This window comes from Rosa chinensis, chromosome 6, assembly GCF_002994745.2.
Source record: "Rosa chinensis cultivar Old Blush chromosome 6, RchiOBHm-V2, whole genome shotgun sequence".
Taxonomy (NCBI): Eukaryota; Viridiplantae; Streptophyta; class Magnoliopsida; order Rosales; family Rosaceae; genus Rosa; species Rosa chinensis.
The window spans coordinates 9,352,075-9,470,501 of record NC_037093.1 but is presented as its reverse complement, the minus strand read 5'-3'; the positions used below and the strand labels follow the sequence as shown (position 1 = coordinate 9,470,501).

Sequence of the window (118,427 nt, the reverse complement as noted above, 5' to 3'; positions counted from 1 at the left end):
TCAATGTACATCAAGGTTTTCTCCAATCAATGAACATCAAGGTTTTCTCCTGTCATCTGGAAGGAGGACTCTGGATCAATATAGTCCCAATCCATTTCCATTTGAATACGAAGCTAGCTAGACAAATGGTTGTCCACACTGGAATAGGGCGAAATAAAGAAAAGTTGTCTAGGACGAAATAAATATAAACTTTGAACATAATATGATGATAGTGTCTCATGCTCCAGTGGTTGGGAGAAAGGCTTTCGTGTAAGAGGTTGGGGGTTCAAACCTCGCCTCTTATCGAATTTTGTGTATGTTTTGCTCATAGCTGGGAAACTGGATTTTGAGCCCGAAGACCAAACCGGCCAGTTTGGAATCGGTTACTTATAGGTTTCTAGTTTTGAAAAAGTCCGAACCAGCTCGAACCGATTGTTTCGGGTTCGTTCTCAGTTTTACCAAATTTCGGGCCTAGGCTAGATTATAAAGACTTACTGGTCATTCTTTTTTTTCTTTTATAACAATCATTCTTTATTTTTTTATACAAGTGGGTTTTTTTTTTTTTTTTTTGATACGGATGGTCGGATACAAGTGGGTTACAAGTCATTTATTATTATTATTAATATTAGGGATACTTCAGTTTGACTAGGTGTATCCAAGGTTTTAAATATCGGTATCTTTGTATATATCGATACTTTGAAAAAGGGAGATATCGGAAATATCGGGGATACAGGGTAACAAAATGTCATTTTTGAAAAAAGTCAATTTATTAGAAATTTAGAACTACATATAAATACATATGAATGTCAACTTCATCTACATCCAAAAAGAGACTCTAGGTGATTGAAAAGCCGCTCGCTGGTCTACGAAAATGAAATAATCAGACCAAGACATATGACCCATATAGTGCGAATTGTAGTGATGAACATGATAGTTATAGATCTCTTAGAGCTACCGACTGTTTCCCCTATAAGGGGATAATAAGGATGAACCCAACTAGATGACTGATCATATATATACTTCTCCATATTGATTATATCCATAAGCATTATAACCTAATTGATTGTTGCCTTCATGAGATTCATTTGAGATCCCACTGCGTTCTGTGCCTAAACTGATAGAGTCAAAACTTAAGGCAATTGAAGAAACATCATATGGGGTACTTTGATCATCAGTTGCACCTCTAAACCTCCTGGTCTTCTCTTGAGCATCATGACTCACTCCGCGGTCTTATCTTGGGTGGTATGATCAAAATTACCTTCACAAATAAATTGGAATCCTCCATCCACAGAAAATTATCCATAGTCATATCTTTCATCTCCACCACCTGTTCCGCTTCCACCCTCTCCACCATCATCAGAACTATCTGGAGTTGCTGTACCACCCCCCACATCATCACTTTTTGAATTATCTTCTGGGTTTTTAACAACTTCTTCAGATAAGACTCTTTCTACGTTGATTCCAGCATTAGTTGCAGTTTCTATAACTTGTGGAAGAGGTCTTCCAGCTTCATCATTGAGGTGTGCAAGCATAATCCAATCATGAAGTGGATCGATGCCATTATCAAGTGGCTCGCTTGCAACATGAAGTAGATCTATATAGTTGTTTTCATTGACCACCTTATTCTTTGCCTGTTTATCTCGCAGCCGCAGCTTCATGTTGTAGTAGCAATATACAAGCTTTTCCAACTTTTGAAATGCCAAACGGTTCCTTTGCTTGGTATGAATAACAGCAAATGTACTCCAATTTCTCTCACATGCAGAAGAAGAAGTCGTTTGTGCCAAAATACGCATTGCAATTTTCTCCGTTCACCTTGAGGGGATTTTCTACTCACCTAGATTCACCTTGAGGGGATTTCTCCTCACTCAGATTTGCCTTTAGGAGATCTCTCTTCACACATATTTTCATTTAGAGAATTACTGAGTTTTTTTTTTTTTTTTACCTCAAATTTTACAAATATTTCTTCACTTTATCAGGGATATATCGCAAATATCTAATATATCAGGGATATTTGACGATGTCGGAGAAATTTCGCAGAAACGGTAAAAGATAAGATATTTACCCCCTCGATATATCGGTTTGTCGAAAAAAGGAGATATAGGAAATATCGTAGATATTTAAAACCTTAGGTGTATCTAGTATAATTCACAAAAAAAAATTGTATCTAGTATGAGGTGTCACTTGTCTTGTTGCATTTTGTTTTTGGGTTTCAATTAACTGCAAGTATTTTCCCGATGCAGTATTTTTTTTCATTGCCACATGATCATTTAATTCTTGTGATTTTTAATTACAGAAAAATCCTCGGGTCGTTGCAAATATCAATATTGACCAATTCAACCGTTTACTTTTCAGAGTTTTCACCACATGGTTTTTTTTTTTTTTTATGACTTTTCACGACATGGTCTCGATTAAAAATTAGTAACATAATAGTCTATCAATATATCATTAGTACACGCGCTTTAGAACGCGCCTAGAGAAAGAAGAAGTCCGAGAGTGACAACTGTGCTCTCTCCCCATCGGACGCTGCGGTGAGGTCATTTGTACACGTACTTTAGAATGCGCCTAGAGAAAAAGGAAGTCCAAGAGTGAGATCTGTGCTCTCTCCCAGTTGGATGATGTCGGTGCCCTCACCGCATCGCTCTGATCCGAGAGAGGAGAGTCCTTGGTGTAAGCCAACTGTTTTTTTTTCAACCAATGCTCCTCTTCTTGGGATGTGGTTGTGTAGGAAGATGTTGGTGCTAGTATGTCTGAGGTTGCTAATCAAGCGATGGGGTTGAATGGTTTCAGGTAACGGTAGGGGGGGCTGCTGTTACGGGGGTTGTTAATCCCGATCCGGTAGTTGGTTGGATCGGGTAGTTTGGGAGGCCGTTGAGCAGATCGGAGATCCTCTCCAGTTTGGATCTCGATTTGTGGCCGTGTCTTGTCCCAAGGGTTGGTGTTTTGCTTCATGCGAAGAGGCCACGGGTCTGTTGTGGACCATCGACAGTGGTTGGTTCTTGATCGGGGGTCGGAAGGATCAGTGGTAAAGGTTGGAGGAACGGAATGAGAGATTCGGATTGCAGCAGAGGTTGTAGCAAGTCTGGGCCGAAGTTTGGCCAGATGTGAGCTGCTTTTAGATCTGGGCGTGGCTTGGTTTCCGGAATTGGCTTGGCTCTGATCCAACTTTGGTCTAAACCTGGTGGGTGCACTTTGTTCTTTTTCTTCAGTTTTTTTCCAGTTTTAGTTTAGTTTTCTGTTGTTGTTTGTGGTTGACCCTTTTTGTGTCTTGTTGTGCTTCAATGCTTTTACACACCAACGCCTATTGTGATGTTGATCCTATGAACAAATTCTAGGCAGAGATGACTGGTGCACATTCTTTCTTCTTGGGTTTGAGCCACGACTCAGTTGGTATGCCGGCATTGGCTGGAACCATAATGTGGCCGTTGCCGGTTTATGGTTATCTGTAGCCTCATTAGTGTTCTGGAGTTTTTAGCTCCGTTTTTTGTTTATTAGAGTTTAGAAAGGTTATGCTCAGATCAGATGATTTGACTACTTTTGTACTATATTTCTTCCCAACTTGTGACTTTCCTTCTACTAGAATGAAGTATGGATGATGACTTGATCCAAAAAAAAAAAAAAATCTCGATTAAAAGTTGGTAAGATAATAGTTCTATCAATATATCGTTAGTAGTCCATTCAGGTGGAAGATATATTAGTCATTTCACTTAGATTTAAATTAGAAATTAGTGATTTACCCCAACAAATTTTGTTTTTTTTCCCCTTCTCTTGTTCTTCTTTTCTTCTTTTCTTCTTTTCTTCTTTTCTTCTTTTCTTCTTTTCTTCTTTTCTTCTTTTCCTTTACTACCCATCATTCTCTCTCTTCTACCTAGCTGAAGCTTTCTCCTCCTTTGTAGTTCGTATGTAGTAATCAGCAACTCCCAATTCAAACAATCTGCAAATTAACTGATAAAAAAACCCAAGCTTTTAATTTGAATCGTGATATGTGAATGCTTTGTAGTGATTTTGGGCGCTTCATGGTGTCGTGGTTATCCAAAATTCCAAAAACAGTAACGAAAGTTAGGGATGAGCATTGCTCAATTTCGACAGATTGTGAAGACTCCCACATCACAGTCCCTCGAACACAAATTGCACCAAAAATATCATATTTCTGCATCTAGAAGAAATTATATTTTCGTTCTAGAGATGTACTTTGGTGCGCGCAGTGCAGCTAGCCACACTTGCTTGTTTGAATTTGCATAAGTGTGAACTTTGTATAACATCATGATAACTCATGAGTTGTTAGGAAAACAGAATGTCGAAATGCAAGTATTCAAGCACGAATACGTGTGTTAGCTCAGTGGTTAGAGCACCCACTACCTAGGATCTAGGTGTTGGGTTCGAGTCACTATGGGGGACCATGAGGGTAGGAGTGAAATCCTTTGATCATCTTTAATATATGGAAAAAAAAGAAAAAAAAACAAAACAAAACAAAACAAACAAACAAAAACAAAGTAGAAATATGAGCAATGTATAAGTTGCTATGTAAAATAGTATTTGGTACGAGCAGAGTTAGGTGAATTAATTTTTTAGATATCACATGTATTTCACTTTAGGTGACAGACATAAAATGAAATATAGGTATAGGTGCTATCTGAATAGATGGTTCACCCATCATTATTCATTTGGTAAACATTCTCCATATAATGACTCAAATATTGGTCATTATATAACCAAGTGAGCCAAGGATTTAATTGATCCATATTCCATCACAGCTTTTTCTTAATCTCTTTCGCCTTTCTTCTTTCTGTTTGGTCACCATCCATTAAGCGTACGTGTTACCACTCTCTCTACCTCCTTGATCTGCTGTTACTAAATCGTTGTAATCCCTATTCTCTATCTTAATTTAGTACTTACAGAAAATACATAACTTGAACCACAGATATTGGCTTGGATTCCTTTGAGACATCCAAGAATCTTTCCACATAGAAATTGAATCCCCATCTCTAACTTGATATCAGTATTATTGAAACCATGTGTGAGTAACTCATTAACCGCTACCGTACAATAAAATACTTCCCTAAACTAAGATGAATAAATCAACATGACTACAACAGTAGATAACAAGAGATTCTGATGGAACTGCTTATGTGTCTGACTTGTTTCTCTATTTATTTAAGATATCTTACAGAATTCTCAAAATCACATATTTAACATGATAATCCATACTGAATCGTGTGAGATCATACACATAAACAACAGTACAGATACAGGTGCTTAGAAATTCTTTCAAAGTTGGAGAACGGAGGAGATCAAAACTTGGGTCGAGGGTTCAGACATCAACAATAGTTTGATGCTTCAAAAAAGTTACTAGTAATCCTGGATTTCAGGGCCACCACAATTTACAAATATCTGGTCAAAATTAGTGCAGTCAAAAATAATGTGTCCCAAACAACCTATTCAGTGTAATCGGAAGTCTTTAGGCTCCATCAGCAGCTTCAAGTTTATCAGCAGCCAGCTCTTACTAGGAAATGTGTTGAAGAAATTCTTCAAAACTAGGTCAGACTTCAGGAGTCAGCTTCATTCAGCATCTTGCTGCTTTTCCTTCTTCACAAAACAATAACATTCGGACCTAAGACAAACTTTCTCAAGCCATAGCCCATGCGCAAATCTAGCACTTAGTTGATGGCCTCAAAATAATGTGCAGGAATCTCAGTGTGTGAAGACAGTGTTGCTACGCACTTAAAACTGTCCAAAAAATGTCAAATCATCAAGACCAGATAAAAATTAGTGAAAAGCAGCATGACATTTCCTAAAACTGTCGAGTTAATTTCAATATGGACCCCTAGTGTATTTCTAGAAATGCACAGACAACTTACACGGGTCCTGTAATTTCCAGCCATTTACAAAAATATATGAGCCCTTTTGGAAGTTAAACTCAGAATACCATCAAATTTGCATGGGACAGTTTCAAGATGCAAATTACCTGAACGTAAAACTACATTACCATTGCTTGCATATATTTATCTCCAACTGCTCGCAAATTGCTTCCTCTTTTATTCAGCTGCAAGTCACGAAGGGCGACGACACAATCTTGTAAGTCAGATGGTTTATAACCAGAATAGCACTGCAAGTCCCAGCTCTGCAACATATATAGAGGGATCAGTAATCTTCAAAATATTTCTAACAGTCTCAATCAGTATTAAGTTGCAAGATTTCAACTTTAGATAAAATTCACAAGTTCACAAGTACTAAGTCCGCTACATTGTTTCTTACCCAGGGATGAACCTCAGGCTGGATTGTGAACCTTGTAAGAAAAACCACTGATGCGGCAATAACTGATGGTAGGAATCGAACACAGCAGTAGTCAAGCAAACTTAGTTCCGCAAGATAACCACCCAAGAATTCAAACTGCAGATCCGAAGACTGTAAAGCAAGGAAAAAAAAACATTAACAAATAAAGGAGAAGAAAAGCAAACAAACATCAAAACAATATAAACTGCTCTCCTACTTTGGAATTCTCTTGAGCAGCTCTTGCGAAGATTCTGCAAATCAAAAGGCAACATTACTGAATTTTCAGACACTAACCACATATGTAAAGGAAAAAACCAGCAGAAACAACATGGAACAACCATTTGACAAAGAAGAAGATCAAAGACGTCTGAAAGGATTACTTGCCTGAGAAAACTCCTTGTTGTGGGAGTATAGATCTCAAAGTTCAAGAATTTGAGTACATCTTTCTCCATTTCCAACACCTGAAAGTAAATACGAAATTCAACCTCAAGCTTAAATACCTCGCAGAAAACACATACTCAGTGTGTGAAGACAGTGTTGCTACGCACTTAAAACTGTCCAAAAAATGTCAAATCATCAAGACCAGATAAAAATTAGTGAAAAGCAGCATGACATTTCCTAAAACTGTCGAGTTAATTTCAATATGGACCCCTAGTGTATTTCTAGAAATGCATAGACAACTTACACAGGAACTGTAATATACAGCCATTTACAAATACACAAGCCCTTTTGGAAGTTAAACTCAGAATACCAAAAAATTTGCATGGGACATTTTCAAGATGCAAATTACCTGAACATAAAACTACATTACCTTTGCTTGCATATATTTATCTCTAACTGCTCGCAAATTGCTTCCTCTTTTATTCAGCTGCAAGTCATGAAGGGCAAGGACACAATCTTGTAAATCAGATGGTTTATAACCAGAATAGCATTGCAAGTTCCAGCTCTGCAACATATGTAGAGGGATCAATAATCTTCAAAATGTTTCTAACTGTCTCAATCACTATTAAGTTGCAAGATTCTAACTTAGATAAAATTCATTAGTCCACAAATACCAAGTCCGCTACATTGTTTCTTACCCAGGGATGAACCTCAGGCTGGATTGTGAACCTTGTAAGAAAAACCGCCGATGCAGCAATAACTGATGGTAGGAATCGAACACAGCAATAGTCAAGCAAACTTAGTTCCGCAAGATAACCACCCAAGAATTCAAACTGCAGACCCAAAGACTGTAAAGCAAGAAAATAAAAGAAACATTAACAAATAAAGGCAAAGAAAAGCAAACAAAAATCAAAACCATATAAACTGCTCTCCTACTTTGGAATTCTCTTGAGCAGCTCTTGCGAAGATTCTGCAAATCAAAAGGCAACATTACTGAATTTTCAGACACTAACCACATATGTAAAGGAAAAAACCAGCAGAAACAACATGAAACAACCATTTGACAAACAAGAAGATCAAAGACGTCTGAAAGGATTACTTGCCTGAGAAAACTCCTTGTTGTGGGAGTATAGATCTCAAAGTTCAAGAATTTGAGTACATCTTTCTCCATTTCCAACACCTGAAAGTTAATACAAAATTCAACCTCAAGCTTAAATACCTCGCTGAAAACACATATTCAGCAGTGGTGGGGCGACAAAGACAGTCAAATCGGTCACCTCTTCTATCATGTAGGAATTATCTGTTATATAGCAGAACTCTTCAATACGTGCAGGACAAATCTCTTCGTACTTCCTGCATCACACAACCAGACTCAAATTACCATTTCAAGAATCTGTGGACGACTTTTGAGCAAGAACAAAGCTAATACACTATTCAAGTTCTTACGAGGCAATAAACATGCACGCAACACCAAGAAGCTGTAGCTTGTTCTTGCTGATAACGTGTGAAGAAAGGTATCTGTCAATATATGATACGGTAAGATAAAGGGTGTCTGAAACAAACTTGTATTCCTCCGCAACCTCCACCAACCAATCCACCAGGACTTCTCGCATGTGTTCTGAAATACAATTCTGCACCTTCTCCATGTAACCACATAATGGTCTATTCTTCACCTCCACCTGAATCACACACCACCATCAGCCTCAGCTTAAATACCACTATGCTACCAAAAATGTTCACATAGACAGAAAACAAAAATCTAATAAAGAAAAGTTCAAACTCATTTAGACTATTTGAGCTAAGCTACTTCCAATTTCAATGACCAAAACTATTACTAATCATAAACAACCATATCCATGTTAAGTGAACTCATGAAAGCAAAAATCTGGCCCCGGGTTTTCATACATCTGAAACTGGATTCTCATGTATCATTTCCCAGATAAAATTTCAACACAAAAAGCAATGATTCTAATATTATGAAAACCAAATTCTGATCCATTCCAAAACCCTAAAGCCAAATGCAAAATCCAAATCACCAAATTCCAAATCTTAACAACAAAATGCATACCCAATTGAGAAAATTTGAAATACTATCAAAATCCAAATCAGAAGACTACCTCCAATATATGAAGATGCTTATACATAGAAGGCGAGTAAGCACATTTGACCGGATCAATCGAGCCCACACCAATCTCCGTCTCGAGTCCCTCCTCCTCTTCCTTCTTCTGCGACTCAATTTTCGGTTTCTTCGGTGCCGATTTCGGAACCGAAACGAGATCCGGCGAGTTGGTGATCTCTCCCAGTACGGATCGCTGCTTCTTGGACGCCGGAACTTTCAGGGCCTCCGCCGCCGAGGCTCGCTTCTTCGTCGAGCGCGTGGTGTAGACGCTGTTTCCTTCGTCGCACATGATTCAATTGATTTGGGGATTTCTTTTTTTTTTCTCTTTTTTGTTTTGTTTCCAAATGAAGAAATGAAAAGTGCGAACAAGATTGGAATCCGGATATGGGAGTGAGAGCTGCGTTGGTTAAAGCCATAGACGGAATGGCGGTATTTTCCGTTTTCAAAATCGTTGTTCCCGCTCTAAGTTAGTTATGCTCTACACTGTGCTTCTACGACGTCGTTTATCACCTCTGTGAGGTCACAGGACGACTCGCATCTATTTATCCATCTAGCTATCTATCTATATTATAAAGCTAACCACTCATGCTTCTACGACGTTGTTTATTGCCCCTGTGATATCTAGGTCACATCAATATTTATTGGTCACGGTGAAGTGACAACTGCATGATGTGTGTGGTGTTATAAGGTTTTGTTAAATGGTTCATCTACAGTATATTGATGTATCGATGCATCAAGTAAACTAACTCGACACAGAGATAGAATAATTCGAGATTAAGTTATTCTACTTATACATGGAATCAGTCCACTTGTGTATCGAATCTAATATACTTAATGTATTTGTGCAATAATATACCGTAAAATTTTTCCTTATTAAATGCCAATCAAGCCGAGAGTTTGAATGGTGCAATCTGTTGTCGTGAGTGGCTTTATAGTCGGCCAACCGAACCCGTTTATTAATCCTGTAGTGCTCATGTAGACAAGAATGGAAGCATACAAGCTTTGTCAGGAGGAAGAGAGAAAAAATTTCAAGTTCTGAGCACGTTCCATACTGAAATGAACATGAAAGAAGAGAGAGAATATGACAGAAGATGTTTAACTGCAAGAGCAATACTTGGAAATTTGGAATTGGTGATGAGCTAGTTATACAAGAGAGCTGTCTAAAGCATTTGTGAGGGAGGATAGTTTACTTAAAAGCTGACTTAACCTGAAACAACAACCAGCTACACTACCAAACAAGATGGGTCTCAACTCGGGATTAATCCTTCAAGATGGGGCAGAATTCTTGACCCACAAGGCTCGTCTTGCAAGGGGTAAATGGTTAAAATTAATCTCCTAATGATCAAAATTTAAATCAAGCAACAGATTTCCGTCGTCTTGTAACTCGACCACCTTTACTACTAGTTTCTGGTGGTGTCTTAAATTTTTCATCAAGATCTGATCCCCCAGGATCCAACCTTGATTTTCTCTTTCTACCCTTCGGAGTACTAGTCTTCGCTCTACTGCTTTTTGGAGTCGCCGATTTATTATCCTTCACATCCTGACTGCAGCAACCTGCCACAGCATCATCTGTCCGTGGTGATTCATTCTTCTGAGTTCCATCGTGATCAGCATCTCTGATATTAGTCTCTGCTTGGTTAGGTTGTTTTCTCATAGCTTGAGGCACGGCCAGACCTGCTTTCACACAATGGCGAGCATTTTCAAACCATTTGCTTACCTGTAACAAGACAGCGACACAGAAAACAGTATATAAGGTAACATTCTTTTTAAAGAATGGAAACTGTAATGCTGATGCTGGTAAGCGAGAAGGTCTAACCTGCTTAGCCATGACTCCTAGTTCTTGGGCCAGTCTTTCCTTCATACTTCGGTCTGGGTATTGATTTTCCTTGAAGGATGCATAGAGTTGCTGAGATAAAAGTTCACAGAGAGTATTTAACCCTTCCTTTAGAGGAGTAATAGAGTTTTGAAATTATCAATCACAACCATACATATATCATACAAATATACACACACACACTATTGTACAGTATAAACTCTTTCTATAGAGAGGGCTACCACCATTCTTTATTTAAAGGAGGAACGCATTGGGGGGCACACTCCGCATATTAATTCTATAGTTTAAACTGTTTATATTTTAAGTTTCAACTGAAGGCACTGAAAGCAGACACACAATAGTTACTTGCTCTCAAGTGCAAGTTAGAAAAGAATGAATCGAGTGACACAAGAAAGATGAAAAATCGAATCCATATGGTAGGGAGACTAGATGATTAAGACAACAGAATACAAAAACTAGACTACTGAAAGCCCTTTACACTTCATTCCTTTTGGTTAATTTTCAGAACCCACATATTTGGTTCACATGCAATCCACAAATATTTGCTAAACCAACATTAAAATTCTGAAGCTAGAAAGAGTAGAAACAACTCGAACCATATTACCTGAGTTACAGCTTCCCCGAGTCTTTTATATTTTGATGCTCTAGCTCTCCCACTGGTAGAACCAGACTTAGGAGAGCTTTTAAGCGATTCATTTGGTGAACTGCTGTTATCTTTAGCACTTGACTTTCGTCGAGGTGTTCTTCTAGGAGTATGCTCATTCTTGTCTGGATCATCTTTTATATCTTTGGAGGTTACTCCATTCTTAATGGTTGAGGGTTTTCCTTTTAGTGACGCTGGAGAGACTTGTCCAGTGCCTTTCTTCCTTTTCCTTGGTGCAGCAGTTTCATTATAATCTTCATCGTCACTTGTAGGAATATTTCCATATTCCTCCTTTAGATATCAAGGTAAACAGAACAAACATCAATTAGTAGACAGCTGAATAGAATAAGACCTTTTCTTTGGTCAAAAGGGACAGATCAAGAGCCAAAAAGCAATATCTTATATACTAGGCATTTGAGAAAGACTTAACGTGTAACTCTAAGTCCCCAACAATCCCCTGGGCTAAACAAAACATTAAAAGAAAAGACAGCAAGATCAAAGGGGAAGAACAGTAAAAAACACACGAAAAAATAAATATGTAGTTACGTACTATTTTTTTTTTTTGGTGAGATAATGTCAATTGGCATCTGTGTGCCAAAGAGGCTAGTAGTAATGAAACACCTACATAACCTAACTATAGATTAATGCTCATGATCTTTCAGGGACAACTTTATTCCTCTCTACAAGATAAATAAAGAAGACCCAGCAAGGGAATGAAATTTAATACAAACCTTTATGAATATAGCACGTCCTGCATATCAGTTTCAGTTAATATCTATTTCAAAGGCATAGGCTACAATTTTGAAGCATTACCCACTATAAATATAACAAGAGTCTAGATTCTCAGACATGCATATTCGTGAAATGTCATGTAGAACATGCAGTTAGCCAAGACCCTATGAGCCACATGAGGCTACTCATGGTTATAAGTGGCACAATTAGTTTTCAGTTTGAAGGTCATAGCCATTTCTGGATCAGTAAAATTTTTATTTGTAGTTGAATTAGTGTTCTCACATACAAGTTTAAGCAAAACCTTTTGTCTTTTTAAAGAGACACAATGTGGAATGGAGACAAGTAAAGATGAGAGAAGATAACTTGCACTGCTCCCAAACATACAATATGCACTATAACATGATAAATGCCCGAGCTAGGAAAACTTTTTCAGGTCTCTCCAAGCAAAAAAATCCTGAAGTGATAATTTTTGGATTCATATGCATAAAAAGAAAAAAAACAAAATCAACATCTCTATCAGGTCAGAACTAATAGGTTGTACTTTGAGAAAGGACATAGTTTCAACAATCAAAAGTCAGAGGCCTATAATAACATTTATTACCACATCTATAGAGATGATAGTCTTATTCCCCAATGCAAAAACCCATATACATTAAGCAACTTGTGGCGGCAAATATTAGAAAAGGTAGCAAATGAAGAGGAGAAATCAGTCATAGACAAAATTGTACTTTAGAAAGACACTCACATCATGCAGCTTTTTGTAGTCCAGCCTCTCTACGTGCCTTTTCCCAGAAACAGGTGTTGAACCATCTTGGCCAGGATCTGACTCTAATAAAGATGATATCTCATCTTTTATGGAATGTCTCTTCTGCCCACGTTTAGAACTTTTTTCACCAGAGCCTCTAAGAAGCATACTTCCTTCCAACAAAGATGACTGGGGCCCTTCACCATTTTCAAAAGACTTATTATCCTCATCTAGTACAGCTTCGAGATCCTCAGAGTCAGATGTAAAATCAGAGCTTGAACTGTCCTGCTTAACATCCTCTGTAGGATCTGGAGCATCAGGATTGAAATCATCATCCTCTGAATCATCAGAAGGAAGCCCTAAGTACTGCTCATCATTAGTTTTTGGGGTCTCAAGTCCATCAGATGCTGATGCATATTCAGATTCATCGGAACTTGATTCTGCTTCCTGGACTTCCTCATCCGTCTCTGGACCATCAGGGTCATAATCATTATCATCAGAATCATCTGATAGAAGTCCCTGGTTGTTCTCCTGATGCTGTCCTGCTGATGCTGCAACAGCTGCTTCAGGAAATACCTTCTGCATATGAAATAGGAGCAAGGTAAGAGATAACCGTATTTAATTAGAAGACAGAACAACTGCGGCTTTTGACAATACCTCCCAGCTGTCAGTAATAGAGAGATCTGTTCCTTGAGAGTCATTAAGCAAATCAATGCAATCAACTTTGCAGTCACATCCAGGGCATAACCAACCCTCATCATCAGGCGGAACTGCAAGCCCAATAAATATATAAATAGATAAATAAAAAAATAGCGACAGAAGAATCATAAATAGTAAAGAACAAGGGATGTGCTGTAGAAATTACTTTCTTCACTCAATAGAGGCGGTTCCAGACAATACTGGTGGAATCCACGGTCACAAGCCCCATCACAAAGTATGATGTCATTATCAGCATACACATCCTTGGACCCACATTTTGCGCAGAATATCTGCCCAATATTTTACAAGTTTAAAATAGAGTTATTCTTCACATAGGCCAATATGCCAAAAGGAAAAAAGTCATACAACATCATTATCATGTGAAAGGAAAGATAAAATGAGTGGCCAACATATCTCAACGATAGAAATAGAATTTTTTTGAAAAGTAGAACTGCTTAAAATAGAAGAATTCTCCTACATCCTCACTGTCAATCTGTCCGTCTGAATCAAATAAAGATTCTGGAAACATTCCTTCGGCACATAGTGAATCAAGACGTTGAAAAAGATCTCTTATTTTCAATTTGCGTCGAAGTATTTCAGAAGTAGCTCGTTGAAGCTCCTTCTCTGGCCTTATTTTTTCTAGGCTGCAAAATCACAAATATAGTCAGATGCCAAAGTTCAAGGTTTATGCACCTGAAGAAGAAGAAAATCAAAAATGAACAAAATGAAGCACAGAACAAGGCCACTCCAAGACACGTGATTGTATTTCAGTACTCAACAAGGGTAGAACTTTCAACATACGATTCTATTCCTCCAGTATCTCATAAATAAAAATCAACTAAAGAAATAAAAGTTGCATAATAACTATGCTGATAAAATAAAAAGAACTAAAGATTGTGTAATACAACTTATGCACCTGTTTCCTTTCCAACCTTCACCAGAATAAGCATCAATAAGAGATTTCTCATAGTTTATCCGGTTCAGAAAATATCTCAGATGTGACCTGATCCTTGAAAATTCATCAGCTGCAACTCTTTCCCTGTGTTTCTTCTTTCTCTTCTGCCTTTTTCCCTCTTTCTCATTGCTTACATTAGCAACACTATTACTTGATTCAAGTGTTGCAACATTATTACTTAATTCAGGAGCTTCAGGTTTCTCCACCGTCCTTGAGCGCAGAACTCTGTCACTGCTTACCAAAGATCTCGACTTTTGTCTTGAACTTGAATTTCGCTTGTCCTTGCAACCAATCTGGCTAGAAATTTTAGATGCATTCTCAGACGCTGTTTCTGATGGATCAAGACTAGAATTTTGGGGCACATTGTTCATGTGTGGTTTGATTAGTTCATCAGTATGGTCCTTGCTTGCATCTTCAAGGGGTGGTTCCAAATGCCCAATAACAGAATTCTTCATCTCTTCAACAGAAGGGCCCGATTGTTCAGAAACAATGGAGCTGGATACTGCAGTGCAAGTTTTAACTTGATCATTTTGGGAAGGTAAAAGGCCAAGCTGATCTCTCTGTTCCTGTGGTTCACATGGTACACTTCCTGAACCAGATTCATTGATCTGATCCGATGCAGTTTGGAGATAGCATGAAAGTTTTTCAGTCTGACAAGTCTTGCTCACAGCTTCAAGAGGCAGTCCCACTTGTTCACTAAGAGAAGTAACACTCGCAACTTCATTAACCACCTGCAACTGTTCGTTGCCACCACAGCTGGCTACTGGGATAATAGTTTGTAATGGTTCATCTTGTACAAAATCAGAGCCCAAATTCTGGTTCTCTTCTGCTGGTTCACTGTATGAAGTTCCAGAATTCACATTATTTGTCTGTTCCAAAGTCTTTTTCACACCTTCACAAGGCAGTACCGCTTGTTCATTAAGAGAACTTGTGTTCATATTTTCACAAAATGACTGCAATGGTTCATTACCATCACAGCTTTGTAACCCTTCGTTTTGTGGAACATCAGAGCCACAATGCTGCTTGTCTTCTGCTAGTTCACTAGATTGAGTTTCAAAACCAAAATTATTTGTCGGTTCCAATGTCTTGCTCACATCTTCAGGAGGCACTCCTACTTGTTCATTAGGAAAAGTCGTGTTCACAGTTTCACTAATGAACTGCAATTGTTCATTGCCACAGCTGGATACTGGAATAATAGTTTGTATGATTTCATTTTGAACAATATCAGAGCCGATATGCTGCTTTTCTTCTCTTGTTCCGAAACCAAAATCATTTCTCTGTTCCAGTGAAATCTGTTCAGAGCATGAAGTTTTTCCAGTCTGACAACCCAGATCTTCATGAGGCTCTTCACAAGGCAGTTCCAATTTTTCAGCAAGAGAATTCTTGGTCACATTGCCAGAAAATGATTGCAAGTGGTCACTGGTAGTACAACTAGATAATGCTGTTCTGATTTGTAATGGTCCATTTTGAATGTTTTCACAGGTGGAAGGATGTCCGTGTGCTGATTTGGTAAGAATGTTTACAGCAGCACCTTGACTAATGTTGCTCACAGCTTCAGGAGGCAGTCCCAATTGCTCAGGGTGAGACTTCTCAGTCAAATTTCCAAATGACTGTGATTGATCATCATCATTGGATGCGTTGCAGATTTCCTGTAGCTCATTTTGAAGAACATCACAACCAATCTTTTGCTTGGTTGGTTCACTAAATCCGCTTTCTGAACCAATGTCATGTGTCTGTCCTGACGTACTTTCTTCTTGGCATTTTGCAGTTTGACTGCTCACACATTCCAGAGGAATATCCAGCGGTGCAGCATCAGCCATATTCAGATGGTAAGGCTATACACAGATAAATATCAGTAACTCTTGTTTGATTCACAGTGAACAAATTGAATTTCTTTCTTTGAGGGTTTGAACCCTATGGACAAAGGTATAAATGACATTCAAATAAGTAAAGTGGCTATTAACTGATCAAATACCTCATTTCCAGTCTTCTATCTTACGTATAAAAATTACAGAACCTTCAGCATGCAACAAAAATCCAACTTTGCATCCACCGCAAACTTGACAACACAAAAGAATTGTCACTCATGCAGTTTCATCTGATGTTGTTGCGTTGATGCACACCATACACCAGCAGGACTGAAAAGATTATAGAATAGCTATCCAGATATCAAGGGTAAGACCCCTCACCTATTTAGGAAAGAGAAAAACAAATTGTCAAACATCCTCTTATAAAAGGTCAAATTGGACAACATGTAATGACTCATGAAGCCTACAATGAAAAGGATTGATCGTAAGACAAAGGTTTCGTGGAAGTACAAGGTAGCAAAAGACGGGGCATACGAAGTGATAAGAAAGTAAGAGAGAACTTTTCAATTGCTAACATTAAACACTGATAAAACAGCTTATGAGAACAAGGTTGCTGTGGCAACTCCAAAAAGTTTGCACACGGAATAAACATTATGAAAGCCAAACTCGTAGCATTTCATTGTGTGCCAGCTTATTTAGCACCTTATTGTGACACTAAACCTACATTTGAAATGCCTCTTGGAAACCAATCATCCAAGTAAACTAGTAACACAAATAATTTTTTTGTAACCACCTGAAATGAGGACCTATCAGTGAATTATAACATGGATATGAATGGTTGAGATGTATCTTGTCTACCAGGCATCTTCTTCATTTATATCCAAATTAACAGTGAAGAAAAGGGTTCTTTACTAGTGCTCTCACTATCTATATTTGAACCACTAATTAGGTGAAATTTTGTTTAAATGCATAGTTGAGGTGTTAATCAGACAAAACAAGCGAGAACTCTGTCAAGGCAATGCAATGCTACCCTATATATACAGAAAAGAAAATGTGTCTACGTGTGTTTATTATCTTTCAAAAACAATACAGAAAAGACATAGCATTCATGAAAAAAAAAAAAAAAAATTGGCCAATCTTCAATGTTAATATAAGAAAACAGAAAACTCAAGAATCAATACCTAGAGCTTTACACAGTAAATGTCGAATCTAGCATGAGTGCTTCGCATGCTGAATCTAACTACATTAAACATCATTCCCCTACTTAACTATTTCCAGCTACTGCACTTTGAGCTAGCAACCTAAAATCGCCATTTCGGCGCATAATTCAAAACATTCTAGCTCACAATCTAGCTCAAGATGCAGAGAATAACCACGAAAAGAACCAAAAACTACTCAATCTGCAAACTGAGCTCACTTCATCACCACACAACAACAAAAAAACCACTAACATTCCCTCTCAGCACAATCAAAACAGCTCGAAATGGATTCAGACTAAGTTCAGGCAACTTCTCGCAGCAAAATCAAATCGAAGAAACGCGAAAAAAGGAAAAAACCAAAAACCTAGCTTTTGAAAAAGTAAGCAGCGAAATTTTACATCGGTAAAAGTAACCTTTACCTTGGCGTAGCTGGTGAATCTAGTAGTTTCGACCGCGAAGTTGCAGAGAGAGAGATTGAGAGAGAGAGAGAGAGGTTGGGTTGATCTGTGGTTGGTTGTGTGGCTCTCCCGATAATCGTTCACACCGCCGAAGAAAAGAAGCGGTTCTCACTGGACGCACCCCTCTATAAATCTGGGCCACCGTTGCTGCAGTTTCACCCAGCCTTTTCTTTTTTGGTGGTACGGGTTGTCCCGACCCGAACCCGAACCCGAACCCGGGAGACAGGACTCGGAATTTTTGGGGAAAAACCTTTACCGGCCAGGTGTTAGTTAACAAGTCGGTTATGTTACCCGTTTATGTCACCGAAACCCGATGAAAAATTTGAAAACCCTAAAACAAGAAAGAAAAAAATAAACCAAAAAAATATGTATTGAAAACACTCAAATGTAGTTTTACTCTTTTCCAAAAACACATTGTGTTTTCCACTTTTCCAGTGGCCTTTTTTTCTTGAAGATTCTTTTTACTTTAAATTCTCAAAGACAAAATGAAAAATTAAAGTTTTAGTGTGAAGTCTAGTGGCCATTTATAGGTAAGAGATGTCGCCTAAAACTGATAGACCTGTAAATGGACCGGATTTTGATCTGGACCCGCTCCAGATCAGTGGCTATTGGACGAGTTTGGATTGAAAATTTTGATCCGTTAATGATCCGAATCCGTTAACCCGTTTATTTAACGGATCAAATACGGATTTAGGTCGATCCGATCGGTTAGGGATCCGGCCCGTTTTTGTAATAATAACATATTATTTTTTACTAATATAATATTATTTTTTTAAAATATAAAATATAAAATATGAAGAATTTCTAAAACAAATTTTTTTGTAGAAATCTAAGGGACAGAGTCCATCACTCAAGATTTCAAGAAGCATTAAGAATTTTGATAATGTAATTCTACTTTTGGTGATATTTTTCATGTTGTTTTAATATTTTATTAATATCTTATGAGGTATCATGATATAAATTTAATATTACTATTTAAAATTTTAAAATATTTGAAATTATAAACGGGTCGGATTAGCGGATCGGGTATCCGTTAATCCGGCGGATACGGATTTGGATCGAGCTATCAATGATCCGCCGGGTTAACGGAGCGGGTTTGGATCAAATTTTTTTTTAAGTAAACGGGTTTGGATTTAGGTCGATCCGATCCAAATCCGGTCCTTTTACAGGTCTAAAAACTGGTTGTAAGCAATTCATTATTAATGAAGTTCTTATTTGATCAAAAATAAAAAAATACTAACTAATAAAAAAGAATATCTAGAAGTCTCAAATAATCTCTAGTAGACAACTATGAAAAAAAATCATGAAGCAAATTCCACCAAATCGAACCTAGAAAATAAAGACTAAATTTGCCAAAAAGTCTGCAACCTGGTTTCCTTCTCAAAAAATATATTCTCCTATTCACGATTATTAACAGTAATACCTTCATTTACGGTATAAATTTTCCTGATTTTGGTATGCATTTGTTGATAGGGGGAATTACCCTATGGCCGAACTGACCTCATTTACAAGTGACAGGCTCTCAATATAAACTAGAGGAATCATGAATTCAACAAGTACTCAACTATGGAAGGCCTAGAGCCTACACCCAAAAGGTGTCTACATGAGTCGGACCCAAAAGGTTATAGAGCCTAGCCAACACCCAAGAGATGTCTACGTAAGTCTGGACCCAAAAGGTTACAGAGAGCCTAGCTACACCCATGAAGTGTCGATCGATGAGCTCAACAATCGGAGAACTTGCACCTATGAGATACATACGATTGATAGGCTCCCCATAAGGTGTTTGTGACTGTGTGTGATAAGACTTATGAGGTAACTGCCTAATTGCACAATTGCCTGACCCACAGGGTCATTGATATTGCACTACAAGAGGTAAGTAGGTAACTGACCCAAGAGGTTACTAAGAATACACCTGTGCCACGATGTTTCAAGGAATTGTTTCAGTACTATTCCAGTTGTCAACGGGCAAAAGCGCTATTTATGCCAAAGTTGGTTGAGGTCCTACATGCGGTGGAGGAGGAGGCACTGCTACCTTCTCTCAGTGGTCGTAAATGACGAACTGAGGTGACATTGGTCCGTCCTATAAATAAAATGTTGGCACATTGATCCGTCCTATAAATAAAATGTTGGCACTGCCCGTGCCAATACTGCAGATGGGTGATGAGTTGCTCTCGCTATCCCTCAAGAAGGTGGGAGACATACTATTTCTATGCAAATAAGAAAGAAGGCCGGTAGACGCAAAGGAGTAAAAAGCAAACAAGAAGAAGGTGTTTTAAAGCTAAAACTGAACAACAGGAAGTGTCTACAGAGTAAATAAGACAGCCAAAAACAAACAAGATAACTCAACTTTCTGTTCCACAATCAATCCAATATTCAGGAGAAATCTCATTCTTAGTCTCGACAGAAACTTAATGCCAAATAAAAAGAGTCTATTATGGTGAGAAAGTATTCGGTGCACCAACCTGCACTTATACTAACAGAAATGAACTACTAGATAATATCAAGTATATATATATATATATATATATATATATATTGTTAAAAAAATGTTGCCTATAAATATCAATGGCTGAGATATGTTGGATATGTTGGTTCACTCTCACCGTTGGTGCATAGAAGAATTCTCCAGTCCGTTATGGTAAGGTGTGTGAGCTACTTCAACAATTGCGGTCATGAGAAGGTCGATGTGGGAAAATTATATTATGGTCCTGGATCACAGTATACGTGGTGATTCCGGTTGATATTATTTGCTCATATAATTTGTACTTATTTTTTATTAGTCTATTAATTCAACTTTTATTTCACCCTTGCAAGATACCCACAAAATTCAAGTGATATTATTGGCTCGAACCACTATCTGACAGTCCTGGACTACAGAATAATTACTCTATCGATGTTCATATCATACACACGCATGTAAATGATGTCCAAAAGGTTCTTCTCAAGAATTTTCACTCGCACATAATGTAGATTGTGTTACGGCTATTGTTGAAACAATCTTCTTCGTTGTTGTTGTTCTTCTTCCTTTGCCCCTATTTTTTCACGATGATGTAGTGGTAGTCCACTAGTCTAAGTGGTGAGAAACGACGTCAAATTGTTTTCAAATGCAGATACCTAATGCCTATTTGTTTACTTGGGCCTATTACCCAGTGCAAAATGTTTAACCGAGACGCATGCTGTTGGACTTGAAATATTGAACAGAGGAAAATATGGCACTAGGAGGGCAACAACATAGACACGATTTATTCAGAATTTCCAGCATTATAACATACATAATGTATTAGAGTCATTTTAGCTAGCCACTTTAGAATTATGTCTGCATCAATGCTCTCTATTTTAGTTAGTTTTGAATTTATATTATTTTTTAAATGAAGATTAAATTGTTTAATTGAATTTATAAATTACATAAAATAACTTAAAATGAATGTTTTGAATTATAGAGAGCTTCATCTCGCTCTCTATATTTAGGAGCGAGATAGCTAAAAGTTATAATAGAGAGCCACTTAAGAGTCTGGTGCAGCTACTAAAATAGATAAAAAGCTAAACATGCTCTCCAAAATAGCTAAGGAGTCAAAATAGAGAGTCTGCTAAAGATGTTCTTAGAACATTTCCAACAGTGATAGCTTTTTGCATAGCTAAAAATAGCTAAAACTATGCAAAAAGCTATGACTGTAATATAACTAGTTATTTTTTTAGTTATGTTCCAGCAGAATATCTAAATCCCAAGTTAAATTTAAGTTTTAGTTAAATTTTCTTTCCTCTCTAGCTAAATATAGCTAGGTTTTTTAGCTAAAGTTAAATTTAGCTAGTCTGCTGAGGATCAAACTTAGCCTAAATTTAATTAATTTTTTTTTTAAATAAATATTATGTTGGAGATGCGCTTAGTAATCATAAAACTCGCAAGCCAAATCCTATTAGTAAAGAGGACGTTAATTTTTCATCACCATCAAAATAGGGAATCGTGTATTGGTAATCCTTATACCTAGTTACTATTGTTCACAAGTAGAACAGACCTTTCATTGAAAGGTGGCTAAAGCCTATCTACAGAACAAAGGCATCCCTTAGATAAGTTAGCTAAGTCCTTATTTCTTTTCTTACCTACCCTATATCAAGCGACATAAGGGATCATTAACAATCTTCTTGTTCCATTTTAATTTCTATCCACCAGCCCCTTATCTTTCCTTCCCAATTCGTTTTGTGACTGCTGTGCCTCCATAGTAGCTTGATTATCACAACCGTTCCGTTTATTCAAAGACCAAACCTTCGTAAAACCTCAACCAAATCAGTTGTGTTACTTGTATAACTATCTATTGAAAGACCAAATAGTATTCTTAAAAACCCAACTAAATCGAAAACTACCAAATCTTCCTAAAAATATGACTCGATTAAAACGTGATAATCATGTAACAGATCCCTCCTCCTCCTTTGGCGTAAAGTAGTGACGGAAATTACAGTGTTTGACTGAGGAGGACTGGAGACTGGAGACTGGAGACTGGAAAGTGATTGGGAAACCGGTGTGCGCATGTTGGAGAGCACCACGTGAACTCGGCGACTGAGGAAACATCCTACCCCTTGACGCTCCAAAGTGCCCACTGCACTCCCCCTTAAAAAACTTTCACGTGCCGAAGTATTTTATTACGCGGAGGACTTTTGACTTCGGAGTCAAGGCAGAAGGGCACCAAAAAAGTCTCCAACTCTAAATACTAATTGCTGGTTTTCACCTTCCCTCGCCCTTCCTTGCACGTTTGTTCCACTTTGCGACTAACAAAACAACTCCTGCGCATTCTCTATTCAACCATTATTGGGGTCCAGATATTGTGCACCACTTTAAACTAAATTCAATCATTAGTATATCAAAAAAATAAAAAAATACACAATGATATATTAAGGGCGATAATTTTGAATTAGAAAATGAGTTTCAATGTCTCGATACACAGACATTATCAGATAAGACGAATCTTACTTTTACTTTACCAACTGCTCTGACGCACACCTGATCAATATTGATTTATCATTTTATTGTGAGTATGAATGTCTCAGTGCATCTGATGTTGCTACCTAGACTTAAATATTGCAATTTCGCCTGAAAATTAATGAAGAAACAAAAGATTTTGCCGCAATTATAGAGTCACACTGAATCACTGACACTTCAAGATTAGCTAGCTAGAGATGCTTATGTCACTAGTGTGAATGTGTTTCATGTACACCACAACACAAGCAATGAAAAGGTCTTCTATACAATTTTGTACATTAGAGTTTTTTCGATATCTCCTGCCAGTCGCAACCTCTACAAGCGATGGTCAAGGTAACACATGCAACTGAATATTCATTTTCCTTTGAAAATGGATATTACGTTTTTCAAATATGAAAATTTAGGCAACTAATTTTTAGTGTAAATGATACCTAATGAATCTTAGACAGACTTAAAGATCAAGTTGAAACCCGGGGTAGTACAAAGACAGATTTGTAACAGCCAGCTAGCAAGATAGGAAGCCTGTGTTCCGTATGCCAATAAATATGTAGTCTGTACGGGCAAAAAGTCGGTTGAATATAATTGTTGCAACTGGGATTATATGATTGATTTTCAATCTTTGTATTACTTTGAGTCTAATCATTATTGATGCATTTGATCATTATTCTAATAACCGACCAAATTGACTATTAAAGAAGTTGATTACAACTAGTTTGAAACATTCCTATGTTGTTCTCTTATTAATTATTCCGCACAAAAAAAGAAAAGAAAAAAAAGAAGGCTAATGATGTTGACCAGTTTAGTTTCAATTTTGACCAGTTGAGTTTCAAATGTCCAATAGTTTTTCCAATAGTCATCTCTGTCAACAATTCTGCTAGCTAGACTAAAGAGATCATTTCAGGTTGCTACTTACAGCTCCGATCGAATTTCGCTAATTTTGACCGGAGTCCTCTCGTCGTTACATTTTCCTCGTTAAGCAGATATCCGAGCTAAACGTACCATTTCTTGTTATTGCTAACAAGTATCTTTATTGCATTATGACATAAATGAACTGTTAACAGAACATGTTCTTGATTTTTCTCTCTATAGTCTAGAGTCTATACCAAAAAACTAGGAATTAATGTCCGCCCAAATGGAGTTTATGACTTTGTCTACAAGTTTAATTAGCTGCTAGCAAAACAAGGATCAGAAGCATATGCAAGCTTCCTATTGAGAAACACCTAAAAACTCTGTAATTATTAAGTAATTGAACACCAGCTCAGCCCCAGAAAACAAGTTAACCAGCTAGAAGAAACCCAATAGCTTCTAAATCTTTGTTATTCTACATAGGCTGCAGCTTGTCTTCCAACTTGTGCGCTAAACAATACTTTTCTTCTGTAGAATATAGAAACCAAGAACTTAATTTCCTATCCAATTGTTATTCATCTTTCAAGACTTCAACGTAGGACTTTCTTAATTATATCATCCAGTTAAGTCCTGCATATATATATATATATATATATATATATATATATATATATATATATATATATAAACTAATCTCTCCAACCAAGCCGCTAAATATACGGTCTCTCACAAAAGCAGGAGTTATGTTGCTCGACACATTGACAAATACACTCCAAGGGGTAATGTTTCATCGTTTCAATTCTAATCGATTTCAAAATTCATCTAACGAGCCATCGCTTCAAATTAATAGCACTCTAATCATCGTTTCAAATTAATAGTATTATGAGTTTTTGATAGACGTATAACATGTCAAATTGTCTAATACGATTAGTCTATTTTACAAAATATATATCGTTTACCGATATATATACACAAGTAGTTAGTTTATAATATATTAATATCTTGATAGATGTACTCATGTTAACGACATTATATACTTTGTAGCAGCTAATTAAGCATAATTTAGTGCAATTAGATCATGTTTTTGAAAATGATATTGAACTAATATATATATATATATATATAGACGACCGTGCTGAAGAGGACGTCCGCAACTCAGAAAATGTGCAGACGTCCCTCCTCCGGCGTCGAGAAGGCGGCGATGGCTGCGCTGCAGTAGCCGGACGAACCCTCTGAACATCCCGAACCACTTTCCAGTCAGGTGGACTCGCCGGTAACCACTTTCCAGTTGACCTTGATCGGACTACCACTTTGCAGTCAACCACGCTGCCCAGATCTCCGACCTCAATCTCTTTGGCCTTCGTCTTCACTGCAAACTGGTCTGGGATGCATGTAGCCACCGTCGGGCAAGAGAAGCGCCGCCGTCGGAGCTTGATCGCGGAGAAAGGAGGGACGTCGGCACTTTTTCTGGGTTGCGGACGTCCTCTTCAGAACATTTTCGTGTATCTATATATATACACACACGTACATGCATGTGGATGCCCATGATACATGCGTCTTAGATGAGCTCTATATATTTTTAGCTAGACATATTTCCAGTGAGCTTACCCCTATCATTTCTATTTTGTGAAACACAAAAGATAGCTAGGCCACAAGAAAAAGTGCGGACGTCCTCTTCAGAACATTTCCTCTTCAGAACATTTTCGTGTGTGTATATATATATATATATATATAGATACACACACACGTGCATGCATGTGGATGCCCATGATACATGCGTCTTAGATGAGCTCTATATATTTTTAGCTAGACATATTTCCAGTGAGCTCACCCCTATCATTTCTATTTTGTGAAACACAAAAGATAGCTAGGCCACCCTTGTGTTTGATCAATTAAGAACAAGAAACTATTCATATATAGGCTAGGATATGTAGTCACATAAACTTCGAATCAAATTGTGATGTAAGCTTAACTTAGCCTCATGACCTCTATATATATATATGGATAGATTCAATGGTCCATATCTATATATATCATTTATGAGTAGACAAAAAAATTGAAAAGAAAGGCTCCTTTCCATGCCCCTTTCTTTATCAAAAGCTTGTTGGGCAGCATAGTTGTTGAGAGGTCAAGGTCTTCAAAGCTAACTTTTCCATGAAAACCTAACCCTACCCACAAAGCCACAAACTATACTCAGAAATGGGGGAGTATTCAATTGCTGCTCCACCTCTTATCCCTTCGAATCCAAATTCTTCCACAAAAATATTTGACTGTTGAAAAAACCAACTAGTATACTACATCATGATGATGATGATATGCAAGAAGTCCATGCACTGCATATTATGCCTCCAAATTTTGACACCGGCCAACCTATAAAAAAAAAAACTCGTCGAAACCGGCCTGCCGCAAGAAATGGTGCTGCACGTCATACCTTCTGGTACACGATACAGATGTTTTACATGAACCCGGATTAAAAGTCTACGAAAATTAGATATTTGGATGGCAAAAATTTTGGAGTTTCTTCATTCCTCAAAAGACTTCGATCGATCTAGCTATTTCGTGAAGCATTATTAATGGGGTGTTTGCTACGACTCTTAATGATCGACAAATATTGAAAAAGAAATGTGTTGTGTGTGCATGAATTGTATACGTTACGAATCTGAGAGGTCATGAAGGGGAAGTAAATTAAATTCGATGTGGATGATGAAGTGTCAGTTTAAGAGGTGTTTTAATATCAATAATATGAGAGATTCTTGCTATTTATCTGACAGAGGCGAAATGAAAAATGATAAAATGATTCTCGATCAGTGTTAGAGTGTGGCAATATATAATTTTATGATGGTGACGGTTACTAATTAACAGTATTCGTTAATCATAGTTTGTTTAATGTGCCAAGCAACCCATTTACGCAGGGTATTAATCTTTAATACTTCATGCAACAATAAACCATCTATAGCAAATTATCGTGATCATTGGTTTTTTCCCTGGCTAACCACGATTTAAAATTAAGAGCTAGCTGGGGTTCTATAGGAAAAGGCCATGGGGGAACCTCATGACTTAAGCAATTCAAGGAGATAAAGATGTAGACCACCTAAACTTAGAAAATCACGTTACTTTATGAATATATCGTTCAACTACGATAGAAAGTATCATGATTTTTCTATTATTTAGATAGACTTAGAATACAACCCACTATTAAAATTTTAAATCGTTTAAATTTGAAAAAATTAAAAAAGTAATCCGTGGGTCCTTTTAATTAGGTTGTCTCATTTTAAAGAAAAAAGGTAATTAATTAGCGTTTCTAATTCTTGTTAGACCTCATTGTGATAATGTCTTATAAAAATTAGTCCACCTAATACACGGTAGAATTTTCTAAACTCACTCATTATAATTAAACGACAAACACATGCATCAATGTAGAGAAAATGAGATAGGTACGCACCACTCTTAACTTGGACAAAAAGATAATGTTCAAAAGAACTCACTCATCAGTTCACATGGCGTCACACTTGCACCAGTAGCTAGCGTACTGTCTGGATAATATGACAAACATGTAAGAAGAGTTTAAACTATACGTCACATGCAGTTTTATTCTTATTCCTCAACCTAATTTTGGCCTCATTATCCCATCCCACTGAAATACAAACCCATCAGTATTTATGTTTTTCTGTACTTGTAAAGATAAGCAATAAAACTACGCTAACGATCAAAAATAAAAAATACGGAAAAAAAAAAAAAGGAAAAATTTTGGTTTTTAGTTTGATGACTCACGTGGAAATGGAGAACTGCCTGGCTTGCCGCCACCCCATCGTTGTCCATCTCCAACATTTTAACCCTATTAATAGCCGCGTGGTTGGCCGACGCGTAGTTTGCCACTTCTACTTCTCTACCCCTCGCCCGCTGACATGGCGGTCACCTAACCCCACATGCCTGCCTCTTCTCCGGCCATGTCTACGTGTGCGGGCCCCCACCTTGTCCCTCTTCTCCCCGACCCCTTCTTTTTTTCACTTTCCACGACTCTCAATAACTTCCTTCCGCCTTCGTCATCTTTTTTTCCCCTCCCCCGATCCCAATCCCTATTTCGATTTCTTTCAATTTTGTCCACCCTCTACCCTTTTGTCCCTCCTGTGGGCCCCCCACCCACTTCCCGCCTTCCCCTCCCCTCCTATATATAGCCCTCTTCCCAGCCCACACAATCTCACTCCACCTAAATCCAACGCAGCAAACACAGCATACTTACTCCCCCATCTCTCTTCTTCATCTTCTTCTTCTCCTCCTCCTCGCCTTTCATTTCATCGCTGTTTGTACCCAACACGCAATAACAATCTCCTTCAATGGCAGTTGACTCGTCCCTTCCTTCTCCCCTCGGGCCACCGGCCTGTGAGAAAGACGCCAAGGCCTTGCAATACATCGAACAAACCACCCGAAACGCCGACGCCGTCCAGGAGACGGTGCTCGCCGAGATTCTCAGCCGAAACGCCGAGACCGAATACCTCCGACGCTACAAGCTCGGCGGCGCCACTGACCGTAAATCCTTTAAATCCAAGCTTCCAGTCATCACTTACGAGGATGTCCAGCCGGAAATCCAAAGGATCGCCAATGGAGATCGCTCCCCTATCCTCTCGGCTCATCCCATCTCTGAGTTTCTCACCAGGTAAAATTATAGCTCAGTTCGTCAGATCTTCATTTTGACAAAATTGAATAATTAAAAGAAAAAAAAAACTAAAACACAGTATCGACCCTTTTATACGCGAAAGTTCGTTATTTCAAACTGATATTACAGTGAACTAGTCGTTGTATATAAATTATTTATTTGATAAAAATATATCTAATGGAAATTTTGGTTACAGCTCTGGTACTTCAGCGGGTGAGAGGAAGCTGATGCCAACGATTCAGGAGGAGTTGGATCGTCGTCAATCACTCTACAACCTCCTCATGCCAGTCATGAACCTGTAAGTTTTAAGTAATCCAGTTAAAAAATAATTTCTTTTAATTTGAATAATTTTTTAATTTCTGGGAAACTGAAATGATTTTTTTATTTTTTAATTGGTCACAGTTGTGTGCCTGGTTTGGACAAAGGAAAGGGCTTGTACTTTCTGTTCGTCAAGTCCGAATCAAAGACTCCGGGCGGACTCTTGGCCCGACCCGTTTTGACCAGCTACTACAAAAGCGAGCATTTCAAGACTCGCCCTTACGATCCCTACAATGTCTACACCAGCCCCAACGAGGCCATCCTCTGCCCCGACTCGTTTCAATCCATGTACACTCAAATGCTCTGTGGCCTCCTCGAGCGCCACCAAGTCCTCCGCCTCGGCGCCGTTTTCGCCTCCGGTCTCCTCCGCGCCATCCACTTCCTCCAGCTCAACTGGCAGCAACTCGCCGCCGACATCCGCACCGGAACACTCAACCCCAAAATTACCGACCCGGAGTTGAGGGAATGCATGGAGCGGAAACTGAAACCCGAGCCTGAACTTGCTGAGTTCGTTGCCGAACAATGCGGCGAGGAGAATTGGCAGGGAATCATAACCCGAATTTGGCCCAGTACAAAATATCTCGACGTCATCGTCACCGGAGCTATGGCCCAGTATATTCCGACTTTGGATTACTACAGCGGCGGCTTACCCATGGCCTGCACCATGTACGCTTCATCCGAGTGTTACTTCGGACTCAACCTGAACCCCATGTGCAGACCTTCACAAGTTTCATACACAATTATGCCAAACATGGCTTACTTCGAGTTCCTCCCCTACGAGCCCAACTCAGTGAGTTTTGACCCGACCCGACTCGTTGACCTGGTCGACGTGGTGGTCGGAAAAGAATACGAGCTCGTTATTACCACTTACGCCGGACTCTACCGCTACCGCGTCGGCGACATTCTCCGGGTCACCGGGTTCCACAACTCGGCGCCGCAGTTCCACTTCGTGCGGCGGAAGAACGTCCTGCTCAGCATTGACTCCGACAAGACCGACGAGGCGGAGCTCCAGCTCGCCGTCGACAACGCCACCAAGCTCGTCCTGGAGAAGCTCAACGCCAGCGTGGTGGAGTACACCAGCTTCGCCGACACCAAGACCATACCGGGCCACTACGTCATCTACTGGGAGCTTCTAGTCAAGGACTCGGCCGAGTCGCCCAGCTCGGAATCGCTGAGTCAGTGCTGCTTGGCCATGGAGGAATCGCTCAACTCGGTTTACCGGCAGTGCCGGGTGGCGGACAACTCGATCGGGCCGTTGGAGATTCGTGTGGTGAAGAGCGGCACGTTCGAGGAGTTGATGGACTACGCGATCTCGAGAGGCGCGTCGATTAACCAGTATAAGGTGCCGCGGTGTGTGAATTTTACCCCGATAATGGAGTTACTGGACTCCAGGGTGGTTTCCAAGCATTTTAGCCCTTCTTTACCGCATTGGACCCCGGAAAGGAGACGGTAAATTTTTTTGTCCACCGACGGGGAAAAGTCAACGGCTTTGTGGTCCTAAACTAGCTTAAATATAATGTAACCTTGTTTTTGGATATTTTTGGGTAGATTTTTTTATTAAAAAAAAAAGTGTAAGTTGGATTAGGACGTTGCAGGGGCAGGTTTTGTAATTTGGTTTTTTTTTTTTAGAATAAGATCCTTTATTAAAATGAAACGAAGTTACATAACACGGGAATGACCGGTGGTGGACAAGAATTCCCCACTCTCCTCCCTAAAACCTAAACCAGTTACGGGTCCGTCACCATAAATGACTTCCATGAGCTGAAAGAGCCCAACCCCTAACCACCAATACCGCCCAACGACTCGGGCTACCGAGAATCCCGAGAATATCGATTCCACCTCATAGACAACCGCTAAAACAACCAACGCCCTTTTCCACACCGTGTCCCAAAAATGCCAGACCACGTGCAAGGATCGCTCGTCAGCACATTGACCATAAGACAAAACCAACAATAAACCAATTCGTCCCCAGGAAAAACACCACATCCATGGCACCTCAATTTGACCCAACCCTAGCTCAACAGAGTAGGGACATGCTAAAAACCAGAAAAACCTAACCAAACCCCTAATTGAAATCTTGACCAAGAAAACTACTTTAAACAAAATCAAAAACCAGCCGCCGCGACCATCTTCCTCCTCTTCAGATGACCCGCCTGCAGACCACCCCCATAAATCCTTCCCGTCGAACTCGCACCGCCGGAAAAACTCCAACCACGCAGCAAGCCACACCAACCTCAATTTTTGTCGGCCAGATCCAGGCGTAAAGCCAGATCTCGATGAGCCCACACCGAGAATCAGAGAGAAACTCGCCGTGCCTTGTCGCCCGGCTTCGTCCTTCCGCCTGAAAGTTCGACACCCTTGTACTCTCCTCCGATCGACCAACCCCGGAGATATAGTCAGCGTTGTACGATCCATGGAAAACCGCCGCCACGATCCAGCCTCTGACCACTTGCTCCAAGCCTGCGTCGATCGCCAACCATCCATCCTGCCCGCCTGCACCGCCGCCTGAGAGGGACGAAAAATCATACACGACCAAGAAGGTCGAACCGGATACCAAAAATTGGAACCCCAAGCCCCCACAATCCCGTCCGGCAACATCCTCCACTCATCGATGAGGCCTGGACCTATGGTCGATGCTGGGACGCCGCCGGACAGGCAACAGTCGCTTCTGTGCGTTTCCAAAACCCTAATTTTCGTCCCTCTATTCTCGGAGCTCTCTAGTACTCGTAATTTGGTTCGATTTGTTAGCTTTGTGAAAAAAAAAAATGTCAAATTATCGAAGATGTTTGTTCAATAACTTTTAGAGACGTTTCATAGTCACTAACTTTTAGAAAGTAGTCACAATAATCTGACTCATCTTATTCAATGCACATGCACTGCATTATTAACAAGGGGATACTACCATCCTCTAATATATGACTGAAAACTCATTATTAATATAAGAGATTGGCAGTATTCAATAAATACAAGACATTTGTCTTTCCTAATTCTATTTCTATTAATAATGCAACAAACATTATGTCAAACATCACTCTGATACGTAAACAATATCTTGGAAGTTTCATTTGTTATTGTAGGTTATTTCATGCTACAACATCAATTACTTTACTCCAATATCTAAAACTAAGTGCTCAAATTAAATACAAATATCAACATTCAACAACTATTTCATTATATAGCCGTGACTCATGTATGGTATAACATGAAATATATTAACGGAATGATTTTTTTCACATTTAACTTACATGAGAAATGTTTATCTTCTAACTCATGAGTCATGCCTAGTTTCAGTGTTAGAGGGCGTCTGTGTCACTAATTGAAATATTAAGCATGCTCTATGCATGATCTTTTATATTGCAGTGGATTTCTCGATGTAAGTTTAGTTGATTTCCGAGTGTAACGACATGTAATTTAGTTTATACGGTATGATGCAAAACACATATTGTAGATACACTTCTAGACAATTGGAGATCTAGACTGTGATCAAATTTCACTATGAAATATGTGTGCAATATATGAGAGATTCTTGCGTGGGGCAACCGCACCACGACTGACTAATTAGTGTCCAGTAAGAGGATATTTTGAGTATTACACTTTTAAAAAGTAGAGATAATTTTGAAATAAAGAAAGAAAAAATTGTCATCTAATTGATTAGATGTACTACGTGTCTAATACATCTGACATACGCAAGAATTTTTCATAATAAGGTTACTTGAGAGTTGAGACCGCTTTGATTCTGAAATCATTAGTGACCCAAGAGTATGGTACTACTCTTCTTGGTCATGTCATGTCCACAAAAGCGCCTGCAATAGTTAGATGTAGATATGCCTGTCCTTGGCTCATAAAGTCCTAACCAAACCATTCCATGATTAACCAGATATTGGGATCCTTTCAGTACTAACCAAACCTCCATGAATGCTTATCATAAAGCTTGATGTGGATGCTAACGAAACCAATAGAGATTCAATTCATTGGATACACCTCAGGCACATCAAAAGGAGATGAGGTAGAATATATCTCATCTCGATCGTGATGATAATGATCCTTGCTAAAAGGAGATGCAACATCTTTAAAGTAGCTGCTTATCCCTAAAAGATCTTTTTCTTTCTTTTAATGTATGAATTTTTGAAGTTATAATTACTAGAACTTTCATAACAGAAATGTAGGATTATCTTATTCCGTGATTTATGTTCAAAAATGTTGTGGAATTTTATTAATGCATGCAAAATAAGTTGGTAGCAAAAGTCTTGAGCTTAGTGGAAGTGGTTCGTTTCCTTTATACCAAATAAAGGAGTTTTAACCTTTGAAATCCAATAATCTTTAATTATTAACCTTTACATTATGACCGACCATACTGACGTTTGGCAGAACACTAGAAAAAAGTTCCACTCAAACGTTGAATTTATGACATTTTAAATCTATGATCAGGTGGCAACCTTGAAGCGGATGGAATCAACATGGACAAACAAGATGACAGTGGAATGCGTTTCGGATGTTGTTTAGTATTGTAGGGCCGTGACTCATCGATTCCAACCTGTTATATTCAAAAATGAGGTGGACTAAAATTTTTATATATAATATTTTTTTATCAAATTCGATATTTTAGTTTCGATATTTCTAATTGTTGACAAAGAGTTAAGAGTATTGATCTAAATCTTAAGATCATTTTAATTACGATATAATTTTACATGTCACATTAGTGAATCATCATCATATAAGGGATGTTCGTTAGAGCCACATTTTCAATTTACATAATACTTGACAGAAAAGCTAGAGATTTAACAACATGGATTAAATTTGCAGAGAACAATAAGAGTTCAAATAATAATAAATTAGAAATGCGAGAACACGACTAGTTTAAGGCCGATGTGTACATACTTTATACATTATGTATAAATTTTATACTTATGAGACAATTTAATTTGATTTACAAATCACTAGTGATCTAATATTATCATTAGCGACTATTATTAGCCAACATGTGTCTACGTCCATCAGCACAATAGTACCATAGAACAGTGCTAGTCCTGAGCTTTTTGATGCCCAGGGCAAAAAAATTTATGTGTGCCCAACTATCCTGGAAATCTAAAATCAGCTTTTTTCTTTCTTGTTTTTTTCTTTTCTGATCGAGATTGACTTGCAAATTCAACTTCTAATTGTACCTAATATTGACAATTGAAAACCGATGAATGAGCAAGTTGTTAGAAATCACTTTGAATGATAATTGATAAACACGGGAGCATAGAACAATACCCGAAAATCTGGAATTGGCTTTTTTCCTTCTTGTTCTTTCTTTTCTGATCGAGATTGACTTGCAACTCCAACTTCCAATTACACCTAATATTGAAAATTGAAACCAATGAATGAGCAGGTTGTTAAAAATCAACAGAACTCAAAAAATAAGTAACAAGGCTTTTGATATCCAAATTTTCATTGGATATCAAATTTGAAGAACACCCAATACCAATTTTGATTTGACCTCAGCCTACATTGATGGAAAGCTGAAAAATTTGTATGATCACCGTAGAATAATAGAAACATAGAGAGGAAAAAGATTGGGTGATGGATGAGAATGAACTGAAGAATTGAGTAACCATTGAAACCAATTTAAAGAAAAAATTTGCTGAGTTTCAAGGTTTGGGACTTTAGAGAGAGCAAGAGACGCTTGGATGCCGTTGCGCGTTGGAAGAAGAAGAAGTAAAGACACATTATGTGTCTGGAAATCTGATTTTTTTTTTTTACATTCTACTCTCTATACACACACACACACACACACATATAATCTTATTGAAAAAATCTGGTGCCCCCCTCTATGTTGGGCCCTGGGCTGTCGCCAATGATGTCCATGGGCAAGGCCGACCCTGCCAGAGAAAGTAAGAGCATGTTTAGGAAGTAAACAAGAAAAAAAAAATGATATGCTATCAAACAATCACATACTTAGCTAAATGTCAGACATTTAGCTGAGTTTTGAGATTTCTATTACAAAAGTAGCATAATTAGATATATAGCTCGGATATACATGATTTTTCAAGTATATTCGAACAAACAAATTGTAACAAAATTATTTCAAATCACATGAGTACTATTCAGCTCCACTGCAATCACAAAAACCATTCATAACTTTCAACTAAATGTGTTAATTGTTCATTTTCTTTTTTCTTAGAAACATTACACAATTAAAATAGTCACAAACTCACATGGATGAATGTGATACCAAAAACTTGAACAATAATATATAGGAGTGCTCAATAAATTAAATAACTATAATTCTTCACTACAATTAACCTCATTAAATAAAAGTAACATTTAGGAGTTTTGGCTAATCAAACTTAAGGAACACAATCCATAGTCCATCATGGCAACTCCCAAATATATTTTTCCGGCTCATCATTTTTTTATCTTCAAGATTATTTAGTTTAGTCCAAGATCTCACATCACAAAATCAAAATAACTAAATAAAAGTTATAAGTGAATATGTGACAACCATTTGCTTGTACAGCGCCATGGTGAGAAAAACATGATAATTCAATGACTTCTTGCTCATGCAATTTACATGATAAATATCTGTCCTGGACATATGCGGTTCATCATTTCAAGTTTGGTTGAAACAGATTTCATTCTCATCAAAACACTATTGATCCAACACTAGAACTACCTTTTATAATTTTTTTTTTCAAGAAAGGCTCATATAATGAGATGTAGACGCTTGTCGCTGGCTCATAAATTAAATCCTGATCAAACCATTCCATGATCATGTAGATATACTTTGGCACTTTCTAATCGAGTACTAGCCAAATGATCAATATACATCATATATAGTTAAGCACGATATTGATGCCAAGTAATGGAACCAATGCAGAATCAACTCACGGCGGTGAGGATTGGCCCATAGCACTTTACCGCATTAAAAGGAAATGAGAAAAAAAAAAAAAATTTGTATTGTAGACATATCGGTAAACTGTAATATATTAGTCACTTGATTTAATTAGAGATTATAAATTCAAATCTCATTAATATCAAAATATAATAAAAGATAAAAAAAAATATAATAAAAGATAAAGTTACGTGCATTTTAAGACTCAGTGAGATTAAAAATAAAATAATGAATTTAAATTTCATTAACATTAAAAATCAAAAATAAAGTGAGAGCTACGCTGTCGTTTAAAATCCCAAAAGAAAAAAAGGTTAGAGATTGAAACAGCACAATTTGTGGGAACACATTTCACATGTTAAAGTTAAAGAAACGTTCATATTAACTTCTCAACTCCCCATGTACATAACATGCTCATTAAGCTTTTCAAAAAGTAAATAAAAAAACACATGCTCATTAAGAGGGCTTCATGGAAATTCCGTCCCATCATTAGTCTTAACATCAAAATCACCTGCCAATTAATTAAGTTAAAATGGTCTTAAGCTTTAGATGCTGTCTTGAAATAGAATCTTAACTTTATCAAGCGAGTCCTGTGGTTCATAGTGCAGACAAGCTCTGCATGTGCTCTCTGTCTATAGTCCAATGATTTTTTCAATGACCTTAATTGATAGACAGAGAGAAAGCGAGGGAAAAGCTGTGTACACCCATAATAACAACATGAAATGGATAGGCTGATGTGACAATTGTTGGCTATCTTTGACAGATTCATGAACTTCTAAGTTTCTCTCTTGCCAAAATTATGAAAGTACCTCTTTTTTTTTTTTTTTTTTTTTTTTTTTTTTTTTAAAAGATACATCTGACACCATTTAATATATCATATTATATTAGAATTAGTTCTCAAACTTCAAAAGCTCGAGGTAAACCATAAAATACGTTCAAGGCATATAATAAATCACAAACTTGAAATATATTTTACTTTTGACGATGAATTACATATATACTAACTAGTTTGACACATGTTAATTTTATATCATACAAATCATATGCTAATCAAAACTACATATGTGTTGCACCACTTGCATCCCGCGCATCAGAGCTGGCCATGGAAATCCATATGCCGAACATATTGGCACCATGGTTGTCATGATCAATCGTTCAAGAATCCGAATCCGCCAAACAAACCTTTATGGAGAGCCACCAACACCCCCCAGCTAGCCAGACACCCTGGAACCAAACCACCATCTTCAGAATGGGAGCCCTAAATATAATTTGTCTAATCTTCCAAAGACAACCCATCGCTCTTAGACTAAGATATGCAACCACACTCCTGTCTATAGTTGCCTATGCTTTCACATGGACTTCGTTTTCTCACAGTCTCATTTGGTTAGGCCACACTATAAGCTTTGTCAGCTTAGCGAATTGGTAATTAATTATGATGATCAATTTGAAGCAACCATGTCAAGATGGGAGACAATCCTGATATACATTTCGCCAAAAAGAAAAACCAAAGTGGCCTAATGTACATGTTGTCTCCTAATACGTGGTTAATGTGCACTGGATGATTTGACGCTTGGAAAGTAAAGACTAAGCGTAGATTGGACTCCCACTAATAAACACAAATCCATGGAAAATAAAAGTGGATAAGTTGCGCAGAGCCATCATTGATCGGACACTGAGCTTTTTCCGGTGTCATAATCTGATAGTGGAATCCATTCACAACCATAGTATATATATCAAGTAGATAATCCGTAGAAGTCAAATTAAGTCTCATACTCTCATATGATCGTTTATCGTTTCTTTCTCTATTCTCTAATGACAGAACACTACCATGAAAACTTCTCCCAATTTTAACCTTTTTTTTTTTTTACTCATTTAAGTTTTAAATAATTTTGTACTCCAATCTCTGCAAAATGCATAAGTTTTACATTATACTTTTACATTAATCAAGCCCCGGGCAAAATAGTATAATCAATACAAACCAGAATATGTCATTACATACCATTCCGCTGTCATTTAAAGACATAGACAGACAATAAAGTAGTGGTAGTACCCAAAATGATATATAGAAATAGACCTACTCATTATACATTTCAGATCGTAGAGATAGCGGAGATCCTCTATTGGTACTACGTTAGATGCGCTAGAGATCTAGGTTCCTAATACAAGGAAATTATTGAATTTATTAGATAAAACTAAAAACATAGAGTTGGGCCAAGAGCTAAACCTTAGCCCAAATTGAAATCAACTGGACTAGGGTAAGACCCAAGCCCAGAAACTTAAAGCCCAAATAGAGGACAACCACCAAACAAAGGCCCACCCAAGGCCTATTAGCCCGGTCCAAGTCCATTTTCTCCAACCTCTCTGTCGTACAAACCAGCCAAGCCTCTTTCCGTCCTCCTCACGCCGCCGTGACCTGCACCCCCACGGTCACACCGCCAGCGACCCAAAACCGCACCGCACAAGCCAGGCCGCCACCCAACCCCGATCCAGGCCCTCGCACCCCACACCGTCGCCGCCACGACCCGTACAGCCTTGATCCGCCCCACGATCACACCGCTTGTGACCCAAACCCCATGGGCTACGCTGCCTCAAACCACTGCAAGACGGAGAAAGAAAAATAAAACCCCAATCCAGGACCAGACACCTCCCACCACCCTCGAGCCAGACCTGTGGCATTGCCATCGCCGGATCAGTTAGCACGACCACCACCATTCACCATCCCAGCCAGAACAATCTAACAAGCCCTGAGCAACACTCCATTCGATGGCCCCCCTTGAGCAATAGCGATCCAATATCCATTCGGCAGTCGACCTCATGGCGATGGCAAGGCCCAAAGGCCAGCCTGCGCGTTAAGGAGCCGCTGGACGAGGATGACTTTGCAGAGCAGAGAACCGGCCTTTAGCGTCCTTGCTAATGTTAAATTAGTAGAAGACTTCTCTATCCAAAAGTAAGAAGCAGTGAAGAATGAAGATATGAATTAAGAGCTGAATATTTTTATTCTCCTCTATTCTTTGCTTATGTTCTATTTTTAATTCCGTAGTATTTTTACAATTATGGTTGTTATGACTTTCTCTATTTTATAAGACTCGATGATGAATTTCTTGGTTCAATAAAATGTAACTTAATATTTTTTGTTGTGGAATCTTATTTTTATTCAAAAAAATGCTTGAAAATATAATTTTTATTCCAAATCCTCGGAAATACTATTGTAAAAAATAATTAGTTTTGACAAATGCTATTGGTCAATATATAATAGTAAAACATTTTGGTCAGAAATAATTATTCTGACGAAGTAAGTCGTCATAAATATGTTGTCGGAAATACATGATGTCATCGTTTACATAATGTATTTTCGACGACATTAAAATATTTTCGACGGAATATTTTGATAGAAAAATTAATCTTTCCGTCACTATCGATGGCAAAATACGGTCGAAAATGCTTGTTATTCCAACGACTGGTCAGTAATAGAGTATTTATGACGAGAATATTCCCGACCACCACCCACGGAGATTTTTGGTCGGAAATACGTATTTCCGACTAAAAAATGTCTTTTCCGGCCGAATTTAGCCTTCAGAAATGATGTTTCCTGCTATAGTGATATAAATAATAGAGCAAAACTACAAAGGAAAGAATGATTAAGAGTGATATCGAAGAAGAATATGCTTTAATCTGTATAATTTTCATCAAACATTAATTTTATCAAGCCAAAAAAAAAAAATCAAAATGGATCAATTTGAACTTAATTTGGTGTGCATTTAGTCTTTAAATCTCTCTTCAATGCTTAAGATTGATACAGAGGGATATGATTTTACGTATTTGAAATTCCATTCAATGTGTTTTCGAGTATTCTTGATTGATTTGAGTATATACCACTTTCTTAATTCACATATTTCATTTTAAAATTGCTCTATGATAGTATAATTTTGCCTAGTTTCATTCTCTTACTCTTTATAATTGTAACTACATAGGGTGACTTCAAATGAATTAAAACATTTAAAAGAAAAAAATTTGGGTAAAATTCTGTTTAGTCCCTGAAGTATGATTTCGTCCTCGTTTCAGTCCCTGCCTTTATGATTTAATCCCAAACGTCCATGAACTCAAAATATTCAATCCAACGGGTCCATTCCCTCCATTTCATCCAGTTGCTTGCTGACATGCCAGTTTTCTACTTGCCAGCTCAACACCATGTAAGACGCCAATTTTGTAAACTGATGAATTTGCCCTTGCCCCTTGGCCTTTATTACGGTAGTTTGAGACATAGACAGAACCCGTAATTCCCCTCAAACCCTAAAATTTGAAAACCTCGACTCTCTCCCAAACCCGTAACCCCCAAACCTGCAATCTCTAAACCCGTAATCCCCAAATCCATAATTTCGATTTTGATCCCGTTCAAATTCAAAACCTATACAACTGAAGGTGAAATCCGGCTAAAATAGTGAAGGAAAGGGATCCGAGTTGGAACCCGATAAAGAATGATGAGCTCCCTAATTATGGTGAGTTTTGATTGCGCCCAATCTGCTGCAATTTGTGTGTACGGATTGATGGTCTTTGTTTCTAGGGTTTTTGAAAAAAAAAAAATTGGGGTTTTTAAATTTACAGGGTTTGTGGATGACTATGTAACTATTTTTGGTCGAAATATTCATTTTCGAATGATTGGTGTAGGATTTAAAGGGTTTTGCTATGGTTTGCTGGGGTCGATTTGTAGGGTTTCTAAAAAGTTAATGGCTTTTTAGATTTTCGAGTTTCTGAGTTTGGGGATGTATGTTTATAGCTGAGATTGAGGGTTGGTGTGAGGTGTAAAGTATGAAAATGAGTGTTTGATATAGTTTGTGAAGCTGCTGGATCGTTGAAACCGTGTGCATATGCTTTTAATATAGGCCAAGTTGTTGTTGAATTGATTTTGCCTTTTAATATTGGGTCCTAATACTGCTGTGTGGTCCTAGCAAAGATTGAGTTGTTTAGTCTCCCATGTGAATAGTTTGGCTATGTGTGGTCTTGTTGTCTGCTTGTTGAGTTTTATATTTGTCCCCTTTCTATTTTGTGTTATACCTCTTTTAGATGATGTTGAGCATAAAGAAGCTTCACACAGAAAAGGAGAGAGTGGAGGTACTATTGGAGAGAGGTCTAGTCTGCAACATGAGGAACCAAATTTTGAAGATAATGGGGATGGCAATGGGGAGGGTAGGGTAAGGGGATCAAATTACCATCCCCATACCCGACTTCATTCTCCATCCCCGTACCCGCCCCAATCCCCGTAATAAGATATCGGGGATTCCCCGTCCCCGTCCCCATTGGGGATTAGGTCCCCATACCCGCCCCAATCCCCGTTAACAATATTACTAATTTATTATATTAAAATTTATACAAATAATTATGGATTGTAAAATATAAAGTTAAATCCAACATTAAAATAAAATAAATTTCTTATTTCAATCAAGGAAAATTGATATATTGATAAAGATATTTTATTAAAAGAAATTTTTTTTTTTTAACATATTTATTAACATAATTTAAATATTGACAAAAGATGAAGTTTACAAATATTTATTTATAAATAATATATATATATATATATATATATATATATATTAGATAATTCTTATTGGGTGGGTATGGGGATGGCGATCAAAATACCATCCCCGCCCCGTACCCGATTTCAGAATTCAAATACTGGGGATCCCCATCCCCGTTACCCGATTTCCCCCGAATTTCTCCCCGTTAGGGTCGAATACCCGATGGGTACCCTACCCAATGGGGATTTTTGCCATCCCTAAATGAAGACATGTTTGCTGAGCAAGAGTCTGTTGAGGAACCACCTAATTACATTGTTAACTCTGATGGAGAAAAGGGGGAGATATGGTTGTACTTTAACCCTAAAACTGATATGAGAAGACCTGTTTTCAAGTTAGGGATGATGTTCGACACAATTCAAATTTTGAGAGAAGCTCTTCGGGAGATGGTTGTATAAGGCAGCTGGGAGTATATTTTTTTGAAGAATGACAAAATAAGATTAACGGTCATATGCAAGGAGGAAGATTGCCTATTCGAGCTGTGTACTTCAAAAATGCAACATGAGGATACTTTGATGATCAAGGGTTACAATCCAAAACACAATTGCACAAGGAAGGAAGTATAACAACAACATGGTGAAACAGAGATTCTTAGTAGCAAAGTTTAAGGACCAGATTGCTCTCAATGAACATTGAAAACCAGGTATATTTACTTGAAACATTCAAAGTTAATATTTCTTTCTTATAAGCTATTTGAATGTGAGTTTAATCAAATTGTCATTTGGTGTTGCAAATTCACTATCTAAGACAATGTCTGCCAGTATTAGAGCAAGGGTCAAGCCAAATGGCTTATAAGGTGAAGAGGGCAGCTTTCCTGGAAGTTGACAGCTCTATAAAGTATCAGTTTCCAAGGTTGAGAGACTATGGAAATGAGTTGAAGAGGGCTGATCTAGATACTATAGTGGATATTAAGTGTGATTTTAGCAGCACTTCCAAGAATCCAGTCTTCAAAAGAATAGACATTTGCTTGGGAGCCTTGAAGAATGGAATCAAGGCTAGCTATAGAAGTGTGATTGGCTTGGATGGTGCACACTTGAAAAGTGCTTTTGGGGGATAGCTTTTGACAGCAATGAGTTTAGATGCCAATAACACAAGCTGTGTTGTTGCATATGTAATGGTTAAGATGGAGAATAAGGACTCATGGATTTGGTTTTTAGCTGGAACTTTTATGCAAGGACTTGAAGATCAAGGAGGATGTAGCTGGATGGGTTGTTATTAGTGATAAGCAGAAAGGGCTCAAACCTGCATTTGAGAAGATGGTCCCAAGTGCACATATCCGATTTTGTGTCAAGCATATGTGGACTAACTTCACAAAACTTTTCCTTGGTAAAGTGATGAAGGATCATATGTGGAAATGTGCTAAGTCTACTACTATGCCTTACTATCTTAATGACACGGAGGAGGTGAAAGTCCTTAATGAGGATGCTTACAATTGGATGACAGGTATTTGAATACAATCTGTTTTTACAAGTATAGGGTTTATTTATTTGCTATTTTTAACTGCTGTTTTGGTTTTGCAGAAGATGAGAGGCCTCCCAAACATTGGTGTAGGGCGTTCTTCAACACAGCCAGTAATTGTGACATTATGGACAACAACCTATGTGAGGGTTTCAACTCATGAATTGTGGAAGCTAGAAAGAAGCCACCAGTCAGCATGTTTGAAGACATAAGATTGAAGCTTATGAAGAGGATTCAAGTGAGAAGGGAAAATATAGAGGCTTATGAAGCTGCCCTAAGCCAAGGCAAGTGTTGGAGAAGAGCAAGGTGAAGGCTGCAATCGACTGTACTCCAACATTCAATGGTGGGGATGAAGCTGAGGTTGAGAATATAGAACCAAACAAGAACGGTGTGAATTTAAGGTTGAGGACATGTAGTTGCAAGAGGTGTGACTTGACTGGATTCCCATGCAAGCATGCAGTTTTAGCCATACATTTTAGGAGGCAAGACCCAGATGACTATGTTGCTGATTGTTATTTCAAGAAGAGGTATGTGATTATCTACAACAATGTCATAAGAGCTGTTAACAACATGGACTTGTGGGGAAGATGTGAAGATCCTCTAATCTTACTTCCAGCATATTCAAGGCAATAGGGTAGGCCTAAGACACAAAGGATTAAGGATTCCTCTGAAAAGCTTTAAACAACTGATGATAAGCTTGGAAGACAGCAGAGATCCCCAATGTGTGGGAATTTCACCAAGTAGGCCATAATGTTAAAACCTGTCAAAGACACTTGCCACCAAAGGAAAACAAGAAGAGGAAGGTCAGCAATGAAGAAGGTCATGGTTCTGATAAGGTATTTTTGATTTTAGGATGCTTTGAACTGATTTGATATGACAAAGAAAGGTCAATTTATAACACAATGAAACTGTTATTGCTTGCTGCAGGCCAAGAGAGGGAAGAAAGGTCATATGTCTGCAAATGAATTAAGGAAGAAAGTAAGGGAGAGAGCAGAGTATCAAAGGGTAAGATTGTCTTGAGTTTTAATGTTTAGCTGCTACTTGTTTGACCCGTTGCTGACTTGATTTAATGGTTATTTGTGTAGAAAAAGTTTGTTGCTGCCAAAGTTGCAAAGTCATCCACATCAAGGCTTGCACAATCTAGAACCAAACCTACAAGCTCCAGGCCAGCCTAAACTACATCTGCCCCAACCAGACTTATGAGTTCAAGGCCTCCACAATCTTCAACAACATCAAGCAAGCAGGTTGCAACTTCAACAAGGACATCTTAGAGGATCGAAGAAAGGTCAGTTACAAGAGATGGAAAATAGGAAGTATGACTCAATGTCTAGCATAGGCAGCAATTTCATTCTTGACATAATTTTTTGTGCAACTATGTGCTGTGTCACTTAGTTGCTAGCTCTAATCTTTTGTTAAGATGATTAGAGCTAAATTTCAAACAGATCTGAACAATTTATGAGGGATGTAATGCTCTAATTTTAGTTTTTGTTACGTTAGAGCTTTTTTGTTAGGTTGCTGCAAATACTATGCCTATTATGAATGAAAGTGTTCTTATTTTCAGTTCATGGATTTTTATGAGTGAATGCTTTTGTTGATGACTTGAGGAGTAAGATGAAATGTTTTTTTGTTGTTGATGAATATTTGAGGATTTGTGGTGAGGTATTTAACCATTGGAGGGAATTTTGTAAGAAATTAAAGCAGGGGCAAATTCGTCAGCTTACAAAATTGGCGTCTTACGTGGTGCTGAGCTGGCAAGTTGAAAACTGATATGTCATCAAGCAACCAGATGAAATTGAGGGAATGGATAAGTTGGACTGAAAATTTTGAGTTTAGGGACTTTTGGGATTAAATTAAAAAGGCAGGGACTGAAACGAGGATGAAGTCATACTTCAGGAACTAAATAGTAGTTAGCCTAAAAAATTATATCAATCACTAAACATGTAGCTAAAAACTATAGCTTAACTATCTAATGTCGAATTCGAACCCTAAATCTCAAATATAAACTATAAAAATAGATTTTTTTTTTTTTTTTTTTTTTTTTTTTTTTTTTTTTTCTGGATAAATAATTGTTTTATATTCTTTATTGATTAATTCATTCCAGTATCTCAAATAAAACAATAATATGAACAAATAGGACGAATAACATCCATTCACACACATATAGCCATAATTCATGTGTTCATGATGACTTATTTCACATATAATTTACGGATAAATCTATAGTACGTTAACATTTCTAATATATGTTCAATTTCATGTAATATTTACCACTTTAAGGACTCATGTTACTAATTTGAGGACTAATGTGATAACTAGAAAAAAGTTCTCATGAAGGTAAATAAAGTTCTCATTAGAGTAAAGTAGATATTAGAAAAAAATCCTCATTAAGATAAATAAGATCCTCGTTAGAGTAAAGTAGATTTATCATTTGGATAATTGAGTCATAAAAATGGTAACTGTAGAAAGTTCTCATTTGAGTAATTAATTTCTAAAAGTAATAATTGTATATATGTTATATATTAATATACTGTAAAATTTCTCATAATTTTTATTTTTTATAGGACTTGACATTCTCTATATACTAAAATTGCTAAATCATTGTTCATGGCTTAGTAGTTAGAAATAGTGTGCTCGAGCCAGCACGGAAAAAGACGAGTTTGTCCATTTTTTTAAATTTTTTTTTTTATGATACTGCCATTCGCTCTAGGTATACGAACCCATCATTAGCACCAACCTCATTTTTTCCGCTCTTTGTGTGCGAGTGCTTCAAAGGATCTAAAATACCAAAATATAGCTACTATACACCATTTATTCTAGTCTAAATGAGCAACACTTCAAAGAGCCCTAGGCGCCGCTCTGACGCCCAAAACTGGCACCAGTTGTTTTGAAGAAATCTCATATTTCTTAGAGAATCTGATGGGGCGTTGCCGGGATTGCCATCTTATTTTTCATGAGCAGGGCTTATGCCCCTTTGCAGGTAGAAAAGCCGAGCAAAACTTTGATCCAAAGGGGTGGAAAGTCGTGTGGAATTGCCTAGTTCTTTTGTAGGTTTTGCACAATGCAACTTCACAAGAAAAGCATTTCAATTATAGGGCATTCAAACGCCTATTCTGCCCCTCATTGCAAGAAACTTGTTTGGCCCCAGTTCCTCATCCAAGATGCAAAAGCCAATGGTCATTCGCAATGCAAACCTACTAATGCAGACAAGCAGCTTGCCTTAGGCCCAGGTGCAGAATAGTCGCCATTGAAACGAGTGAGGCCTGGTTCTCCTTTTGCCTTTCCAAAGAAGATGAAACTCATGCTAAGAGACCTAGCTGTGGGCAATATTGGCTCACCGGCACCACTAAAGAAAGTGAAATTGCTTGCAGCTCCAATCAAGTTCATAGCAAAGTCGCTGGGTTTAGTTGAGATACCAGGAGGAATGCTTGTTCTAGCAAAGGTAATGCCACTTAGGGGAGTCGCCCAAAACGACTCTAATATGAAGAAGAAACGGGGTAGGCCATTGGGGTCTAAGAACAGGAACCCTTCAAAATCGAAGAACAAAGTCTCTGTTGAGGATGTGCTATCTTATCTTCACTCAGGGAAGCCTGCTAGCCATGGCGTGAAGGGCAAGGAAAAGATTTAATTTTCTACTCTTTTAGCCTATTACTATACTTGCTTTCATAGTTGAATAGGCTCGCTGTAATAAGTGAGCATGATATGTTGAATGAATGGTCCTAGTCTATGTATCACCGCGATGTTTTCTTGCATCACAACTTCTTGAGTATCTGTACATGATAGCGGAATGATATGTAGATGGCCTTACTCATTTTAATGAAATCGCTATAATTATTTGTCAAAAAAACAAAGAGCAACATTACAAGTAATAAGTAGAGAAAATCGGGTCAATACTTTTAGTACGTGGGGTCTAAAATACCTCGAAATACAGGCAATATACACATTTTAACCGTATAACAGCCAATATGACGGGTCGGCCCGAAGACCCGCTGTAGTTTCCGCTGCGGAGACGAATTGTGGTTGGTGTTTACATAGAGTTAAGACCAAAACAGAGAGAGAGGGTTTCGGCAGAGGAAGAAGAAAAAGAGAAGAGAGAGAGAGAGAGGGTCCGGTGGCTATTTCCATGGCCACTCTCCGCTCCTTCATCTCCTCCTCTTCTTCTCTTCATCTACTCCCTCCTCCTCTGCTTCGCTTTTCTTCTCCTCCTCCTCCTCCTATCTTCCGCCACGTCGCTACCCCTAGAGGATTCTCGCGCCTGGTTCTCGCTTCTTCGGCTTCTCCTTTCGATGATCTCAGACGTCCGATTCAATCCTCCAAGGTCAGCTACGAACTCTTTCTCTCTCTCTCCTTTGCCAATTCAATTCCAATCTGAAGTTTGTGAATTATGTTTGGTAAATTAGGGTTCAGTTGTGGAGTTCAGAGCTGCAAGTAACTTGATTTTCAATATGATTAAGCTAGAATTATGATAGAAGAGATGGAAAATTGTGAATGTTGAACTGAATTGGGAGTGAGGAATGAGTAATTAGCTTATGCCATGCATTGAAAGTCTAATGTTTTACTATCAGGGAATTTGTGAATTATGTTTGTTGAATTAGGGTTCAGTCGTGGAGTTGAGCTGCAATGACCTTGAGTTTCGATATGGTTTAGCTGGAATTATGATACAAGATGTAGAACTGAATTGGGAGTGGGTTCAAAGCCTTGTATCATATGGTATGAGTAATAAGCTTATGGCGTGCATATAAAGCCTTACGTTGTACAATCAGGGAATTTAATGCAGCTTAGGATGCTAATGAATTTTTTTAGTTAAGAAGAAATATTGAACACTCTTTGATGTATCTTGGTGGTTTTGTTGGGGAATTGAGTACATTATTGTGATGACATGCCCTAGAAATGTTGTTATTAATCAATGAATGTGTTATATTTCTTTCTTGTAGAAGTCGGTTCTCTCAAATTTGATACAAGAGATAGAGCCCTTGAACGTGAGCCTCATTCAGAAGGATGTTCCACCTATGACTGTGGATGCTATGAAAAGAACTATTTCAGGCATGTTGGGCTTACTTCCATCTGATCAATTTCACGTTGTTATTGAGGCTTTATGGGAACCACTCTCCAAGTTGTTGGTTTCTTCGATGATGACTGGGTATGCAATTTCTTTATATCAAAAGCAACAATTTAGCTATATTTAATCATTTTTATCTTGTGTTTTGCGAGAGAGAACTCTATCAATCTGTCGTGGTTCTTTAAAAAAACTCCTCCTTGTTTTCCTCAATTGAAGCCTTTATTTAGTTTGTCCCACTCCATAATCAATTCTAAGTTTCATGTTAGTATTCATTTTATGCAACTCAGGTTATGATCTAGTTTAAGATGACATACTTTATTTTAAGTAAAGTTTTTTTTTTTGTCAACTAATAAAAAATTCTGGAGGTACTTGACATTGTATGGATTTGTTCCTTTTATCACAGATATACTCTAAGGAATGCTGAATATAGACTTTGCTTAGAACGAAACTTTGATATATCTGAAGAAAATCTTGAAAAGCAAACATCAGAAGATTCTGACGTTGATTTACAAGGGATGCTGCTTGAAAGTGCAAATATAATCAAATTTCATGCAAAAGACGAGTTTTCACCTAAGGCTGGAGAAGTGATGGAAGACCCATTGGAGAATCTTGATATTCAAGGCCTCGGTGAAGTGTCACCTGAGGTTCAACAATATATTCTTCATTTGCAGGCTCATTTGTCTTCTGCCAAAAAGGTATTCAATAGTAATCTTCCGTGGAGTTAATCATATGAGTTTGTTAGATGTCATGATTTATCAATGCTTTACACAATTTTATGCTAAAGCAACTAAAGTAATGTTTTGTTATATCTCATGCTTAATTCTGGATATAACTAAGTGATAGGCCCTTGTTAGAGGCACCAAAGGACAATTTCAGAAAGAAAGTGTTATCCATGATCCATCAAGATTCCTCTTTAGGCCTCAGCAAAGTTGCATTTAGAGATTATATTTGTTTACTGATTCTAGTGGCTGGGTTAAGAACTTTTCTTGTATGTAATTGTTTGAACAAGTCATTGCTTAGTGCTAACGCTTTAAGATGCCAGTCCATTTATGTTTCATGCACTTAGTTAGGTTGTTGGTTGTGATTAGATATCTAAGTATTAGGTTTGTTTTCGCCATATTGGAGATTGGAGTGCCTGATAGACCTGGCCTACTGATGTCATGCCATGTCATCGGTAGTGCATCAGGGTGAAATGAAGGGATTTGGTAACAAGAAGAGTCAATATATTGTCTTTCATGTCAGCCTCAAATTTGTACCATAGAACCATAAGGTAAATATATCTTTGAAATTTGTCACCCTCAAATTGGTTTTCATAACACGAGTCATCAAGTTGTCTTGTGTGTCCCTGGCCTACCCGAAAGGTCTATTGATTTGTAATGATTTTTTTTTGAGAAGAAACAGCTTTTTATTAAAAAAGCAAAAATCGAGATACAGGGAGGCGGACAAGGAGTCCGCTTTAATGATCTAAAGAGGGCAGCTAGGGCTATAGGCCTAGCATCTCGTCTAATAATACTAATCAAGGCTTAGGGGCTTATACTACAGCTGCTTGCCAGTTAAGAATAAGGGAAGAAAGGTTATAATCCTTGAACTCCTTAGAAATAGAAACCCATAAGGATGCCCAAAACTTGACTCTCTCCCACAGGTCTTCCTTCTCCACCCCTCCATAGTTTTCAAATAATCTTTTATTTGTAATGATTGAGTTTTGGAAAGCTCTAGTCTTGGGATTTGGGTTTTATTTGCAGATATCAGAGAAAAATAAATCATTACAGCATGTTTATTTTTCTTTTCTATCCCCATGTTAAGCTTGGCATTGATTGACATCTTCTCCATTTCTTTCAACAACTGATAAATTATTTGTGTTTAGAAGAATTCTCAAATCTCTTTTTTGTTTTCTTGAAGGAACTCCACGATGTCAAAAGGAAAAGTGCTGCTCTCCAAATGCAACAGTTTGTTGGGGAAGAAAAGAATGATTTACTGGACTATTTAAGATCACTACAGCCCGAAAAGGTTTCTATTAATTTGTGCAACATACAATAGTTAATTTTCATTATGTTTCCTAATTCGGTCTTTGCATATAATCATATGCTAGTGATAGATACAATTACAACAGGCTTTATATGAAGTGTGATGATTATTAGGTCTTTTACTGCAAGTTATTTTATCATCAGTACCAGTACCATCCTGCAATGTATAGCTTGTTATGTCTTTAAAGCCTGATGAGGACACATCATCTGGGAGTGGTTATGTTGTGAAATGAACCTTATGCTCTAGGGATTTTTCATGCAACTTTTATATTAATAATGTTTCCTTTTCCGTGCAAACCCCTTTCTTGATAGGATGACATAAGAAAAATGAAATTGTGACAGTTGGTCTAACTTTCCTCTTCTTATCCTCTATACATCCAAAATGGTATTAATGCTGTGTTTCTTCCTTTTCCTGTCGAGATTATAGAAATTTAAGGTTGGTAGCAGTTTCTAATATCTTCATTTGATTTAACTGGGGAAAAAGCCAGCTTTGAACTGAGGTTATGTTATTGGCATATTGAGTCTAAGATAACTCTTAACAGCGTGAAATAGTTTGTCTCCTTTTCCACGGAATGATTTTTCATCATGCTTTAAACTCTCTGAGAAGGCCATGAATGCAATCCTTCACTCCCCCCATGTTTCAAAATAATAAATATGTTGACATGTCAGTCTAATTCATGTTGATGGATGTATAGGGATGAGGTGTGGCTTTTGGTTAACTTTCGGACTCACTTGGAAATTATCAGGTTACAGTAACATAATTTTACATTGATATCTCTAATTTTTAGTACTGCACTTGATAATTGTTACTTTGTTACCAAATTTCTTCGTCCGTGCATTCTATTTACTATACTTGTGCTCTAACCTTGGGGGCATGGGTGGCTAACAATGTATCAAATTTAGCTTCTATTAGTGCACAGTTATCTATATGAACAGCTTTCGATTGCAGTTTGATGATTGACGTATTAACTCTATAAACAGGTAGCTGAGCTATCAGAACCAACATCCCCTGAACTTAAAGAAATAATCCATTCTGTTGTCCATGGTCTACTTGCAACCCTTTCTCCAAAGATGCATTCCAAGGCGCCTCCTTTATCTGAGAATACCTCAGCTGGAGCAATAAATGTCGGAAGTGAAGATTGTGCTGAACTAGTTGAAAACACATCACTTCAATTTCAGCCGCTTATTCTAGTAACGCGGGACTACCTAGCACGCCTCCTCTTCTGGTAGGGCCCTTTTTATTTAGTTTAATTTTGCTTCCCCCATTTCATTTCTTTTCTTTTGGGTGCTTTGTTGTGTAGAAATTTCCTTCTTTTCTGTGCATGAGTAGGTTTTTTTCTCCGAGGGAAATTATTATTATCAGTGATTATTCTTCTCTTTTCTATCATCGGTTTCCATTTTTATTAATCCACTCTCTCTTTCTCAAGGTGCATGCTGTTAGGACACTACCTTAAGGGCCTCGAGTATCGAATGGAGCTAACCGAACTTCTTGCCCTAACAAGCAATCCTGAAGGTGATACCCCTGATGGGCAACAAATTGCCTAAATGTTTGTCTCCCTTCTTGCATTTGTACATAGATGTGTTGATAGCATACAAAATTTGTTTCTCTTTCATAAAAGACACTGAAGAACGAAAGTGGGTTATTTATGCCAAAACCGTACATCTTGCTTTATTTAGTGTACGACCTTTATCGGTAATAATCTCTTTGTTCAAGTTTTTTTTCGATGAAGAAGGAAAATTACAAAGCAAACCCTCTAAAACAACCTAACTGAAAAAGATCAAAACAGAAGAAAAAAACTAATCAGGCCAACTAGCAACATCAATTTTGTGAACTAGATTTGCCCAAGTATCATTTTGTGAACTAGATTTGCGTAAGTATCTGCAACAAAATTTGCCTCTTTCCATATATGTACAAAATCAATATGCTGAAACAAAATTTGCCTCTCCCCAAATATGCACAAAATCAATCTGCTGAAACTGAGTAGCCAGTATCTCCTTGTTAAAGTTATTACAACAGAGTTTTGCCAAATGAATGTAAGGAATAGATTATAGTGAGGATACGTTTATCGTGTTTCGGTTATTCCCTTTCTGAACATTGAAATTGTTCTAATCTATTAACGATTCCCATCTCCATGCCTAACATTGGATCCAAGGGTTTCATCTCCATGCTATGATCATGGATCTTGCTGTTAACAATGAAGGAGATGAGATTATGCTTTACTATGATTCAAATAAAGGACGTTAAACGTTCAAGGATATAATCGACCTGAGACCCTTTCCAATTCCCCTAAATCGGAACATTATGATTGACATATTGATCTCCTGCTGCAAGTGGAGGACTGGCATTCAAGTATGGTACATGTTATCCATATATAGATGCCAGCACAGTAATCCACCTGCATTTCATAAACTGGCTTATGGTAAACAAGATAATCTGAATATGTAAATTTGCATTACTAATTGTCATATGACACATTTTCAATACTATTTCGGTTAAAATTGTGTAGTATTGCACTATTGAGTGATCGTATGCAGCAAAACAAGCTTCATTACGTTGCTCTAGAGTAAAATATGTGGTTTTGGGAGTAGCCCACATATGCAAAACAGAGGTAATGTCTAATGGGACTTTTTAACAAAAGTTTTCAGAGAGCATCAATATCAGTCAGCTTGCTGATGATCAAAGGTTCAAGCATCATGGCGTGTGCCGTATAAGCTTGCTCAACAAGGAGATCTCAACAGACCATAATGGAGTGCCCCAGAAAGTACAAAGCTCCTCAACACAGTATCTCTTACAAAGTTTCAATCTTCTAATTTTGTTATCCCAAAAGCATACTTGCATTTTATATTTCTGATAGCGCAGCTCATGCATGCAATAACATTATAAGCCACAGAAAGAAACTATGTTTTCTCGGGTAATAACAATATAAGCCAACAGAATAGTTACCTGCAAGCTCCAATTATCTGAAAAGTCACTAACAAGCATACCAGAGAGTAAAGACTAATAGACTCAAGCATAGAGCCAATGTTTGGTACTTCTCGGAGTGTGTCACTTCCCTAAGCCCATAATTATTTTAGTCGGTGACTGATTACAGGTTTGAAGCTTCCAAAAGGGTGGCGTGAGAAATTTCCGATCCAAGTGCAATTTCTTCAAAATTGTCATTGTGCAGGTCTCCACGAGAATGGGAGGAAGAAATTTTCTCAAGACAAGTTTCTACACCCCTTTCAAGATATTCAAAACTACATTTTACAAGTTCAATACTTCAATTAGGCTTTCAATTGCTAGCTCCAAATAAAAGAGAGAGAAAAGAAAAACAGACAAGAAAATGAAATCAAAGCAACTTGGAATCCATAATCTCACCTGACTGGACTAGTTACAGCTTCTTAGATAGTTAGGTCCTAATTTTTGTCACATCATCATGAAGCAAAATTGCAGGTGCTATCAGATTTTGCAGAGACGAGACGAATGTGTTCAGATGGTCAAAAGTGATAAGTATTAGTTCCTATCACAAAAATTTCTAGGAAACCGGTGAAAGAAAGGCAAATGAAATTAAGTTAAGCTAAACAGTTGAGCATTTATCAAGAAAATTCCCAAGGATTTCCCATAACCTAGAAACTAGACCTCTGTCTGGTTTTATATGTGCTATGGAAACAGAAGCAGTAAGCAGATAAGCTATACATATTGCTCTGAACCATAATGATAAATGGTACCTCATGCAAATTATTTGAAACTGGACACAAATGATATATTTCAATGTTCCGGAAATATAAAAATGTAAAAAGGAAGTCTGCTCAAAGAAACAGAAAAAAAGAAAAGAAAAAGAAGAAGACACTTTGAGCTGAACTATTAAACCCAAATAATGTGCATTGGCACATTTTCAAAATAAGAACTAAATTTTTGAGGGAAAGTAAAAAAAGCAAGAAAAGAAGTGAGTCAACACTCAAACTTGTAGCCAACCATGTGAAGTGTTTGGAGATCAAATGCCAGAGGAACCAAATGCTTATACTGAATTGGGCACAAAGATGGTCAAAAGACATTTGCCAAGACTTTCTATGCCAACATCAGTTAATCCCTTTGAGGGTTAGGTATTGCAAGAAGACAGAATACTGATATTTATATTGTGTGATATCACTGATATGCCATATGGTTAGTGAAGTGAACTTCACAGAACATTCGCCAGTCTCCTAATTTTTTTTTTTTGAAAGCTGAATGGAACTCCACTATGCTGGAGGTTCCATTCCAATGTTATTATCGCTACAACCAACATACTTCTTTTGTTTGTGTGTGTTGGTGGGGGGGGGGGGGGGGGGGGGATGTATAACCTACACCCCATGGAGAAGTATTACAGTCCTCAAGAAGTGCATCTATAATGATATTAGGAGTCTCCTCTAACCATACACACTCATTAGAACCACTGCTAGCAAGGTGAGCAAGCCGATGCGCCAGACTGTTTGCTTCTTGGTACACATGCCTAACATGAGCACCACTTACATCCCCTATCAAGGCCTTAATATCATCAATCAAGTAGCCTAATAGAGAGGAGTCCTCTTCATCTCTTTGTACCACTGCTACCAACATGGCATTGTCACTTTCAAATTCCACCTGCTATGATCCATGTTGAATGGTTAGGAGAACCCCAGCTCTTACAGTACGAGTTTTTGTGTGAAAAGCTTAGGTAACACTCCTTGGTCCTGTACTAACTTCAGGCAGTTTCCTAATCTAGGAAGACTGCATTGGTTATCAAAATGAACTGTCTGCCAAAGTTGCAGTATCAGGATTAAGGAAACTATATACGCCAAGGATCTATTGGATGGCCCTCTCATAAAATAAATCAATCCTTTCACCAAATATCACCATCCTATTCCTTAATAAATTTGAAATTTTTCTTAATCTGTATTGAGTGATGGAAGCTTGTTATGCCAACATCAGTTAATCCCTGTGGCTCACATATATTGTGTGACAAAGGAAGCACAGACAAAAGTATCATGCCTGATGTTATCTGTGGTAAGGTTGAAGGTTCAGTTTCTGCACAAAGTTAATATACTAAGTAACACCAAGATAGGGCAGCCTAAACCTAATCTAGGCAGGCTGTATTGGTTATCAATATACACTGTCTACCAAAAGTTTCAGTATTAGGAAACTACATACGCCAAGGATTCATGAATGACCCCTCTAATGTAATAAATCAATTCTCTCACAAGCACTCAAAATATCACCATCATTTTTCTTAATAAATTACAAATTTTGCTTTATCTCCGTATTGCATAATGAAACTTGATGCACCAACATAATTCCTCCTTAACTAACTTATGTAAAGTTGTAAACCACCTGGTGCTACTACCTTCATTCTATGAGAGACAAGTATATAGTTTATTTGAAACTTTTTATTTTTTTATTTTTTACAATCTTTTAATTGCACCTTTCAACCAGAGAATGAGGAAAAGTATCAATTATGAATGAAGGCAGAAATTCGGCCCCTAAGGACACACCTTTTGAAAAACTTTACATGGGTTACTCCCCCTTCCGTAATGTAAATTTGGGAAAATGATAATATGCAGATGATATGAACTTAGAAAAATGACGAGCTTATATTCTCTGAAAAAAAAAAAATTCAATCAATGTATGTATTTACCATATGACAAACATCATGTAGCAGTGCTCTACTATATTCAAGACCCGAAAATCATGCGTACCTGAAGCAACCAAAACATTAAAAGGCTTAGACGAACCAACAACAATAATAGACTATTAGACTATTATTCAACCAGTACCTGTTTTCAAATGCCAAGGCAGTCATCTTCATTTCAGCTGAAGCCTTCCATTCATTCTGACTTAGCATCAAGCCAAACTACTAGTGATTTAGAAAGATACATCTCAGTGTAAGAGACCACCAAGAGTCTAAGATAGTGCCATGATGCCTTACGGAGAAATGAACTGGCCTATTAAGAGGATAAATAAGTTGTCATGAACTAGCCATGATGTCAACTGTCAAATTCATGTTCTTTACACAAGATAGTAATGAGTTGAATGAAATATCTGTGAAACAATTCATGGAAATGGCCTACATCTGAACTTAAAAAAAAATTGTAATTTGTCAGCTTCAACTAGGCAGTGACAACAAAATTTTAATATCCAAGCCTGATTATACTTGGAACACTGCAGAAGTCAACACTAGAAAATGTTTGGGCACAAGGAGGCTGCGGGTATAGAAACTAAATATAGGTTCAGACAAGATATTAATCGTAGGATAGCTCGCAAATAACTCTGTACACTAATGTCAGGGCGCATCCAGTTATATTGCCTAGCTATCATGAACATTACTAGAGACCATGATGGTAACACAAAACATGAGCCTAGCTATCATGAACATTAATTTTTCTGGTCCAATTATAATAATATAAGAGTATCACATTGGTTCTCACTATTATCTAACCCAAAGCTCCAAAAAGAAATCAAGTCGTCAATTGTATTTGTGGCAGCACCTATGATGATAATACCTTGGGAAAACAAGTTTTACCTGTCATGAGAAGCATCTCCACTCTAAGGCAATATAACCTTGATGGGAGGAAGAAATTTCCAAAAGGGCAGGGCGAGAAAATTCCCATCCAAGTGCAATTTCTTCCAAATTGTCATTATGCATTTCTCCGCGAGAATGGGAGGAAGAAATTCTCTCTTAAGACAAGTTTCTACACCCCTTTCAAGAACTTCAAACCTAAATTTTACAAGTTTAATTAGGCTTTCAATTGCTAGCTTCAAATAAGAGAGAGAGAGAGAGAGAGAGAGAGAGAGAGAGAGAGATAAGAAAATCAAATCAACTTGGAAACCACGATCTCATCTGACCAGACTAGTTACAGCTTCTTAGATAGTTAGGTCCTAATTTTGTCACATCATCATGAATGTAATGCAGGTGCTATCAGATTGTGTAGAGACGAATTGAATGTATTCAGATGGTCAAAACTCAAAAGTGATAAGTATTGGTTCATATCACAAAAATTTCTAGGAAACTGGTAAATGAAAAGCAAATGAAATTAAGTTAATCTATTTAAGGATATCAAGAAAATTCCTAAGGATTTCCCACAACCTAGAAATTATACCTGTCTCTGGTTTTATATATATGTGGTAGGGAAACAGAAGTAGTAAGCAGATAAGCTATCTATATTGCTATGAAATATATGGATAACTGGCGTCGCATGCAAATTATTTGAAATTGGACACAAATGATAACATTTCAATGCTCCAGAAAAACAAAAAAAATTACTTAATTAGTAAAAAGGAAGTCTGCCCAAGAAATAGAAAAAAGAAGAAGAAGAACAAGAAGAAGAAGACACTTTCACCTGAACATTTTAACACAACTCATGCATATCGGGCCATTGACACATTTAAGAAAGACTGAAAATCTTGATAGAAAGTAAAAAACTTCCAAAGCAAGAAAACAAGTGAGTCGATACGCACACTGGTAGCCAACCAGGTGAAGTGTTTGGAGATCAAATGCCAGGTCACCCAGCACAAAAGAAGTACAGAACATATCTTCCAAGAAAAATTGCTATGCCAACATCAGTTAATCCCTTTGAGGGTTATAGGTACTGCAAGGAGACAGAAAACTGAGATATATTGTGTGATATGCCATATGATCTGTGAAGTGGACTTTACAGAACATTTGGCAGTCTCCTAATCTAGGCAGACAACATTGGTTATCAAAACGAACTGTCTGCCAAAAGTTGCAGTATTAGGATGTAAGAAACTGCATACTCCAAGGATCTATTTGATGGTCCTCTAATAAGAAATCAATCCTCTCACAAGCACGTAGAATAGCTCCATCGATCCTTTTTCTCAATGAATTTGAAATTTTGCTTAATCTCTATATTGCGCGATGGAAGCTTGTTTTGCCAACATCATTTAATCCCTATGGCTCGCATATATTGTGTGAAGAAGGAAGCAAAATCATCACTGATGTTATCTGTGGCAAGCTTCAAGGTTCACTTTCTGCACAAAGTCAAAATACTAATTAACACCAAGATTGGGTAGCCTAACTCTAATCTAGGCAGGCTGCATTGGTCATCACTTATCAATATATACTCTCTGCCAAAAGTTTCAGTATTAGGAAACTTTTGGCATATGAAACTTGATGTTATAAATTAATCCTCTCACAAGCTCAGAATATCACTATCTTCTTTCTTAATACATTACAAGTTGCTTCATCTCTTATATGAAACTTGATGCACCGACATAACTGTAAAGCACCTGGTATTGCTGCCTTCATTCTCTTAGAGATAAGTATATATCCTTATTTGTAAACTTTTTCTTCTTCTTAAATTTGTACAATCTTTTAATTTCACCTTTCAATCCAGAAAATGAGAAAAAGTATTAATTACGAATGGAGGTATAAATTCGCCCCCTAAGGTTTAAATTCACCTTCCGTAATGTATATTTGGGAAAATGATAATATGCAGATGATATGAACATAGAATAATGACAAGAAGTTAAGATAGCACGATGAAGTCCTCTAGTTCTTCTGTGCTGAAGTCGTCTTTCCCACCCAGCTCATCAAATCCAACCTATTGCACGATGAGAATTGTGGCATTAAGTTAAGATAGCAAACAATCAAATCAGTATGTACCGTGCAAGTCCTTCCTATAAATTACCACATAATCATCCACTTTGGCATTCTTAATAAGGGCAAGGGTTGGAAGAACAACAATCTTGAGCTTCTCCGCTAAGAATGGACTTTTCTCAGCATTGATCTTCATAAAACGTGTCTCTATGTGTTGCTTTGCCAATATGCTCAAGTGCTTGTCCACAACCTGAAAATAAACTGTAAACATGAGTTGTTTGTCCTAACTTTTGAGTTGGCGTCATAAGTAATACACAAAGTCATTTACTGAACACTTCCATTCCAACAGCTGGACCAGAGTGTTTAGAACTCCACAATTCTGCAGTTTGGGAAAAAGCATTACCATAAACGGTACATACTCAAGGTAACCACTCATTTACAAAGTGTGCAGTCTCTATAGCTGTTACATTTCAATCAACAAACCGTAAACAGAACCCACTTCCAAAGATGACCCATGAAAACTGTCAATGGCATAACTTGGGATATTAAAATTTTATAACTCACTTAACCCGCTAGTGTCTTATCAATCATTTGATCATATCTCTCAATATCCTAACTGGGTCTCCTAAGAAGTCATCTACAATTCCAATTAAGCATTCATACACTAAAGTCTCATGCTTCCCACCCCATTCTCCAATACATTCCTTCTTCAAGACCTTACAGCTATACTTATTGGCCAAGTACTTGTGCCCCAAAAAACCTATCACCCAATTTTTCCCACTGTAAACATCACTAGGCCTTCACTCCTCTAATCAAAATTCAAAATTTCAAAAGAGCAACTTAAGAAACCCCAACATTTCCACTATAACGATTCATTGCCAATCACATTCCAACAATTATACCATAACACTTCTGACGTGAGTGAGGCATGTAAGGACATATATGGATATCAGCGGTATGTAAGTTGATAATGGAGAAACAATCACGTGCATCGAACCACTTCTGACGTGAGTGAGGCATGTAACAGTTTTCTTCTTTATAAGTTGTCGAGTTATAATTGTAATATACAACACAAATACATTGTAAAGGCAAGTATCTTGCAAATTAAAAAATATATATCTACTTGCTTTACAAAAAGAGTTGATGCCAGTAGTATAGCGAAACTCACTCTGAAAGGATCACCCCTCAAAGATTGCACAAACATAGAACTCCTAGATCTTCCTCGTCCCTGCATAAGAACAGCAAAATATTACTACATTCAGAATTAGTAGATGAGTTTACTTCTTATCATCCTCTTTCCCCCTCTGGAATTTTGTTCTTTGTTCTTTTTCAGTATCAAGACTCTCAAGTGTTAAACCACTAGATTTCATTATATTTTTTCTTTCTTTTATCTCCTAATTTGGCACATATATATCTCTTTTTGTCTAAAAGGTTGTGCCACATTACTTACTATCGACCATTTGACATCGACTCCTAAAATTATTTGCCCCCTCCCCTAAAACTTGTACCACATAATAAGAAAAGGATGCAAAATCAGACTTAATTGAACATATTGAGAGGACATTGTGATGTGCACTTGTGCTCGCATGTGAGACAAAGGTGCAAGGAGGAGTTGTACAATATACTCTTATAATGGAAAAAATGAAGTCCCATTTCATGGGGCAGGTAGGATGAAAATATCAACTTGAAACTTCACCCAGATACAAAGTGACCCAACAACAGTAGATATTTTAACATCAGACAGTAATCCTACTCTAGTAGCATAATAAGCCTATACTTGACAATCAAACCATGTTTCATGGTACTTAAAAGTAGGCATATACATATAAACTAGATAGCTGTACCTCCAAAGATATATCCCTCAGGCGTCTCCCTGTTTGGGCACAGCATATGCGGACAACATGTTCATCACAGCTCCCACTGATGATATAATCTCTTCCATTCATGTAATAGGATCGAGTGTAGTTCTGAGAACTTCCTGTAGAGGCTATCTCAAAATTCAAGTGAAGTCTCCCATCAACTGCGAGAAGTTGCCTAACCTGACATCATCAACAAGTGCATCTCAAAGTATGCTAAAATTTCTGGAAGGACATCTAGTAAAGTTGCACTATTTACATTTAAATAATATCATTAAATGAGATATAGCAAAAAGAAAGAACATTAAACAAATTTTGAAGGACCTATCAGAGACTACGTGACATACTCCCTATCATTTAATCTCCTTGCACAAAACTTAAGGCCGCAAGACAGTAATTGCCTCCTATATATGTAGCCATCTACAACTTGCATTAGGGTAACAAAACACATATGGTAGCTGGAGACCTAGCAGCTAAATCAAGTTGAATCCAGACTTCAGGTACCACAATAACAGCTCATCTCCTTTTGGAATGTGGATCATAAAAAAAATAAATAAATAAATAAAAAGAGAAAGAAAAACAAAACTAATAAGTTTATCCAAATGAAAACAAAAAATGCTGCATTTTGCACTTTTTATTTTGTACCGTTATCAGTTTTAACCCCTGAGAGCATCAGTGGTAACCAGTCTCACAAAGTTTGGTTCTTAATCAGGTATCTAATATCTAGAGTCTAGACCAACACCAATGGACTCAACACTCTTTAATAGCATCATAGCACCCAGTAGGAGAGGTTCTTAGTCACATGGGAACATATTGTTGACCTGATCTCATAAATTTCATGAACTAAAGATAGAAATTACCTCGTTATCAACAGCTGAGACAAGAAGATAGTGATCATCAGGAGAAAAGCAAACCATCACATTACCCCTAGAGCTTGAAGAGGAATAGCAAGGACTTATTGGTTTCTGTCTTAGGTCCCACATCTTGACATCCTGATCAAATGAAGAAGCGGCGAAAACAGATGGTTTTGCAAACTTCATTACATTAATATGCTCCCGATGCATATTAGTCAACACCTGTAAGCACTTTCCACTACTAATGTCATATAAGGCAACGTCTCTCGAGTATCCACTAGCAAGAAATAGCTCGTCCGTGGAATTAACATGAACAGATGTCAACTGGTCAAACTCGTCAAAGGAGACAGACCCGGCACCACCACATATGCATGTTTCCACTGATCGCATATGATGGATGTCGTACAATTTCAATGAGCCATTATCTGAACCAGCTATTAGCTGGCATTCACCATAACAAATAAACAAAGCATAATTAGAATTTGCTAAATCAAGAGAGATATGGATAAAGTAACATGACAATAACAAATATTTGAGTGTCAACAGAACTCTCTGCATTTGAATAGCAATTTCAACATATATTTTCGCCTGAAGAAATTTTCACATTCAAATATTGAAAGCACTACCTCAGATGCCAAAGGATTCCACGGTTTCCACCTATGAATTGCTTCCGAACATACTTAATTTCTACATAACAATCGGAAAGGACATAATAGTGATTGAAGCTCTCAAATTAGGAGCATCATGGACCCATCCTGTCATGATATCCATGCTCAAAAGTACCAATATACTATGTTGTATTTTCATCTGTAGCTACTATCAAGCAATGTTGTACAAGTTAGTTCTTTAGTTAAAGAAAATTCATTTAAAAAGTACACCTATAAACATATTCTATCATGATGAATCCTATGCTGCATACTCCCTTCAGTTGCAATGCATGCTGTTAAAAGCTATTATGCCATGTAACTTTATTTTGAACAAATTTCTGCTCGATAGAGTTCCATGCAAGGAGAATAAGAATTTAAGAGTGAAATCCAGATAATTATAATGAACCATGACTAGAATCAGTGGGCACTACATTCCATGAAATAAGTAGATACCTTAGAGGGATACTTCTTGAGCAAACAGAGTCCCAGCACACTATTCATTGCTCCTAGTGATGGGATATAACTGACAATTTTCCCATTCTCATGGTTGACTGCAACTATTTCACCATCTAATGTTCCAAAGACCATAAGGCTGGAGTTGGATGGATGATACTCAAACTGCCTAGGACGAAAGCTCTTACTTTCACCTACCAGAGTAATGCCTGAAAAAGAAAGCGGGTTCAAGAATGGCCTATCACAAGATCCCATTTTGGCAGCAGAAAGAGACCTGGTATAGAAGCATTGAGACTTTCCATAGAGATTCGATACTTTCTTCGCAGGACTTTGTACATGATTTTGACTTGATCTTATTTCACGCTTTTGTAACACACTAATGACATTTTCCTTATGCTTTCTTTGATATGGTACATGCTCAAAATATTCTGAAAATGTCATCCTAGCAGTTTCCTGATCAATCTTTCTAATTGGCAAGTTATCTAAAATTCTCAAACGAGGTAATGAGGCTGTCATGTACTCTCTATAATATTTCTCAAAACATATTGGCGAAGCATGATAAGAAATATATTTCACTGAATTGTCTCCAATATACTATGTGAAGGGACCAGCTAAGGGCTCTGCCTCATTTTGATTCTGAAAGTTATCAAGAGAATCCGGCCAACCAGAGTAAAAACTCGATTAACAAACATATAAAAGGATAAATTGGATGACAATGATGATTACATGATCACAACATCTTTATAGTTCAAATAATATATCCGATAACTACTATTACTATTACATGACTAACAATTAAAGGAATTCAAAAACTTAAATTGTTAGGAATGGAGCAACAATGTTCATCAAGCTAAAACTCTACCTACGTGCAGCCCTATCCTATAGGTGGAGAGATGGAGGCAAAGAGAAACATATATCTGCAGCCCGACCATACAACTCACAAATTAATGTAGAGGAGAGGAATAGAAATTGGAGCTTTTGAAAACATGTTAGACTACCACTGACTCCTAGACGTTTGAGCGGTTAGAGAAAAGGCAACAACGTATATCAAACAATAGTTACAGTAAACAAAAGATTTGGCTAGGAGGTAGTTGACTACAAGAGAAAAAACAATTGTTGATGATTTTATTTATATTTATAAGATTGCTGTAATAGATGATGATGATAATTTCTTTTTAAGGGGAAAAAGATATACATTTAACCACCAATAAAGCAGTAAGCTTTAGAACAGGAAATTCCCCAGTCCTATTTATCGATACAGCTTCTTTGAGAACAGATAACATCATCTTCCAAGTTAAATTTAATTTAAAAATTTCCCACTAAGACCCACTTTAGCCATAATCTACTGGAACGGTTCAGTTATTACCTCAGTCTGTTCCCTCCTGAAAAAACATTTGACAAACGCTCCACAGAACCATGTTCTTGCAGGGGACTTGAAAAGTCTATTTCGCTATCATCTGAATCCTTAGCCCTACTTTCATCATCATTTATAACCACATTATTAAGCAAAAACATATTCCTGATCACCTCTTCTGTGCTTGAGTACTGGTCTGTTAGTTCCCCAATATTAATGGATGATGTTCTACCATTATTTTGCTGATTTGAATAAGTTTTGTGACGTGACTTCCCACTAGATGATGCAGAATAAGGCCCAACATCATTGCAGCATGACCAATGCTGAAACCGAAGTTCAACCAAAGAAGGGAGTTTAGAAAACGCAGCAATAGTTGTCCACAGATTTAAAATTCATGTCTCGCACAGAGAGAGGCACATTAGATTCGGCATGCAAGAAAAACAATCCTCCTGAAAACTAGTGAGTGAAGTACTAAAGTCAAGGTTGAGGGTGGGTATCCGCATGAACTCTCCCATCATATTGAGCTTCCGAAAATGTGAAGATCTCAAGTTTAAAACTTGGCATGTCAAACCTCTCTGTGAAAGATCCCTGGGAATAAACTTGAATTAGTAATATCAAGTCATTTCCATATGGAGATCATCTTGGTTTTTAAATATAGTACATCCATCTACTAGATCTATTGATCTCTATATTTCTTTGAGCAATAAAAAAAAAGTTAATGTGAATCCGCACAATTCAGCAGGCAGAAGGAGAGAAGGCAAGACAAAATGTTACTGCAATATCGACAAACTATTAAAAAGGAACATAAGGGAAACAGAAGGAAGAAGAAACAGGTTCATAACAGTTATCATAAAACATTTCAGAATTTACGCAGATTCTTGAACCTTTTTCTTTCTTTTTTTAGCTTTGCACAACTATGATAAAATGATTTAAGTCCTATCCCCAATAAACATGTCTGAAAGTCAATTTAAAAAATAAAAAATAAGAAATAAAAACAAATAAACGTGATTTCCTAATCATTCAACTTTTGATCAAGAAGACATACACAATGATTGGAAGGTAGTACAAGTGGCAAATAGCTTAGAAGTCACCTACAGTTTGGCTAATATGTGATCTTTGTAGACTCCTTAATATTTTGATCAGGTATTGATGGTGTGAGAGGAGAGGAAAAATATATATAAGAATAATGCCTTACCTATATTAGTCCTCTTAGTTACCTTTTACTACGAAAGTGCGTGTATATAGGATATAGTAACATAGTGGACAACAAACTCAGATTTAAACCATTAACACAAAGCCAACTGTAATAAACACTGGTGTTTACCTCAAGAAATCCTTTCCAAGTGCCAAATCTTGGAGATCAACAACTCGAAGCTTTTGATTGATAGCACGCATCAACAACAGCGCATATTTTCCATTCAAAACATGCAATGATTCATTGCGTATGTCAACTGCTTCAACCTCAGAAGCATCAAGTTCCATACATAAATCAAGAAGTGGTGGGAACTCAGCATCCTTAAGATGGTCCAATGAAATCGCCAGGCTACAGAGCTCATTGCAAGACTTTTTTACCTCAGCCTGGATTAAAAAGAAAACAGAAATAGAAGAAGAATCAAATTAAGAATAGTACTATCATTATCAAGGCAATACACTTGGCTAACTATGGCGCTTAGCAGAATCTTTATCTTAGTGACACTCTATTCCAATTTTTTCAGTAGAGTACACACATGATTTTTCGACAGTGCCAATTTACTTATATCTTTTCGGCTTTCTTGCACTTTAGTTTGGAGTTACCTATCTCTCCATTTTCTTATAATGCCTACCGTACTGTAGCCCCTCAATTTCGACTGCTACCCACATGAATAAAACTAGAATCCTAACACTGAAGTGAGTAATACCACCAAGTTCTATAAAGCTTACTTCTTTCAATCAGAACCAGAATCTCCTTATCGACTGTATAGCAAGAAATAAACAAATTCATCATTCAAAAGAAAAATTTGGATAACAATCATCACTGACCTTAAACAGAACAGAGAGAATTGCATCATTAGGTGAAACACAGTGCTTCCTGCAGGAATTAATGTACCTATAGCCAACAAAAAATAAACAAAAGACTTACTTAGCAGATTATTATTGGCATTAAAATTAACAATGACAACATAAACACTGCTAATTCACATTCCCACATAGAACAATAATAAATGATAAAGCTGCTAAAGTGGAATACCATCCAAAGCTTCAAAATTTGTTGACAGAAAGCTGAAAAGTGGAATTAGAGAACTGAATTGAAGGTGGGTGCTGCCTGCTGACCTCTCTTCTAAGGTTGCGATGTCGATTGCCATGGTGGGTGAGCTATGCAATTGTCGACTGAAAGGGTCCATCGTCCAAGTATTTTAAGCTCTGAAAAGGGAAGAAGGAAGCATTCTACGGATTCTAGGCTTTTGGGTTTGGACAAGGCCCAGCTGCATTGTGAACATATATATTATATAACATGGGTTCCTTACCATAGTGATCAAACCGATTATTATACGGTTCAACAACTAGTTTTCTTTTTTGGGTGCCAGGGTTTATTTTGTGGAATACCGGCCACCTTCATCAAAACCCTCCACCTCCCCCTCCGTCTCAAAATCAGATGTATTGGGATCCCATGTTGCCCAATCTGGTTCTTCAAAACCCACCAATCTTGCAAAACCCTCCCTACCATCAAAACACTAATCCCAACTTTGATCATCTTCTTTTTCCCGGAAACAGTACCAACAATCTTATCAACAACAATAATAATGGGTTTTCGACATTGGGATTTGGAACAGTTGGGGGAGGTCCTCATGATTTTGCTGCTGATCAGACTCATGATCAACTCGAAGCTTCTTTGAATCGGCTAAGCATATCCAATAATAGCAGTTCCGGCAATCAAAGAATACCCAACAACTATATGCCTAGCTCTACAATCCTAGGCAATGGTGGGTTCAGTACTCTAGAGCAGGAATATTTGGAGAGGTTGAACCAATATGCTTTCTTAATGGCTGAGCAGTACATGAGGCATTCGAATCCCACTGCTGCTAACAATGGAATACTCAATCCCCATAGTTGGAATCGGAATAGCACCAGTAGTAGCAGGAGCACTAGTCAATCGATTTATCGGGATCAATTTGGATTAGGTTTTAACCAAATTAGGTCTAGTTCTAGTTCTCAGCGGAATAGGGTTAGCAGGGGATCAAGGTTTGCTAATGGGGCTGGAAGACAGCGCTTCGGGCAAGAAGAAAGGAGCCAAGGCCTGAATTTGATGTCCACCAAAGATCAAAGGCTTGGCAATGGGTCTGCACGGCGGCACATACCAAGTTATTACTCTGTCCCTTTGGAAGAGTTGAGGGGCCAAATTGCTTTTGTGGCCAAAGATCATGTTGGATGTCGATTTTTACAAAAGAAGATTGAGGAGGGTAAGATGGAAGAGATTGAAATGATTTTTAATGAGGTTATGAAGGAGGGTCATGATCATTTGCGCGAGCTAATGGTAGATCAATTTGGGACTGAATTTATTCAAAAACTTGTGGAGGGGACTAACAGAGACGGATGGACCAAAATGCTTGATTTGGTGATGAGTGATGAGAGGAAACTCAAGGATATGTGCACTGACCAGCATGGGTACTGTTCTATATCTATTTCATTCATAAACCCTATGTATTTGATCAATTTACGACTGTTTGACTAGTATTTGTTGTTGATATTTGCAGAAGTCGTGCCATGCAGAAGTTGCTGGAGCGGGTTGAAACCCGAGAGCAACAGTCCTCGTTTATGCGGGTTCTGAAGCGAATCACAATTCCGCTGAGCAAAACCCAGCCCGGTTATTATGTGATTCAAGTTTGCTTGAAAAATTTCTCTCTTGACTGCACCAAGGTAATGAGCATTGCTCCTAAATGAAGTTATAAGACGATGATATAGTAAGTAGGTTTTACCTCTATTAGAGTTGTAGTTTAAAATGTGATCTTTAATTGGCAAATCAACTGCCTTTGCACGTATACATAAAGTTGTTACTTGCCTTGGTTTTATGTATAGTTTGACTGTTGTTCTGCAAATTCTCGTTTCTATTTTACAGGGTGTTCTGGAATTAGTGCTAGATAACTGCCTTGCATTAGCAAAAGACAAATTTGGGTGTTGCTTAGTGCAAAGCAGTGTGCATTATGCATATACTGAAGCTAAGGAGCGTCTTCTGGCTGACATAACTGAGCATGCTCGAGTCCTCTCCGAAGATCCTTACGGGTTTGTCTTTCACTCTAATTTTGTGACGATAAATTTATTTGAATCACATTTACGTACTAATGTTTTATTGAACATCTCTTAAAGCCGATACATACACGTATCTCGTTTTATTATGTGAAAGTTGTGATTTGTATTGCTAGATGGACTCCATTCCATCATTTAATTTATGTGTACTTGTTTATCCTCCTAAGAAAACTAGAAGAAGTATGTTGCTTGAGCTGTTTTTTTTTCCTTCCATGTTTCGCTTTGTTTTTCTATTTCATGCACTGTAGCTAGTTTGATCATCTCATACCCGTACAATGTACGTGCTATTGTTGAAATGATGACAACGTAAAAGTTTTATTCTCACCCACTTTCTCTCTTTCTCAATTTCATGTTATTTTTTGTATTTTTTATTTTACCAGAATAACCCTTTTAGATAATTTCATTATGAGATTTTATTTTTGTAAGGGGTATTTGGGCATTTTAAGTCTGATGAAACTTCTGACACTTTTTTTATTGTAGTAGTAGAGATATGTTAAAATTGAAATAGGATTAAATTTCTTCGTTTTTCTTTTTTGTTTGGGAAAAAGGGTTAAGTTTGGTTGTTAAATCTGTCTCCGTACCTTCTAACAAATAGAGTTCCTCTATAATAAAAACACATGCAGTGTAGTACAGTGAAAGTTGTAGAGGAAGAGAATTAAGGTTTGAATGAAAATGAGCGGTTAAAACTTGAAGCTTCCTTGATTCAAAAAACTTTTTAAGCCTTTTAAGTAAACTTTTTAAATATAAATATGCATATCTCAACACTTTAAACTTCTATACACCTTCTACACCCGAGTATGATGTACAGAAGTTAGTTTCAATTTTTTTCTAGAGAAAAAAAATAATAGGTGGACAGATGGAGGTTTGACTGGAGATTACAAGAACTCTAATATAATAAAATACATCATAACTTTAGACAATATCTAGGGCATAAGGAAATCGTACATATGATGATAAGAGGTTGGGAAATAGGTTCTTTTTGTATACATGCTTCAATCAATGATAATATATGTTTTTTATTTTTGGACAAAAATGATCATGGGTAACAACTAATGTTACAGACTTACAATACACATAACATCTCTCTAAAATAATGTAATCTAACCTTCTTTTCTTTTACTACAGGAACTATGTTGTGCAGTACATAATTGGACTAAAAATACCTCGTGTAACAGCAGACATTTTAGGTCAGCTTCAAGGGTATTTTGTTAATCTGTCGATGAACAAGCATGGAAGTAATGTAGTCGAGAAAACCCTGAAAGAGGCTGGAGAAGAACATGCCAATACGATTATTAATGAGATGATTAACAGTCCTGAGTTTCTGAATGTTCTTCAAAATCCTTATGGGAATTATGTTGCTCAGTCTGCTCTTGCAGTATCCAAGGTAACACCATCATCCCTGAAATGTTTCTGTAGTGTTTATTCTCTCACTCCTTTATTAAGATTGATTAAGAGATTCCCATCATATCTATCTAGTTCAACTCTTGAAAGTGAAAATTTGATATGTTGTTAAATTCTAGACTTTCAGTTTTTGTACTAATACATATCATGTAATTAATCACGCATATTCTTTTAATGCGTCATGCTGGATTAAGTAATGCATGCTGTATACTATATTTGGCCAAAGAACATTTTCCCTGACAAGTCTTGGACCTCCTTCGCTGACTTACTCCAATATCCCAAGTTTTGTGTTCTAGCTTTGACCTTTCTAGCGAATTAATTGATCATCTATATTATTAATAAAAAAAAGGCTTTATTAGTCAAAACTGAAAAAAAAATGTAGCGAAATAATCCTAAAATATTAATAAACTTTATTACAAATATATAGTGATAATATAATTAAATTACAAAATAAACAGAAAATAAGAAAAGAAAAAATCATGAAACAAACAAGCATGAAAAACTACCCACTAATCCATTTTTTCTGTAGATAACTTTTTCTTCTTTTTTTTCTAAATAATCTTTAAGAAAATTTTTCTTACACATGGAGAACATTTTTTAGTAAATAATCTTATCTGTTAATACTCGAAAATTAAATGTAGTACAATAGTTTGCCACAGTTTGCTCTTCATGCGACACAAAAAAAATTGGTAGAGACGTTATGTAGTTCACATATCTTTGTTTTTATCTCTTCTTAACTTGGCTTGTGACATCAATAATGAAGTCCTTTCCTTTGCTTTCTATCCTTTGTGGCAGGGATCTGTTCACAATGCTCTTGTTAACCTCATTCGGAGCAATTACCCTCATCTGCACAGCCATCTGTATGGGAAAAGGGTGCTCGACAAAACCAGAGGAGGCAGACATCGTGCATAAGCAAGCAAAGCAGCATGTAAACTATATATAAATGTAGTTCAAAATCAGCTGCAAGAAGGTCTAACAGCTCTTAGCTTCTAGATCATTTTGGGCATTTGTTATATGTCACCATTAGTTGCTCCTCTGTGTTTTTAGACTAAACCTTAACTGTTGTTTCGCTAGGCAAGAATATATTAGTACCAACCTTCTTGTGGTTGCTAGGTACGTACAATATATTAGGGGCAGTCTTAAAACTTGTTGTTGTTTCGGCTTTTAGGCTTGTGTTTGGTTGTTGGTTGTGTGTTTTTCTGGTAGGGAAGTTAGCGTGCAGGAAAAGGAATCTGCTCTATAATATGGCATGTTTGGAGTGATTTTGATGCACTACGCAAGCCATTGAGTGGAAGTTTGTAGAGTATGGGGGTTTCCCAGTGTTTTGTAGTAAATTTCTCTTTCGGATTTTATTAATATAGTCTATCTTGTTGTGTCTTAAGACTTCAAAGATTTTGCTATAAATTTATACAGTCATCTTGTTTTAGATATTTGTGTGTTGAACTGTTGATGACTGTCAACTATTGATGTTCGTGAGATTTGAAATGAAACTCACCCATCACTTATTGAACTCAAACCGAATTGTTGTCATTGGCATTTCATGTGCTCAAGTGACCATCCATCGTTGATGTACGATGAAACTCGCCCACCGTTGGTTGAGAACTCTCGATTGTCATTGGCATTCACCCTAATTTTGTTGTCAAATTCAAAGATACTAAAGTGTCGAAGGGACCTCAGGAGGCTCCCTGGGCATGAGTTAGATTCTATACTTCTCTTTGCATGGTATAAGTTGTACTAAGGAATTGATAAAAGAAAAACTCAAATATAACATCCAGTATGCTTAGAGATCTCATGTAACATTGTTCAGAAAATGATTGGTACTTGTAATTTATGGTTCAGATATGAAATCATTTCTCAATTTTTTCAATGAGTAAAACTAATACACATGGGTCTGCTTCTTTCATTTGTAGCAAAAGAGTATAGATTTTTGCAAATGTTGATTTCTAAAAGGCTTGGAAATTAATTTCAAACGAATTCATCTTCATTCTGATAATCATGTCAACTCCATGCCCATCACAACTGTTGAGACATTTTAACAAAAAGCAGAAACACATCACAACATTACGAAAGAAACCATGATATGATTTCATAATTTCACTACCCAATGAGGAAGCTCCCAAACCTTTTCTCAATACAAGCACCAAAACTAATGTAATAGCATCCAGAGGATGATCTCAAAGTTTCAAGGATATCATACAAGTACAGACAGCAATACATCTGATCATTTATATGAAGCATAACCTGCTCCAATTTCCGAAATAAACAAATTGGATACCTATGGCTATACTCTGATATGATAGCTAGGGTTTTACTCTGAATCTGATGAATCATCCTTGCTGCTTTGCCGGACACTCCTGGTTTTCGCACTGGACTTTAAAGATGCTTCACCTTCAAAAAATATGACTTGAGCTCTAGCCAACCTCTCCTCTAGTTCTTCTGTGCTGAAGTCGTCTTTCCCACCCAGCTCATCAAATCCAACCTATTGCACGATGAGAATTGTGGCATTAAGTTAAGATAGAAAACAATCAAATCAATATGTACCATGCAAGTCCTTCCTATAACTTACCACATAATCATCCACTTTGGCATTCTTAATAAGGGCAAGGGTTGGAAGAACAACAATCTTGAGCTTCTCCGCTAAGAACGGACTTTTCTCAGCATTGATCTTCATAAAACGTGTCTCTATGTGTTGCTTTGCCAATATGCTCAAGTGCTTGTCCACAACCTGAAAATAAACTGTAAACATGAGTTGTTTGTCCTAACTTTTGAGTTGACGTCATAAGTAATACACAGAGTCATTTACTGAACACTTCCATTCCAACAGCTGGACCAGTGTCTTTAGAACTCCACAATTCTGCAGTTTGGGAAAAAGCATTACCATAAACGGTACATACTCAAGGTAACCACTAGCCATCCAAGGCCCAGAAAACATGTTAGGAGTAACACCCTATTATCAGTTACCCTGACTATCTTTATAACTAAAGCTCCTTGATATTCCAAACCAACTCATTTACAAAGTGTGCAGTCTCTATAGCTGTTACATTTCAATCAACAAACCCTAAACAGAACCCACTTCCAAAGATGACCCATGAAAACTGTCAATGCCATAACTTGGGATATTAAAATTTTATAACTCACTTAACCCGCTAGTGTCTTATCAATCATTTGATCATATCTCTCAATATCCTAACTGGGTCTCCTAAGAAGTCATCTACAATTCCAATTAAGCATTCATACACTAAAGTCTCATGCTTCCCACCCCATTCTCCAATACATTCCTTCTCCAAGACCTTACAGCTATACTTATTGGCCAAGTACTTGTGCCCCAAAAAACGTATCACCCAATTTTTCCCACTGTAAACATCACTAGGCCTTCACTCCTCTAATCAAAATTCAAAATTTCAAAATAGCAACTTAAGAAACCCCATCATTTCCATTTTCCACTATAACGATTCATTGTCAATCACATTCCAACAATTATACCATAACACTTGACACAAAAATCAAAACTTCAAGTTATGAAAATTTGGGGTAAAATGAAGCAAGATGAAACCTTGCAGGGCCAATTTTCGCGGTAAAAGTGGCAGACGACGCGGTCACTGGCCTTGACGGCGGAGAAGAAGTCCTTCTCGGAAGGGATCTCGGTGTACTCGCCGTGGCCAAGGGAGATCCAACGGCTGCGCTTCTCGGCCATCTTCTTCATCTGCTGGAGCCTCCGCTCTCTGAGCACCTCCAGATCGTCGTCGTCGACCCGATCTAGGGCTGCGATCTCCTCGTCGAGCTTGTCCTCCACCGCCTTCGCCACCGTCAGCACTTGCTGCTCGATTATCTACAAAACCAATCATGGACAAAAAAAAATTTCAATTCCAATTGAATGTATATGAACGATGAGGAAGAGAGAGAGAGAGAGAGAGAGAGAGAGAGAGAGAGAGAGAAGGCTGTACCTCTTGGACGGCTCGGTTCGCCATTGTTGGATTTGCAGAAGGTTTTGGATTCAAATGAAGGAAATGGGATTTGAGAGAGAGAGGGGGAAAGAGGGCGGGTCTCTCTCTCTCTCTCTCTGTTAACCTTATGCTACAAAGCGACGTCAATAGGTGTCGTTTTGTTGTTTTGGGTCTAAAAATTTTATTTTATTTTTTCATACCCAAGCTCGAGTAGAATTGGTTGATTTCTTTCCAAGCTTGAGCATAACTCAACTAAGCTCAAGTGTACAATTACAAAGATAACTATTTATTATAAAAATATTCATCTATTGTTTAGCTGAATGTAGCGAACAAGCTGAGCATGAACATATTCCAATTGGTTCTTAAAGATATACGAGTTGTTCACAAGTCATATATAACTATATACTAGAGTGAGTAGAGTCCTAGCTCAACTCGATTTTCCTATATTGAGCTCAAGCTTAATACTGAACAAAAATCATATTCAAACTGTATCGAGCCGATTTACAATCCTACATGCAGTAAGTCTCTGATCCATCCCAGCTAAAAATAAAAATCATTATGTTATACTATTCCTTTTACTATTATTAGTCTAAGGATGATCTTGTTCAATACTGAGGCTACTATTCGATTACCAAACCATCGATTTATCAGATATTAAATTGAGACCAAACTGATTAAGCTTGATTTGGTTCGGTTTACCAAACACAAAAAAGTTGGTTTCTCGATGAAAAAAGTTAGTTTTCATCGACTGAAATAACTATGTTACAAATGGTTTGTTCATATACACAATCAGAACTAAAAGAATTCTCATCACTAAGCAACTGACTGCTAAATGACCTATGTTTTCTATTTTGCATGTTTCTTGTCTAAGACGAGGGTTGTATACATTCGTAGTTACACACCTACATACATGTATACACATATTGCAAATTAGGTACATACATCAACCTCCCATATTATTGGTTGGGCAAGCCTGCTGAGCATCAAAGTGTTCCTTGGCATAATCTCTAGATGCTAGCAGATTGACCTGCAACATTGCAATTAGGAAACATGAGTGTCTCACGTTACATGACTTTTAACAACAGAAACGAAGAAGCATAAGTCCTACCTTGATAATTTCAGACTTCGATCTTGGACGCATATGGGCTGCCAAGATACTCATGTTGAATTCCTGGGAAATAAGGACATCCATGCATATCAGAGATATGTTAATTGATAATGGAGAAACAATCACGTGCATCGAACCACTTCTGAGGTGAGTGAGGCATGTAACAGTTTTCTTCTTTATAAGTTGTCGAATTATAATTGTGACATACAACACATACATTGCAAAGGCAAGTATGTTACAAATTAAAAAAAAAACACTACTTGATTTACAAAAAGAGTTGATGACAGTCGTATAGAGAAACTCACTCTGAAAGGATCACCCCTCAAAGATTGCACAAACATAGAACTCCTAGATCTTCCTCCTCCCTGCATAAGAACAGCAAAATACTACTACATTCAGAATGATGAGCTTACTTCTTATCATCCTTTATCTTTCCCCCTCGGGAATTTTGTTCTTTGTTCCTTTTCAGTATCAAGACTCTCAAGTTAAAGTGTTAAACCCATAGATTTCATTATATTTTTTCTTTCTTTTATCTCCTAATTTGGCACATATCTTTTGTCTAAAAGGTTGTGCCACATTACTTACTATCGATAAGTTGACATCGACTCCTAAAATGATTTCCCCCTCCCCTAAGCCTTGTACCACATAATAAGAAAAGGGTGCAAAATCAGATTTAATTGAACATCCTGAGAGGACATTGTGATGTGCACTTGTGCTCGCACGTGAGACAAAGGTGCAAGGAGGAGTTGTACAATATACTCTTATAATAGAAAAAATGAACTCCCATTTCATGGTGCAGGTAGGATGAAAATATCAACTTGAAACTTCACCCAGATCCAAAGTGACCCAACAACAGTAGATATTTTAACATCAGATAGTAATCCTACTCTAGTAGCATAATAAGCCTATATTTGACAATCAAACCATGTTTCATTGTACTTAAAAGTAGGCATATACATATAAACTAGATAGCTGTACCTCCAAAGATATATCCCTCAGGCGTCTCCCTGTTTGAGCACAGCATATGCGGACAACATGCTCATCACAACTCCCACTGATGATATAATCTCTTCCATTCATGTAATAGGATCGAGTGTAGTTCTGAGAACTTCCTGTAGAGGCTATCTCAAAATTCAAGTGAAGTCTCCCATCAACTGCGAGCAGTTGCCTAACCTGACATCATCAACAAGTGCATCTCAAAGTATGCTAAAATTTCTGGAAGGACATTTAGTAAAGTTGCACTATTTACCATTTAAATAATATCATTAAATGAGATAAAGCAAAAAGAAAGAACATTACACAAATTTTGAAGGACCTATCAGAGACTACGTCACATACTCCCTATCATTTAATCTCCTCGCACAAAATTTAAGGCGACTACGTCACATACTCCCTATCATTTAATCACCTCGCACAAAACTTAAGGCGGCAAGACAGTTATTGCCTCCTATATATGCAGCCATCTACAACTTGCATTAAGGCTAACAAAACATATGGTAGCTAGAGACCTTAGCAGCTAAATCAAGTTGAATCCAGACTTGAGGTACCGCAATAACAGCGCATCTCCTTTTGGAATGTGGATCATAAAAAAATAATAATAAATAAATAAATAAATAAATAGAGAAAGAAAAACAAAAACTAATAAATTTATCCAAATAAAAACAAAAAATGCTGCATTTTGCACTTTTTATTTTGTAACGTTATAAGTTTTAACCCCTGACAGCATCAGTGGTAACCAGTCTCACAAAGTTTGGTTCTTAATCAGGTATCTTATATCTAGAGTCTAGACCAACAACAATGGACTTGAACACTGTTTAATAGCGTCATAGCGCCCAGTAGAAGAGGTTCTTAGTCATATGGGAACATATTGTTGACCTTATCTCATAAATTTCATGAACTAAAGATAGAAATTACCTCGTTATCAACAGCTGAGACAAGAAGATAGTGATCATCAGGAGAAAAGCAAACCATCACATTACCCCTAGAGCTTGAAGAGGAATAGCAAGGACTTATTGGTTTCTGTCTTAGGTCCCACATCTTGACATCCTGATCGAATGAAGAAGTGGCGAAAACAGAAGGGGAATGGTTTGCAAACTTTATTACATTAATATGCTCCCGATGCATATTAGTAAACACCTGTAAGCGTTTTCCACTACTAATGTCATACAAGGCAACGTCTCTCGAGTATCCACTAGCAAGAAATAGCTCGTCCGTGGAATTAACATGAACAGATGTCAACTGGTCAAACTCGTCAAATGAGACAGACTCGGCACCACCACATATGCCTGTTTCCATTGATCGCATATGATGGATATCGTACAATTTCAATGAGCCATTATCTGAACCAGCTATTAGCTGACATTCACCATAACAAATAAACAAAGCATAATTAGAATTTGCCAAATCAAGAGAGATACGGATAAAGTAACATGATGATAACAAATATTTGGGTGTCAACAGAACTCTCTGCATTTGAATAGCAATTTCAACATATATTTTCACCTGAAGAAATTTTCACATTTAAATATTGAAAGCACTATCTGAGATGCCAAAGGATTCCACGGTTTCCGCCTATGAATTGCTTCCGAACATACTTAATTTCTACATAACAATCAGAAATGACATAACAGTGATAGAAGCTCTCAAATTAGGAGCATCATGGACCCATCCTGTCATGATATCCATGCTCCAAAGTACCAATATCCTATGTTGTATTTTTATCTGTAGCTACTATCAGGCAATGTTGTACAAGTTAGTTCTTTAGTTAAAGAAAATTCATTTAGAAAGTACACCTATAAACATATCCTATCATGATGAATCCTATGCTGCATACTCCCTTCAGTTGCAATGCATGCTGTTAAAAGCTATTATGCCATGTAACTTTATTTTGAACAAATTTCTGCTCGATAGAGTTCCATGCAAGGAGAATAAGAATTTAAGAGTGAAATCCAGATAATTATAATGAACCATGACTAGAATCAATGGATACTACATTCCATGAAATAAGTAGATACCTTAGAGGGATACTTCTTGAGCCAACAGAGTCCCAGCACACTATTCATTGCTCCTAGTGATGGGATATAACTGACAATTTTCCCATTCTCATGGTTGACTACAACAATTTCACCATCTAATGTTCCAAAGACCATATGGCTGGAGTTGGATGGATGATACTCAAACTGCCTAGGACGAAAGCTCTTACTTTCACCTACCAGAATACTGCTTGAAAAAGAAAGCGGGTTCAAGAATGGCCAAGCACAAGATCCCAGCTTGGCAGCAGAAAGAGACCTGGTATAGAAGCATTGAGACTTTCCATAGAGATTCGATACTTTTTTCCCAGGACTTTGTACATGATTTTGACTTGATCTTATTTCACGCTTTTGTAACACACTAATGACGTTTTCTTTATGCTTTCTTTGATATGGTACATGCTCAAAATATTCTGAAAATGTCATCCTAGCAGTTTCCTGATCAATCTTTCGAATTGGCAAGTTATCTAAAATTCTCAAACGAGGTAGTGAGGCTATCATGTACTCTCTATAATATTTCTCAAAACATATTGGCGAAGCATGATAAGAAATATATTTCACTGAATTGTCTCCAATATACTTTGTGAAGGGACCAGCTAAGGGCTCTGCCTCATTTTGATTCTGAAAGTTATCAAGAGAATCCTGCCAACCAGAGTAGAAACTCGATTAACAAACATATAAAAGGAAAAATTGGATGACAATGATGATTACATGACCACAACATCTTTATATTTCAAATAATATATCCGAAAACTACTATAACTATTACATTACAAACAATTAAAGGAATTCACAAACTTAAATTGTTAGGAATGGAGCAACAATGTTTATCAAGCTAAAACTCTACCTACGTGCAGCCTTATCCTATACGTGGAGAGAGGGAGGCAAAGAGAAACATATATGTGCAGCCCCACCATACACCTCACAAACATTTGAAACCATGTTAGATCACTGACTCCTAGAGGTTTGAGCGGTTAGAGAAAAGGCAACAACGTATATCAAACAATAGTTACAGTAAACAAAAGATTTGGCTAGGAGGTTGTTCACTACAAGAGAAAAAACAATTGTTGAAGATTTTATTTTTATATATATAAGATTGTTGTAGTAGATGATGATGATAATTTCTTTTGAAGGGGAAAAAAAATATACATTTAACCACCAATAAAGCAGTAAGCTTTAGAACAGGAACTTCCCCACAATCCTATTTATCGATACAGCTTCTTTGAGAAAAGATAACATCATCCTCCAAGTTAAATTTAATTAAAAAATTTCCCACTAGACCCACTTTAGCCGTAATCTAATGGAACGGTTCAGTTATTACCTCAGTCTGTTGATTGATCTGTCTGTTCCCTCTTGAAAAGACATTTGACAAATGCTCCACGGAACCATGTTCTTGCAGGGGACTTGAAAAGTCTAGTTCGCTATCATCTGAATCCTCAGCCCTACTTTCATCATCATTTATAACCACATTATTAAGCAAAAACATATTCCTGAGCACCTCTTCTGTGCTTGAGTACTGGTCTGTTAGTTCCCCAATATTAATGGATGATGTTCTACCATTATTTCGCTGATTTGAATAAGTTTTGTGATGTGACTTCCCACTAGATGATGCAGAATAAGGCCCAACATCATTGCAGCATAACCAATGCTGAAACCGAAGTTCAACCAAAGAAGGGAGTTTAGAAAGCGCAGCAATAGTTGTCCAGAGATTTAAAATTCTTGTCTCGCACAGAGAGAGGCACATTAGATTGGGCATGCAAGAAAAACAATCCTCCAGAAAACTAGTGAGTGAAGTACTAAAGTCAAGGTTGAGGGTGTGTATCCGCATGAACTCTCCCATCATATTGAGCTTCCGAAAATGTGAAGATCTCAAGTTTAAAACTTGGCATGTCAAACCTCTCTGTGAAAGATCCCTGGGAATAAACTTGAATTAGTAATATCAAGTCATTTCCGTATGGAGATCATCTGGGTTTTTAAATATAGTACATCCATCTACTAGATCTAATGATCTCTATATTTCTTTGAGCAATAAAAAAAAAGTTAATGTGAATCTGCACAATTCAGCAGGCAGAAGTTGAGAAGGCAAGACAAAATGTTACTGCAATATCGACAAACTATTAAAAAGGAACCAAAGGGAAGCAGAAGGAAGAAGAAACAGGTCCATAACAGTTGTCATAAAACATTTAAAAATTTACGCAGATTCTTGAACCTTTTTCTTTTCTTTTTTTAGCTTTGCACAACTATGATAAAATGATTTAAGTCCTATCCTCAATAAACATGTCCGAAAGTCAATTTAAAAAATAAAAAATAAGAAGTAAAAACAAATAAACGTGATTTCCTAATCATTCAACTTTTGATCAAGAAGACATACACAATGATTGGAAGGTAGTACAAGTGGCAAATAGCTTAGAAGTCACCTACAATTTGGCTAATATGTGATCTGTGTAGACTCCTTAATATTTTGATCAGGTTACCATGTTGATGGTGTGAGAGGAGAGGAAAAATATATCTAAGAATAACGTCTCACCTATAGTAGTCCTCTTAGTAACCTTTTACTACGAAAGTGCGTGTATATAGGATATAGTAACATAGCGGACAACAAACTCAGATTTAAACCATTAACACAAAGCCAACTGTAATAAACACCGGTGTTTACCTCAAGAACTCCTTTCCAAGTGCCAAATCTTGGAGATCAACAACTCGAAGCTTTTGATTGATAGCACGCATCAACAACAGCGCATATTTTCCATTCAAAACATGCAATGATTCATTGCGTATGTCAACTGCTTCAACCTCAGAAGCATCAAGTTCCATACATAAATCAAGAAGTGGTGGGAATTCAGCATCCTTAAGATGGTCCAATGAAATCTCCAGGCTACAGAGCTCATTGCAAGACTTTTTTACCTCAGCCTGGATTAAAAAGAAATCAGAAAAAAAAAAGAATCAAATTAAGAATAGTACTATCATTATCAAGGCAATACATTTGGCTAACTATGGTTCTTAGCAGAATCTTTATCTTAGTGACACTCTATTCCAATTTTTTCAGCAGAGTACACACATGATTTTTCGACAGTGCCAATTAACTTATATCTTTTCCGCTTTCTTGCACTTTAGTTTGGAGTTACCTATCTCTCCATTTTCTTATAATCCCTACTGTACTGTAGCCCCTCAATTTCGACTGCTACCCACATGAATAAAACTAGAATCCTAACACTGAAGTGAGTAATACCACCAAGTTCTATAAAGCTTACTTCTTTCAATCAGAACCAGAATCTCCTTATCAACTGTATAGCAAGAAATAAACAAATTCATCATTCAAAAGAAAAATTTGGATAACAATCATCACTGACCTTAAACAGAACAGAGAGAATTGCATCATTAGGTGAAACACAGTGCTTCCTGCAGGAATTAATGTACCTATAGCCAACAAAAAATTAACAAAAGACTTACTAAGCAGATTATTGGCATTAAAATTAACAATGACAACATAAACACTGCTAATTCACATTTCCCACATAGAACAATAATAAATGATAAAGCTACTAAACTGGAATGCCATCCAAAGCTTCAAAATTTGTTGACAGAAAACTGAAAAGTGGAATTAAAGAACTGAATTGAAGGTGGTGCTGCCTGCTGACCTCTCTTCTAAGGTTGCAATGTCGATTGCCATGGTGGGTGAGCTATGCAATTGTCGACTGAAAGGGTCCGTCGTCCAAGTATTTTAAGCTCTGTTATGTTCTGAAATGGACACTAGAAAGTTTGCCCGCACTTTGCTGCGGGAATTATTGTTATATGTTATTTGGATAATTGAAGTTTATTTAGGTAAAGTTATTGGTAGAGGTTGTTCAAGAGAGTAATCGTTTTCATAGATGATAAGACGATTGATCTTATAACATTACATAGTAGAATGTCTACGTAAACCAACTAAGAAAAATATTGAATACAAATTGTTTTCGTTGAAATGTACATATATGGTTCAATTTAAACTTATTGATTCTGGTGGAGAAATTCGTTTAACACGATCATGCAGCTAAAAAATTCAAAAAGCTGTATCTGACCTCAAAGGGTACTGTAAAGACAGGTACAGCAGAATGAGGCTGAGATTCAATTGGTTATGACTTTTAACTTTATACCATCTACAACCATAGGATAAAGATTAAATAAAAAATTTATACAATATGCAACAATAGAAAAAGATTGAATAAAAAATTATAACTGAGACTATCATCTATTTTTAATTAAATTTTATGGTGATTTCATAATAATAGCTTCAAAGGCAAGTTGAGATTGGTGATATAGCTATGACCATCCATTTTCTAGTCCAACTTGTGATTGCAAGGAGCTTTTTTTTCTGCAAAGCTGTGGAATTAAACATGAATTTGAAACCGGACATGAATTTGCATTGGACCTCTTAGCTAACCCAAACCATAACTTGGACCTAGGCTGCATTACATCTCCTTAATTGTTTCTTTACGTTCTCTTCTGGACCTATTGCCAATTCATGCCACTAGTTTGGCAAGGAATCCTTAGTGGCTCTTGTTCTTTTCACTTAACACAATTAGGCTCAACCATCTTTACCTAATGTCATCAAAAAGACCATCTTTACCTAAACAAAAAGCAGAGTAATTATTCTCTCTCACAATCCGAAGCAGCAACTGGTGGAGGAGCTTAGGCCTCACGGGCACAAAAACTGCAAAAAGATGCAAGAATAATTAGAGAGATAGCACATGACCTACCACACCTTCAAGCTTTTGACATTTCAGCAAGAGTAGACCCACTTCTTTGCCTGCAGGCTTCTAAATTAATTAATCACTCTTGTTTACGACACTGTGCTAATTAAGCATCTCAATCTAAACAAAGATTCATTGCTAATTTAATTCTCTGTTAACAAGCCAAGAAAAGAACAACATTTAACCCCCCATAACCAAAACTCAAGAAAACAAAGCAAATGAAGCTTAAAAAGCAAAAACCCATGTCTAACACTGTTTCCTTCATTTCCCAATAAAGCCTCCATTGTTAACCCAATATTATAATAATATTATAATTATTTAACTGTATAAAACAACGACGAAAAAGACAGAGTACCACATCAATTGTAAAATACCAAAAATGTCACAATGCTGAGGCTTTGCCACCAACATGCAATATCAATAGAAACAAATTATTACATAATGCCATCCTATAATCTTCAAGTTCGCACTTTTCCACCCACACTAACTCCAAATACAGGTAAAACAATGAGTAACTCAGCGATAAGTTCTTTATGCACAAAAGTGAGTGTGTCTATTTGGCCGTTTCTTTACATTAGCAGTTTAGCACTCATATTAAACAGTCTTTTGTCATTAGAAAGAAAGCATAGATTAAGTCATCATCATGTTCGATGACTGCATTTGAAAATATAACCAGCAAAGTTAAGTTAGGATTGGTCTTCACATTTTCGGGTACAGCCTCAAATGGAAATGAAGAGTTTAAATGAAACGCTGGAGGGAAGACTGATATAAAAACAGAAGGCAGAAAAATTGGCCTAATAATCATAAAAAATTATTTTGCAAAAGAAAAGATATATTCTGTAAATGTTTTGTAATGAACAAATCTCAATAACTCAAAATTTTGTACATTCAAATGGGTAGGCGAGAACATATTTTTCTATACATGGGGGAAACTTCCACTTGTGGGGCGAACTACCTAGAAATAGGCCAAACTCCACTTGAGATTGAGAACATAATACCTTGTTCTATCTATGTCTTATCTGAAGAAAATTCAAATGTATAGGAGAAAGCAGAAACACTTTCTGAAGGTCCAGGTATCCCTATATAATAATCGAAAAGTCTTGTGGACCAAACATATTTTTTTGTTTGAGTGGTTCTGAAGTCTTAAAATTGGCTGGACAGTCTGGTAAATTTTCTTGGGAAGGAACTACAGCGCATGTTAGAATAACCTTTGAACCTCTCCAACTTACTCCTCTTCCTCTAAAAATGATATATAACAGTGTTCTAAACCTTTATGTTCCTCTTTATCCTGTCTTCTACTTCAATCATCATTGATTCTGTTGAATTAGTTTCCCATCTCCAATCTCAATCAAAACTCAAGTTCTCTCTATCAAAACCCACCAAAGATTCAAACTTTCACACACATACATAAGCAATAGCCAAGAAAACTAAAACGCACAACGTTTTTCTCCAAAGAAAACAAAGGGTCTTCAATCAAATCAAAACCCTGAGCCGAAAATGGTGAGCAATGAAAACATACCAAGTGAGTTCCCGTTTTCTTGATGCTGAAGATATAGCTTGGTGAAAACTCTTGCTGTGTTGTAAGGAGAGGGTGAGTTTGGAGGTGGGCTTTTGTTGTTGGTGATTGAAATAGACCGGCTTGTGGAGACAAAACCCGACCCGGCATTGGAACCTCCGATGAAGACACGGTTGAAGAGGGTATTAAGGAGGTAGCTGTCTGAGGGAGTGAAGAAGGCGGTTTAGGACGCAGAAGGAAGAAATGAGAGCAAAAAACTCAGAAGTTCTGCTGGGAGGAAGAGAGGGCAAAAAATAGGTCGGTGGCAGAGCTGCAAAAAAATGTCAAATGAGGGTAAAATTGTCTTTTCTCCCATGAATGAACAGTTAACTCATCTTTTATATATGTACTAGCAATAGTACCCGCGCTTTGCTGCGGGATTTGTTATTGGTAATAATTTATAATAATGACACGAATGAAAAGGACTTGATTCATAATCAAAGTGATAATATAAGAGACAAAATTTTGTCTCTCTAAAATTGTTTTGAGTTTAATTATTGCAATTTACCATAACATTCTATTAAAGCATTCTATCACAACATCAAGTATTGCAGGGAGCAAGGAATGCTGAAGTAAATGAATAGAAATGTTGTAGCAGCTGCCCCAAGAGCCAAGTAAACAAATTTCAGAGACTATAATCTTCAAGTTAGCACTTTTCCACACCAATTTCGAAGAAAAATTCCAGATGTACCAACGATACCCGAAAACCAAATAAATTAAGCAACACCTAGTTTGAAACTCTTGAGCAGAAAATATATTTGAACTTCTTTTTTGACAGAGAACATATAGAAACCAAGAATACCAACCTTGGAACACAATCCCTAAACTCCCATACCTCTGTCTCTACGAGTTTACAAAACTTGGTCTTCACAACTTCTTGAATATATGCAACTTTTGAGCTCCAACTACACAAAGAACAACAATTCAAATTTTCAATAGCTAAAGACAAATAAAGAAAAAAGAAACAGCAATTGTGAACAAAACAAACCAAATATAGAGAACTCAGAACCATTTTACTCTTGACACGTTCTTCTGTTGTTTTTAAAGAAGGCACACTTAATCAAACTAAACCCAAGAACCCATCTATTCAAAAACATCATGCAACCGTTTTTTTTCAAAACATGTGTGATAGAAAAAGAACAACAAACAAATATTCACACAAAGAATACAACATCTGAGAGCTTCCTCCCCAAATCAAAACCCAATAACCCCTTGATAAGTTTTTGTTAAATTAGAGCTTTAGCTACTTGCAAAAACAGCAATTGAAAGACCGCAATGCTGCAGGAGTTGGTTAAAAAAACTGGATGCTCCAGCTGTTGTTGTACAATCAAGTAAAACAGGCAACACAGGCCTCGTAAGTAATTGAACATGTTATTATATGCAACAAACTGAATAAAAAGAGAAGCAAGAACACGACCTTACGATTGGTTCCATTTCATAGGCAAGAGGCTCCAATATGTAATTTTCATTTTGAATTTCACCATTCACCATCAATTTCCCATCATGTACCTGCTGCTTAAAACCTCAAGAACATTAGAAAATATATATAATATCTACTTCTTTCACATGAATCCCGTTAATGCACGCAATAACCAAGAATATCAAGATCTTACCTCAACATAATCTGCAGCCTTGTTATACACACTACCTGCAAGATTGGAGGTGCCTTGAAAATTACTATATCTGCCAAAGACAGTAGAATGGATACCAGCACGCAGACTAAGATTATATCATGGTCTGTCTGCTTGCTAATTCACTGTAGAAAAACCAATGGTTCTTTCTAGGACTTCTTGTGGGAACATCTGTAAATAGACTAGTAAAAGAATCAGTACAAACTGTCGAAAAATAAAATAAAAAATAAAAAAATTGTAAACAGGATATTTGAGTAATAGCAGTTTAGTCCATCACCTGCAGTAGCATATAGTGAGTTGCAATGCACTTCACTCCAAAAGCTCAGCCAAATCTCTAAAAAAGAACACAAAAGGGTGGTCAAGTTTGAAGCAAAGACAAAAGAACCCTCACTGAATTTTACTTGGAAATTTTACTTTGACTTTCAATCAAATACATTGAACAATCGAGAAAATTAGAGAATGTAATGGCCCCATGAAATAAAATCCAAAAATTAAAAGGACTTCTATACATTGGTACAGGTGTAAGTTGACAGCAAACTAAACGCAAAAGGAAATCCCATAAAGCAATTACATCAAGTACTATTGATCAGAGAGATTAAAAACAAACCATCTTCATTCACCTATAACAAAAGCCCAGTTTTGGAAATAATAAATATTAAAGAAGATACTATTTCAATAAACCCACACTGATTAGAATGTGTGAGAAGCTCAGTATTCTGTTTTTCCAAAGAGAGAAGTGAAATAAGAACAAATTTGCATACCAAAACCATGATCATTATGCCATCCATTCAAACCGAAAGTTGAATCCATTAAGCTTTCTAATCAAATCTTCATACAAAAAAACATAAAATTCAGAAACAAAACACTCAATCGAGACCAAAAATTGACACACCAAAAAAAAAAAAAAAACCCAAATCGCAACAAAGAAAAAAGAACAAAATCTTAATAGAATTGAAAAAACCAATCAAACACATACCTCTTTTGCTCCTAAAACCTGTCTCTTAAACTCAATCAAAATCTAGGCACACACTTCTTCCACATCAAGCCACACCTCTTCTTTTCCTGAAAGACCCCTCCCAAACCCAATCCCATGACCTCTACTTCGCTTTCAGTGTTTCTGCCTCTCCCTCTCTCTCTGTACTGACACCCAACCTCTTCCAAAACTAACCCAAAACCTCTAATGTTTCTTCCCTCTCTCTCTCTCTCAGAATTGCTGTCTCAAAGTAATGGCAAAACCGTGGTTAAGATAAGTATCAAGGACAAAATCGTCACTTCATTTCGGACCAAGATGAACCGTGTACAGTGCCACGAGCTTGAGTATATTAAGAATCAAGGAATGTGCGTGCGTTTCAGAGAGAGATCAGACGGACGAATTGGGTAGCAAACGGAAGAAGGAAGCATTCTAGGCTTTTGGGTTTGGACGAGGCCCAGCTGCTTTGTGAACATATATAACATATGGGTTTCTTACCATAGTGATCAAAACCCATTATAATACGGTTCGTCCCAACAAATTTGGGTGCCAGGGTTTATTTTGTGGAATACCACCTTCATCAAAACCCTCCAGCTTCCCCTTCGTCTCAAAATCAGATGTATTGGGATCCCATGTTGCCCAATCAGGTTCTTCAAAACCCACCAATCTTGCAAAACCCTCCCTACCATCAAAACACCAACCCCAACTTTGATCATCTTCTTTTTCCCGGAAACAATACCAACAATCTTATCAACAACAATAACGGGTTTTCGACAGTGGGATTTAACAGTAACAATGAGTTTTCGACATTGGGATTTGGAACAGGTGGGGGAGGTCCTCATGATTTTGCTGCTGATCAGACTCATGATCAACTCGCAGCTTCTTTGAATCAGCTGACCATATCCAATAATGGTAGTTCAGGCAATCAAAGAATACCCAACAACTATATGCCTAGCTCTACAATCCTAGGCAATGGTGGGTTCAGTACTCTAGAGCAGGAATATTTGGAGAGGTTGAACCAATATGCTTTCTTAATGGCTGAGCAGTACATGAGGCATTCGAATCCCACTGCTGCTAACAATGGAATACTCAATCCCCATAGTTGGAATCGGAATAGCACCAGTAGTAGTAGGAGCACTAGTCAATCGATCTATGGGGATCAATTTGGATTAGGTTTTAACCAAATTAGGTCTAGTTCTAGTTCTCAGCGGAATAGGGTTAGCAGGGGATCAAGGTTTGCTAATGGGGCTGGAAGACAGCGTTTCGGGCAAGAAGAAAGGAGCCAAGGCCTGAATTTGATGTCCACTAAAGATCAAAGGCTTGGCAATGGGTCTGCACGGCGGCATATACCAAGTTATTACTCTGTCCCTTTGGAAGAGTTGAGGGGCCAAATTGCTTTTGTGGCCAAAGATCATGTTGGATGTCGATTTTTACAAAAGAAGATTGAGGAGGGTAAGATGGAAGAGATTGAAATGATTTTTAATGAGGTTATGAAGGAGGGTCATGATCATTTGCGCGAGCTAATGGTAGATCAATTTGGGACTGAATTTATTCAAAAACTTGTGGAGGGGACTAACAGGGACGGATGGACCAAAATGCTTGATTTGGTGATGAGTGATGAGAGGAAACTCAAGGATATGTGCACTGACCAGCATGGGTACTGTTCTATATCTATTTCATTCATAAACCCTATGTATTTCATCAATTTACGATTGTTTAACTAGTATTTGTTGTTGATATTTGCAGAAGTCGTGCCATGCAGAAGTTGCTGGAGCGGGTTGAAACCCGAGAGCAACAGGCCTCGTTTATGCGGGTTCTGAAGCGAATCACAATTCCGCTGAGCAAAACTCAGCCTGGTTATTATGTGATTCAAGTTTGCTTGAAAAATTTCTCTCCTGACTGCACCAAGGTAATTAATGAGCATTGCTCCTAAATGAAGTTATAAGACGATGATATAGTAAGTAGGTTTTACCTCTATTAGAGTTGTAGTTTAAAATGTGATCTTTAATTGGCAAATCAACTGCCTTTGCACGTATACATAAAGTTGTTACTTGCCTTGGTTTTATGTATAGTTTGACTGTTGTTGCTTTGCTGCTCAATATATATAGCTGAAGGATCTTATATGTATATATGCTTGTTGTTACTATGGTTCATCGTGGGGCATGTCAAAATTATCGAGGGAACTAGTATAATCCTCTACCTATGTTTATACACACCTATGTTCAGATTGGCTTTGGGATACCCCGAGTTGGATACCCAATGTGACATAAATCACGTTCACTTTGTTACAGCTATACGATAAACAAAAGATAAACTTCACTGTGCAAATTCTCGTTTCTATTTTACAGGGTGTTCTGGAATTAGTGCTAGATAACTGCCTTGCATTAGCAAAAGACAAATTTGGGTGTTGCTTAGTGCAAAGCAGTGTGCATTATGCGTATACTGAAGCTAAGGAGCGTCTTGTGGCTGACATAACTGAGCATGCTCGAGTCCTCTCTGAAGATCCTTACGGGTTTGTCTTTCACTCTAATTTTGTGACGATAAATTTATTTGAATCACATTTACGTACTAATGTTTTATTGAACATCTCTTAAAGCCGATACATACACATATCTCATTGTATTATATGAAAGTTTTGATTGGTATTGCTAGATGGACTCTATTCCGTCATTTAATTTATGTGTATTTGTTTATCCTCCTAAGAAAACTAGGAGAAGTATGTTGCTTGAGGTGTTTTTTTTTTTTGTTCCATGTTTCGCTTCGTTTTTCTATTTCATGCACTGTAGCTAGTTTTATCATCTCATACCCGTACGTACGATGTACGTGCTATTGTTGAAATGATGAGAACGTAAAAGTTTTATTCTCACCCAATTTCTCTCTTTCTCAATTTCATGTTATTTTTTGTATTTTTTATTTTACTAGAATAACCCTTTTAGATAATTGCATTATGAGATATTATTTTTGTAAAGGGTATTTGGGCATTTTAAATCTGATGAAACTTCCGACACTTTTTTATTATAGTGGTAGAGATATGTTAAAATTGAAATAGGATTAATTTTCTTTTTTGTTTGGGAAATAGGGTTAAGTTTGGTTGTTAAATCTGTCTCCGCTTCTAACAAATAGAGTTCCTCTATAATAAAAACACATGCAGTAGTACAGTGAAAGTTGTAAAGGAAGAGAATTAAGGTTTGAAAGAAAGTGGGTGGTTAAAACTTGAAGCTTCCTTGATTAACAAAACTTTTTAAGCCTTTTAAGTGAACTTTTTAAATATAAATATGCATATCTCAACACTTTAAACTTCTACACACGAGCATGACGTACAGAAGTTAGTTTCAATTTTTTTCTAGAGAAAAAAAAAGAATAGGTGGATAGATGGAGGTTTGACTGGAGATTACAAGAACTCTAATATAATAAAATACATCATAACTTTAGACAATATCTAGGGCATAAGGAAATCGTACATTTGATGATAAGAGGTTGGGAAATAGGTTCTTTTTGTATACATGCATCAATCAATGATAATATATGTTTTTTTTTTGGGACAAAAATGATCATAGATAACAACAAATGTTACGATACACATAACATCTCTCTAAAATAATGTAATCCAACCTTCTTTTCTTTTACTACAGGAACTATGTTGTGCAGTACATAATTGGACTAAAAATACCTCGTGTAACAGTAGACATTTTAGGTCAGCTTCAGGGGTATTTTGTTAATTTGTCGATGAACAAGCATGGAAGTAATGTAGTTGAGAAAACCCTGAAAGAGGCTGGAGAAGAACATGCCAATATGATTATTAATGAGATGATTAACAGTCCTGAGTTTCTGAATGTTCTTCAAAATCCTTATGGGAATTATGTTGCTCAGTCTGCTCTTGCAGTATCCAAGGTAACACCATCATCCCTGAAATGTTTCTGCAGTGTTTATTCTCTCACTCCTTTATTAAGATTGATTAAGAGATTCCCATCATATCTATCTAGTTCAACTCTCGAAAGTGAAAATTTGATATTTTGTTAAATTCTAGACTTTCAGTTTTTTTACTAGGAAAAAAAGTATTTTTTTCACATATCATGTAATTAATCACGCAGATTCTTTTCATGCGTCATGCTGGATTAAGATTAGCATGTTGTATACTATATTTGGCCAAAGAACATTTTCCCTGACATGTTGATTATGAAGTCTTGGACCTCCTTCGCTAACTTACTCCAATATCCCAAGTTTTGTGTTCTAGATTTGACCTTTCTAGTGAATTAATTGATTATCTATATTATTAATAAAAAAATGCTTTATTATTCAAAACTGGAAAAAAAATGTAGCAAAATAATCCTAAAATATTAATAAACTTTATTACAAATATATAGGGATAATATAATTAAATTACAAAATAAACAGAAAATAAGAAAAGAAAAAAATCATGAAACAAGCAAGCATGAAAAACTACCCACTAATCCATTTTTTCTGCAGATAACTTTTTTTTTTTTGTTTCTAAATAATCTTTGAGAAAAATTTTCTTACACATGAGAACATGTACTATTCATTATAATGGGAACTAGCTAAAACTTCATGCAATATTGCAATGGAAGTTTTTCCTTGGGACATGGACTTCCCACAAAAGAGTGGGAAGTTTTTGTTTTTGCTTTCTTTTTCTTTATGGAGCGATGTGTAGTTACAATATTGTCATTCATATATAGTAAAAGATATCTAAAAGCTTAAAGGGCATAATAATGAGAAGTAGCAGTTTTTGTTTTAGTGATAACCAGAGAATATAGATGTAGATGAGGATGACTAACATAGGTTTGAACTAAACTGAAATCTAAACAGATTCTAGATCTGTTAATACTCGAAAATTCAATGTAGAACAATAGTTTGCCACGTACAGTTTGCTCTTCTTCATGCAACACAAAAAAAATTGGTAGAGACTTTATGTAGTTCACATATCTTTGTTATTATCTCTTCTTAACTTGACTTGTGACATCAATAATGAAGTCCTTCCCTTTGCTTTCTATCTTTTGTGGCAGGGATCTGTTCACAATGCTCTTGTTAACCTCATTCGGAGCAATTACCCTCATCTGCACAGCCATCTGTATGGGAAAAGGGTGCTTGACAAAACCAGAGGAGGCAGACATCGTGCATAAGCAAGCAACGCAGCATGTAAACTATATATAAATGTAGTTCAAAATCAGCTGCAGGAAGGTCTAACAGCTCTTAGCTTCTAGATCATTTTGGGCATTTGTTATATGTCACCATTAGTTGCTCCTCTGTGTTTTTAGACTAAACCTTAACTGTGTTTCGCTAGGCAAGAATATATTAGTACCAACCTTCTTGTGGTTGCTAGGTACAATATATTAGGGGCAGTCTTAAAACTTGTTGTTGTTTCCGCTTTTAGGCTTGTGTTTGGTTGTTGGTTGTGTGTTTTTCTGGTAGGGAAGTTTAGCGTGCAGGAAAAGGAATCTGCTCTATAATATGGCATGTTTGGAGTGATTTTGATGCACTACGCAAGCCACTGTGTGGAAGTTTGTAGAGTATGGGGGCTTCCCAGTGTTTTGTAGTAAACCTGTCTTTCGGATTTTATTAATAAAGTCTATCTTGTTGTGTCTCAAGACTTCAAAGATTTTGCTATAAATTTATAGAGTCTATCTCGTTTTAGATATTTGTGTGTTGATGACTTTCAACTATTGATGTTCTTGAGATTTGAAATGAAACTCACCCATCAGTAATTGAACTCAAACCGAGTTGTTGTCATTGGCATTTCATGTGCTCAAGTGACCATCCACCGTTGGTTGAGAACTTGCGATTGTCATTGGCATTCACCCTAAGTTTGTTGTCAAATTCAAAGATACTAAAGTTCGAAGGGACCTCAGGAGGCTCCCTGGCCATGTGTTAGATTCTATACTTCTCTTTGCATGGTATAAGTTGTATTAAGGAATTGATAAAAGAAAAACTCAAATATAACATCCAGTATAGAGATCGCATGTAACATTGTTCAGAAAATGATTGGTACTTGTAATTGATGGTTCAGATATGAAATCATTTCTCAATTTTTTCAATGAGTAAAACTAATAAACATGGGTCTGCTGCTTTCATTTGTAGCAAAAGAGTATAGATTTTTGCAAATGTTGATTTCTAAACGGCTTGGAAATTAATTTCAAACGAATTCATCTTCATTTTGATAATCATGTCAACTCCATGCCCATCACAACTGTTGAGACATTTTAACAAAAAGCAGAAACACATCACAACATTACGAAAGAAACCATGATATGATTTCATAATTTCACTACCCAATGAGGAAGCTCCCAAACCTTTTCTCAATACAAGCACCAAAACTAATGTAATAGCATCCAGAGGATGATCTCAAGTTTCAAGGATATCATACAAGTACAGGCAGCAATACATCTGATCATTTATATGAATCATAAACTGCTCCAATTTTCGAAATAAACAAATTGGATACCTATGGTTATACTCTGATATGATAGCTAGGGTTTGAATCTGATGAGTCATCCTTGCTGCTTTGCCGGACACTCATGGTTTTCGCACTGGACTTTAAAGATGCTTCACCTTAAAAAAATATGACTTGAGCTCTAGTCAACCTCGCCTCTAGCTAGTTCTTCTGTGCTGAAGTCGTCTTTCCCACCCAGCTCATCAAATCCAACCTATTGCACGAGGAGAATGGTGGCATTAAGTTAAGATAGCAAACAATGAAATCAGTACGTACTGCGCAAGTCCTTCCTATAACTTACCACATAATCATCCACTATGGCATTCTTAATAAGGGCAAGGGTTGGAAGAACAACAATCTTGAGCTTCTCCGCTAAGAATGGACTTTTCTCAGCACTTGCTGCTCGATTATCTACAAAACCAATCATGGACAAAAAAGTTCAATTCCAATTGTATGTATATGAACGATGAGAGAGAGAGAGAGAGAGAAGGTTGTACCTCTTGGACGGCTCGGTTCGCCAGTGGTACATTACAAGTTCCTTGAATTGATATCGTATTTTGATATAACGCCTTGTCGTATTAGATTCTACAATTTTCATATCGAATATAATAGTTTATGCCATGGATTTGATTCAAATTTGGTTGTGTTATTCATGCGTTTGTTTGATTTTGATGAAAGAATCTAGCTTTATGAAAACTTTGGTTATGCTAGTTGGCTTGGTGGTAGAATCGGTTTCATTGCATATGAGTGTGTTTTTGTATGATTCTGGTGGCTGTTTATCTGATAAACACTCTATTCTGAGTTTAATAGTGTTTTTGGTAGTCAGAAAAAGTGTGAGTTTTATCTATAACTTATAATTATCTATAAGCTTTAAAAAAGTTTCAGAAGAAAAGTTATCTTTCAGACCTGTGTGTTTTGTTTAGTAAGTTTCGTTTTAGTAAATGTCTGTGTTTTGGTTTTGACCAGGCAGTGTATCTATTAAATTAATAGGGCTGCTCCAACTGCGCTGTCGAAGAGACATGCTGATGGTTCATTGCCAATTGAAGATTTCATCATTTCAACATAGTACTTGAAAATCAGAGTGGGAAGAAGGTACAAATGGGATCGGAGACTGATCAGTGGTATGATTTAATCAGGGTTCAGTAATTTCTGTTATCAAGTTAGATCCTTTTATGAGAAATTAAGGGGATGCAATTCCATTTTGAGTTTGAAGTAAGATTTGAAATTTTGTTTGACAGGGCAATCATGATGAGCCTGATGTTACATACCAATGCAAAGCAACTGATTAAAGCACAAAATTACCAAGATGCAATGGAAGTGCTCAGCATGGAGGAGGTTTGTTACTGGTGCCTTTTTGCAACTGATAGTTTCGTTCATATGAAATTTGCGAGTTACTTGGCTTGTCCATGCTTGTCACAGCAGCTTATGTCTCCTAAACTCTGTGGTTTGTATTTTCTTCCTTTTTTTCATTCTTGTAGGAGGCTTTCTCTCTGCGATCCATCGGTTATTAAGGTGAGTGAGTTACTTTATTGAAGACATTGTATTACTATGAAGTACATGCGGCTGTGTAACTTTGACAGTTAAACTATATTAATCTGCCTTTCACTTTGTTAGATTGGTTTCAATATGAGTGTATAACATTCACCATGTTTTGTTTGCTTTCAGCTGGTCGATAATCCTTCTATACTGCAAATCGATATGGTTTGGTGTTATTTCATGCTTAGAGACATAAACTGGCTCTCAGTGGCAGGAATTCGCCTTGAGAAAGCCAGAGAGGGTCTTGAACGAGCTCATGGAAAGGATTCTCACTACAAGAAAAAACATGTTTAACAACATGCAGTTCACGTTGTCAATCACTTTTGACAACGTTTGGCGCATGTTGTAGATGCCAGAGTCATTAAAAGTCCCCGAGTCCTTAACATCGCGCTTTGCACGTTGTCAAAAAGAGGCAAAGCACGTTGTTGTAATTATTCAACAATGAGCTCTGCACGTTGTCATAAATTTTCAACAACGTTTCAAGCGCGTGTTGTAAATTTTAACAACGCTCTCAGCATGTTGTCTTTAGTTTTCGACAGCATACATGGTATGTTGTCACTTTACTGGATACGTTGTTATAACAGCGATAGTACTTGGAGAATGAAGAGCGATGGTACCTGGAGATGAGTTGATGGCGGGAGAGAAGGACTACTTGAAGTCTGAAACGACTAGGTGGCTCCAACACCGTCGAACATTATGAAGGTCACCGTCGACTATGGTGAGAGCTTTTGGTGGCGGGCGTTTAGTGATTTTGTAAAAGCTAGGTTAACAAAACTTCAATTTTTTCCTAAAATTTATAATAAAACTGACTGCTCTCCTCATAACTTTTTTTTTTTTTTTATCTCAAAGTTTTAACAGCATTCGTCATATGTTCTTTTCAACAACGTGCACACCTGCTTGTTGATAACTTAATTGACAACTTGCAGATAACAACACGCAAAGTAGGTTGTTGATAACCAAATTAACAACGTACAAATGACACATATGGTGCTAAATAGTTTACTACAATGCACATTATTTGCTCGTTGTCAAATACTGTAAGTAACAACGAGCATTTAGAGCATGTTGTTATTGTGATGTTGTGGTAGACTACTTTTCTTGTAGTGTCTTCTCGTGTTAGACTCCTTCAGGCAGGTTGTTATCCAGAGCGTGCACTGTGACTACTTCTACTACATATCTGAATGTTTGTCTACACTACGCAGGTCTACTTACTTTGTTGATTCTCATTATAGATATTTGATAAAGGAGCTGCTGGAAGGGGTGGAGGCGTATCACAGTGGTCAGGTTGATAAGTCAATGACGGTGTTGACTTCTGTACAAGAGAAGTTCACCCAGGAAATTGGAAAGGAGAAGGGCCATGTCATGCACTGAATGTTTGCCTCTCGTAGACAGGATTATGGAGGTCCAAAATTATAAAATGTACTTAAATTTACAGTCAAGTCTTCTCTTCATACAAATGCAAAGTGCACGAATTTTGTTATAAAAAATGGATGTCCTCTTTCAAGTTTCCACAGAATTTATCAAGCACATTATGCTGGTATTCTATGTCTCCCACTTTTCTGAGTGAAACCATTAGTTTCAACAAAATCCAATTAACATGTATTTTTGGTTGTGGATTCCAGCTTCAGTTGCTGGATGAATCTCTCTCTCTTATGATGATCATGGGCTTCAGAGAACGAAATACAAAAAGGGCACTGGGGATGAGCAATCAAGATGTTTCCATCAGCCCTGTATAGTCGTTAGTCGTCCTAAGAGTTTCTTGACTTTGCAGGTTTGAAAAGGAGCTTGCTGCTGAAGCACTATGAGGAAATGACAGTGGAGAAGGCATTGGATTGGACAAATCCAGAGACCAATTCTTCCACACAGGTGACTTGAACATTTTTGTTTGAACACTATTTGAATTTTATTTATAGAATGAACACTATTAAATTTATTTACTTGCAGCAACATCTTGAATCAAGGAAAAGTAAACTACAGTGCCAAGCAGTAGATGCTTCAGTTGAAGCTTTTGTACGCATGGCCTTTGACAGATCATTAGGTACATAAAGTGATAAAACAGATGTTATTATACTCGGTTTATGTTTGTGAGGCCAAATCGTGCTCACTCTGATGTTTACAACTTTGTGTTCAGCGTCTTACTCTATAGAGAACAAAAGAAATCGCAGAGCTTCTCATTCTAGAAAATGCACGGCTGCTCTCTCTACAAATTGCACAGCTCCTTTCTCTCTCTAAAATGTGAGAGCTTCAATCTTTCAAAAGAGACGAGCTTATCTCTCTGGAAATTAACCGATCCTCTCTCTCTCTCTAAAATCGGAGAGCTTCTCTCCCTAAATCTCGTTAATGTTACGAATTTGAAAGATGTCAGTTATAAAAGGGCAAAATCGTCAGAAATTTAGAGGAAAAGCAGGCCCGTTTTGAAAAGATGGGTAAATGAGGTTAAAAAATATAACTTGTTGTTTAAGTAGTCAATCTCTTAGAGTGTATGGGTAATTTGGGTTAATTAACCCCAAAATTAGGTAAATGATCATTTCCCCTAAGTCGTATATACTAGAGTGAGTAGAGTCCTAGCTCAGCTCGATTTTTCTATCAAACTTAATATTGAGCTCAGACTCCTTTTTTTTTTTTTTTTTGGTAATATTTGTTAGGACTAGGAGTTGAACAAGCTGAACAGAAGTCATGAGCCAATTTACCTAAAGTCATACTGTATCAAGCTAAAATGAAAATCATTGTTTTATATTATTTCTTTTACTATTATTAGTCTAAGGATGATCTTAGTTCGATACTGAGGCTGCTATTCGATTGCCAAAAAACCATCGATTCACCCGATATGGAATTGAGACCAAACCGATTAAGCTTGATTTGTTTCGGTTTACCAAACGCAAAAAGTAGGTCCAATTTAACTCAAACTCGATCAATTTAGTTTCAACTCCATTAAATGACTTGCACAATATAAACCCCACTAAAATAAATATGAGGGAAAAGCTTTAGAAGTTTGGGTAGGTGTACTAGTCAAAATTTCGGATGAATCTGGAGCCCCCTTAACCCATTTTGCCAACATTGTCATGCTCTTTAGGGCTACACGATTTACTTCCACATTTAATAAACCACGATCAACCTCCACACGAAATTAAAATTTTGAAACTTAGATAATATACTATTAATTTCAATTTAGAGACGATGCCAAACAGTGCCATATGCAATGTGGTTTAAGCACATGATGTGCTTCACTAGAATTTAATATTTTTCTTCTGCTAGTCAATAAACAACCTTAAATAATATATTTGAATTTAAGGTTTTGGGTTTGTGTGACACTTGCGGTTGCACAGTTCAGTGACGCAGGATCTAGTCGGTCTGGATCAGAAGAAGGACCAGGCAATTTACAACTCCCTAAAGATTCCCTACACCAACCCTGTGCCTAGCATTCATGTCTCCCAAAACCTACTACACTTTAACTTACTGATTACATATTCAATATAATTCAGAAATGAATTGTTAAATTAAGTTCAGAAATGTTGTGAATTGTTAAATTAAGTTCAGAAATGTTGAAGATAAGTCGAAAATAAATTGTTAAATTAAATTCAGAAATAAATCGTTAAATCAAATTCAGAACGTCTTAACAATATATATCAAACTAATACTTTTATCATCATTTATATCAACATAGATGAGATATTTTTTAAATTAAAGATTTGATACAATATGAGACCAACTGGGCTCCAAAACCCTCGTAAACTTAAGAAAACCATTCTTATTCACCATTTTACACAAACCCAACACCATTTGGACATTGATCATCAAAGAGTGCTAATCAACTCCAAAGCAAACTAGATTACTCTCACTAAACATTATAGATCATATTTTATAACACAAAGGGCACTGACACACTCTTTTACTCATTCTCTCTGACACACACTCTTCTACTCATTCTAAAATTATTTATAATTGACTAGTAGAGTAGTAGAGTAGTAAACAGTAGATGCAGATCAGGTTTGAGCAGTTGATCTGAGACGCTCTTGATCAAGTTTCAGGGGCACTTGGGCTTCCCCTTCTTGTTCTTCTTGTCCCTGTAGCAAGGGCACTCATGCTTGTTGCCATAAGTCCCAGAAGGGACACACTTGCACTCTTCACAGCATATCCCACAGTACTTGAGGCATCGATCTTGAACTCCTGCTACTGCACACCGAGTCGAACACTTGTTGCTGCAGTATGCTGTTTCACAATCATCCCCCAAAAAAAGACAAACCAACATCAGTATCCAACAATAACAGAGTAAACCAAACAAACCCACTTAGGAACTGAATAGTTGTCTTCAAATACATAACATTAGTGATAATGTGCACACAGTTAGAACCCCAATCAGTATCCGAAAAATCTTACACAAACCCGGCTTAAATTTCAACAATTGATCAAACACTGAGCTAGTAAAAAAGAAAATGCAGCTTACAGGAGGTAGCAGCGAAGGCCGGCTCCATCAGAGAGGAGCTAAGAAGAAGAAAACAGACAAGAACAGGGAAGGAGATCTTCATCTTCACCTTCAAACTAAGAACAAATCACAGTTGAGAAGTGTGCTTGAGGGAGTGTGGAGGAAACCTCAAGTGGGGGCTTTAAATAGTGAGGGAGGTTAGACTTCGTAACTTAGGGGATGTCCTACCTCATTAACTGCAAGTAAATCATCAGAAGACCTGTAACTTTTACACTGCCATACTTGTACATGAGCAGCTGAGCTGGTAAATAATGAAATATGAATGTTAGGAAAGCACAGCTGGAAGTACTGAACTTTAGCACAATTTTTTGAGTCGGTGGAGACAAGGAAAGGTGGATCAGGTCCACGCGGTTTCTGAGAGTTTCAAGGAGGTTAGGTTAAGGTACTAGTGGCTTCTTGGTTTTGGTAGTATATGTGAAGTGGCCTTAAGCTGAATCCTAAATCCTAGACCCGGAACCCCGTTGGTTGATCAGACATAAAAAAATGTCACAAACAGTAAACCCTTCCCTAGATCCAGCAGCATATAAACATCTGTCAGTTAAAATGTTAGATCAAGAAGCAGCTAAACCCTTCCCTAGACATGTTTAGTACTCTTTTAAACCCTTCCCTAGATCAAGAAGCAGCTAAACATTAGAATGGGATACAAGCAGCCAAACCCTTCCCTAGACATATGTTTAGTACTCTTTTATACGCCAGATAATGAATGTGTAGTGGCAAGTTCACCAAAAAAAAAATAATAATAATCATAATTACTAAGCATATGTCACAAATTAGATCAAGTAGCTTAGTAAAATGCATCACATATACATATCTCTCACCTTTGAGAAAGGGAATGAAAATGTACTGTACTGTTACTATTGATTTTCCTGCCATGAGAATATTTTTACTTATCAACCTCAGGGAGGTCCAGAACATAGCTGATACAAACGTGTCAGACTCAAGCTTTCTGGAAAGGTTTGCATTGACTGAAATAACTATGTTACAAATTCATATACACAATCAGAACTAAAAGAATTCTCATCACCAAGAAACTGACTGCTAAATGACCTATGTTTTCTATTTTGCATGTTTCTTGTCTAAGACGAGGGTTGTATACATTCGTAGTTACGCACCTACATGCATGTATACACATTTTTGCAAATTAGGTACATACATCAACCTCCCATACTATTGGTTGGGCAAGCCTGCTGACCATCAAAGTGTTCCTTGGCATAATCACTAGATGCTAGCTAGCAGATTGACCTGCAAAATTGCAATTAGGAAACATGAGTGTCTCACGTTACATGATTTTTAACAACAGAAGCAAAGAAGCACAAGTCCTACCTTGATAATTTCAGACTTCAATCTTGGACGCATATGGGCTGCCAAGATACTCATGTTGAATTCCTGGGAAATAAGGACATAATGCATATCAGAGATATGTTAGTTGATAATGGAGAAACAATCATGTGCATCGAACCACTTCTGAGGTGAGTGAGGCATGTAACAGTTTTCTTCTTTATAAGTTGTCGAATTATAATTGTGATATACAAAACAAATGCATTGTAAATGCAAGTATGTTACAAATTAAAAAAAAAAAATCTACTTGATTTACAAAAAGAGTTGATGCCAGTAGTATAGAGAAACTCACTCTGAAAGGATCACCCCTCAAAGATTGCACAAACATAGAACTCCTAGATCTTCCTCCTCCCTGCATAAGAACAGCAAAATACTACTACATTCAGAATGATGAGCTTACTTCTTATCATCGTTTATCTTTCCCCCTCTGGAATTTTGTTCTTTGTTCCTTTTCAGTATCAAGACTCTCAAATTGAAGTGTTAAACCACTAGATTTCAATATATTTTTTCTTTCTTTTTATCTCCTAATTTGTCACATATATATCTTTTTTGTCTAAAAGGTTGTACCACATTACTTACTATCGATAATTTGACATCGACTCGTAAAATTATTCCCCCCCCTAAAACTTGTACCACATAACAAGAAAAGGGTGCAAAATCAGATTTAATTGAACATCTTGAGAGGACATTGTGATGTGCACTTGTGCTCGCACGTGAGACAAAGGTGCAAGGAGGAGTTGTACAATATACTCTTATAATAGAAAAAATGAAGTCCCATTTCATGGGGCAGGTAGGATGAAAATATCAACTTGAAACTTCACCCAGATCCAAAGTGACCCAACAACAGTAGATATTTTAACATCAGATAGTAATCCTACTCTAGTAGCATAATAAGCCTATATTTGACAATGAAACCATGTGTCATGGTACTTAAAAGTAGGGATATAAATATAAACTAGAAAGCTGTACCTCCAAAGATATATCCCTCAGGCGCCTCCCTGTTTGAGCACAGCATATGCGGACAACATGTTCATCACAACTCCCACTGATGATATAATCTCTTCCATTCATGTAATAGGATCGAGTGTAGTTCTGAGAACTTCCTGTAGAGGCTATCTCAAAATTCAAGTGAAGTCTCCCATCAACTGCGAGAAGTTGCCTAACCTGACATCATCGACAAGTGCATCTCAAAGTATGCTAAAATTTCTGGAAGGGCATTTGGTAAAGTTGCACTATTTACTATTTAAATAATATCATTAAATGAGATATAGCAAAAAGAAAGAACATTAAACAAATCTTGAAGGACCTATCACAGACTACGTCACCTACTCCCTATCAAGATACTTAGTCTCCTTGCACAAAACTTAAGGCGGCAATACAATTATTGCCTCCTATATATGCAACCATCTACAACTTGCATTAAGAGTAACAAAACACATGGTAGCTAGAGACCTTAGCAGCTAAATCAAGTTGAATCCAGACTTGAGGTACCACAATGACAAGTCATCTTCTTTTGGAATGTGGATCATAAAAAAAAAAATAATAAGTAAATAAATAGGGAAAGAAAAACAAAACTAAATAGTTTATTCAAATAAAAACAAAAAATGCTGCATTTTGCACTTTTTATTTCATACTGTTATAAGTTTTAACCCTAGAGAGCATCAGTGGTAACCAGTCTCACAAAGTTTGGTTCTTAACCAGGTATCTAATATCTAGAGTCTAGACCAACACCAATGGACTTAACACTCTTTAATAGCGTCATAGTCCCCAGTAGAAGAGGTTCTTAGTCACATGGGAACATATTGTTGACCTGATCTCATAAATTTTATGAACTAAAGATAGAAATTACCTCGTTATCAACAGCTGAGACAAGAAGATAGTGATCATCAGGAGAAAAGCAAACCATCACATTACCCCTAGAACTTGAAGAGGAATAGCAAGGGCTTATTGGTTTCTGTCTTAGGTCCCACATCTTGACATCCTGATCAAATGAAGAAGTGGCGAAAACAGATGGGGAATGGTTTGCAAACTTTATTACATTAATATGCTCCCGATGCATATTAGTAAACACCTGTAAGCGCTTTCCACTACTAATGTCATATAAGGCAATGTCTCTTGAGTATCCACTAGCAAGAAATAGCTCGTCCGTGGAATTAACATGAACAGATGTCAACTGGTCAAACTCGTCAAAGGAGACAGACCCGGCACCACCATATATGCCTGTTTCCATTGATCGCATATGATGGATGTCGTACAATTTCAATGAGCCATTATCTGAAGTTCTGAACCAGCTATTAGCTGGCATTCACCATAACAAATAAACAAAGCATAATTAGAATTTGCCAAATCAAGAGAGGTATGGACAAAGTAACACAACGATAACAAATATTTGATTGTCAACAGAACTCTCTGCATTTGAATAGCAATTTCAACATATATTTTCGCCTGAAGAAATTTTCACATCTAAGTATTGAAAGCACCTTTTCAAAAAAAAAAAAAAAAAGGTATTGAAAGCACTATCTGAGATGCCAAAGGATTCCACGGTTTCCACCTACGAATTGCTTCCGAACATACTTAATTTCTACATAACAATCGGAAAGGACATAATAGTGATAGAAGCTCTCAAATTAGGAGCAATCATGGATCCATCCTGTCATGATATCCATCCATGCTCAAAAGTGCCAATGTACTATGTTGTATTTTTATCTGTAGCTACTATCAGGCAATGTTGTACAAGTTAGTTCTTTAGTTATAGAAAATTCATTTAGAAAATACACCTATAAACATATCCTATCATGATGAATCCTATGCTGCATAATCCCTTCAGTTGCAATGCATGCTGTTAAAAGCTATTATGCCATATAACTTTATTTTGAACAAATTTCTGCTTGAAAGAGTTCCATGCAAGGAGAATAAGAATTTAAGAGTGAAATCCAGATAATTATAATGAACCATGACTAGAATCAGCGGGCACTACATTCCATGAAGTAAGTAGATACCTTAGAGGGATACTTCTTGAGCCAAAAGAGTCCCAGCACACTATTCATTGCTCCTAGTGATGGGATATAACTGACAATTTTCCCATTCTCATGGTTGACTGCAACTATTTCACCATCTAATGTTCCAAAGACCATAAGGCTAGAGTTGGATGGATGATACTCAAACTGCCTAGGACGAAAGCTCTTACTTTCACCTACCAGAGTACTGCCTGAAAAAGAAAGCGGGTTCAAGAATGGCCAAACACAAGATCCCATTTTGGCAGCAGAAAGAGACCTGGTATAGAAGCATTGAGACTTTCCATAGAGATTCGATACTTTTTTCCCAGGACTTTGTACATGATTTTGGCTTGATCTTATTTCACGCTTTTGTAACACACTAACGACATTTTCGTTAGGCTTTCTTTGATATGGTACATGCTCAAAATATTCTGCAAATGTCATCCTAGCAGTTTCCTGATCAATCTTTCTAATTTGCAAGTTATCTAAAATTCTCAAACGAGGTAATGAGGCTATCATGTACTCTCTATAATATTTCTCAAAACATATTGGCGAAGCATGATAAGAAATATATTTCACTGAATTGTCTCCAATATACTTTGAGAAGGGACCAGCTAAAGGCTCTGCCTCATTTTGATTCTGAAAGTTACCAAGAGAATCCTGCCAACCACAGTAGAAACTCGATTAACAAACATATAAAAGGAAAAATTGGATGACAATGATGATTACATGATCACAACATCTTTATAGTTCAAATAATATATCCGATAACTACTATTACTATTACGTGACAAACAATTAAAGGAATTTACAAACTTAAATTGTTAGGAATGGAGCAACAATGTTTATCAAGCTAAAACTCAACCTACGTGCAGCCTTATCCTATAGTGGAGAGAGGGAGGCAAAAAGAAACATATATGTGCGGCCCTACCATACACCTCACAAATTAATGAAGAGGAGAGGAATAGAAATTGGAGCTTTTGAAACCATGTTAGACTACCACTGACTCCTAGAGGTTTGAGCTGTTAGAGTAAAGGCAGCAATGTATATCAAACAATGGTTACGGTAAACAACAACAAAAGATTTGGCTAGGAGGTAGTTGACTACAACGGAGAAAAAATTGTTGATGATTTTATTTTTACATATAAGATTTTAAGGGGAAAGAAATATACATTTCACCACCAATGAAAGCAGTAAGCTTTAGAACAGGAAATTCCCCACAGTCTTATTTATCGATACAGCTTCTTCAAGAAAAGATAACATCATCTTCCAAGTCAAATTTAATTAAAAAATTTCCCACTGAGACCCACTCCAGCCATAATCTACTGGAAAGGTTCATTTATTACCTCATTCAGTTGATTGATCTGTCTGTTCCCTCCAGAAAAACATTTGACAAACGCTCCACAGAACCATATTCTTGCAGGGGACTTGAAAAGTCTAGTTCGCTATCATCTGAATCCTCAGCCCTACTTTCATCATCATTTATAACCACATTATTAAGCAAAAACATATTCCTGAGCACCTCTTCTGTGCTTGAGTACTGGTCTGTTAGTTCCCCAATATTAATGGATGATGCTCTACCATTATTTCGCTGATTTGAATAAGTTTTGTGATGTGACTTCCCACTAGATGATGCAGAATAAGGCCCAACATCATTGCAGCATGACCAATGCTGAAACCGAAGTTCAACCAAAAAGGGAGTTTAGAAAGCGCAGCAATGGTTGTCCAGAGATTTAAAATTCTAGTCTCGCACAGAGAGAGGCACATTAGATTGGGCATGCAAGAAAAACAATCCTCCTGAAAACTAGTGAGTGAAGTACTAAAGTCAAGGTTGAGGGTGTGTATCCGCAGGAACTCTCCCATCATATTGAGCTTCCGAAAATGTGAAGATCTCGAGTTTAAAACTTGGCATGTCAAACCTCTCTGTGAAAGATCTCTGAGAATAAAATTGAATTAGTAATATCAAGTCATTTCCGTATGGAGATCATCCTGATTTTTGAATATAGTACAACCATCTACTAGATCTATTGATCTCTATATTTCTTTGAGCAATAAAAAAAAATGATGTGAATCCGCACAATTCCGCAGGCAGAAGGTGAGAAGGCAACACTAAATTTTACTGCAATATCGACAAACTATTAAAAAGGAACCTAAGGGAAACAGAAGGAAGAAGAAACAGGTCCATAACAGTTATCATAAAACATTTCAAAATTTACACAGAATCTTGAACCTTTTTTTTTTTTTTTTGCATTTTATAGCTTTGCACAACTTTGATAAAATGATTTAAGCCCTGCCCTCAATAAACATGTCCGAAAGTCACTTTAAAAAATAAAAAAAGAAGAAGTAAAAACAAATAAACCTGATTTCCTAATCATTCAACTTTTGATCAAGAAGACATCACCGTAAACTCATACACAATGATTGGAAGGTAGTAAAAGTAGCAAATAGCTCAGAAGTCACCTACAATTTGGCTAATATGTGATCTGTGTAGACTCCTCAACATTTTGATCAGGTTACCATACTGATGGTGTGAGAGGGGAGGAAAAATATATCTAAGAATAATGCCTCACCTATATTAGTCCTCTTAGTTAACTTTTACTACGAAAGTGCGTGTATATAGGACATAGTGACATAGTGGACAACAAACTTAGATTTAAACCATTAACACAAAGCCAACTGTAACAAACACTGGTGTTTACCTCAAGAAATCCTTTCCAAGTGCCAAATCTTGGAGATCAACAACTCGAAGCTTTTGATTGATAGCACGCATCAACAACAGCGCATATTTTCCATTCAAAACATGCAATGATTCATTGCATATGTCAACTGCTTCAACCTCAGAAGCATCAAGTTCCATACATAAATCAAGAAGTGGTGGGAATTCAGCATCCTTAAGATGGTCCAATGAAATCTCCAGGCTACAGAGCTCATTGCAAGACTTTTTTACCTCAGCCTGGATTAAAAAGAAAACAAAAACAAAAGAATCAAATTAAGAATTGTTATCAAGGCAATACACTCGGCAACTTGGCTAACTATGGTGCTTAGCAGAATCGTTATCTTAGTGACACTCTATTCCAATTTTTTCACCAGACCACAAACATGATTTTTCAACAGTGCCAATTTACTTATATTTTAAACTCTTTTCGGCTTTCTTGCTCTTTAGTTTGTAGTTACCTATCACTCCATTTTCTTATAATGCCTACCCCACTGTAGCCACTCGATTTCGACTTTTACCCACATGAATAAAACTAGGATCCCTAACACTGAAGTGAGTAATACCACTTGGTTCCCAAGTTCTATAAAGCTTATGTCTTTCAATCAGAACCAGAATCTCCTTAACAATGACTTATTAAGAAGATTATTGGCATTAAAATTAACAATGACAACCTAAACACTGCTAATTCAATGATAAATGATAAAGCTACGAAAGTGGAATGCCATCCAAAGCTTCAAAATTTGTTGACAGAAAACTGAAAAGTGGAATTAAAGAACTGAATTGAAGGTGGTGCTGCCTGCTGACCTCTCTTCTAAGGTTGCGATGTCGATTGCCATGGTGGGTGAGCTTTTCAGAGAGTGATGACGGTGATGACGAATTGGGTAGCAAATGGAAGAAGGAAGCATTATAGGCTTTTGGTTTGGACAAGGCCCAGCTGCTTTGTCAACATATATAACATGGGTTCCTTACCATAGTGATCAAACCCATTATTATATGGTTCAACCCAAGTTACCCAACAACTAGTTTTGTTTTTTGGGTGCTAACGGTTATTTATTCATGTGAAATTCGGGTCATGAGGTCCGTATTTGTAAATGAGAGGTCGTGAATTTGATCCAATAATAAGTAGTTGTAGCAGTGTTGCACACGAGAGTTTTCTTACCCACATGCAAATTTGGTTCAAATGATTAAGGGGTCTTTATTAAGTCTCGACATGTCCACAGTACCAAGCGAGTTGGTTCATTCCTAGTGTATCGGTCGGCTGCAGATAGATTTGAAAAGCTGGTAATTTTTGCTTAGTACTTCTTATTTTGGGGGATAAATAAAATCAACGCAATAAAATTTAATTTCTTAGCTTGTTTAGTTAATTTGTTATTTTATAACTTGCTCTTGTTATTGAGAGACCTGTCAACAAGAAAGAATTTAGGTGCATGTTGCAGCCAGCAAAAGTTGTATGGGATGATTTAGATGCCTTCGATCCATTTATAATTTTATATAGGTGCAGTTATTGCCACCTTATGAACTATTTTGTTCACCCTACATTTTTTTCTCATCCTACACATATTTTTTTAATTTCATGTTTACTTTGTTAACTCATTTGCAGTATCCAAAATATCATTTTTCAATATAGGATTTACCTCAAGTTCTTTTTTTATTTGGCTTTCATCCGCATCTTTCTTAGTTGTTTTTGGCTTCCTCCATATCTCAAGCTCATGAAGTCTTAGTCAATTAGTCTCACCGGGGTTCACGATGAATGAAAAATTTAAGAATGAAGTTTAAGTATGTTTTTTATAGGGATAATAAGTAAAACTAATTGTAATTTTTAATAAGATATTATTCTTTATTCGATCGTTTGAAGAAGATCGAGCAGCTATACATATATATATATATATATATATATATGGACTTAGTTAAAAAAGACTGGGAAGCTAATTGGGCATCTTGATGGAGTTGGGACTGTCAAATCTGAGTTGTTGGGGGATGACAATAGACAAATAAGTAATTAGACATGTGAGGTCTAAATAATTAGGTCAAGACTCAAGATCCACAAAGCATCAAGTCCACCCGTTGAGGTTGGCTGGTCAAGACTATTCACTACTTTTTGCCTTTCATTTCCACCTTTTTTCTTGACTAGTCAGATACTGTTCACAAAAAGTCACTCTGGGTCAATTTCTTAACCTGCCAACTGACATTTTGTGACTTTTTGTGAACAGTATCTGACTGGTCAAGAAAAATGGTGGAAATGTAAGGCAAAAAGCAGTGAATAGTCTTGACTAGCCAACTTCAACGAGTGGACTTTCTCTACTAGAGTATTGGAATAAGAATAATGCTATATAGGTATGGCAGGTTGTCTTAGGGGGTTCCCCTCTAGTTTTGGTGAGATGGGGTTGCGAATCCGATGGTGGTGGCCTCGATGGCATCAATTGTCTGGGCTAGTGTGGGTGGCCTCAATCTGTTGCTCATTGTAGGGTGGTGGAGGTTCTGACGGAGTTGTGGCTGTTCAGACGAAAGCAGGCGGTGAAGAGGTTCTGGGCCACGAACTGGGCCTGAGCTAAGGTGGGTCTCAGATATGGGGGAGCTTATCTGGGCCTATATTTAGCTGTGGGCCTGGTCTTGGTTGGGCTAATGCTTATCCTATTGTTTGTTTTTTTCTGAATCTGTTTAGCTACTTTTGTTTCTTGTTTTGCTTTCCTATTTTGTTTATTGTTGACCCTTTGTGGTCTGCTGGTGCCTCATTACATAAAACCACTAATCGAGTGATGACGTTATTCACCTGCATTTATTACGAGTATTCACTATTCAGGAGGCGGAGTTGACTCGAGTATTTGTTATTCCTTCATGGGTTAGAGCCACTACCCAGTTGCTATGTCGGCATTCCCTTACCAACGATGTTGGCACTTCGTCTGATTTTGATTCACCTTGGCCGGTATGACCATTTTCCTTACCTCATGGTGTACCAGAGATCTAGTAGCTCTATTTGGAAGTGGTGTTTAGGCCTTTTGGTCTAACCTTGTTATGAGTGGTCCATTAGTGGCCTTGATTGTAGTATTCATACCACTTGTAACTTCTTCTGTATGAATACAATTATTTGATCAAAAAAATGTTATATAGGTAGCTAGTGTTTTGTTTTTCTTTTCTTATCTCGAAGAACTAAATTATCAATAATTAAGAGCAGTACTGGAAGCCGTTTTATTTGACATATTAGTCATCATTTAGTTCAATGAAATTATAATTTACCTTCCAAATTAAAGAGCAGATCACAACCCTGGACCAAGCACAAAAATCAGACGAATAGATCGAGCAGTCCAAAATACTTATCGTCAGTTTCTCTCTACCATACAGTACTTCATATCAGATAAACAAAAAATTCACTAATGTTCTTGGTAACCTTGCCTATGTTTTCCATCAAAAGAGAAAAACTGGAAAAAATCAATATGAAAGCTCAATGTCATTGTAAAATTATACAAAAATTAAGAAATCATATGTGAGAGAAGAAACTAAAAAGCAGGTTATAAAGAAGAAACTAGTAGGGTGAACAAAATAATGAATAACCCTTTATAATTCTTCTCTCACATATGATTTCTTAATTTTTGGATAATTTTACAATGACATTGAGCTTTCATATTGATTTTTTCCAGTTTTTCTCTTTCGATGGAAAACATAGGCAAGGTTACTAAAAACATTAGTGAATTTTTTGTTCATCTGATATGAAGTACTGTATGGTAGAGAGAAACTGACGATCAACATTTTGGACTACTCGATCTATTCTTCTGATTTTTGTGCTTGGTCCAGGGTTGTGACCTACTCTTTAATTTGGAAGGTAAATTATAATTTTATTGAACTAAATGATAACTAATATGTCAAATAAAACGGCTTCTAGTACTGCTCTTAATTATTGGTAATTTAGTTCTTCTGAGATAAGAAAAGAAAGACGAAACACTAGCTACCTATATAGCATTATTCTTATTCTAGTACTCTCGTTAAATGCTTTGTGGCTCTTGAGTTTTGACCTAATTATTTAGACCTCACATGTCTATTTACTTATTTGTCTATTGTCATCCCCCAACTCAACTAAGATTTGGCAGCCCCAACTCTATCAAAGATGCCCAATTAGCTTCCCAGTCTTTTTTAACTATGTTCACACACACACACACACATGTATAGCTGCTCGATCTTCTTCAAACGATCGAACAAAAGAAAAAGCTATAAAGCTATAAGATAACTCACCATCGTAAGTAATGACCATCCCATTAAGCAGATTGGTAATCTCTCGCTCTCACTCTCTCATGAACCCTTTTTCATTTTTGCTGGAATTAGCAGTGCACGTGCTAATGGAGCGTAAAGACGAAGGTTGCTGGTGACATGAGAGAAAAGAAGAAAGAAAAGGAATCATGGGTTTTGGGATCCAAAGGAGAATACCATATATACATATGCACATGCATGCCTTTTTATCTTCTTTATGGTATTTTTCAATTGGTTATCATGCTCTTGCTAGATCAGCGAGGAACACATTACACCATGATTGTTTCCTGAGCAGGTCAAAAAGATGAAACATATATCTATATATAGGGACAACAAGCGGGAAAGCAATTCTTTAAGTTAGCTATATAGCATTAGTAGTAGTTGAAGAAGATCGAACATAGTGCATGTCATGCCCCAAAGCAAAACCAGATCAAGTGTGAGTGTGACTGCAGCCAGAAAACGTGTGTGTCAAGCTAGCTATTGAACTGTGGCCATCTCTTTAAATTTAGAACGACATCTTTAATGTACCTAGCTAGTACAAGTGGTTAACTTCTGACTTCCAACTTCCTGATGTTCAATTTGAACTACCCCTCCCATTCGAGGCATTTTTTCGAGCATATATGTGTTAAGCTCGCATTATATTGTAGAAAAGTTATTACTTATTAGTGGAGCACTAAGCTGGTATGCCACGATATAACATATATGTAAACAAATATTGATTGAGGGCGAATGTTATCAATTGTCTTAATATGCGCCAAACTATGGTTTTTATAAACAAACTAAATTATGGTGACCATTATTCATTTTTTATTGCTTTTGAGATGAGTAATGTTAGGTAAACCACATTTTCGGATACCACATGCATTTCACTTATATGACAGTTAATGTGACAGAAAGTCTAACATATCATAGAGTTTCATTAAATTACGTGACTATGCCACATCAGCTACCACATAAGGTGTGATGCATGTACCTGAAAAAATGGTTCACCTAACACTATTTTGCTGAGATATCCTTAAAACCATAACTTCGTAAGGTGCAACACTATTAGGACATAAACTAGAGAAAGAAAAGAATTGAGAAACTGACTAAGAAAATAAAGCGAAGAATGATGAGATAGCCCTTTTGCTCACATTATTGTATTCACAGTCATACAATGAAGATCGCTAGAGAGATGCCTTTGTCTGAAAGGAACAACAATTTTGTCTACTGCATGCAGTTCCTCTTTCATAAACAGTGAACTCGACCCACTTAACTTTTCAGTTTTCCCACTTAAATCAATTATGTTTCAGTTGTCAATCTCCCATGTCCCACTTCTCAATTCGTCGATCTCTCTTATTTTTTTTTTCTTTATCCGGAAAGACCCCAGTTTCAGATATTTCTTCTGGAGTTAGATGGGGCTGAGAGTTAGAGGAAGATCAAATCAGAAAATGAATTCAACGGAGCAATTCGAGTCCAAAAGAAAATCAATATCTTGATCACATGAAATGCCCACACATACCAGAACACGATCCTAATAATGCAGATTTGCTGGGGTACTTTGTAATCAATGTTAGGTTTGAAACAAGTCATTCGTGTTGTCATTCTTTTAAAGCTTTTCATATCAATAATTTATGTATGTCTTAGACGAAGAATGAGTCTAGATTTTTCTTCTCATCTTCAACATTGTACGCTATTCTTTCTTCATCCAAAAAAAAAAAAACCGTTGTTATTCTTTTTAGTTTTAAATATTCATCCTCTAAATTAATGACTAACTTTAAATTGCATGGTAAAATCTCATGCTAAGGTTTAAAATATTAGTTTTTATAAATCTATTGAAATTTAAAAAAAAAAATCAGAAATATTGAGGATATATCAAGGATATTCGGGAAAAGAAATTTTTGTTGAAATATTCAATTTATTGGATTTACATATAAATATATATAAATGTCAATTCCATCTACATCTAAAAAGAGATTCAATGTGGTTGAAAAGTTGCTCGCTGATCTGCGAAAATACAATAATCAGACCAAGACATATGACTCATATACTACAAATTGTAGTAATAACATGATAGTCATAGATCTCTTTAGAGCTATCAATTGTTTCCCCCATATTGTACCAATTCCTAACAATATCTGCCAGATTCTTCTTGAGGGGATCTCTCCTCACTCGGATTCCCTTTGAGGGGATTACTCCTCACCTAGATTCACCTTGGGATGATTTCTCCTTATTCAGATTTGCCTTGAGATGATTTCTCCTCACTCAGATTTGCGTTGAGGAGATTACTCTTCACCTATATTGGTCTTTAGGGAATTACTTCTTACATAAATTCGCCTTGAGGGGATTTTGCCTCACCCAAATCCGCTTTGAGAGATTTCACCTCGAGACATTTTTCCCAACCCGGTTGCTCTGCATTTCTATTGGGCCATTTTCTGACTAAAAACCGTTCTTAAAATCCTATACCCCCACATAATTTCCATATTTCATAATGTATGTTTATCTGTGAATAACTTAGTAACTTTTTTATTTTTATTTCTCGTCAGATTTTATATATATTTCTTCATTTTATCAAAATATATCATAAATGTCTTATATATCAAGGATATTTGAAAGAAAAAAAAATTTGACTATATCGGAGATATTTCTCAAAAATATATTTTCCCTCTATAATATATCAGTCACTCCAAAAAGGAATATATCAGAGATTTTGCAGATATTTTAATCCTTGATTCACGTAGTAAATAAAATGATGATTTCAAGTATACGTAGTGAATGAGTCGAAAAATACACCGTAAAGACCTTATTGCATGCCATGAAAAACCAATGTACATGTATAAGTGACAAGTTTTCTTGTAGTGAATTCCTTCAACTATGTTCAACCATTTGGAATCAAATTCTGATTCACGACATAGAGAACTTAATCTATAAGACTAAGATTCTTCAATCTTAGTCTATGACCTAAAGCATGTTTTGAATTTCATTCATCTTTTCCTTTTGTAGTTTTCCTTTCTTTCTTTTGTTTTCTGATTCTTTCATGATTGAAACAGCAGGTCATTTTTAATTTGTTGGCAGGAAACCAACTGCATGAAATTATTCATCCTATTTTTCACTAATCAAATCATTCATCTTTCAGGAACAATAGAAGCTCTAGCCCAAAAAAAAGAAAGAAAATCTTTTAAAACATATATACTTAAACAATGAAAAAGAATTATACTAAAGTTCTCGTGTGTTCAATTGATCTAATGTAATCATATTAATGATTAAAATGCCATTAAAGCCAAAGCATTATGCTTATCAGAACTGCTGAAAAAAAATGTCGTATAAAACCAAATTTTATAAAATGCTTCTAATAATCACCAATAATTGCACTCGTGGACGATATAATGTCGGATGCCCCATCAACGAGCATGGTTACAAAGTATGATCAAGACCTAAAAGATGGACTTATATGTGTTATTTATGAGCATACGAGCTATATAGTAAACAGTACACGATCACCAACCTGATTGAAAAACCATTTTGCATCTTTCTCATTTTCTTTTCAGAGAATTATATAAGCATATATAGAGGCCCGCGCCATGCCGCAACACATACCCCAGCTTGATCAAACTTAGGACGTTTTTTACTTTATGTCCTACAATTTTATGTTTCGATTTCGCATAAAACTGTAAGAGTACGACCGGAATCTCTTAACCAAATTTGTCAGGTTCCATCTCTCTTATCAAAATTTGTTTTGCATTAGGCAAATTTCAGAACTTGGATCAAAACTTGGATTAGTCGAGAAACATATAAGAACAAGAAGACAACTAATGCAGAGGAAATTAATTAGGTCTATAGTGTTTGTTTAGTAGTCTTTTGGTTCTTTGTGAAAAAATGGTAGTGGGAAGATTGGTGGTGCCCTAAATTAGCTTAGCTGTATGAAACTCACAAAAGGTAAAAACGCGTCTTTTTTCTTATTGGTTCCCTAAAAGCGAGAACTTTTCTTTTCACATGCATGGCTAATTAGTCTCTTTCCTCAACACTTTTTTTTTCTAGAGCAACTCGAACAGCTTCCCATATTTAGATTTTTCTCTAATTTAGAGAAAAATAAGTCTCTTTTGCTCCAACAGATTCCCTATAATTATCTATATTTTAGAGAAAGTGAGGAAAGAGAAAATCAAATTCCCTATATTTACAACAATCTCTAAAATTTAAGGAAGAATATGGAGATTTTAGAGATTGATGTAAAATAGAGAATCTGTTGGAGTTGGAGAAGAAAAAGATGCTAAAGTTTTGACTTTTGCTTCCCTATTATACATAAATTATAGGAAAGCTGTTGGAGTTGCTTAAGAGAATTGCTGATTAGCGTGATCTGCAGTTCTGCTTGTACAAGTTATGTGGGTAAATTTCAAGTTTTGTTTTCAATTGAATAATATGATCATGATCTCAGATCATATCTAGATGAAGATGATCCATGCATATTACTAATTACTGAGAATTTAACCTTTTTATTTATGACTTCAGCATATTCGATCACCACCAGAATAGAGATCCATCGTTATGAACATATAGTACGTAATAATTTATATCTACAAATGGTCTGCTGCCTCGCAGCAACAAGAACCACCAAATAACACAATGGTAGCAAATAAAGAAATGAACGAAAAAAAAATGAAATAGAATCACAAACAAATGAAAAACGAGGGTAGATCGCCTATGCTCATAAGCCCTAGTTTGTCTTCATGAATTTTAAGTAGTAAATGAGGGTGTAAAGGCACCCTCCTTGATTTGGGATAAATGGATGATCACAACCAAATTATGGACATGTCGCTGATGACACGACTAGGGTTCAAGCTCGGAAGCTAAAGCGATTAGGGTTTAGTAGTGAAGTTTTCCCCTCTCTTTTAATTTTAACTTATAAGTGACGATAACAATCTCCAAATCATTTTTCTAAGTTTTTAAAATTTAATTTAAAGTTCTCAACCTCAAATACCAAAGTGGACTCCACACGTACGAGGAAAATATGACATGCTTAGCTATTTTAATATATATTTGATTTGATGACAAACAACAACGAAACAAACTTACGTGTAAATATGTTCCACTTCAACACCTTCCATATGTGCAAAGTAAGGATCTTAGATAAAAGGCCCGCCTCCCACATCAACGTAGACACCCCGAACACAATTTGCAATAATCAATCTTTAAGTCACTATCATTTCAGCTTTTTTGTACAATCATTCACAATTTTGTAGTCTTAAACTCTTAATCTCACATAATAACGACATTATTCCTCATATTAAATTTGTATAAGATTAAAGCCTACTTACCCCCTTCTCGTTTGAATTTTCAATTTTGAAAGGGGAAAAGTATATGCATTCCAATTAGTTCCCAAGTGTCGTGCATGATCATAAAGGGGCCATCTTTCTATGTCACCTCATTCTATGAGAGATTCATGTTTGTTATTGGATGATTTGGATCATGGATGGTTTTTGTCAACAACAGTCAATGGTCAAAGATTGGATCCTTAATTTCATATACGCTACGCTATTATACCTAATCCATGTCCAACCATTTACCTATAATCCACCAACCTCCCCATTTGAATCGTTCCTACCGTTTGAGATGGTGTTTGCTATCAACGCTTTATAGTTTGTGTCTTTGTGAAGTTATTTATGTAATGACTTTTATTATATAATTAAGTTTGCTCTTGTTAAAATTGACATCTCGTTATCATAAATACTAGCAGGGTCCACCCACTATGTGTGTGGAGAGAAATTAAAGGTAATAGAAATTTTTTTCGTACAACTACCACATTTTCTGCTATTTTTTATTTTTATTCTTTTGTTTTCTATATTACAATTTACTATATTATTCTTGATTAATTATATTTCATAGTTTTTTAATATAAAAATATTAAATTGGTAAAAAAATTCAGTTTTGGAGAGCAAACTCTCTTCTCTTAATAATAGCATAGATACTGATTTTGTAATTTGAGTCATTGAGCGGAAAATATTGGTATAAAAAAATGGCAACAAATTGGTCCTCTCTAGTTTCCCACGAATCATGTCAGCAAGTTATTATCATGAGGGAAAACCCAAAAGTGGATTGAAAGCGATTTTCTTACAAACATGTTCCACTTTTCACCTTTGCAAAGTCTTCCGAAAATTTGAAGTTTGAAATGTAGATAAAGTCCAATGATATTATTTCTATACAGGTTAAAAAGTAATTAAGTTCATTGGCCCTTAGTGGTCGCAAATGTCCAAGCTGACGAAGCTCATCCAAAGAAAATTCCTAGTTGGAGGTCAAAACTCAAAAGTCTCTCGCAATTTGTTGAGGATGAAATTTTGAAATAATTTTTGGCAATATCCAAAGGAAACTTCTGCAAAATTTCATTGAAATTTACTATAATTATTTTATCCCATCTTTTTCAAATTAAAGTTAGGAAAAGAAAAATTGAAAATCTATAAAGAAGTTTGCATCCCAATTAACCTTGCTTTACTTGCTCAATTAATATTGTCTTACTTCTTTTAATCACTTTGCATTTCCTTAACATATTCATCTTTACCGGCTAGTCGCGTGGCCTCTTGGTTAGCCACTCTAACTAATATCATGAATGTCACGGGATCAAATTTCATTGACATTCAAAATGAATTCGAACCCAGGTGTACGTGGGGGTTCCACATTTGGAGGTTCTTACCAACTCGACCACCTATGATGGTTATTAACTCACATGTATGATTTGCCGGAGATGGTGAATCGATCCACACATAGCTCTCCCTCCATGTTTTTTAGGTAAAACATTTATTAATTTATTACTTTGCTCCATTTATATTGAATAGTTCTTTCGACTTTAAATTTTAAACAAAAGGTCTTTACACCTTACAGGTTTATGAAAATTTAACCATAAACCATATTCTCGTAATTAATACTTATATATATTTATGAGAAGAGCGTCCACAGCATAATAAGCAAGAAAATATTTTACAATTATTGACCACTTAATGGTACAGCAAGATTACAACAACGAAGCACGGTTACACACAATACCACCCCCACTTATTAACTATCGAGTGAACCACATGAATAATGATGGTATATGACAATGCAGCTACAAGAGAGTATATATATTAATAGCTAGGGTTTGTACACAGACGTCATGAATATATTTACCAAACATATAGTTTTCATAAAATTAGTTGTACTGGGAATTATTAAAGTTCCTTACATTACCAACTATCATTATTACTATTTAGTTTGGATTAAGTACTTTTGTTCTTTGCAACACTTGTCTAACATTTATCGATGCCTCCTGATATCACATAAATATTAATTTCTTATAACAATATTTACATCAGTAAGATTAATTGAGCAAAATTATACAGGATGACTTACCCTCTGCTCTCATGAGATGTCATTAATCACTTGTTAATTTGACATATTTGTGATCATTATATCACGTGTTCTTTGTAACTGCGCGCTTTTTTATAGGTAGCATTTACTAAATCTCTCTGTAATTCCAGACCTTCATTATAGGGAAACAAATAACCAAAAGAGGAATGAATAATGTAGGGCAAGTCAGCCTTGATCTTTATGGCAAACAAGATTAATTGTACCACGAAATTAATCCGTTTAGATTATAGTGAATAATTAGCTTATATATGAAGGAAACAAATAATTGTGCAAAGAGATTCATTTCAATTATAGATTCTTTGACACTAAATTCATTAAAATTTTAGATTATATTAATCAATTAGGATATCTCGTATAGTTCTTTTTTTAATATAAATTGATATCATTAAAATCAATAGCTAACGACTAAAATCCACATACAGATCATACATAATCACAATTAGTAGTAAGAATTGACCTACGCATAAGTGCTTGATTTTAGTTTCCATGAAAAGTTAAAAACTACAAACGCAAGCCATAGCACCAACCCTAATTGGAGTTGATATACATGGTGATGAAGGTGGTAGCCTCTATCACTCTCAAGATGGTCACTACGGTCAAATTGCTGCGGGTTCCTCTTTCAACTGCCAAGAACAAGCCATTCCTAGCTGTTCCATAAGGTAGGTTATTTTAACCACGTACCCACTGGCTTGCTCCTCTCTTTCTTGGTATGCGTTAGTTAAAACTATAGTCTAAAAAAAAATCGAAAAACACAAAATTCCGAACAAAAAAAAGAGTACCATATTTTTAACATGAATGAATGCCCAAAGTTACATGAAAATTCTAAAGAAGTTGAGGTAAAATTGCAGGAGCCCTACACGCCTACATGTTCGCATTGGAACAACTAACAACAAATGTTGCCGCTCTATGCACTGCCGTATTACAAAGTTCTTTTTTGTTTTTTAATCAAAACAGTATTACAAAGTCTTGAAAAATACCGGCACAAACAATTATAAAACTGTTACAACAACTCCTTTATATCTTAAAAAGGTGTACATCTAAAGCGAGACTCTCCTTTGTGTCATTAAGACTTCAAATAAGCGCAAGAGCATCAAACTAAGAATAATAGTCCACGCCAAAAGCTATCCGCAACCAAAAAAATAATAACCAAACTCTCAACATGCCTTGGTTTCGTCACACTAGTTGCATAAATAACTGTAACCACCTGACTGCCCCCGTGTCGTTTTTCAAAACAACTCCCCCGCACTCAATCCTGCTGTTGTCATATAAACAACGCACCATCGACATTTACTTTAACGTAACGCGTTTGACAGAATTATTATATTCTTGTTCTAGTTCTTGATC

The 118,427-nt window shown here is 36.7% G+C and overlaps 9 protein-coding genes, 2 long non-coding RNA genes and 2 pseudogenes across 28 annotated transcripts; 5 read left to right on the top strand and 8 right to left on the bottom strand.

The window, feature by feature from the left end:
- Positions 1-5,107: 5,107 nt before the first annotated feature.
- LOC112174133 (G2/mitotic-specific cyclin C13-1) lies at positions 5,108-9,200 on the bottom strand. 4 transcript variants are annotated; one of them, XM_024311851.2, is made up of 12 exons: positions 8,748-9,200; positions 8,077-8,309; positions 7,908-7,983; positions 7,734-7,810; positions 7,567-7,600; positions 7,329-7,478; positions 7,061-7,195; positions 6,634-6,710; positions 6,467-6,500; positions 6,232-6,381; positions 5,963-6,097; positions 5,108-5,703 (listed from the first exon to the last, which is right to left on the bottom strand). In XM_024311851.2, the coding sequence occupies exons 1-12, from the start codon at positions 9,036-9,038 to the stop codon at positions 5,698-5,700; spliced, it is 1,398 nt and encodes a 465-aa protein (XP_024167619.1). In that variant the 5' UTR covers positions 9,039-9,200; the 3' UTR covers positions 5,108-5,697. The 4 variants fall into 4 exon arrangements, 3 of the variants coding, with proteins under 3 accessions (XP_024167619.1, XP_024167618.1, XP_024167617.1); XM_024311850.2 differs by having other exon boundaries at positions 5,109-5,562; positions 5,942-6,097; XM_024311849.2 differs by having other exon boundaries at positions 5,109-5,703; positions 5,942-6,097; positions 8,748-9,199.
- A 629-nt stretch (positions 9,201-9,829) lies between these two features.
- On the bottom strand, positions 9,830-17,956 carry LOC112170120 (homeobox protein HAT3.1). 2 transcript variants are annotated; one of them, XM_024307286.2, is made up of 10 exons: positions 17,784-17,955; positions 16,333-16,546; positions 14,319-16,192; positions 13,881-14,046; positions 13,569-13,692; positions 13,361-13,473; positions 12,704-13,282; positions 11,188-11,517; positions 10,566-10,655; positions 9,830-10,466 (listed from the first exon to the last, which is right to left on the bottom strand). In XM_024307286.2, the coding sequence occupies exons 3-10, from the start codon at positions 16,175-16,177 to the stop codon at positions 10,104-10,106; spliced, it is 3,624 nt and encodes a 1,207-aa protein (XP_024163054.1). In that variant the 5' UTR covers positions 16,178-16,192; positions 16,333-16,546; positions 17,784-17,955; the 3' UTR covers positions 9,830-10,103. The 2 variants fall into 2 exon arrangements, with proteins under 2 accessions (XP_024163054.1, XP_024163055.1); XM_024307287.2 differs by having other exon boundaries at positions 14,319-16,546; positions 17,784-17,956.
- Positions 17,957-27,831: 9,875 nt separating this feature from the next.
- LOC112170562 (probable indole-3-acetic acid-amido synthetase GH3.1) lies at positions 27,832-30,222 on the top strand. The gene is made up of 3 exons (XM_024307896.2): positions 27,832-28,294; positions 28,491-28,592; positions 28,697-30,222. Exons 1-3 carry the CDS (start codon positions 27,975-27,977, stop codon positions 30,063-30,065), a joined length of 1,791 nt encoding a protein of 596 aa, XP_024163664.1. The 5' UTR covers positions 27,832-27,974; the 3' UTR covers positions 30,066-30,222.
- A 3,428-nt stretch (positions 30,223-33,650) lies between these two features.
- Positions 33,651-34,308, bottom strand: LOC121049775. Its single transcript, XR_005801317.1, has 3 exons — positions 34,077-34,308; positions 33,866-33,949; positions 33,651-33,774 (listed from the first exon to the last, which is right to left on the bottom strand). It is a non-coding gene; the product is annotated as an uncharacterized LOC121049775 (long non-coding RNA).
- A 12,236-nt stretch (positions 34,309-46,544) lies between these two features.
- On the top strand, positions 46,545-51,294 carry LOC112173417. Its single transcript, XM_024311035.2, has 6 exons — positions 46,545-46,829; positions 47,446-47,651; positions 47,974-48,265; positions 49,470-49,577; positions 50,576-50,820; positions 51,022-51,294. The coding sequence occupies exons 1-6, from the start codon at positions 46,635-46,637 to the stop codon at positions 51,137-51,139; spliced, it is 1,164 nt and encodes a 387-aa protein (XP_024166803.1). The 5' UTR covers positions 46,545-46,634; the 3' UTR covers positions 51,140-51,294.
- A 6,742-nt stretch (positions 51,295-58,036) lies between these two features.
- Positions 58,037-65,744, bottom strand: LOC112170779 (annotated as a pseudogene).
- A 165-nt stretch (positions 65,745-65,909) lies between these two features.
- LOC112173720 (pumilio homolog 12) lies at positions 65,910-70,307 on the top strand. The gene is made up of 5 exons (XM_024311399.2): positions 65,910-66,949; positions 67,039-67,201; positions 67,401-67,564; positions 68,714-68,972; positions 69,785-70,307. Exons 1-5 carry the CDS (start codon positions 65,940-65,942, stop codon positions 69,899-69,901), a joined length of 1,713 nt encoding a protein of 570 aa, XP_024167167.2. The 5' UTR covers positions 65,910-65,939; the 3' UTR covers positions 69,902-70,307.
- Positions 70,308-71,050: 743 nt separating this feature from the next.
- LOC112173722 (thioredoxin domain-containing protein 9 homolog) lies at positions 71,051-73,095 on the bottom strand. The gene is made up of 4 exons (XM_024311400.2): positions 72,934-73,095; positions 72,543-72,818; positions 71,556-71,714; positions 71,051-71,468 (listed from the first exon to the last, which is right to left on the bottom strand). The coding sequence occupies exons 1-4, from the start codon at positions 72,955-72,957 to the stop codon at positions 71,298-71,300; spliced, it is 630 nt and encodes a 209-aa protein (XP_024167168.1). The 5' UTR covers positions 72,958-73,095; the 3' UTR covers positions 71,051-71,297.
- Positions 73,096-73,646: 551 nt separating this feature from the next.
- LOC112168981 lies at positions 73,647-86,175 on the bottom strand. 14 transcript variants are annotated; one of them, XM_040508671.1, is made up of 18 exons: positions 85,963-86,175; positions 85,264-85,320; positions 84,969-85,157; positions 84,773-84,867; positions 84,162-84,260; positions 83,320-83,626; positions 81,677-81,760; positions 81,129-81,206; positions 80,709-80,843; positions 80,421-80,487; positions 79,727-79,980; positions 78,392-78,983; positions 77,056-77,712; positions 75,956-76,396; positions 75,020-75,214; positions 74,347-74,406; positions 74,042-74,104; positions 73,647-73,960 (listed from the first exon to the last, which is right to left on the bottom strand). In XM_040508671.1, the coding sequence occupies exons 9-18, from the start codon at positions 80,738-80,740 to the stop codon at positions 73,877-73,879; spliced, it is 2,445 nt and encodes an 814-aa protein (XP_040364605.1). In that variant the 5' UTR covers positions 80,741-80,843; positions 81,129-81,206; positions 81,677-81,760; positions 83,320-83,626; positions 84,162-84,260; positions 84,773-84,867; positions 84,969-85,157; positions 85,264-85,320; positions 85,963-86,175; the 3' UTR covers positions 73,647-73,876. The 14 variants fall into 14 exon arrangements, with proteins under 14 accessions (XP_040364605.1, XP_040364608.1, XP_040364609.1 ...); XM_040508674.1 differs by lacking the exon at positions 83,320-83,626; XM_040508675.1 differs by lacking the exon at positions 83,320-83,626 and having other exon boundaries at positions 84,191-84,260.
- Positions 86,176-86,486: 311 nt separating this feature from the next.
- On the top strand, positions 86,487-91,507 carry LOC112168984 (pumilio homolog 12). Its single transcript, XM_024305920.2, has 5 exons — positions 86,487-87,613; positions 87,703-87,865; positions 88,305-88,468; positions 89,589-89,847; positions 90,978-91,507. The coding sequence occupies exons 1-5, from the start codon at positions 86,574-86,576 to the stop codon at positions 91,092-91,094; spliced, it is 1,743 nt and encodes a 580-aa protein (XP_024161688.1). The 5' UTR covers positions 86,487-86,573; the 3' UTR covers positions 91,095-91,507.
- A 1,891-nt stretch (positions 91,508-93,398) lies between these two features.
- On the top strand, positions 93,399-94,207 carry LOC112168985. The gene is made up of 4 exons (XR_002924482.2): positions 93,399-93,522; positions 93,640-93,736; positions 93,880-93,913; positions 94,067-94,207. It is a non-coding gene; the product is annotated as an uncharacterized LOC112168985 (long non-coding RNA).
- A 3,379-nt stretch (positions 94,208-97,586) lies between these two features.
- Positions 97,587-98,542, bottom strand: LOC121048962 (peamaclein-like). Its single transcript, XM_040508677.1, has 2 exons — positions 98,382-98,542; positions 97,587-98,146 (listed from the first exon to the last, which is right to left on the bottom strand). Exons 1-2 carry the CDS (start codon positions 98,461-98,463, stop codon positions 97,962-97,964), a joined length of 267 nt encoding a protein of 88 aa, XP_040364611.1. The 5' UTR covers positions 98,464-98,542; the 3' UTR covers positions 97,587-97,961.
- Positions 98,543-99,353: 811 nt separating this feature from the next.
- LOC112168982 lies at positions 99,354-106,409 on the bottom strand (annotated as a pseudogene).
- Positions 106,410-118,427: the final 12,018 nt, after the last annotated feature.

What these genes read in the sequence shown, in the direction of transcription:
- LOC112170120 (XM_024307287.2), bottom strand. Translation starts at nt 16,177, where the DNA reads ATGGCTGATGCTGCACCGCTGGATATTCCTCTGGAATGTGTGAGCAGT. An exon ending in GCCTCTATTGAGTGAAGAAA is followed by an intron (nt 13,474 to 13,568) that starts GTAATTTCTACA and finishes TTGGGCTTGCAG; the next exon opens with TTCCGCCTGATGATGAGGGT. An exon ending in ACTACAAAAAGCTGCATGAT is followed by an intron (nt 11,518 to 12,703) that starts GTGAGTGTCTTT and finishes TGATATCTAAAG; the next exon opens with GAGGAATATGGAAATATTCC.
- LOC112168984 (XM_024305920.2), top strand. Translation starts at nt 86,574, where the DNA reads ATGTATTGGGATCCCATGTTGCCCAATCAGGTTCTTCAAAACCCACCA. An exon ending in ATGTGCACTGACCAGCATGG is followed by an intron (nt 87,614 to 87,702) that starts GTACTGTTCTAT and finishes TGATATTTGCAG; the next exon opens with AAGTCGTGCCATGCAGAAGT. An exon ending in CTCTCTGAAGATCCTTACGG is followed by an intron (nt 88,469 to 89,588) that starts GTTTGTCTTTCA and finishes CTTTTACTACAG; the next exon opens with GAACTATGTTGTGCAGTACA.
- LOC112173722 (XM_024311400.2), bottom strand. Translation starts at nt 72,957, where the DNA reads ATGGCGAACCGAGCCGTCCAAGAG. An exon ending in CGAACCGAGCCGTCCAAGAG is followed by an intron (nt 72,819 to 72,933) that starts GTACAGCCTTCT and finishes TTGGTTTTGTAG; the next exon opens with ATAATCGAGCAGCAAGTGCT. An exon ending in CCAAAGTGGATGATTATGTG is followed by an intron (nt 71,469 to 71,555) that starts GTAAGTTATAGG and finishes ATCGTGCAATAG; the next exon opens with GTTGGATTTGATGAGCTGGG.
- LOC112174133 (XM_024311850.2), bottom strand. Translation starts at nt 9,038, where the DNA reads ATGTGCGACGAAGGAAACAGCGTCTACACCACGCGCTCGACGAAGAAG. An exon ending in ATAAATATATGCAAGCAAAG is followed by an intron (nt 6,711 to 7,060) that starts GTAATGTAGTTT and finishes ATTTACTTTCAG; the next exon opens with GTGTTGGAAATGGAGAAAGA. An exon ending in AGCCTGAGGTTCATCCCTGG is followed by an intron (nt 6,098 to 6,231) that starts GTAAGAAACAAT and finishes TATATGTTGCAG; the next exon opens with AGCTGGGACTTGCAGTGCTA.
- LOC112173417 (XM_024311035.2), top strand. Translation starts at nt 46,635, where the DNA reads ATGGCCACTCTCCGCTCCTTCATCTCCTCCTCTTCTTCTCTTCATCTA. An exon ending in GTTTCTTCGATGATGACTGG is followed by an intron (nt 47,652 to 47,973) that starts GTATGCAATTTC and finishes CTTTTATCACAG; the next exon opens with ATATACTCTAAGGAATGCTG. An exon ending in GATCACTACAGCCCGAAAAG is followed by an intron (nt 49,578 to 50,575) that starts GTTTCTATTAAT and finishes CTCTATAAACAG; the next exon opens with GTAGCTGAGCTATCAGAACC.
- LOC112173720 (XM_024311399.2), top strand. Translation starts at nt 65,940, where the DNA reads ATGTATTGGGATCCCATGTTGCCCAATCTGGTTCTTCAAAACCCACCA. An exon ending in TCTCTCTTGACTGCACCAAG is followed by an intron (nt 67,202 to 67,400) that starts GTAATGAGCATT and finishes TCTATTTTACAG; the next exon opens with GGTGTTCTGGAATTAGTGCT. An exon ending in CTCTCCGAAGATCCTTACGG is followed by an intron (nt 67,565 to 68,713) that starts GTTTGTCTTTCA and finishes CTTTTACTACAG; the next exon opens with GAACTATGTTGTGCAGTACA.
- LOC112168981 (XM_040508671.1), bottom strand. Translation starts at nt 80,740, where the DNA reads ATGGCAATCGACATTGCAACCTTAGAAGAGAG. An exon ending in TTCTCTCTGTTCTGTTTAAG is followed by an intron (nt 79,981 to 80,420) that starts GTCAGTGATGAT and finishes TTTTTAATCCAG; the next exon opens with GCTGAGGTAAAAAAGTCTTG. An exon ending in TGAGGGGTGATCCTTTCAGA is followed by an intron (nt 74,105 to 74,346) that starts GTGAGTTTCTCT and finishes CTTATTTCCCAG; the next exon opens with GAATTCAACATGAGTATCTT.
- LOC121048962 (XM_040508677.1), bottom strand. Translation starts at nt 98,463, where the DNA reads ATGAAGATCTCCTTCCCTGTTCTTGTCTGTTTTCTTCTTCTTAGCTCC. An exon ending in GGCCTTCGCTGCTACCTCCT is followed by an intron (nt 98,147 to 98,381) that starts GTAAGCTGCATT and finishes ATTGTGAAACAG; the next exon opens with CATACTGCAGCAACAAGTGT.
- LOC112170562 (XM_024307896.2), top strand. Translation starts at nt 27,975, where the DNA reads ATGGCAGTTGACTCGTCCCTTCCTTCTCCCCTCGGGCCACCGGCCTGT. An exon ending in ATCTCTGAGTTTCTCACCAG is followed by an intron (nt 28,295 to 28,490) that starts GTAAAATTATAG and finishes TTTTGGTTACAG; the next exon opens with CTCTGGTACTTCAGCGGGTG. An exon ending in CTCATGCCAGTCATGAACCT is followed by an intron (nt 28,593 to 28,696) that starts GTAAGTTTTAAG and finishes AATTGGTCACAG; the next exon opens with TTGTGTGCCTGGTTTGGACA.